This window comes from Bos grunniens, chromosome 23 (assembly GCF_055505025.1).
Source record: "Bos grunniens cultivar Pamir isolate PY7600 chromosome 23, Bosgru_T2T1.0, whole genome shotgun sequence".
NCBI lineage: Eukaryota > Metazoa > Chordata > Mammalia > Artiodactyla > Bovidae > Bos > Bos grunniens.
Genome location: NC_141187.1, coordinates 6,801,894 through 6,946,072, shown reverse-complemented (window position 1 = coordinate 6,946,072; position 144,179 = coordinate 6,801,894). Strand labels below are relative to the sequence as shown.

General features: G+C 39.9%; 1 protein-coding gene across 1 annotated transcript; it reads left to right on the top strand.

Moving 5' to 3' along the window:
- The first annotated feature begins 41,727 nt into the window (after window positions 1–41,727).
- SACK1B (scaffolding CK1 anchoring protein B) lies at window positions 41,728–138,378 on the top strand. The gene is made up of 5 exons (XM_086371000.1): window positions 41,728–41,784; window positions 63,609–64,120; window positions 130,457–130,621; window positions 131,282–131,406; window positions 135,666–138,378. The coding sequence occupies exons 2-5, from the start codon at window positions 63,677–63,679 to the stop codon at window positions 137,974–137,976; spliced, it is 3,045 nt and encodes a 1,014-aa protein (XP_086227126.1). The 5' UTR covers window positions 41,728–41,784; window positions 63,609–63,676; the 3' UTR covers window positions 137,977–138,378.
- The last annotated feature ends 5,801 nt before the right edge of the window (window positions 138,379–144,179 follow it).

Here is a 144,179-nt window from a genome sequence, read left to right as displayed (position 1 = left end):
CTTGTTGTTCATAAACCAGTTCCTAAGTATTCTTAAGTGTACTTCATTCCCTAATATCCTCTCTATTTCTACCTGTCAAAAATCTATAAGTTTAATCATAATGTTACTTATGGTATTAAAAGATTAAAAACAAAATGGGTGTCAATCACAGAGAATATCAATTATAGTGGGCTATTTTGTCTCCACTTCTTCCTTGATAATGGGGTCCCCAGTTTTTCATTGGGTCTCAGTTACCTGAATGAAGACTACTTTCCTCAGATTCTCTTGTAAGTAAACATGGACAAGTAACGAATTTCTACCCTTTGGATAGAAATAAGAATTACGTGTGTAACTTGTGAAAAAGTTCTTCCCTCTGCTTAACTTCACTCCATCCTCCTGAAACTTGGCAGACAGATGAGGCCTGGGCTTATATACCACGTGGCATAATGCCAGTCCAGAACTCCTTTCACCGATACATGGAAGAAAATTCTGCTGTCTTTAATCCACTCAGTTTTCTCTCGTTTGCAGCCAAGTCTAAAACTAACAAATACAGCTTTTTATTTGGGAGAACTGGATTAAAAAAAAATCTATTCAGACATTTAAATGGTGCAAAAGAATAGAAAGTTGATCACAATATACTGAGTGATAAAATCAAATTAAAAAAAGGCATCTACAGTATGTTCTGAAAGTAGAGCAAACAGTGTATTAACTATTGATAAAATTATACGGAGGGGATAAAATATTGTGAGCAATAATTTAATCCTCTACAATTACAAGATTACTTTTGCTTACAGGTGGTTTAATTTCCTTTTACTTGAAATACATTTTTTTCTAATTTATATGAAATAATAGTTTCAATATAGAATAAATTTACTAAACTAATTTTAAAAGATGATGTCCATGCTTTAAGGGCTCATCTTAAAGCCACTCTCTCTTTGAAGCCTTCTTGGTGAACCCAATAAGTTCTAGTAAATATTTCACTTCTCTGAACTACAAATCAATTAATCGTGTCTTCATATGGACCTTCTCCTGTATCTTTTTTCTTTAATTTTCATTGTCTATGCTTATTTCCCATTATATTTCAGAGCAGAGATTATTTCTTGTTCAGAAATTCATCTACTTAGCCCAAGCTTTGCGCATTGAAGGTGTTCAAGAAATATTTATCAAATGAGTTGGTGAAGTACAAAGGAATAAAAGATATGCATGCATGCTGAGTTGCTAAGTCACATCCAACTTTTTGTGACTCTGTGAACTGTAGCCCATAGAGTTCCTCTGTCCATGGAATTTTCCAGGCAAGAAAACTGGAGCAGATTGCCATTTCCTACCCCAGGGGATCTTCCTGACCCAGGGATCAAACCCACATCTCCTGTGTCTTCTGTGTTAGCAGGTGAATTCTTTACCACTGAGACACCTGGGAAGTTTAAAAGATATAGGGCACCTTTTATAGGAAAATATTAATAAATATTCATAAAGAAGATGTTGGCAGGCCACACACAAAATATTGGAAACAAACAAACAAAAAAATTAGTGTTCATTAGGACAGGCATCCCTGAGAAATGCTGTTTACCTGGATTACACACTCTGATGACCTGAATCTTGACTCTTGCAGGCAGATAGAGTACAGCCATTTTTAGTAGCCAATTCTTTAACTTAGAACCTTGCAAACATCACAAAATGACTCAGTGAAAATGACTGAGAAGAATGTGAGTTTCCTTTTGGGACCACGTCAGGAATGCCCAGGAATAACTTGGAGAGAATTAAAAGGTGGAACTGAGACCCTTCTCTCACCTAGGTGGGTGCTACACTACTTTAAATGTAACATTAATGTACCCTTGTTCATGTCCACTGGCTGGCAAGGAGAAACTTGCATACATTCAGTAGATTCTACTGAATGAAGAATGCTTATCTTATCAGTCTCTAGTGTGTCTTTATAGTAGACCTTGAGAAAAGTCTGACCTAAAATAGTAGTCACATGCAACACAATTCCCTCTTCCAAATGTCTCATATAATTCTTGTTCTGTGAACAGTCTGTTCTATGAACACTCCGGCTATTCAAGGTACCTTGGTTCTTTCTTTTTAAACCTTTATGCCTACCTTTTAAAACAGATTTATTCCAAGTATCAGTGCTGGAAATTCCCTCATAGTCCAGGGGCTCAGACTCTGTTCTCAGTGCTTGGGGCCTGGGTTCAATCCCTAGTCAGGGAACTAGATCTCGTATGCCACAATTAAAGGTGCAACTAACACCCAGCACAGTCAAATATATAAATAACTTTTACAATTGAGTATTAGTACTCATTTCCAGATTTCTTCAGAAGTCTTTCTATCTCTGCTAAGTGATGTGACAAACGCTGTGTGTTCCTGTGGGTCACAGAGCTCTCCGTATCTCTGAAAAGAGGGTTCTGGAGTTGTACTCTACAATGTAGGATAAGGAGGCTACAGTACAAAAGAAAGCTTAATCCCCCTTTGGCTGGGTGATTCATTTCCTGGTGGAGGTGTAATGCAGCAATCTTCCCATGATAGACACCCACACCGTGGCCTCCATCTGCCTCTTGTATGTAGAAAAACTTTAGCCCAAGAATAAACTTCATTTGAGAAGTGAGAAAATGCAGAAACAAAGGAAAGCAGTCAAACAAAATCAAATAATAACAGTTTAGTCATTAAGCAAACTCAAGGATTTTAGTTCCTCTTCAAGGGCTACAGATAGTAGGTGCTAAGTCAATTCAGTCATGTCTGACTCTTTTTCACCCCATGGACTGAAGCCTGCCAGCCTCCTCTGTCTATGGGATTCTCCAGGTAAGAATACTGGAGTGGGTTGCCATGCCCTCCTCCAGGGGATCTTCCCCACCCAGGGATCAAACCCATATCTCTTAAGTCTCCTGCATTGCCAGGCAGGTTCTTTACCACTAGCACCGCCTGGGAAGTCCATTATAGACAATATTCTGAGCCACATCCTTTGTGCTCAGACATACTGAGCACCAGGGGTAAGTTAACTATGTGACGACCAAACTCCCGTAACAAGAATTTCAAGAAGTGGCCTCAAAGAAATGGGAACAAACCAACCCTAGAACTGAAGATTAACTGTATGGACTTAAACCAATAAAGATGACGCTGCTCAGACCACCAATGACCAATTTCAAGATGACTGTCAGAGTTGACTGTGCTGTTTCTGCATCTGGCCCCCTCCCTCCTCTGATACACCCCTGAAACTCCCCTTTAAAAGTTCTTGCCCCCCTGGCTGGCAGAGGGAAGTTTGTGTTTTTGGGACATGAGTTCACCTTCTCCCCAGAATTGCTGACTTCCTCAATAAAGCTACCTTTCCTTTTACCCAACACTTATCTCTTAGTATTGGTCAAGAGCTCTTGAGCAATGAGCTCTCCAACTTGAGATCTATAACAGAAGTGATACCTAAAAACAGGTGTGTCACTAAGCAAGACCAGGATTCTACAGACACTGTATAACCGGGGTCCCCAATCCCTGGGCTGCAGAGCAGTATTGGTTCACGGCCCATTAGAAACCAGACCTCACAGCAGGAGGTGAGCAGAGGGCAAATGAGGGACACTTCATCTGCTCCTCCCCACATGCCCCCCAATTGCTCGCATTACCGCCTGAACCAACGCCCTCCACCCTGTCTGTGGAAAAATTGTCTTCCGTGGAACTGGTCCCTGGTGTCAAAAAGCCTGGGGACCACTGATGTACAGGACTGTTAGCACATGGTGATTTATTAAATGTTTAACACAGCAAGATCATGTGAAGAAGCATTGAAAAATGAGTGTGGCATTACTTTTCACTGCTCTGAGCCCTGCAGGAAGGAATCACAGGTATTCTCTACCTTCTCAAGAGGGCAAGTTCTTCTTCTTTGTAAAGTAGATACTCCTTCTTCACAAGAAGACGTCAGGAAAAAAAAATGCTTTTGTGTTTTATGAAGAAATTGCAAAGGGAGATGGAAACCCTGGTGGCAACTCTTTATGACTTTTGGAGCAAGGAGGCATCCGAGGAAGAGAAAGTTACTGCAGCTTTGCATTCAGAGTTGAGGTGTGGATGTGGGGAAGGGCATAAAACAGGAGATACCCATCAAGCAACAAAGAAGTTTCAGGACTGAAGTTTTGGAAGCAATACAGGGGCCTGAGAAAGCTTATTTGAAGTTTCTTTCTTAGGAAACCAGTGCTCAAAAACAAGCACATCTTCCTGGGTACCTGTGAGCACCAGGCATGTGGTGAGGAGCAGGGAACGGGGGCACCAAGTAAGCAGCACAGCCTGGAAGCCCAAGCAAGGGGCCCCCAGGACAGAACCCGGACTCGAGGAGAGAGTGACACATGGAGCGGTCCAGCTGGAGGGTTCCACTGGTTTGGGCAGGAAGCTGAGGAAGACCCCCTCATCGGTGACACTTCAGCATCAGTGCTCACCAAGATATTCTGCTCCCATTTGGAATTGAGGTTGCTATGGAAAGTGTGGAATTTTTTTTCTAAACCAAAGAAGCACATGAGCCTGCATGTTTATATAAATTTAGGGATGGAAAAGCAGTTCCTGGAAAAAAGGTTGATAGAGGTAGTAGCTGTGGCTGCATTAAACTCGATTCAGTAATCCAATCTACTTTCTTTGTTATTAAGAGCACTTAACACGAGATATGCCTTCTTAAATTTTGGGGGTTCAATACAGTGTTAATAACTATAGACAATAAAGCAAAAGATGACAGGATCAGTGTTTATGCAATACCCAAAAGTTTCTTTAGGTACAGTATTTAAAAGGATCTTCAATGACTGTATATAATCCTTGTATCGTGTATTTTGAGAGCCCTCCCCAATTTTAGCAAAGCTAATATGACTGATAACACAGACATTAAAAGCTCCTTTCTCTTTATGATACACCTGTAACTGTTAGACAGGTGAGTAGCCTGTATGCAGAATGTTAAAAACAGGCTAGGCTTTCTTAAGCATTTTCTATATAGTTTAGGACTTGGGATAGTATTGATTCAATTAGTAACATATAGTATGTTACACTTATACAGAATATTTTAATCTATTGATTATGTATGTATTGCCTAGTGGTATCAAATAGAGATTAAAACATGGTAAGCAGATAGAAGGACAGCAAGCATAGTCCTCAAAGTGTCCCACCAGTGGGTAATTTATGGCTTTCTCTAATCTAGTTAATTCTTTATGCCTTGTTTCTCCTTTGTAAAGTTGAAATAATACTACTTGTTAATGTTTATAGACTATGCTTCAGGATACTATGCTTTGGGAGAAGGAAACAGCTACCCACTCCAGTATTCTGGCCTAGAGAATTCCATGGACAGAGGATCCTAGCCAGCTATAATGCATGGGATTACAAAGAATCCGATATGACTGAATGACTTTAACTCACTTGGGATACTCAGATGAATGATGTAATTAGATACATATATGACACATAATTTAACGACCACTTCACTTCCTGGGTTCAGTCACTCGGTCATGTCTGACTCTTTGGAACCCCATGGACTTCAGCATGCCAGGCTTCCCTGTCCATTGCCAACTCCCTGAGCTTGATCAAACTCATTTCCATTGATGAGTTGGTGATTCCATCCAACCATCTCATCCTCTGTCATCCCCTTCTCCTTCTGTCTTCAATTTTTCCCATGATCAGGGAGTCAGCTTTTCCAATGAGTCAGCTCTTCGCATAGGTGGCCAAAGTATTGAAGTTTCGGCTTCAGCATCAGTCCTTCCAATGAATATTCAGAGTTGACTTCCTTGACTCTTTGCAGCATTGACTCTTTGCTGTCCAAGGGACTCTCATGAGTCTTCAACACCGCAGTTCAAAAGCATCAATTCTTCAGCATTCAGCTTTTTTTATGATCCAACACTGACATCCTTACGTGACTATTGGAAAAATCATAGCTTTGACTAGATGGACCTTAGTTGTCAAAGCAATGTCTCTGCTTTTTAATATGCTGTCTAGGTTGGTCATAGCTTTTCTGCCAAGGAACAAGTATCTTTTAATTTCATGGCTGCAGTCACCACCTGCAGTGACTTTGGAGCCCAAGAAGATAAAGTCTGTCACTGTTTCCATTGTTTCCATTTGCCATGAAGTGATGGGACCGTATGCCATGATCTTCATTATTTGAATGTTGAGTTTTAAGCCTCTTTCACTTTCATCAAGAGGCTCGTTAGTTCTTCTTCACTTTCTGCCATAAGAGTGGTGTCACCTGCATATCCAAAGTTATTGATATTTCCCCCTGCAATCTTGATTCTAGCTTGTGCTTCATCCAGCCTGGCATTTTGCATCTAATTTATATACTTTGCATATAAGTCAGATAAGCAGGGTGACAATATGTAACCTTGATGTACTCCTTTCCTGATTTAGAACCAGTCTGTTGTTCCATGTCCATTTCTAACTGTTGCTTCTTGACCTGCACACAGATTTCTCAGGAGCCAGGTCAGGTGCTCTGGTATTCCCATCTCTTTCAGAATTTTCCACAGTTTGCTTTGATCCATACAGTCGAAGGCTTTGGCATAGTCAATAAAGCAGAAATAGATGCTGTTCTGGAACTCTCTTGCTTTTTCTGTAATCCAAAAGATATTGGCATTTGATCTCTGGTTCCTCTGCCTTTTCTAAGTTCAGCTTGAACATCTGGAAGTTCTCGATTCATGTACTGTTGAAGCCTGATTTGGAGGGTTTTGAGCATTACTTTGTTAGCATGTGAGATGAGTGCAATTGTGTCATAGTTTGAACATTCTCTGGCATTGCCTTTCTTTGAGATTGGAATGAAAACTGACCTTTTCCAGTCCTGTGGCCACTGTGGGAGTTTTCCAAATTTGCTGGTATATTAAGTACAGCACTTTCACAGCATCATCATTTAGGTTTTGAAATAGCTCAGCTGTAATCCATCACCTCCATTAGCTTTGTTCATGGTGATGCTTCCTAAGGCCCACTTGACTTCTCACTCCAGGATGTGTGGCCCTAGGTGAGTGATCACACCATCGTGCTTATCTGGGTCCTTAAGATCTTTTTTGTATAGTTCTGTGTATTCTTGCCACCTCTTCTTAATACCTTCTGTTTCTGTCTCTATTTCTTTGTGAATGTGGAACCTAAGATTGATGAGGGTAAGTGATGTGCTGAAAATAGTATTGTAAGTTAGGGACAGGGCTAGAAATATAGACTAATGATTATAAAACTAACTAGTATAAATATGAATAGAATCAAATGTCAAATCCAGAAATTCCCAACTATTTGTTTTATGTAGAGCTTAATGACGGGTTTGGTAAATTTTCAAAGAAAGCCACTCACATACTAAACAGATCAGATCAGTTGCTCAGTCGTGTCTGACTCTTTGTGACCCCATGAATCGCAGCACACCAGGCCTCCCTGTCCATCACCAACTCCTGGAGTTCACTCAGACTCACGTCCATCGACTCAGTGATGCCATCCAGCCATCTCTTCCTCTGTCGTCCCCTTCTCCTCCTGCTCCCAATCCCTCCCAGCATCAGAGTCTTTTCCAATGAGTCAACTCTTCGCATGAGGTGGCCAGAGTACTGGAGTTTCAGCTTTAGCATCATTCCTTCCAAAGAAATCCCAGGGCTGATCTCCTTCAGAATGGACTGGTTGGATCTCCTTGCAGTCCAAGGGACTCTCAAGAGTCTTCTCCAACACCACAGTTCAAAAGCATCAATTCTTTGGCACTCAGCCTTCTTCACAGTCCAACTCTCACATCCATACATGACCACAGGAAAAACCATAGCCTTGACTAGACGAACCTTTGTTGGCAAAGTAATGTTTCTGCTTTTGAATATGCATACTAAACAAGAGTATTATAAAACTTTTTTTTACTCTAAAGTTCTTGCATTTGGTATACTCTATCATTGGCTTGCCAAAATCTGTGAAAATTCTATGGATAGAATGAGACAGTAATTGGAGAATAAAGTTACAATGGAAATGCTATAGGTGCTAATTTGAGATATGAGTATAACATCTAACTCTATTTCCTTCAGTGAAATATATTATGAGTCTTACAAATCTTGAATTAAACATTTCTCTCCACTATTGTCATCTCCTGAAGTTTCTCAAAGTCCAAAAATTTTTTCTCAAATTTTATTCTGCACACATTTTGCAACATCTCTTTCAGGTGTTACTGTAATTTTCTATTGTTGTAACAAATTACCACAAGCTCCGTGGTTTAAAGCAACACAGCTTAACCATTTACAGTTCTAGAGTTTAGGAATCCAGAATGGGTCTCACTGGCCAAATATCAAGGTGTCTGCAGGACTGTGTTTACTCTGGAGATTCTAGGGGTATAATCTTGTTTTCTTGCCTTTTCCAGCTTTTAGAAGCTTCCTCTTCATACTGTTGTTGTCTCTCTGCTTCTTCCTCTTCTGCCTCCTCCTTACATCAATCACAACCCTTCTGATTACATCCCCTCCACACACAAAATAACACAGGATAAGATTATCAACCTTGATCCCATCTTCTACCTTAATACTTCTCTGTCATGTAAGGTAACATATTTCCAGGTTTTGGGGATTTGAGTATGGACATCTTTGGAAGGTCATTAATCTGCTTACCACAGATGTTAAGAATTAAAGATCCTCAAATGAGTAGTAGATATAGGAATAGTCACCATAAATAGCCATATTAACTTCAAAAGTTCAGCCCTCTTTTCATTATGCCTAAATGTCAAGGCTATGGTTTTTCCAGTGGTCGTGTATGGATGTGAGAGTTGGACTATGAAGAAAGCTTAGTGCAGAAGAATTGATGCTTTTGAACTGTGATGTTGGAGAAGACTCTTGAGAGTCCCTTGGACTGCAAGGAGATCCAACCAGTCCATCCTAAAGGAATCAGTCCTGAATATTCATTGGAAGGACTGATGTTGAAGCTGAAACTGCAATACTTTGGCCACCTGATGCGAAGAGCTGACTCAATGGAAAAGACCCTGATGCTGGGAAAGATTGAGGGCAGGAGGAGAAGGGGACGACAAAGGATGAGATGGTTGAATGGTGTCACTGACTCAATGGACATGAGTTTGGGTGGACTCCGGGAGTTGGTGACAGACAGGGAGGCCTGGCGTGCTGCAGTTCATGGGGTCACAAAGAGTTGGACATGACTGAGCAACTGAACTGAACTAAATGTCATACTAATTACTTAGACAACTTTTTTAAACTCAAACTTTTGTATCTTATATTTTTTCTGATCATTAATGAAGATGAAAATACCCCTGTCTGATAATTATTTGAAAACATACAATAAATGGAATCATATATGATCAGTACCACCACCAGCCAGTCAACATAAGCACACAGAATTTGTAAGTCTGCCTGGTAATACGAGTAGACAGACAAGGAAAAATGTATTCGGGCATTTTAAAATAGAAAACACAGGTTTATAATGATGGTGAATCATTCCTTTCTCATAATTTATATTGGAAAGTGATCACACATATTTTATGCTCCTTGAGAATTTTGTTCTTTTTTTTCCCCCTTAATCAATACATCTTTGCATTAAAACTGGAGAGAAACTTTGTGACAGGCAATTACAGAATCATTTTTAATTTTAAATGTAATCTGTGTTATATGATTATCCAAAATATGTTGATTTAAATAAATACATTTCTGAAGGAGTTTGCCAACTTCTCTTTTTGAAATATAAGTTCTTTCCTCATTATTTGTTGAGGACACTGCTCTTTCCCAGTAACTCAGCATCATCATTTGCACATTAATTTCCGATCAAGATATTAAATTCTGCCATTCTTCTTTTGAAGTAATATTTTCACTGTTGCCTACTTGCAGTCCTAATCAATCAGTACCAACATTACTATAAGAACATATCTTAAGGATTGTTGTTTGTTGTTTGTAGTCAGTAAGTCTTCTCTGACTGTTTGCGACCCCATGGACTGTCGCCCACTAGGTTCTTCTGTCCATGGACTTTTCCAGGCAAGAATACTGGAGTGAGTTGCCATTTCCTTCTCCAGGGGATCTTCCCAACCCAGAGACTGAACCTGCCTCTCCTGCATTGGCAGGTGGATTCTTTACCACTGAGCCACCTGGGAAACCCATCTTAAGAATTAGTCCACACTAATTTTTTTTTTTTTGGAAAGCAAGAAAAAGAAAATCAGCTCACATTTACTTTACAAAAGCTTCAAAATGTAAAGCTTATTTAGTTCCCACCTTAATCCTGTGAGTTGAGTACTATCTTAATCTCATTTCCCAACTGAGAAAACTGAGATGTGGGGAAATTAAATAATTTGCTCAAAGTTGGGTAGATGGGAGTAGTAAAGCCAAGTTTCAAAATCAGATAGTCTGGGCTGGGTTTCCACCCACCTGCTCAGCGCTCTGCCTGGAGTGTTTTATGGGAAGCACATGAGTTCCCTTTGTGCCTGGTGGGGCTGTGTGACCCACCATACCTAACGCTATCACTCTGACAGATTCCACTGGGAACCGGAGGGCACATTTGATAGACAAGGAACCACTGGGTGTGAGGGCCTCCATTCCCAAAGGGGGAAGAGGAGGAACAAGTCTTACCAGCCCCAGACAGAAACTAGCAGAGTCCTGTTTCCCTAGTCCTGCCTCGTCAGCCTTGCCTCCTCCTAGCTTCACAATGCTGCTGGTGCCCTGACAACAGCCCTTACATCACCGTGTCCTTCCCAGGATCCTAAAGCACCTTTGTAACACTTACAGGAGCAAGCCCCAACAGCTCTGTCTGGCTCAGGAGATCTGTTTCATCGTGTCTGTCTGATCTTCTACTTCTTCCAAATGTAGATTTCCCAGTTCCAAAATCTCCTACTCATACTTTATTCTTCTTTTTCTCTAACAAGTTATAGCCAATCCCACTGACTTCAGCTTGAAAACATACTCCAAATCCAGGAATTTCTCAACACCTTTCCGGCCACCACCCTAGACCGCATAACCCTCATGCCTTGTTTGGACCATTGACACAGCCGCCCGACTGGTCCTGCTGCTTTCTCTCCTCCCTTTCTACAGAATCCTCCAGACACTGCAGTCCTAACCTTTCACAGAAGTTACTCTCTGCTAAAATCCCTGAGTATCCACCTATACCACACTGGATAAAAACCACGAGGCTTTACCAGAATGTGCAGAGCTTAACATAATCGGGCCCCAGAAATCTCTGACTTAATTGCTTTCCACTCTTACATGTGAGCAATTTGTATCAACCACTTGGGACACAATATTTTTCATAGGTGTGCCTATAGAGTAATTTCAAAAATTTTAGTATCACTCCCTGGAACAGTAAGATAAAATAAGATGGAGCCCTTGGATTTTACATAAAAATATTGATTGAAATTCCTGGGGGTAACAGTCATTATTCTAGTTGAAGTTGCAGTCTTTGAAGAAATGCAGCTTTTTTTATACAGGTCTTTATTTGGAAAAATTAAGAATTAAAGATCATCATTAAGTTCTCCTACAGCTTTAAAAAAATTCATTTTAACTAGATGTAATGTACCACTAATAACAATGACACCAAGGTTGTTACTAAATTGTGCAGGTGCAGGAGGGCCAAGAGGAGCTGCTCCACGTTCAAGGTCAGGAGGGGCGTCTGTGAGGAGATACCCCTCGTCCAAGGTAAGGAGCAGTGGCTGCACTTTGCTGGAGCAGCCGTGAAGAGATACCCCATGTCCAAGGTAAGAGAAACCCAAGTGAGACGGTAGGTGTTGTGAGAGGGCATCAGAGGGCAGACACACTGAAACCATAATCACAGAAAACTAGCCAATCTGATCACACGGACCACAGCCTTGTCTAACTCAATGAAACTAAGCCATGCCGTGTGGGGCCACCCAGGACGGGCAGGTCATGGTGGAGAGGTCTGACAGAATGTGGTCCAGTGGAGGAGGGAATGGCAAACCACTTCAGTATTCTTGCCTTGAGAACCCCATGAACAGTATGAAAAGGCAAAATGATAGGATACTGAAAGAGGAACTCCCCGTGTCGGTAGGTGCCCCATATGCTACTGGAGATCAGTGGAGAAATAACTCCAGAAAGAATGAAGGGATGAAGCCAAAGCAAAAACAATACCCAGTTGTGGATGTGACTGGTGATAGAAGCAAGGTCCGATGCTGTAAAGAGCAATACTGCATAGGAACCTGGAATGTCAGGTCCATGAATCAGGGCAAATTGGAAGTGGGTAAACAGGAGATGACAAGAGTGAACATCGACATTCTAGGAATCAGCAAACTGAAATGGACTGGAATGGGTGAATTTAACTCAGATGACCATTATATCTACTACTGTGGGCAGGAATCCCTCAGAAGAAATGGAGTAGCCATCATGGTCAACAAAACAGTCCAAAATGCAGTATTTGGATACAATCTCAAAAACAACAGAATGGTCTTTCTTCGTTTCCAAGGCAAACCATTCAATATCATGGTAATCCAAGCCTATGCCCCAACCAGTAACACTGAAGAAGCTGAAGTTGAACAGTTCTACAAAGATCTACAACTAACACCTTTTAGAACTAACACCCCAAAAAGATGTCCTTTTCATTATAGGGGACTGGAATGCAAAAGTAGGAAGTTTCAAGAAACACCTGGAGTAACAGGAAAATTTGGCTTGGAGTACAGAATGAAGCAGGGCAAAGGCTAATAGAGTTTTGCCAAGAGAACGCACTGGTCATAGCAAACAGCCTCTTCCAACAACACATGGACATCACCAGATGGTCAACACTGAAATCAGATTGATTATATTCTTCACAGCCAAAGATGGAGAAACTCTATACAGTCAGCAAAACAAGACCGGGAGCTGACTGTGGCTCAAATCATGAACTCCTTATTACCAAACTCAGACTTAAATTGAAGAAAGAGGGGAAAACCACTAGACTATTCAGGTATGACCTATATCAAATCCCTTATGATTATACAGTGGAAGTGAGAAATAGATTTAAGGGACTAGATCTGATAGATAGACTGCCTGATGAACTATGGAATGAGGTTCATGACATTGTACAGGAGACAAGGATCAAGGCCATCCCCATGGAAAAGAAATGCAAAAAAGCAAAATGGCTGTTTGAGGAGGCCTTACAAATAGCTGTGAAAGAAGAGAAGCGAAAAGCAGAGGAGAAAAGGAAAGACATAAGCATCTGAATGCAGAGTTCCAAAGAACAGCAAGGAGAGATAAGAAAGCCTTCCTCAGCGATCAATGCAAAGAAATAGAGGAAAACAACAGAATGGGAAAGACTAGAGATCTCTTCAAGAAAATTAGAGATACCAAGGGAACATTTCATGCAAAGATGGGCTCGATAAAGGACAGAAATGATATGGACCTAACAGAAGCAGAAGATCTTAAGAAGAGGTGGCAAGAATACACAGAAGAACTGTACAAAAAGAGCTTCACAATCCAGATAACCACGATGGTGTGATCACTGACCTAGAGCCAGACATCCTGGAATGTGAAGTCAAGTGGGCCTTAGAAAGCATCACTACAAACAAAGCAAGTGGAGTTGAAGGAGTTCCAGTTGAGCTATTTCAAATCCTAGAAGATGATGCTGTGAGACGCTTACTCCTTGGAAGGAAAGTTGTGACCAACCTAGATAGCATTTTCAAAAGCAGAGACATTACTTTGCCAACAAAGGTCCGTCTAGTCAAGGCTATGGTTTTTCCAGTAGTCATGTATGTATGTGAGACTTGGACTCTGAAGAAAGCTGAGCACCAAAGAACTGATGCTTTTGAACTGTGGTGTTGGAGAAAACTCTTGAGAGTCCCTTGGAGTCCATCCTAAAGGAGATCAGTCCTGGGTATTCACTGGAAGGACTGATGCTGAAGCTGAAATTCCAATACTTTCACCACCTCACGTGAAGTGTTGACTCATTGGAAAAGACTCTGATGCTGGGAGGGATTGCGGGCAGGAGGAGAATGGGACAACAGAGGATGAGATGGCTGGATGGCATCACTGACTCAATGGACATGAGTCTGAGTGAACTCCAGGAGTTGGTAATGGACAGGGAGGCCTGGCGTGCTGCAATTCATGGGGTTGCAAAGAGTCAGACACGACTGAGCAACTCAACTGAACTGAACTGAACTGAAAGAGAAAGAATCTTTAAAGATACAAATCTGATTCTGGCTTATCTTTTAGTTTGATTATCCGATTTTAATTTTTGGTAATACCCAGCAAAAAATGAACCTGCAAAGTGGCTCCTCCTTTTCCTTTTTTGAAGTAAAATCACTCCTACAACTAAAAAAAGAAGACTTTTCTTTATGCTCTATCTCAGTATACATTTCAGGAAAGTCTCCACAATGTGGTTTTTATGGATATTTAAAAAATAAAGTCCATTTTACTGATAAATAAACTTTTATAAAACTGAATAAATGAATGTCTTCTGATAAACTTTTCTTATTTAAGGTTGACCTGGTTCTTGCAACCAAGACTCAATAGAAAAAAAAAGTACAAAAATGTTAAATAACATGATGAGATAATTATTATTTTTTTTAATTATGGTACAACATACACAACAAAATTTTACCATTAATGCCGTTTTTAAGTGTAGAGTTTAGTGGAATTAAGTGTTTTCACATCGTGTAATGCCACCATCCATTTCTGTAATATATTTTTGTCATTGCAAGCTGAAACTCTGTGTCCACTAAACCTTAATTCCCCATTTCTCTCTCCCCAGCCCCTGGTAACCACTCTTCTACTTCCTATATCTATGAATTTGGCTATTGTGGGTACCACAAACAAACAGAATCATATATTTGTCCTTTTTGTGCTTGTTTTGTTTAACTTAACATAGTGTTTTCCAGTTTCATCCTTGCTGTAACATGTATCAGAGTTTCTTTCAGTTTTTATGCTGAATAATATTTCATTGTGTGTGTATACCACATTTATTTTATCCATTCATCTGTTGAAAAACATTTGAGCTTTGTCCACATTTTTTTGTGTGTGTGTGTGTGTGTTAAGTATTTTATTTCATTTATTTATTTATTTTATTTTATTTTTTTTTACTTTTTTTTTCTAATTTTATTTTATTTTTAAACTTTACATAATTGTATTAGTTTTGCCAAATATCAAAATGAATCCGCCACAGGTATACATGTGTTCCCCATCCTGAACCCTCCTCCCTCCTCCCTCCCCATACCATCCCTCTGGGTCGTCCCAGTGCACCAGCCCCAAGCATCCAACATCGTGCATGGAACCTGGACTGGCAACTCGTTTCCTACATGATATTTTACATGTTTCATTGCCATTCTCCCAAATCTTCCCACCTTCTCCCTCTCCCACAGAGTCCATAAGACTGTTCTATACATCAGTGTCTCTTTTGCTGTCTCGTACACCGGGTTATTGTTACGATCTTTCTAAATTCCATATATATGCGTTAGTATACTGTATTTATGTTTTTCCTCTGGCTTACTTCACTCTGTATAATAGGCTCCAGTTTCATCCACCTCATTAGAACTGATTCAAATGTATTCTTTTTAATGGCTGAGTCCACGTTTTGACTATTGTGATTAAGACTGCTTTCAGCCTCTTTGTGTGCACACCTCCTAGTGGGATTGCTAGGTCTTATTCTCTTTAATTCTGTTTAATTTTTTGAGGAACTGCCATACTGCTTTCTACAGCAGATGCACCATCTTATATTCCCATCAGCTATGCCCTATAGTTGATATTTCTTCACATCCTAACATTGGTTGTTTTCTACTTTTTAAAAAATAATCCTCTTACTTGATGAGGGGATAATTCTTTTTTAATCTCAGAATAAGGAAGACTTTGGGTTTCTCAGGTGCCTCAATGGTAAAGAACCTGCCTGCCAATGCAAGTGACATAAGAGATGAGGGTTTGATCCCTGGGTCAGGAAGATACCCTGCAGAAGAAAATGGCAAACTGCTCCAGTATTTTTGCCTGGAGAATTCAATGGACACAGGAGCCAGGCAGGTTACAGTCCATGGGTGGCAAAAGAGTCTAAACAACTAAAGGATACTTTTCCAAATATGATATAAAACCAAAACGGAGAGAGAGAGAAGCCATGAAATATTATGTTGATGAATTTCATTACTCAAAAGCAAAAATTTTTAAGGTTTCTGCAAGGCTGAAGTCACCTTAAGAAAAATCAGTATAAAGACAAACTAGAAAATAATTGTAACTTTCAGACAGAGTTAATTTCCCTAGCTTAGGAAAAAGCTCCTTCAAATACTTAAGGAAATAATCATAAACTAATGAGAAATGGCAAAAGATATAATTAAAAATTATAAGAATAAGAAAACATAAATAGATCGTGAGTATATGAAAGATGAGTCTTAGGTCATCCATCTTCAAAATGATATCTACTGCATTAGGCCAAAATAAAGATTCAGTAGTAAGTACTCAATGAGTACATTTCATATATTTTCATTAACAATCCAAAATTTCTGGGAAGTAGAGCAGAATCCACATATAACTCAGACAAAAAGAAAAATTGTTCTTATTTTGAATTCAGCTAACATAATTAATTTCTTTAGGACAAATCAGATTAAGACATTATAGTATAAGCCAAGTTATTGAATTGCATTGTTAAGTTAGTTCAGTAGAGCAGCAACTTACATAGAAGTGAAAGAAAGTGAAAGTGTTAGTCGCTCAGTCGGGCCTGACTCTTTGCAACCCCATGGACTGGAGCCCACCAGACTCCTCTGTCCATGGGATTTTCCAAGCAAGGATACTGGAGTGGGTTGCCATTTCCTTCTCCAGGGGATCTTCGCAACCCAGGGAGCGAGTCCGTGTCTCTTGTGTCTCCTGCATTAGCAGGCAGATTCTTTACCGACGGAGCTACCAGAGAAGCCCAACTTACAGAATGGTTGCTCCAAAAAGTATATAGGGAAATTTTTACTCCAAACATTTATTTCTGAGGAGAAACCTTGGAACTTTTTGGAACTTTCAACACCCTCATCACCAGAGTTTGAAATAGCTAATCACATTATTCATACATATAAAAATCTCTAAAAGTCTTCACTCATTATGAAAAATGTGGTTTCAGTGAGTCCTGTAACTATTTAAGTGTAATTCTAAGATTCCTCATTAACTCTGAGAATGATTCTTCCTTGAGCAAAATTTCTTGGTAAGGAAAATATATTTAAATTTCATGAACATTTTATATGGGAGGTATTTAATTGTCATGTTTCACATCAGAGGGTTAGAAAGATCAAGAGCATTTATGTAAGAGCCCTTCTCATTTCCCCCATGAAGCTGTCAGGGGGAAAGTTTTCCTCTCCTCTTCTAAGATCTTTTGGCCGGTAAAAGATTTAAATTGACATGAAACAGATTAGCAGCAGAAAATCAAATAAAAGTTTAATAACAAATATACATAGGAGAGACTCAGGAAAACTGAGTTACTCTCCGAAATGAACCAAAGCCTTCACCTTAAAATACCATTTTTGGATAAAGATGAAAATAAGATGTTGCAGGTAATGGTTGGGATTTCAAAGAGGAGAAAGGCAATTCATATAGAGATAGAAAAGCTACTGTTTGCTGGGCTAGGCAGAGGTGCCTGGATGCAAAGTGGACTCGGACCTCTAGGTTCTGCCAAGTTCTCCCCACCATGCCCAACTCATATTGTTCCAGATATCTCTGTTAATAGCTCTGTTCTGGGAACGTTACCAAATCCAAGCTCTGTCTTCTCATTGTGTGATAGACCAATAATCAGACAAGGTGTTGAGGTAAGGCGCGTGCTGTGTGTGTGCTAAGTCACTTCAGTTGTGTCTGACTCTGTGGGGCCCCATGGGCTGTAGCCTATGAGGCTCTTCCATCCATGAGCTTCTCCAGGCAAGAGTACTGGAGTGGGTTGCCGTGCCCTCCTCCAGGGGATCTTCCCCACCCAGGGATCAAACCCACATCTTGTGTCTCCTGCATTGGCAGGCGGGTTGTTTACCACTAGCACCACCTGGGAAATTCAAGGTAAGGAATAGCGACTTCACTTGGAAAGCCAACAGACAGAGAAGATGGTGGACTAGAGTCCTAGAATACCATCTTATCAGGGTCTGGATGCCAGTTTCTTTTATAGAACAGAAGAGGGGGAAGTAAGAAAGTAAGTTTAAAAGACATTACTCTTGCAAAATATCTCCTGGCTTGGCCAGCATCAGGGAGGGGATGTATTAATTTCTTCTTTTCTGTAGCCACTCACAGATGGGCCGGGTCAGAATGTGTTCCTTTGAGCTGGACTTAGGCACTTCAGTTTAACATTCAGGCAGAGCGGGCAAGGCTTGCCACAGGAACCTGAGGTTTCCCCAACCTCATATATACTTTCATCTATAGACAGCATCTTTGTAGTGATTATAATAGCAAAAGCAACAAAGAGCAAAGGTTGTCCAACAAGAAGTCAGAATTTTCTCTTTCCTGGTGTAGAAACAGGCCCTTTATCTAAATCCTGCTAGGCAGTGGAGGGGGCAATAATGAGAAAAACTCCCTGAGTCATGTTCTTAAAAACAGTCTACACTAATCCTCATGCCAAAGAGACACATTTCGGGATGACAAACTTTCCTCCCTTATAAAACCACTATTAAATGAGCAATTAATATTCATATAAAGGGAAAGCTAAAGTTAATGAACTCAAAAAGTTCTTTTCTACACTAGATGTTAGCTTTTTCTCCGACTCCCATTAACAAAAGTAATTGGCTTCCTTGGTGGATCAGATGGTAAAGAATCTGCTTGTGATGTAGGGTTTCAGTTCCTGGGTTGGGAAGATCCCCTGGAAAAGGGATAGGGTTTTTGAACTGTGGTGTTGGAGAAGACTCTTGAGAGTCCCTTGGACTTCAAGGAGATCCAACCAGTCCATTCTAAAGGAGATCAGTCCTGGGTGTTCATTGGAAGGACTGATGCTGAGGCTGAAACTCCAATACTTTGTCCACCTCATGCGAAGAGTTGACTCATTGGAAAAGACTCTGATGCTGGGAGGGGTTGGGGGCAGGAGGAAAAGGGGACAACAGAGGATGAGATGGTTAGATGGCATCACTGACTTGATGGACATGAGTTTGGGTGAACTCCGGGAGTTGATGATGGACAGGGAGGCCTGGCGTGCTGCAATTCATGGGGTCGCAAGGAGTCAGACACAACTGAGTGACTGAACTGAAATGAACCCACTCCAGTATTCTTGCCTGGAGAATCCCATGGACAGAGGAGCCTGGCGAGTTACAGTCCATGGGGTCACAAAGAGTCAGACACAACTGAGCAACCAACACTCCCTATTAGATATTGAATGCCTTCTCTGTGTGCCAAATGATGCTCTTGATGTTTTTAGGTAGAATCGTGAGCACATGTGATGAAATCCTCACACTTGGAAAGACTCCGTGGTAATAGGAAGAGACCACAAACAAGGTAAAAGCAAACAAAGATGTAATAGAGTATGTGTTGCAGGAATGAGTTCCCTTTCCAGGGTGTGAGGGTGGGCTCTTGTCTAACTCTTGGAAATTAATTGTCTGAGGAGACACGTGTACCGACAAAACATGAGATTTATTGGGAAGGGACACCGGGTGGATAGCAGCAGGATAAGGGAACCCAGGAGGACTGGTCTTGGGTGCCCTCAGCCTGAAACAGCTTGAAGCAGGGTTTCCATCCCTGGCCAGCAGTTGAGGTAGGTTGCTGCAGTGAGACCCGAATCCTAGCCGCTATACCAGTGGTCAGTGACAAAGCCCTGGCTCTTCAGCTTTGCAGAAAAGTATTCCTACAAGAGAGGAGTGAAACCAGTAGCGTTTATTAGGGGAAAAAGAGTACAGTACATGTGGATAGACACACAGGTGTCCTCGGAGAGAGTAGTGCCCCTATGGTAGTTTAAATCACTTTTAGGGGGCATTTCTTTTGGGTTTCCTTTGGCCAATCATTTTGATTTGCTGACGCTGAGTCCTTATTTGATATATTTCAGGATCCTCCCATGTGTGCATGCATCTCTCAGCCAAGATGGATTCTAGCAAAGAAGACTATGGATAAACTTGGCAACACTCCCCATTTGACCTCCAAAGAGCTTTCTAGTCAGGAACATCTCCTTGACTTCAAGAACAAGAAATACGTGGCCTTTTATCTCTTATCTGGGCAGGGCCCAGCCTCCTCTCTCAATTGTCCTGCTATTAATACTTTGGAGTTTCTGACGCATGGTCCTCTCTCCTAGCATGAGTATCTCTCAGCCAAGATGCATTCCAGAGTGAAGGATTCTGGGTAGTTGGCAGGACATATTATGGGCTGACATCTCCTCTCTCCTTTTGGCCATTCCTGAGTTCTCCTGGTTAGTTTCCAGTGGCAGCACCAAGTGCCTTATTGATAACATGACCATGGGCATGGCTCCTGAGGCAGATTGTAGGTTAAGAAGACTAGAGGAAAAATTAACAACAACAACAAAAACACTGGTGGCCAGAGCATGTGGGAGAAATAACCTGTATGGATACCATACTCACTGGGAATCCGAGAAATAACCAGATACTAGAGTCGTCAACGAATCAGACAGGGTGTCTAAGAAGTCTGTAGATGACACCAACTAGGAGAGACACCAGGTGGCCAGACTACCCATGTGCTCCTTCAACTGGGCTGCCTCAGCTGCCTGAGTGTCCTGGAACCTCGGGATAATCCTCTGGTGGATGTGTTTAATAACATGGACATATTTTATCCAGTTTTATTAAGTGCTGACAATATAATAGGCACTGAAGAAGGAAGGATAATGAGGATGGCACAGTCTCTGGTATTAAGAAAATCCATATAACAGGGAAGCTGGGCAGGAAAACAAATGGTAATGCAGTAAAAATGCATTCCAGCAACGTATGGAATATCAGCAAAGGAAATCGTGAGAGTGGTAAGTTTTTTAAATGAAATCATTCTGAATCACACAAGTCATCCCTGGTTGTAGTTCAAAACTGGATCCACCTTCCCACTGATTTTCTCAAAAATACTTAGTGAGTACAACATAAAAGTGTACACAGTATGGTAGAAGATACAAAGATATATTAGACGGAAGCTCCCTCTTTACATTGAACTGTATTATGGTAGGTCATGCTATAGGTAAGATTTCCTGTGATTCATTTTCTTTTCCAGACCTTTTTATGTAGGTAGCTATGGAGGTTCTATGTAGCTAGGGGCAAAGATGTTGTTTCCTGTTACACCAAATTGTCTGGGTCATGTAAGCATTTGTTCAAAATTTAAAACCAGAGTATCACCTAAGAAAAATATCAGGGGAAAGCGAAACCGGATCCTGAAGACACAGTATACCAAGTGTTATCTCTCTGAACATAATCACAAGATTGTCTCCGAGAACTTAAAATAGGGTCAGTATCTGTGGGGTATCATTATTTTTGTTTGTGGGGAATATTTGGATCAAATAATCATATCTGTCAAAATGACTCATAATGCCACCTGATGGTTGGTATTTACTTCTTAATAGCAATCATACCATGCTAGTGAATAACCAATATAAAAAACAGAACTAAAAAAAAAAAAAAAAAAACTTACCTCTCTTCTTGAAATTATTCCAACTTTTTCTGTTGGAAGTTTAATATATCATAGTTCATTTAAGGAAACTCATTATTTATTGTCTTTAATTTATAATAATTTGCCTGACATTTATAATAATTTATTTATAATAATTTATAATAACTTGGGCTTCCCTGATAGCTCAGTTGGTAAAGAATTCACCTGCGATGCAGGACATCCAGGTTTGATTCCTGGGTTGGGAAGATCCCCTGGAGAAGGGGAAGGCTGCCCACTCCAGTATTCTTCCCTGGAGAATACATAGGTGCAAGTGAACAGAACCCAGCTAGTGTTTGGGCACGCACTCAATGAAGCTTAATTGAATTTACAGAGACAGAGAAATGGCCTGAAGTCTGGATTGGTGTTAAGCCACAGAAGACAATGGGATTAGGGCCAAGTCATCAAAAATCTCTTTCCATCTCCCTTGTTTTTCTCTGCACATCTGGATTGGCTTTTCTATTTCTGCTCACTGGCTTCCTCTGCTTCTCATCTTTAAGATGAAATGGTGTTGCCACAGACCCTGAGTTTGCATGTTGTGGTTCCATTCACACACCATGACTCACTAGCTCATTCTCAAGACTGTATTTAATATGGAGAAAGTGTGATCAGCCCAGCTTGGCTCAGTAACCTCTTCCTGATTTCTTGTTAGGATCCAGAAACTGATGCAGTTTAATGGTGGCTGCCCTCTCACCATCTGGATGCTTGAGAAGTTCCCAGGCAAAGGATGATTACTGTCAGCCTTGCAAAAGAGACATGTCCTAGTCTTGACTTCTCAGCTCATCTATGTCTTTCTTTCCACATATCCAAAGATATCCTACTCATGATTCAACTAACCAATAATAACAACAAACGCTTAACTATTTCATCACTGGAGAAATCCTGAATTAATAGTCATTACTTTGCCCAGAGGCATAGCATAGGGGATAGATCAGGACTTTTTAAGACAGAAACAACTCAAAATAACATAACTAAAAGGGAAATTTGTTAGATCATTTAATTTGGAATTTCTAGGTTCAGATTCAAATAGATTTCAGAGTTCAGTTTTCCAATATGTACAGCTCTACCTCCACTGCTTCCCTCTGTATATAGCTGTAATAATCCCAACTACAGAAGGATATTCTCCATGAGTCTAGAGAAGATATGTTACTATTAGATTCCTGGAGTGATATCCCAGTTACATCATGAGAAACGCTGGGCTGGAAGAAACACAAGCTGGATTCAAGGTTGCTGGGAGAAATATCAATAACCTCAGATATGCAGATGATACCACCCTTATGGCAAAAAGTGAAGAGGAACTAAAAAGCCTCTTGATGAAGGTAAAAGTGGAGCGTGAAAAAGTTGGCTTAAAGCTCAACATTCAGAAAACCAAGATCATGGCATCCAGTCCCATCACTTCATGGGAAATAGATGGGGAAACAGTGGAAACAGTGTCAGACTTTATTTTTCTGGGCTCCAAAATCACTGCAGATGGTGACTGCAGCCATGAAATTAAAAGATGCTTACTCCTTGGAAGGAAAGTTATGACCAACCTGAATAGCATATTCAAAAGCAGAGACATTACTTTGCCAACAAAGGTTCGTCTAAGTCAAGGCTATGGTTTTTCCTGTGGTCATGTATGGATGTGAGAGTTGGACTGCGAAGAAGGCTGAGCACTGAAGAATTGATGGTTTTGAACTGTGGTGTTGGAGAAGACTCTTGAGAGTCCCTTGGACTGCAAGGAGATCCAACCAGTCAATTCTAAAGGAGATCAGCCCTGGGATTTCTTTGGAGGGAATGATGCTAAAGCTGAAACTCCAGTACTTTGGCCACCTCATACGAAGAGTTGACTCATTGGAAAAGACTCTGATGCTGGGAGGGATTGGGGGCAAGAGGAGAAGGGGACGACAGAGGATGAGATGGCTGGATGGCATCACTGACTCGATGGACATGAGTCTGAGTGAACTCCGGGAGTTGGTGATGGACAGGGAGGCCTGGCGTGCTGCGATTCATGGGGTCGCAAAGAGTCGGACACGACTGAGTGACTGATCTGATCTGATCTAATTGTATAATCCAGTGGAAGACTCATGATTGATCTGTCTTGGTCATACACCCACCCAAGACCAATTGGTCTATTTAAGAAAAATGGAGTTCAATCTATTTGTATCATGTTATTTTTGCCTGAAGAATTCCTTTTTAAGATATCAATTTATGTATGAGGATTCTTTGGGTTGCAAGGGACAAAATCCAACTCAAATTATATTTAAAACATGAACAATGATTTTATACTTAGCTATTTCTAGGACACAATCATCTTATTAAGTGTCTTCTCCCCTACCTCCCAATTACTTAGAGTTTATTTTTCTTCATAAGTTGACTTTATCGCATTTCTCTTTATCATTCCTCCATAAAGTTAGGAAAGGAAAAGGCTATAGTTCCCCATTTCATCAGAAAGACAGCTTCTAACTTCTCTAACTGTATCATGATATATGGATGTCATCTTAAACTTTAGAAAATAATCCTATATTTCATTTAGTGATGCATTCATAAGTGAAGAACCAAGTATCAGAACAGACATGGGAATGAAAATTGAGGAGACTGCTTGCCTTTCCAAGATCACAGAATGATCTGTGATGCAGTTCATAGGGGCTGTGTTGGCTACATGGATCCTCATATGATTCTGTATATATTTTAGTCTGGTTAAGATATTTTAGGCTTCCCTGGTGGCTCAGAGGGTAAAGCATCTGCCTGCAATGTAGGAGACCTGGGTTCGATCCCTGGGTTGGGAATATCCCCTGGAGGAGGAAATGGAAACCCACTCCAGTATTCTTGCCTGGAAAATCCCATGGACAGAGGAGTCTGGTGAGCTACCGTCCATGGGGTCGCAAAGAGTTGGACACAACTGAGGGACTTCACTTTCACTAAAGATATTTTATGATTAAAAACTTAAATGCTACTAATGTTGAAATTTTGAGTCTAGAGACAACTTGTAGATGGCCCTATGTAGATGATTTGAGCAGTCTAGTCTTTTATTTATTTATTTATTTTTTCATGTAAACATGGAAGGCCAGATCATTCACTTACCACTGTGGCTGTGAAGAGAATGAGAAGGTACTGGAGTCCTCAGCCCCATTAGATCCCAAAGGATCAGGGAAAATACAGTTTTCCCAAAATGAGGATGTTGGTTGGACAAAAATATCTAAGGACTGTGTTAGTCACTCAGTCGTGTCCGACACTTTGTGACCCCAACAGACTGTAGCCTGCCAGGCTTCTTTGTCCATGGAATTCTCCAGGCAAGAATACTGGAGTGGATTTCCATTCCCTTCTCCAGAGGAACTTCCCAACCCAGGGATTGAACCCTGGTCTCCTTCCTCACAGGCAGATTCTTTACCATTTGAGCTACAGGGACGTCTATCTAAGGGGCATTACAATTAGTTAATTTTCTCTAGGTGAAACTCATTCTTTCTTGAGTTCATTTTCAATCTGTTCTTATATACTGCTACCAAAAATTATAGCCTTAACCATAGCCAACACACTTGAGAAACAATGGTGGGAGGAAAACAGAATGAATCTTTAATGAAATAAATCTTGATCTTTTCCTTGTATGGTGCCCTTCAGAGGAAGACTCCTCTGTGTGGGTGTGTGTCTGCATATACACACAGGTATGTGGTCATCACTTGCTTCCTAGTGCTGTTGAAGCTTAGATCTGAGAGGAACCCAAGGGGATAATACTTCCTCCACTCTTTGTTATCATGGGTCACTGTTCCTCAGAATTTCACACTGTTTCTGCCCTGAAACTTCCTGAGTTGCTTTTTAAATTCATTTGAGGGGACTTAAATTGCTTACAATTTTTTTTTTTCCCCGCAAGACACTGCTTATTAGGACACACTCCAAACCCTATTTCACCATGAAAGCTCCCTGCCTATGATAATGAGTTATGACCAATGCTTATCATCCTCTGCTGATTGACCTCGGCCACAGACCATAGACGTGTAACAATGGGATGAGGAAGAAGCCTTTCTTAAGCATGACCCTGTCCTGCTCCTTCCTTCTGACAATGTAGTGATGGAATGAATCTTATGATGGAACACAAAGACGACTACTTCTGGGGACAAAATGCTAGAAGACAGCTTTGAAGACATGGGGAGGGAGGTGGGTGGTAAGGTGTAATACACATACACCCAGTATTTTGATTTTGTACTTTTAAGATCATTGCATCAATCTTATCCATAGTACCTGGTGTATCCATCTACTGCATGTGATTTATGATTAATTTTTTCTTTTGGATCTCAAATATGGCAGAAAGTGAAGAGTAACGAAGTAGCCTCTTGATGTGTATGAAACAAGAGAGTGAAAAACCTGGCTTGAAACTCGACATTCAAAAACTAAGATCATGGCATCCGGTCCCATCACTTCATGTCAAATAGAAGGGGGAAAAGTGGAAGTAGTGACAGATTTTATTTTCTTGGGCTCCAAAATCATTGCAGATGGTGACTGCAGCCATGAAACTAAAAGGCACGTACTCCTTGAAAGGAAAGCTATGACAAACCTAGACCACATACTAAAAAGCAGAGACATCACTTTGCCAACAAAGGTCTGTATAGTCAAAGCTATGGTTTTTCCAGTAGTCAAATATGGTTGTGAGAGTTGGACCATAAAGAACACTGAGTGCCATAGGATTGATGCTTTTGAACTGTGGTGCTGGAGAAGATGCTTGAGAGTCCCTTGGATTGCAAGGAGGTCAAACTGGTCAATCCTAAAGGAAATAAAGGCAGAATATTCCTTAAAAGGACTGTTGCTGAAGCTGAAGGTCTAATATTTTGGCCACCTGATGCAAAGACTCAATTCATTGGAAAGGTCTCTGATGTTGGGCAAGATTGAAGGCAAAATGAAAAATGGGTGGCAGAGGATGAGATACTTACATAGCATCACTGACTCAAAAGACGGATTTGAGTAAACTCCAGGAGAAAGTGGAGGACCAAGGAGCCTGGCGTGCTATAGTCCATGGGGGCACCAAGAGTCAGACACAACTTAGCGACTGAACAACAGCAACAATTTTTAATCACTGACCCAGATTTTCTTTATCTGCTTACAGACAAATGCAGGACTGGAACATATCCTGGGTTAAAACAAAACATTTCAGGGTGCACACAGCACACTTCCATACATATCGTTATTTGTTACTGTTTCCACCAATGTTTCTTTTTTGGTAAGCACACTAAGTGTTGAGAGCCAAACAGATGATAGTTTAATCAAACACTTCACACTGTGGCATGGTACGGACTATCAGTTTCTCCTTCTGGAATGGGGAAATCCACCCTGCATCTGACTCTCTTGACAGCCAGTTCTACATTCTCTGCAGGTCTGTTATCCTTTCTCAGCTCTTTTAGTTTAGTTCAGTTCAGTCACTCAGTCGTGTCCGACTCTTTGTGACCCCATGAATCGCAGCATGCCAGGCCTCCCTGTCCATCATCAACTCCCGGAGTTCACTCAAACTCACGTCCATCCAGTCGGTGATGCCATCCAGCCATCTCATCCTCTGTCATCCCCTTCTCCTCCTGCCTCCAATCCCTCCTAGCATCAGAGTCTTTTCCAATGAGTCAACTCTTCACATGAGGTGGCCAAAGTACTGGAGTTGCAGCTTCAACATCAGTTCTTGCAATGAACACCCAGGACTGATTTCCTTTAGGTTGGACTGGTTGGATCTCCTTGCAGTCCAAGGGACTCTCAAGAGTCCTCCAACACCACAGTTCAAAAGCATCAATTCTTCGGTGCTCAGCTTTCTTCACAGTCCAACTCTCACATCCATACATGTAGGTCATTAGTTAGAATTTTTAGATCTTGAGTAACAGATGCCAGATTGTATTTGCAAATGTAGGAGTAAGAGATGCTTTAAGAGGATGAATGTACCTCTCCAAGCCTAAGGATGGGATTGTACTGAAGCCCACAGCAGAATCTGGACCTGAAAAGTGGAAAGCAACTAATGCTCAGTTTTAACTTTTGTCTCTACTCTGCTCTGGGCTTTTGTGAATTTATCCTCTTTGCAGATAAGTTCTCTTTGCTTTCTAATGGAAGTCCCCTACACGTGAACCTTCACATTGCAAACTTTCCAGGACGCACACATGCATTTGCAAGTCCAGTCATGGAAGTTAGTTAGCGTGTCTGGTGTGCAGTGTCATCTCTGTGCATCCTCTAAAGTGGTTGTGCTTTGTGTCTTTTTCCATATAGTACTGTATAGGGCACAGTGGAGAAAGCAATGGCACCCCACTCCAGTACTCTTGCCTGGAAAATCCCATGGGCAGAGGAGCCTGGTAGGCTGCCGTCTATGGGGTCGCTAGGAGTCGGACACGACTGAGCAACTTCACTTGCACTTTTCACTTCCACGCACTGGAGAAGGAAATGGCAACCCACTCCAGTGTTCTTGCCTGGAGAATCCCAGGGACGGGGGAGCCTGGTGGGCTGCAGTCTATGGGGTCGCACAGAGTCGGACATGACTGAAGCGACTTAGTGGCAGCAGCAGGACACAGTAGTACAGTATCTTTATTTCAAGCCCAGGACATCTGGAACCAGCATGAAAGCAGCTGTATATAGCTGACTGTTGGGTACCTAGGCTTACGGTTGGACTTTCAAGTTCTTAAAAAGGAACTCATGTGAATATAGGGGACTTACTGTACATGACTCAGTATGGCTTCTTGCAGGCTGGTTTTATATTAATAGCTCTAGATAGATACTGAGGTTGTCTCTAGATTCCAGAAAATCTCTGATTGGCTTCCCGCAGTCCACAGGTTGTGCGAGCTGAAAACCTAATGAGGTGGAGCAGTTATTTTGAAACATCATCTCCTCTTTTTAGGACATGATCATACAAGGTGAGCCATCAGAATAGAGTTTTGTAATGTAGAGAATGAGGCTGCTTCTGCCTAATTCATCTCAGAGCTTGTCTCCGCTTTGATGTTTGAAATAGGTGTGGCATGACTGCAGTAACGATAACCATAGTCATATTGGACTTTTGTATGTAATTGCAGGTTTTCTAAGCTACCTAACATCTCTTTGAGGTTGGTCAGTATTATTATAATTATACCAGATTTAGGGGTATGGATTTGTAGACACAGGCATTTAAGATGCCATGCGAAGGGTCATGACAAATCCAGGATTTGAAGGAAAGTCATCTGGCTGTAAAACTTGGGCTCATAAACTTTGGTCATATTGGATTTAAATCTTTTTTCCATCTGGATTTCTATTTTCTGCTCACCATTTCTCACTCAGATGCTCTAATGTCCCAGCTGAATTTTATAATAGATTTTTAATTGAAAATATGTTCTTTATATAATAACAAATAGCAATATAATGTGACTCCCTATAGTAAAAGTATCTCTTAGATTTGTCACTTTTTTCTTTGTTAAACATTCTCCCTTAACTTCTTTTCTGTAACTAATAATCATGATGATGGTTTTATTTTATTATTTTTTTAATTTATTTTATTTTATTTTTTAACTTTACAATATTGTATTGGTTTTTCCATATATCCACATGAATCCACCACAGGTATACACATGTTCCCCATCCTGAACCCTCCTCCCTCCCCATACCATCCCTCTGGGTCGTCCCAGTGCACCAGCCCCAAGCATCCAGTATCGTGCATCGAACCCGGACTGGTGACTCATTTCATATATGATATTATACATGTTTCAATGCCATTCTCCCAAATCATCCCACCTTCTCCCTCTCCCACAGAGTCCAGAAGACTGTTCTATACATCAGTGTCTCTTTTGCTGTCTCGTATACAGGGTTATTGTTACGATCTTTCTAAATTCCATATATATGCGTTAGTATACTGTATTAGTGTTTTTCTTTCTGGCTTACTTCACTCTGTATAATAGGCTCCAGTTTCATCCACCTCATTAGAACTGATTCAAATGTATTCTTTTTAATGGCTGAGTAATACTCCCTTGTGTATATGTACCATAGCTTTCTTATCTATTCATCTGCTGATGGACATCTAGGTTGCTTCCATGTCCTGGCTATTATAAACAGTGCTGTGATGAACATTGGGGTACACGTGTCTCTTTCAATTCTGGTTTCCTCAGTGTGTATGCCCAGCAGTGGGATTGCTGGGTTTTGTTTTTATTTTATTTTAGTTTCATTTTCCTTGTAAGCAGAATTGGAGCCTTAAGGAATATCTGCTTAAATGAAGTCTAGTGTATTTAAAATAATCCCCTCTGGGGAAATAAACTTTTGGTTGGAATATGGTTGGTGGTGAAGGCAGAACATGGTGCTATTCAAAAGTGAGTCTGTTTATGTTTAAATATGAGTGACTTCATTCTCATGATTAGAGAGAGATTAAAAGATACATTCTGATATTTGAAGTTTGAGCAACTTAGAAGTGTGATTTTTGAAACTCACAGTCCCCTCTAACACCACATCAACTCAGTTTTCAGAAGGGAAAGAGGAAATGGAAGCTCCAATACTTTGGGCACCTGATGTGACGAGCCGACTGATTGGAAAGAATCTTGATGCTGGGAAAAGTTAAGGGCAAGACAAGAAGGGGGTGACAGAGGATGAGGTGATTGAAAGGCATCACTGACTCAGTGGACATGAAAGTGAAAGTCGCTCAGTCATGTCCAACTCTTTGCGACCCCATGGAATTCTCCAGGCCAGAATACTGGAGTGGGCAGCCTTTCCCTTCTCCCGGGGATCTTCCCAACCCAGGGATTGAACCCAGGACCCTGCATTGCAGGCAGATTCTTTACCAGCTGAGCCACCAAGGAAGCTGGAAGCAACTCAGAGACAGTGCAGGACAGGGAAGCCTGGCATGCTGCAGTTCATGGGGTCACAAAGAGTCGGACCTGACTTAGGAACCGCACAACAACAGCTACAGGAAATAATAAGAGACAAAATGTGAGAACGCAGGCACCATTTGGAAGAATTAAAGAGAAGGTGCTCTTGGGTTTAATATGTTTTTCACCTCCTCATTCATTATTCGTGTATATTTCAACTAGGATTTCTTTTTTTATGGGTTTATTTTTTAATCAGGAGCCAATTAAGGTTATGACACTATAGGTGACGTGATCATGACTAGATATTTGATCTTAAGGAGTTACTGTTAAACATTTTGAGTGTCGTATTTTCTTTTTTAAAATGTTATTTATTTTTAATTGAAGATAATTGCCTTATAATACTGTGTTGGTTTCTGCCGTGTATCAACATGAATCAGCCATAGGTACCCTCTCTCTTGAACCTCCCTCTAACCTCCCACCCCATCAGACACCTCTGAGTTATGACAGAGCTCTGGATTTGAACTCCCTGTATCACACAGTAAATGTCCACCGGCTATCTGATTTCACCTATGGCGATGTATGTTTCAATACTACTCTCTCCATTTATTCCATTTCCCCCTATTTGTCTACAAGTCTGTTCTCTATGTCTGCATCTCTACTGAGGCCCTGCAGATAGGTATAGTTCAGTACCATCTTTTTAGATTTCATATATATGTGTTAAAAAATACCTGTCTTTCTCCTTCTGACATACTTCACTCTGTAAAATAAATTCTAGGTTTCTCCACTTTATTAGAACTGAGTCAGATGTGTTCCTTTGGAGGCTGAGTAATATTCCATCGTGTATACATACCATGACTTCTTTATCCATCCATCTGCCAGTGGATATCTCGGTTGATTCCGTGTCATCATTACTGTAAATAGTGCTGTGGTGAACAATGGGGTGCGTGTGTCCTTTTCAATTATGGTTTCCTCGGGGTATGTGCCCAGTAGTGGAACTGTTGGGTCATGAAGTAGTTATATTCCTAGTTTTTTAAGGACTCTCTGTACTGTTCTCCGTAGTGGCTGTATCAATTTGCATTCCCACCAACAGTGCAAGAGGGTTCCCTTTTCTCCACACCTTCTTTAGCATTTATTATTTGTAGATTTTTTTGGTGATGGCCATTTGGACCAGTGTGGGTGATACCTCATTGCAGTTTTGATTTGCATTTCTCTAATAATAAGCAATGCTGTGCATTTTTTCATGTGTTTATTGGACATCCATATGTCTCCTTGGAAAAATGTCTGTTTAGGTCTGCCCATTTTTTGATTGGGTTGCTTGTTTTTCTGGTATGGAGCTGAATGAGCTATTTGCACGTTTTGGAGATTAATCCTTTGTCAGTTGTTTTGCTTGCTATCATTTTCTCCCTTTGGAGAAGGAAATGGCAACCCACTCCAGTGTTCTTGCCTGGAGAATCCCATGGACAGAGGAGCCTGGTGGGCTGCAGTCTATGGGGTTGCAAAGGGTTGGACACGACTAAGCAACTAACACACATTTTCTCCCATTTTGAGGGTTTCACCTTGTTTATAGTTTCCTTCACTGTGCAAAAGCTGTTAAGTTTAATTAGGCCCCATTTGTTCATTTTTGTTTTTATTTCCTTTACTCTAGGAGGCAGGTCATAGAGATCTCGCTGTGGTTTATATCAAAGAGTGTTCTGCCTATGTTTTCCTCTAAGAGTTTTATAATTTCTGGTCTTACATTTAGGTCTTTAGTCCATTTTGAGTTTATTAGGCTGGTAGGGAGTGTTCTAATTTTATTCTTTTACACATAGTGGTCCAGTTTTCCTAGCACCACTTACTGAAGAGACTATCTTTTCTCCACTGTATATTCTTGCATCTTTTGTCAAAGATAAGCTGCCCATCAGTGCATGGGTTTCTCTCTGCACTTTCTATCTTGTTCCATTGGCCTATTATTTCTGGTTTTGTGCTCATGCCATGCTGCCTTGGTGACTGTAGGTTTGTAGTATAGTCTGAAGTCAAGCAGGTTGATTCCTCCAGCTCCATTCTTTTTCCTCAAGATTGCTTTGTCTATTCAGTGTCTTTTGTGTTTCCATACAAATTGTGAACTTTTTTGTTCCAGTTCTGTGAAAATTACCATTGGTAGTTTGATAGGGATTGCATTGAATCTGTTGATTGCTTTGGGTAATATAGTCATTTTTATAATATTGATTCTTCTAGCCCAGGAACATGGTACATCTCTCCATCTGTTTGCATCATCTTTGATTTCTTTTATCAGTGTCTTATAGTTTTCTGCACACAGGTCTTTTATCGCTTTAGGTAAGTTTATTCCTTGATATTTTATTATTTTGTTGCAGTGGTGAATGGTATTGTTTCCTTAATTTCTCTTTCTGATTTTTTCATTGTTAGTGTATAAGAATGCAAGGAATATTTGTGTATTAATTTTATATTATACAACATTGCTATATTCATTGATTAGCTCTAGTAATTTTCTAGTGGCATCTTTAGGGTTTTCTATGTACAGTATCATGTTATCTGCAAACAGTGAGAGTTTTACTTATTTTCCAATCTGGATTTCTTTTATTTCTTTTTTCTTTTCTAATTGTGTTAGCTAGGACTTCCAAAACTGTTTTGAATAATCATAGCAAGAGTGGGCATCGTTGTCTTGTTCCTGATCTTAGAGGAAATGCTTTCAGTTTTTCACTGTTGAGAATAATGTTTGCTGGGGTTTGTAATATATGCCCTTTATTATGTTAAGGTATGTTCCTTCTATGCCTATTTTCTGGAGAGTTTTTTTTTTTAATCATAAATGGGTGTTGAATTTTGTCAGAAGCTTTCTTTGTATCTATTGAGATGATTATATGATGTCTATCTTTCAATTTGTTAATATGGTGTATCACATTGATTGATTTATATATACTAAATAATTCTTGCATCCCTGGGATAAGGGCCCACTTGATCACAATGTATGATCTTTTTAATGTATTTTTTGATTTTGTTTGCTAAAATTTGGGTGAGGATTTTTGCATCTGTGTTCATCAATGATGTTGGCCTGTAGTTTTCTTTTTTTGTGGTATTCTATCTGGTTTTGGTATCAGGGTGATGGTGGCTGGTGGAAAGGTTTTCAATCCTCTTCCTTAGCCATTCTGCCTCTGGGACTCAATTGTGGTTTTATTGCCACCTCTGCATGTGGGTCATCCACAGGAGTCTGCCCTGAGACTGACTCAGCTGACTCAGTGGCACAGCTGCTTGGATCCTGGGGATGCTGGAAGCACCAGGTGTGCAAGGGCGCAGGTGGTCGTGGGCACAGGTGAGATGGCACTATTAGGGGTTTTTCCCAGCCTCTGTCTGCTCTGCCCCAGTGAGGACCAGGCATGGAGGTGGTGCAGCCGCTTGGGTCGTGGGGAACCCAGCAGCACCAGGTGTGCAGGGAAGCCGGCGGCCACAGGCACAGCAGATACGGTGCCCGTAGAGTCCTCTTCCAGTTTCTGGTGGCTGGCATTCAAGGGCTTGTCTGGCTGGCCTTCTTTGTTGCTTGGCACAGCAGGTACTCAAAGGGCGCCCCTGGCTGATGTCCTTATCTGTTGGTCAGCTAATCAGGCTCTAAAAGGCCACCCTCCCTTGGATTTTCCTCTGTTGGGCAGCTGCTGGCCCCTGCAGGTGGGGAGAAGGAGAGGCTATAGTGACGGCTCCACCGCCTTCGCGTTCGGTGACTCTGCAGAGTTGCCTTGCCTCCTTGGCTTCCCAGCTCTCCTCCAAGGGCTTTCCCTGCTGTGATCTCCCCCCTCACATCCCCTGGGGCCATCTCCCCACAGTCAACAGCAGTCCACACCCTGACTGCCCTCCAATCCACACACTCCAGCTCCCAGCCATAGCAAGTACCAGAGGATCTGCATCCCTGTCTGGGGTGTGAAGGCTGCTGCATGGATTGTCCATGCAGATCGCACCCCATTCAGACCGTTACAGATCAGCTGCTTCCCTCTCCAACGGCCTCAGATGCCTCTGCTCTGTCCCAAACTACTGCTCCTACGTGAGGATCTCACCCCTGCTTCAGTTCCTCTACCCCTTGGGAGCAGGTCCAGTCTCACTCTCCCCCTCTTCTTCCCTTCCTCTCTTCATCCCCCCAGGTTTTGTGTGGACCTATATATTCCTTTCTGGTGCTCCGGGATACTGCCAGCTCTCAGTTGGTGCTCTGTGAGATCCTCTGCATCTAAAGATGTATCCTTGATGCATCCATGGTGGGAGAAGTATTCCATATCCACCTACTCCTCTGCCATCTTGTCATCTCTCCATTAGTCATATATATTTTGAACCCCCTATTATGCACCAGGGATCCTGTAGTGGACAGGAACAGATAGATGCTTATTCCCTGGGAACTAAAGGAGTGAAACAATTGCATAAATTATAATTACTAATGGGACTTCCTTGGTGATCCAGTGGTTAAGAATCCACCTTCTAATGCAGGCAATGCAGGCAATCCTTAGTAAGGGAACTAAGATCCCATAAGCTGATAGGGAGCTAAGTCTGCCCTCCTCAATCAGTGAGCCCAGGTTCCACAGTTAAGACTTGACACAGCCAGAAATAATATAATTAAATAAATGATTAAAAAATATAATTACCATAGTTTTGAGGAAGGAAAACCACATGGAGATATATAAACTTAGAGCTGACCCAGTCTAAAAAGCCAGGAAGTCTTTCCAGTGGAAGAAAGGGTTACATTTAACTCAAAGGAGAGGCTCATAGTAGACCTTCCTTAAATGCACACAGATGTTTATTGCAACCTTGTGAATAGTAGAAAAATAAAAGAATGTTACAGTAAATCCCCTCCATAAGAACCAGTGGAAGCAACCTAGATGTCCATCAGCAGACGAATGGATAAGAAAGCTGTGGTACATATACACAATGGAGTATTTCTCAGCCATTAAAAAGAATACATTTGAATCAGTTCTAATGAGGCAGATGAAACTGGAGCCTATTATACAGAGTGAAATAAGCCAGAAAGAAAAACACCAATACAGTATACTAACACATATATATGGAATTTAGAAAGATGGCATCTGGTCCCATCACTTCATGGGAAATAGATGGAGAAACAGTGGAAACAGTGTCAGACTTTATTTTTCTGGGCTCCAAAATCACTGCAGATGGTGACTGCAGCCATGAAATTAAAAGACGCTTACTCCTTGGAAGGAAAGTTATGACCAACCTAGATAGCATATTCAAAAGCAGAGACATTACTTTGCCAACAAAGGTTCGTCTAGTCAAGGCTATGGTTTTTCCTGTGGTCATGTATGGATGTGAGAGTTGGACTGTGAAGAAGGCTGAGTGCCAAAGAATTGATGCTTTTGAACTGTGGTGTTGGAGAAGACTCTTGAGAGTCCCTTGGACTGCAAGGAGATCCAACCAGTCCATTCTGAAGGAGATCAGCCCTGGGATTTCTTTGGAAGAAATGATGCTAAAGCTGAAACTCCAGTACTTTGGCCACCTCATATGAAGAGTTGACTTATTGGAAAAGACTCTGATGCTGGGAGGGATTGGGGGCAGGAGGGGAAGGGGAAGACAGAGGATGAGATGGCTGGATGGCATCACTGACACGATGGACCTGAGTCTGAGTGAACTCCGGGAGTTGGTGATGGACAGGGAGGCCTGGTGTGCTACGATTCATGGGGTCGCAAAGAGTCGGACACGACTGAGTGACTGAACTGAACTGAACTGAACTGAACAATATACCTGTATACGAGACAGCAAAAGAGACACTGATGTATAGAACAGTCTTATGGACTCTGTGGGAGAGGGAGAGGGTGGGATGATTTGGGAGAATGGCATTGAAACATATATAATATCATATATGAAACCAGTCGCCAGTCCAGGTTCGATGCATGATACTGGATGCTTGGGCCTGGTACTGGGACGACGCAGAGGGACGGTATGGGGAGGGACGAGGGAGAAGGGTTCAGGATGGGGAACACGTGTATACCTGTGGCAGATTCATGTTGATATATGGCAAAACCTATACAATATTGTAAAGTTAAAAAAAAAAAAAAAGAACCAGTTCCATCCTGAGACTGTGTTTTTAAGTCCAATTTGTTCATTAAGTCCAACAAAGTTAGCCAGGTACCCAACGAACACAGTCGGCTATACAGTACTGTACTGTAATAAGTTTATAATACTTTTCACATAAGTAATACATAAAAACTAACACAAAAATGAAGAACACATTTTTAATCTTGTAGTACAAAGTACAGTAGCACAATAGCTGGCATACAAGGGCTGGCGTTGAGTGAACAGGCAGGAAGAGTTATTGGAGGATGGAGAGGAGGTGGGAGATCTTGGAGCTGAAGGATCATCGGCAATTGGAGGCAGGGGGCACACTGCTTTCCACTCAATCTTACAGCATCTTTGAAAATTCGCAGCTTTAAGGTTCATATGTAGGAGACTTACTGTATAAGGTTGCACACTTTTGGCAGAGAAGTGATAAAGAGATGAAGGCTTTTGAATTTTAAGAAGCCCACACTAGTCAAAGCTAGAATTAGACACTGTAAGGATAGGGATGGGTGGTGAGCAATAGCAACCATGCAGGGGGGCAGAAGGGAAGACAGGAGAGGGGGCAGGCATCACAGGATAGAGATCCACAGAGCAGATGTGGGCAAAGGGATGAAGGGCAAGTAAACATGATATGTCTGTGAGACAGGGATATGGGATTGCAGACAGTCCCAAATTAGACCTTCCAGAAGAGGCAGGAGAATTGGCAGTTTGCTCCTGTTTTCACACTCCCCACCCCCTCATTGCTTTAATTGCAAAAGTACAAGCTACATCTCAGACCTCAACTGCCGTCTGTGAAATCCACTCCAGGTAGGAATGACCTTGAGAACACCTAGAGCAATCACTACTGATGTATCTCTAAATAATTCATACAGCATAGGAGAGTGATGAATGTTAGTGATCATGTTAATAGCACTGGTGATCATGGCTGCCACATATTGCCACTCTAAACTGCCTTCGGAGACTCACAGTCATCCATAAGAACGATAATATAGCTAATGATATTTCAGAAGGGAAACCTTTGAAAAGATATTTAAACTGGACAATTTTCATACATCTTAGCAAATAGTGTTTCACACTAATGGAAAAAAAAAAGTAGGTACAATAATCAGTACATTTCATTAAATATCTTCTGTTAACATCACTACATGTTCTGTCCCTCTATTTCCTTGCATGATTATGTATTATACTAGTAAATACTGGAAAGATTTTTAAAGTTATGTGTGGAGGTCATAAAAAATGTAAGCAAGCTATTTGTTCTGCCCAAATTGAAGAGAAAATGCATTTGTGAGAAGGTAGGAGAAAAAAATGGCAACCCACTCCAGTGTTCTTGCCTGGAGAATCCCAGGGACGGGGGAGCCTGGTGGGCTGCCGTCTATGGGGTCCCACAGAGTTGGACACGACTGAAGTGATTTAGCAGTAGCAGGACCTAATGGGCTATTTAAAAATATAAGAGAATGGTTTTCTCCATTTTAATTACCATTTTGTTTCTCTTTAAAACCAATGATTAATCCACACATGTATCTATTTATATATAACTGCATTTTTTCCATACCTCTTTTCACAAAGACTCACAGCATCGTTTTGGACTTTAGATTGTATTTAAAATTCTTCCGTCTTTACACACACATGAACATACACACACACACACACACACACACACACACCAAAGATTCAGATAAATAGCTGATTTCTAGGCATACCTACTATGCCTAATTAACTTTCCACCCTCTGCTCTAACTAGTGTCTGGTATGATGCCTTTCCTACAGAAAGTTCTCAATAAATATGTGTTGAGTTAACGACACTTACCTTATGAAACAAATTAAATGTGGAACATAGACAAGATGTTCATTTCAATGATTTCCACAGTCGTCATACGTGAAATGTCATAAGACAATTAAACTCATGTGATTATTCATCCAACAGTGCTTTTTGCCCAACACTGATAGGGATTTTCCTTCTTAATTTTCCCCAAAGTACTAGGGGAAAATGTTATTGATAAGCACAGCTAGTTTTTTATTGTTAGATGTGACATTCTTTCTGTATCAATGGCTTTATCTGCCTAGAAGGCATTGCCTTGAAGTGCGCTAAAATGTTTATTTTAAAGCTCTTGAAAGGACCAGAAGCTTAGTGCTCCTTTGGTCTATAAATAATGGCTGATTCATTGAAATTGCTTCTTATCATTTGTCTAAGACATTTTGAAGGGACACAGGTTTGTTAAAAGCAAAATAAACAGAAAAAATAGTCACTGAGAATATAAATTTCCTTATTTTCCAATAAACTTTAGTTGTTTTTTTCTCTTCTATGATTTCTCTCTCTTATTTTTCTGCATACTTCTGTGCATCTATATATTACTCTGTTATTCTATTTCATTATAGTTTGTCTTCTCGATTAAATTACAAGTACTTCGAGGGTCAGAAAAAATACCTCATACTGTTTTGAAATGCCCTGTGTACGTGAACTCAATACGGGCGATAGATGAAGCTCTGTTCAATGAAATTTCAGTGCCGCTATTTCGTTCTTGGACCTCAGCCTGAATTTTGCGGAATGGGATAAAGATGAACTCGCTGTTTGATCAATAAATATTGTCTTTGCAGCCTCTTAGTCATAAATACCATCTTCTCACTCATCTTGTTTGTTATGTTTTAAGTATAAAATTATTTGTAAAATCCTACTTTTAGTTCCTGGTTTCAATCTATGCTGCTGTTTAAAAAAATAAAGGTTAGAACATACTCAGCAGAGTTTTCACAGGAAAGACTGAGGTTTATGTGTTCTTTCCCACACTGTCTGGATCTTATTCCTTTCTGTTCTTTCTATCCTTTGCTGTTTCCTTTTCACAATGTTTGTAGATTTAGAGAGGTCCCCAGAAATAAATTTCACATGACCCTGTTCCTGAAAAGTAGGAAGACTACTTTTCACATACATGGCTCGTTTATTTCTTTTCCCCACTGACAACCTTTAGCTACTCTGGTTATTTCTTATTTCATTCATTTAAACTTCCACATCCGCTCTGACCCCAAATGATACTGATTTTCGGTCTCAGTGGTTGTCAGTTGGTCTCCTTTCTGTCGTCACTGCTGCTACCCTGCCACCCTTTTGAGACCACAGCTGGCCCAACTGCTCTTTCTTACACTCTAGAATTTATCTAGATGGGAAACAACTATGAGATCAGTCATTATTCCACCATCAATAGATACTAGGTCTGCGCTTTGCAGCTTTACAATCAGGAATCTTCACAATCCGAGCCCAAGTGTAACAATAGTGGCTGCTTATTACCACACATCAGTGCCCAGATCAGGGTTTTACAAGTACTATTCCTAATTCATAATTCTTACAGCAATCCTAGGCAGTAAAAAACTATGATCGCATTCTGCAGGTGAGGAAATATCTGCAAGCTTTATTCCTAAACTTACCTTCCAACGCAGTCCTGCACAACCATGGCCATGTGTGGCCACGTCTGTGCAGGGCCCCAGAACTCACTTTTACTTTCTTGCCTCTAACCTTTCCTCTGTGATCTCAGCACCTAGTTGTATGTCAGCTTCCATCTTCTGTCAAGTTTGCTTATCAGTCAGGACTCAATTCAAATTCCAACATTTCTGTGAAATTCTGCTTGCATTCCCCAATGATCTAAGCAGTTAATCATTTCTTCCTCTTGCCCGGAAAGCACCCAGAGCTTTCCATTTAAAGTTCCTCTCACTGGCTTATGCTAGTTCTGTTTGCTGTACTTGTGTCCCATCCCCTCGTCTAGCTTGAAGGCTCCTTAAGGTGTCATGTCAATTTGATATAGTCTCTTAACCCATTAAAGATGGAAAGCCCTTAGTATAGGGCCTTTAATACAGTCTTCCTCTCTTCTTATAGTTTCCTCTCTTTTATTGTTTAGAATAATTAACATCTTAGTAGATATCCTTCTTTGCGATTTCACTTGCTTTATGTACGAATGCATATCTTAATAAAATTCAACTTCCCATGGGCCCTTTTAATTTGTTTAGTCTAAATACTCTTGTTTTTAAAATAAGATAAGCATATATTTATTAACGTAGTTTCAGGTGCTTATATTTGAGAAGGAAATGGCAACCCACTCCAGTACTCTTGCCTGGAGAATCCCATGGACAGAGGAGCCTGGCAGGCTACAGTCCATGGGGTCGCAAGAGTCAGACATGACTTAGGGACTAAACCAGCTGCTCACAGTAAATGAAAATCCACACAGAGAACATGGATTGAGTGAGTCAGAAGATTGCATGTGAAAAATGAAGAGCAGAATTGCAAAAAGATTAAAAGGTGAAACATTGGAATTGGCAGAAAGAGAAGAAAGAAGTTAAATGTGTAAAACAAGAATATTCTCCACTTGCTGTTAAAGAAGAGAGACTACAGATCACAAATAGCACAATCTGGAAGCTTAGCTTTGCAATGTGGTGGGACTTACTGTTAGTTTCCACCTTTGTCTTTTGCTCTGTTTCAACATCTAGAAAATGTAAATTTCATTCGCCTGCATCTACTCATCATTCAGGAGGACCTAACTCAAATCTCAAAAGTTTAACATTTTCCTCAAGTTATTTATTTCGGGCAAAATAACCATAAAAGTCATTTAAAAAGTCAATGCCAGCTTATGATAATTGACACATCCCGCCAGAAGTTCAAAATATGCCTATTTTTTCCTAAAGATTCATTTTTCTCCCTACTGGGATGCATTTTAAACATTTATGGCAAATGGCTAGACCTTGAAGACAACGCAATGATACACTTATCAGAAACACTCGAAACAGATTTACTGAGATGTAGACGAGAAAATATAAAATTCGTTTTATTAATTGCTGCAATTATATTCAAACCAAACGAGAGTGTCTCTCGGTCCGGTCCACAACATTGCTCCATGGCACCCCACCGAGTGACCTGCTTTTCGCTCAGGCCTTCCTTTCATTCCAAGTCAGTAGGCAGGACAATCCAAAGACAGTCCCACATCTCTGAAATACTTAAAATTCTTCTCTCTTCCAAAAAGGTGACTTCACAAGCACTTTGTCTGACACCTTTCTACTGCCTGCTCCCCTCCAAGTCCGGATACACTCGGGCGGGCGGCGGGGTAGGGTCTGCAAGGCCGGCTGCTGATAAGAATTATCTCCGGGGAGCCGAGTCCGCCGGGTCCCCGGGGGTGGTCCTAGTCCGGCTCCCACCGCACCGCCCCTGCCGCATTCCTGAGCCGGGAGCGCACCGGGGAGGGGGTCCGCCCCCCCGCGCGCTCACCCCCGGCCAGGTGAGCGCCGCCGGCCTCCGGGGGGTCTGCTCACCCGGGCCCGGATGCCGGGACCTGTCGAGGCTGGGTAGCCCCAAGGGCGGACAGAAAAAGAAGGGTTTTCTACTTTGCCGGCCGAGGGCTGGATGTCTGAGTTCGGACAGGTTCCGGGACGCTGGCCAGCTGCGCGCGCTGCGGTGCGACCCGGCGCGGGACCTGTTGCAACCCGTCCCCACCCCGCCCTCGCCGGCGCTGCACCTGGGCCCGGGAGGCGCGGCCCGGGCGGGCCCGCGCTGCCCTCCGCCGCCCGACGCGCAGGTGACTCCCCGCCTCCTGCGCCCTGGGCCTCCTGGGACGCGAACCTTCGGCGCGGGCGCGGCTGTGCACGGCGCGGGGCGCTCCCGGCCGGTGAGTGGGGTCCTTGCTCCCGATCCTCCCTGGAGGGTGCGGGGCGACGACGGGGGCGGGGACCGCCGACACCCCCGGGCGGCCGGGAGGGCAGGGCGCGCGCGCGGGATGGGACGGTTGCGGGCGTGCAGAGTCGGGTCCTCGCTTTTCTGCTTTTCTTTCCTGGGCGCGCGGGTTAGGAAGTTTGCAAAGTTCCGTCTCTGGCGGCCCGCGTTCGGCCGCCCCAGGGACCCGCGCCGCCCGCGGTGGGCTTTGGATCCCGTTTCCTCGTGGCTCCGGGGTCCACGGCGCGGGGGGTCCCGGAGGGGCGCGTGTGCGGGAGCCGCGGCTGTACAGCCGGTGGGTGTACTTCAGATCCCGCGTGGGGAACCGAGCTCAAAAAGGAAAATCCAAGTTTGCCTGGACACCCTCTCCCGTTTGTGTGGGTCCCGCCTCTGCTCTCAGAGGGGTCCAGACTTTAGAAACTTTGAGTTTCCCGGCCCCTGGGTCTGTGACCTTGGCAAGCTCGCCGGGTCGTTCTGCTTCCTATCAGATTCTGAGAACCGCTGCTGAGGGTGCTGGTGGCCCTCAGAGGAGAGACGATTACTGCTGGCGAGTCGCATGGAGACGTTAGGCCTGTTCTTTGTGTCCTGTTGGGAGAATGATTACCTCCATGGGGCGTGGGGGTGGTGAGGAGCAGGTAACATGTGTGTGTCAGACGTTGGAATTACGGGTGAGTGAAGACAACAGTGCTTTATAGAGAAGAGGCTGGCGGTCTGGGAGCACAGGTCTGCCTGGGACTGTGCCCAGAGGGATGCGGCTATAAAGTGGAGTTAAGAGCTAAAGTCTTAGGGCTTCCCTGGTGGCTCAGCCGGTAAAGAATCTGCCCGCAATGTGGGAGACCCTGGGTTCGATCCCTGGGTCAGGAAGATCCTCTGGAGAAGGGAAAGGGTACCCACTCCAGTATTCTGGCCTGGAGAATTCCATGGACTGTCCATGGGGTTGCAAAGAGTCGGACACGACTGAGCAACTTTCACTTCACTTCACTTCAAGAGCCAAGGAGGCCGGAACAGTAGAAAAGAGCCGTGCTGGTGGCCAGTAGTCGAGAGGAGGCTGGATGTCCCAGGGCTCTTTTCCAGATTCCCCTGGAGATTCTTCTGCCAGGTTACCGCCAGGCACCTCCCCTCTCCCTTGTGTTATCCCCAACACAGGGAGAACCCCAGGGAAGTCCATGATTGATGCTGAATCAGACTTGACAAGAAATAGGCTAGGAAACAGTGAGGAAAGAGAAAGCTGGTCTTTTTGGTCTTCCAGAATAACCAAAGAAGGGGGAGTGGTGTGAAACCAGATCGGGCAGGGGTGGGCTGGGCCCTTGGTTTTGTTTGATTTCTCCCTGTCTTCCTACTGTTCCCGGAGTGACAGAGGCCCCCACACACCTTCCAGTCAAAATTGCGTCCCTTGGTTTTGAGTTTAAGGCCCAGGTGGTATACACACCTGTGAGGGAAGCTGGCTGCACCCAGTAGAGCCTGCCTGAGGGGCTGGGTGGATCCTGCCTTTCAAGTTGGTGCCTTCTAGACCCCAGATGCTCGGAATGTATTGTGGGAAGCATCACCCATTGAACAACTGCTGAAAGGGATTGCACACAGGAAGACAAACCACACCTCTTGCTGCTGACTCAGTGATGTTTTTTTGTGATCACTCTTTGGAGGTTGTTGCTTTAACCATAACTGACTAAACTCCTTGGGATGGGTTAGTTAATTTATTATTCTTTCTATTATATCCCCTCCTGCTACCATACTCCTTACAGTTTGTGGTGGAGCTTTTCTTGATCGTGACTTAGTCACCCTGTAACAACTCACCTCCTGCTTCCTGTCCACTGCATCACACAACTGTGAGTTTCCAGGCTGGGAAAGGAAGGATCCTTCGAGTTTGGAGAACCTTGTGCTGAAAATGTGATTCCAGTAAATCAGGCCTCCTCCATAATATAAATCTGGTAGGAGGAGACCTTTTGAAAAGGCCCCACACTTAGCTTAATTTAACTAATTATTTGTAAACTTACAAGTTGTCCTTGTATAGCTAGTTAGGTAAGTTCATGTCTCTCCCTATGTAACTTGCCAAGTGTAAGTGTTCCAGGGATGTTTCACAATTTCACAGAGTCTGTGAAACACAATGTTTTAAATATACTTTTGATTGTTTAATTATTTCTAACTTGGAAGTGCGAGGTATTTTAGGACTTTGTTGGTGAATTTATTGAATATCAGAATGCCACCCCCCCCCACCACTGCCACCACCATGGAAACACAATTCTAAATGATGGATTTTAAGGATACCATGGGTTAAATTTTATACAGATATCACCTAAGCTCCATCAAGAATTAAATCCACCAACATTTCTCTGAGCAAACATGCCAGAGCCTTCAGGTGACTCTTCCTTCCTACCACCCTGCAAAGTAGAGCCGGGCTCCAAAGGGGATCAGCATCTGCCAGCTGGGAGATGAGTACTCTGGGTGGCTGATCCTGAAGGTGGGGAATGGTGGAATGGGGATGCATGGAGGTGAATTTGAGTGGGAGCCAGTTAACTTCCATTAGGAAAGGAGGGTTTTTGAGGAGTTGAGAGGCTAGCGCATGTAAGAGGTTAGGAACAGGGGTTGAGGGAGGCAAAAGATGTTTTGAGCAGTTGGATGCTGTGAGGAAGATGCACCTGGGCTGGAGAGATGATCCAAAGATAAGGGATATTCACCCGCTGGACACATCTACTTTGGGACTTGCTTGAGTCACATGATTGTGGCTAATACAAGGAACCTTTTCCTCGGGGGACATCTAATTACTACCCAGTTTGTGTTTTATTTTTCATACTGTCTTTAAGAGTGAAGCCGGATGTCCCCTAGAGGTACAGGGCATTCATCTTCTGAGCTGTGTGTCAAATAATTTGTAGGCTGAGCCCATCCTTGGTGTAGGTACGGTGGTAGTGGGCAGTCTCTCAAGGACTGGCGTAGGGTCTGGTGTAACCTCCATATTTCTAGCAGCAGCCTATATTTAAATTTTTTTTCAATGGCGTTCTTTCTTTGGCTGCTGTGGGACTTAGTTGTAGCATGCGGGATCTTTTTTCTATGTCATCCTTTATTGATGTGTAAAGACTCTCTATTTGTGGGGCTTAGTTGCTCCGCGGCATGTGGGATCTTAGTCCTCTTACCCGGGATCAAACTTGTGTCCCTACACAACACGGTAGATTCTTAACCACTGGGCCCCCAGGGAAGTCTGAGCAGCATGCTTTAAAGAATCTAATACAAAAGTTATGCACTCATGATGTGTAAAGGTTATAATTTTGTGCTTCTGTGCCCCTGTTGTTCATTTTCTAAGTCGTGTTCGATTCTTTATGACCGCATGGACCGCGTAGCACACCTGTCCTCCACTATCTCCTACAGTTTGCTCAAATTCATGTCTATTGAGTCAGTGATGCCATCCAACCATCTCATCCTTTGCCACCCGCTTCTCCTTTTGCCTTCAAACTTTCCAAGCATCAGGGTCTTTTCCAGTGAGTCAGCTCTTTGCATAAAGTGGCCAAAGTATTGGAGTTTCAGCTTCAGCATCCATCCTGCCAATGGATATTCAGGGTTGAGTTCCTTTAGAGTTGACTGGTTTGATCACCTTGCAGTTCAAGGGACTCTCAAGAGTCTTCTTCAACATCACAGTTCAAAAGTATCAATTCTTTGGTGCTCAGCCTTCTTTATGGTCCAACTCTCACATCCATACATGACTACTGGAAAAACCATAGCTTTGACTACATGGACCTTTGAAGGCAAAGTGATGTTTCTGCTTTTTAATATGCTATCTAGGTTGGTCATAGCTTTTCTTCCAGGGAGTAAGCGTCTTTTAATTTCATGGCTGCAGTCACCATCTTCAGTGATTTTGGAGCCCAAGAAAAGAAAATCTGCCACTGTTTCCATATTTCCCATTCTCTTTGCTATAAAGCGATGGGACTGAATTTCATGATCTTAGTTTCTTGAATGTTGAGTTTCAAGCCATCTTTTTCACTCTCCTCTTTCACCCTCATCAGGAGGCTCTTTAGTTCCTGTTCAGGCTTGTGCTCTATGCATTTATTAAACATACATATATTGGCTATAATGCCCTCACCAGTGTGTTCTGCTCTGGGAATATGGGGTTAGCAACGTTTTTGGCTCTCAGGAAGTTCATTGTTATGAACCTAATAATGAGTACAAACAGATATTAATGGATCAGGTTCCTTTATTTAGTATTCCCTTCATGCTCTCTAAAGATCCCTGCAGATACTGTATATGTTCACTAATAATTTGTGAACTTGGACATTATCAGACCTGAGTTAGTGGTGATTTTGGCCAGAGTATTTAAATTCTCTTGGCCTCTCAAGTTTTCCAGTGATGCCATGAAGGGCTTGAATACTTGATCACTGATGTGTGTCATTCTGCTCTGAAATTCTCTGTGATCACTTTTATTTGAGGGTTCAATAAAATAACGTTAGCTAAGATCTCCCCAGAGTGTCACTGGAACCTCATTATTTCCACTTCTGTTATCCAGCTTTCATTTCGGAGAGTTTTAGGTCTCTATTTATTATTCCATTGCTTCTCAGATTGTATAAGCATTACTCACTTGGGGAAGAAAAGGCAGTTTTCAGAGCACTACAGTGTGGCATCTTCCACCTCAATGGCCATGATAGAATTGCTCACCATAGGGTGTCTGACTGTCATCTGTATACACGCACAGCGATGATGGCTTCACTATGAACAGCGAGTTCCTCTAAATGCTCAGTCTCATCTGACTCATTCAACAGCTGTTTCCTGATTTTTTTTTTTTTTAATCTACGTCTTTCTCAAATAAATGTAACTCCTGAATTGTTTGAGAAAAGTCAAATAAAGTTAAGGTGTTTTTAAAGTTAGGAACTGTTGACAGCATTCCCCAATGATTTCCTTTTTAATTTTTTATTATTTCTTTCAGTCTCAGCCCTTCCTTTGCTTTTTAGTCTCTTACTGCCCTTTAACGTTTTTGTCCTGTCTTAGCATTTCTGACCCCTCTTTGCCCCTTACTGTTCCTTCTTGCCCCTTCTTTCTTTGCCTCGGTCTTCTCTCTCTTTTTTTGCCCCTCTCTCTTTCCTTCCTCTCCTCTTTTCTCTGCCCTGCACGCCCAATCCCTGCTTCTGTCTGTCTGTTAGTATTCCCTTCATGCTCTCTGAAGATCCCAGCAGATACTGTATGTTTGCTAATAATTTGTGAATTTGGACATTATCAGACCTGAGTTAGTGGTGATTTTGGCCAGAGTATTTATTTATTTATTTATTTTTTATTCTTCCAATTTTATTTTATTTTTAAACTTTACATAATTGTATTAGTTTTGCCAAATATCAAAATGAATCCGCCACAGGTATACATGTGTTCCCCATCCCGAACCCTCCTCCCTCCTCCCTCCCCATACCATCCCTCTGGGCCGTCCCAGTGCACCAGCCCCAAGCATCCAGCATCATGCATCGAACCTGGACTGGCAACTCGTTTCCTACATGATATTTTACATGTTTCATTGCCATTCTCCCAAATCTTCCCACCCTCTCCCTCTCCCACAGAGTCCATAAGACTGTTCTATACATCCGCATATATATGGAATTTAGAAAGATGGTAACAATAACCCGGTGTACGAGACAGCAAAAGAGACACTGATGTATGGCCAGAGTATTTAAATTCTCTCGGCCTCTCAAGTGTTTCAGTGATGCCATGAAGGGCTTGAATACTTGATCACTGGTGTGTGTCATTCTGCTCTGAAATTCTGTGTGATCACTTTTATTTGAGGGTTCAATAAAATAATGGTTTTTGTTCATCTGTTTAAAATCTGTCTTCATTTCCATCTGTCATCTTTCTCCATCATTTCAAGTCTCTACCCTTCCACATTATATGTTTCTAAAACTCTGTAAAATAAAATTATATTAAAAATATAAATTACAAGGGAAATTTTATTCTCTAACAGCCAAAATATGTAATAAATATGATTTCCACTTATACTTTAATATTAAATACAGTGTTTAACAATACAGTTATAGCATTTTTATGCATTTAAAAATTTTGTTCTTTTCCTTCCCAGTGGAATAGATGTACAGTGATCATCTGGCTAAAACTAAAGATTTGCCTCATTTGGCATACCTAATAATTCCATCTTTGCCTTGATTGTATTCCGCTTATTAGATAAGCATTTTGTCGCTACCATGGAGACTTCGATTTTTCTGTTTTTCATAAACTTATAGAATGAGTTCAAGTTGGAATAAAATATTCAAATAGAGTGCAAATAAGACAGTAAAAAGAGGGTAATGATGTTATTGAAACTGCATATTGGCGTGCTGACAGCCTTACTGGGCAGGAAATTGAAATATTTGTTAATGGCTGGATTAAAGACTGGATTTGTCACAGAAGAGTTACTTTGAGTGTTAGTGTCTGATGCAGAAAAGTTCACAGGGCAAAAGAACTAAGGAGGGAACCACTTATACATATAATTGAATATTTCTTTAAAAACAAATCTCAGCAGGAAAATGACACAAAAGAAAATTAAAAGAATACCCTATGTCTACAATTTCCATGTCTGTTAATGCCAGGCAGAAAGCATCAGCCTCTAGACATCGAAAGTGACACGAACATTGCTTTGTTACAAAAGCATTTGTTTGTGCAATTGGCCACTTCTTGTACACTCACATCTAAAGGTATTCCTGAAAAATCAGTCACATCTGGTCCATCCTCAAAGGCCTAATTCAGAACCCTATTATTAAGACAGTGTCTTCACACTATTTTACACTCTGTGTTGTGTTTATAGAATAGATTTACTCCCATCTAGCAGGTTACACCTTGTACGTAGTAGAGTTAGGACAAGAAACCTAAATGGAAAAGAGCATAAACTCTCTTCAAAACCATGGGATCCTGAATACTATTCCTCAGAAATTTGGCACAAGAACCCTTGACCATCCTGAGTAAGATATCACATGTGGAATACGTGACTTGATAAAATCATTAATGATTCGAGTTAAAGAAACAAATTGTTATCTTTGATTTTAATATCGTATCATTGCAAAATAATAACATTATTTGAGGGAGACCCAAACAGTTTATTTTGTTTACATTTCATATGAATGACTTTTAATGTTTTTAATTATGATAAAAGTCACATAATATAAAGCATACTGTTTTAACCATATTTAGCTGTACAGTTCAGTGGCACTAAGTATACTCATATTGTTGTATGCAGCTCTCACCGTCATCCATGTCGTGAATTTTTCACCTTTCTAAACTGAGACTCTGGCCCCATCAAACACTAACTGCCCATTCCCCATCCCCCTTCCTCCCCGCATTCCTGATCTCCTGACATCTACCCGTGTACTTTCTGACTCTATGAATTTGACTGTTCTAGTTATCTGGTATATAACTGGAGTCAAACAGTATTTGTCAGCATCTAATGTATATTGGAATGCATTTTTCAGGTTATCTTAACATATGTCCTGCAGACATATTGTACCTTCTTTTTTCCCCACCTCAGTGCTATACATGGTACTCATTGGTTATCTATTTTATTTATACTGGTGTGTTTATGTCAATTTCCAATCTCCCATTTTATCCCACCCCTCCTTTTCCCCCGCTTTGTGTCCATCCTATACCTGGATAAAACCATAATTCCAAAAGATACGTGCGCCTCAGTGTTCCTTGCAGCACTATTTACAATAGCCAGGACATGGAAACAGTGTAGATGTCCATTGACAGAGGAATGGATAAAGAAGATGTGGTACATATATACAATGGAATATTACTCAGCCAAAAAATGAACAAAATCGTGCCCTTTGCAGAGACAGGAATTACTTTCTTGGTTTGTGTAAAGGATGGTTACAACTAAGGCTTGCTTTCTTGGTTGGTATAAAGGATGGTTACAACTGAGGCTTGCCTGGTGGCTCAGATAGTAAAGAATCTGCCTGCAATGCAGGAGACCTGGGTTCGATCCCTGGGTCAGGAAGATCCCCTGGAGAAGAGAATGGCTACCCACTCCAGTATTCTTGCCTGGAAAATCCATGGGCAGAGGAGCCTGGCCGGCTACAGTCCATGGCGTTGCAGAGTTGGACACAACTGAGCGACTAACACACACACACACCCCTGAAACAAACAGAAGATAGGTTTTGATAATGTAACCAATGATAACACACTTTCAGATCAGTGCTAAGTTCTTTCCACTTAGAAGTGTACATTGTTATAGGTATTGCCTTTTGTTACACCCTCCTACAGTTATGGAGAGAGGTCACGGGGAACCGAGGTTACTGTTCCTATGAAATCCTTAAGACCTAGGGTCCATTATACATTCCAGCAGCATTTTATACATTTAAGAAATGTGTTTATTTAGACCTCATTGACTGATTTCTTTGTGTGCATGTGTTTTATAAACAAACGAAAGGAACCAGTGAAGAAACTTATTGAGAAAATAATAAAAGGGCTGACTTAGTATGGGCTCTTTTTCCAGTCACATTTTGGGGGGGTGGATTTCTGGGAGGAAATAAAAGAGGAATACTGTACTTCAATTGTGATATCTAGGAAGGCTTGATTAAAAGTGACTCCCTAGGGAAAAGACAAATAAAAGACTACTAGAAGTTGGTATTGTTTTAGATGTTCTGATTTTTTTTTTTTTTATGGCTCTTCACACAAATTGAAACTAATATTTTTCTGAGCTGGATATATTATTACCATTTTTTAGCATTTTAATGAAATAAATGTGTGTCAATTTGTACAGTATCCACATCATCTTCACATGGTTTTAAATGTTTACTTTCTAACAGTCCAAGATTATTTTTTTGCTGCTAAATATTTCTAACACCTTGAATTTCAATGGCTGTTCCCAACATACCTTCACAAAATACATTTTCTCAAGGCATTGTATTCAGAAGCTTCCATTTTTTAAGTACACTGTTTTTACTGAGGTATTGGAAAGCCTCTTATAGTTCACGTTGGGGCACAGGATTATTATGTTTTCCTACAGCTCCTGTTCTTCTGCAAATGTCAATGTGAGCCAGATTGACCTTTTATTACCTTAAATAGACTCAAAAGGTGGGCCAGGAGTGCATTTAACACATGTTCAACCTTCGTCTCCAGGTGGCCCTGTTGCCTGCCATGCCCTGGGCTAAATATATCAAGTCTTTATTATAAATTCTGCTAAAGTTCAGAAACTGAGGTTGAAAGATCCTGAACCCCACTTCCTGTGGGATCAGGGAACTGTAGATGGGTATTGTGAAGTGAGAAGAAAGGCAAGGCAAAGAGGTGAGCAGATGGATGGATGGATAGATGGATGGATGGGTGGATGGGTGGATGGATGGATGGATGGATGGATGGATGGATGGATGGATAGATGGATGGATGGGTGGATGGATGGATGGATAGATGGATGGATGGATGGATGGGTGGATGGATAGATGGATGGATGGGTGGATGGATGGATGGATGGATGGGTGGATGGATGGATGGATGGATGAAGGCATAGAGATGGGTCCATAGATATTTCTCCTTTGTGATTACACAGAGAGAATAAAACACAAGAGAAGAACATGAGACATGAGTCCTATCCAAGACAGTGGGGATATGTACTAAGCACTATGATAAGGGCACTGGTAAATTAGAATACTGTTTGGTGGCCTTTGAGGGGTTTCCATTCTAGTGAGGGGGGTACAAGCCGTGACAAGTAAATAAATACCTTTGCTATTTTACAGCATGGTAAGTGATATAGGTTAAATAAAACCAGGTTAGAGAATTAAGCACGGCAGACAGGGTGTTGTTGTTGTTTTTTATCAGCAGTCTGGAAGACTTCTGTAAGGTCGTAACATGTAAGAAAGGAGTAGATGAACAACTAGTGTCAAGATCCTAAGAAGGGAATGAACTCGTAATATTAAAGGTCAAGAAAGAAAGGTACCCAGGGAAGATGTCACCCAGGGAAGATGTCGGAACCGATTGACTATATGGATCTGGAGCCTAAGGGAGCAGTCAGGTCTGGGATTCGCCTGTCACCTGTGGACAGATGTGTTCACCTGTAAGGTTCCTGGGGAGAGTGTTGACAGAGATGGTTGAGGACAGAGATGAGTGTAGCTCCTAAGTTCAAACGGGAAGATGGGCCTTGAAGACATTTGAAGGTAATTCTCAGCTGCTGTCCTGGAGCCCAGCACAGAGGATATCTCAGCTGTGTTTTTTCAATATTGTTGGCTCTAACAACTGTCACTATAAAAATCACTTCCCCTAACACTCTAGCAGTTCTCAAGATGAAAGGAGATCCTCGTCCTATTGCAACTTTTGCCTGCCTTTAGAACAGAGAGATTTACATCTTGGAACCATAATCTGGGTTTGTATCAGGGTAACTTACGGGATAAACTGAAACTTCACTGTGTGGTGTGTTATCAAGTTGTAAAAAGAAATATAGACTTTGAAGCTTCTCAGGGCTGCTTAGGAATATATGGTTTACTCCAGTTTCATGTTAATGGCACACCAAACATCTATAATCATAATTCATTTAAACACCCAGTGAATCCTTTCTTCCTGCTGAAATGAATCTGTTTAATAATAGAACTGACATTAATGACACAGGGAAATGAGTCATGCTTTACAGCTAATTTGTATCACTATTTCTGTTGAAAAATGCAAGACTTAGAACTTTATTTTGTTAAGATGAAGTGCAGAGAAGTCACTTTTGAGAATGACTTTAACATAATTAAACGCTTTAAAATACAAATTTTAGGGAGAATCTCCAAGTGACACAATAACATCTCCATACTTCTGATAAAGTGCTCATTTGAAATTAATTTTTTTTTGATAGAGAGCATGGATTTATCTAAGAACTTTTACAGTACTCATTGGATTTCTGATTATTCTCTTAAAGTGCTTTACAAAAGGGTAATAATTTGTATTACCGAAAAACTAAGCTCCACTTAGCAGAAACAAATAGGTGCTTACACCTTTCAAGTTCTGCACAAGCATGCGTGAGTGCTTAGTCACTTCAGTCGTGTCTGACTCTTTGCAACCCCATGAACTGGAGCCTGCCAGGCTCCTCTGTCTATGGGATTATCCCAGCAAGAGTACTAGAGTTGTTTCCACACAATCCTACAGAGGATCTTCCTAACCCAGGGATCGAACTTACATCTCCTGCATCATAGGCAGATTCTTTACCACTAGGCACCTGGTAAGCCCCACTCCAGTATTCTTGGGCTTCCCTTGTGGCTCAGCTGGTAAAAAAATCTGCCTGCAGTGAGGGAGACCTGGGTTTGATCTCTGGGATGGGAAGATCCCCTGGAGAAGGGGAAGGCTACCCACCCCAGTATTCTGGCCTGGAGAATTCCATGGACTGTATAGACGATGGGGTCGCAAAGAGTTGGACATGCCTGAGTGACTTTCACACTTCATGCACACACCTGAGAAGCCCAAACATTATACAGAGGTTTTAGCATTTTAAAAAAATTATACTTCAGTATTTTGGGGCCTATCATACTTTGCATGTGTGCTAAGTCACTTCAGTCCTGTCTGACTCTTTGTGATCCCATGGACGGTAGCCCGCCAGGCTCCTCTGTCTGTGGGATTCTCTAGCCAAAATACTGGAGTGGGTTACAATTTTCTTCTCCAGGGGATCTTCCTGACCCAGGAATCAAACCCATGTCTCTTTAAGTCTCCTGCATTGGCATTTGATTAAAGCACCACTTTAATCCACTCTAATTCTGTTTGAGTTTTTAAGGTAATATGTGATTAATCGGTTATTTAACAGTTATGTCCATCCTGAGCACTGATGAGTGTGCTAAACAGGCACAGTCTCCTCGATCACAGGCTCCTAGCCTTAGGAAAGAGATAGAGAACAAGGCCTTTACATGACGCACCACACAAGATGCTCGGTGCTGGAAGTGCTGTGGTTGCCCCTTGCCCTGGCCATGGTCCTGACTCCCTGAGAGTTGGGGATGACACTGCATCTGTCTCCCTCAGCTACTTATTTAAGACCGCATTAACCACATGTAGTTATTTTCATTTTATTTTCTTTATGGCCCCTGTAACAATATTGCTTTATTTTTTGTATGTTTTGTACCTGTTCATGTGTTGCTTTGTAATAGTTATTAGACTGTTTTATATGCAGTGTTTTGAATTACCTACTATAGTCAACTTAGCACATGAATGAAAAAAGAAGAGGATTTTCTAAAGTTAAAATTAACTGTTGGAATAATTGTTTTATCAACTTTCTTTTTCCCCAGTGGGAACATCCTCTTCCCTAGTGTGAACAATATATATTCATTGATAAAAGTGTGTGTTAGTTGCTCAGTTGTGTCCAACTTTTTGCAACCCAGTGGATTGTAGCCCACCAGGCTTCTTTGTCCATGGGATTCTCCAACAAGAATACTGGAGTGGATAGCCATGTGCTCCTCCAGGAGATCTTCCTGACCCAGGGATCAAACCCGGTCTCCTGTATTGCAGGCAGATTCTTTAACCATCTGGGCCACCAAGGAATCCCATATATTCATTGCTAAAAAAGTGAAAGTCGCTCAGTTGTGTCCAATTCTGTGACCCCATGGACTATACAGTCCATGGAATTCTACAGGCCAGAATACTGGAGTGGGTAGCCTTTCTTTTCTCCAGGGGATCTTCCCAACCCAGGGATCAAACCTAGGTCTCCTGCATTGTGGGTGGATTCTTTACCAACTGAGCCACAGGGGAAGCCCAATTCATTACTAAATATTTGGCAAATACAGAAAGGTATAAAGAGTTTTAAAAAAAATCACCCATCACACCACCACTCAAAGACAAGGACTCTCATTTTTATGTGTGTTTCCTTTTGATTTTGGATGAATTTTCTTAAGTTATAATTTTGCTCTTGAGTAGTTCGGTAGCCTGCTTGTTGTCCATATGGCATCCCAGCAGAAGTGAGAAACACCTGTCTTGGCTTTTTCGTTCTTTTGTTTTACATTTGAAAATGGGTGTGTTTAATGTTGTTTATTTAGCTTCAATAAAATGAAGCTGAATGGTGGAGGCTGACCCAGGAGAATCCAGGACAGGACTTAGTAGGCAGGTCTTTGTCACACCTGGGTGAAACATGCTTTCTTAACCACCTCCATGCTTCCAAGTGAAGTTCGTGAGTTTGTGGGTATCTATTCCAAATTTTTTTCAGCAGGCAATATAAATGTCATCTTAGAGTTTTAAAGCAAAAGGTGTGCCCCCAGAACCCAACTTGTGACATGTTATAGGACTCTGTCCAAAAATGTGTCCTTTGCCTGAATACATACAGAAAGAGAGTACACAGGTAGAAATTAAGAAAAAAAAGGAGACTTATTACTAAATAAAATCCATCCTATATGACTGCCTTACAAATTTGTAGCAATATTTATGGCAGATAGATAGTAAGGCTTTTATAGAAACCCTTTGCCATCAGTACAGGAATATGAGGTTTGGAGTCATGAAATGACAGTGACCAAGGTCTTACGAGTATGTGGCAGAGCAGAAGTCAAATTCTAGGCTGTTTTTCCCATTCTGGGTCACTGAACCAACCTCTGATTTGTTGTTTGCCTTTAAAATCATTCTCCTTCCCTATTTCATGTAATGAAAGATTACCCTAATATGTCTCTCTTTGTGTTCTCTTTGGATGAAGAATTCCGTTTTTCAAATATTCTTCACGACATAATCTTCCCCCTACCCTCCTCCATCCTGTTTTTAATATAAACTTAAACTTTAAAATTTATTGTATTGTGTTTCATACTATCCAGTTGATTTATTATCTTACTGTGTAAATACTTACTATGTATATCATTTTGAATATTGAGTCTGTCATCTAACATATATGTTGTTCAATTCTGTAAACTTTATCAACGTTTTTCTATTTATTGGTACAAGTAATTGTCACACACATTGATCAGGACCAGGCTGAGGTGGAGCGTTTTTGGCACGAGATGCAACCAGTTCGGGTTACCTTGTTCCATTGCTTGGATCTTTTGGTGTGCTGATGTCATAATAAAAACAATTTAGGAATAGGTCAGATATTGGTCCAAGAGGAATTTGCCTTAATTTCTCTTTCATTTTAAGCCATGCATAGAGTAATTCTCTGCAGTTTGACTATTAAGTACATGTTTTCTCAGTAAAGTGTTTATTCTTTCTCCTACATGTTTCTCTACAGGAATTACTCAATAAATGCTTCCAAATATAATAAATGACTGTGTTTTCTTGTCATGAACAGAAATTCATGGTCTTTATGTTCTTCCATTTGAACTATAGTATAGACTGGGGATGCCAATATATTGAAGAGCAGCCAATAAGAAACCAACCCTGGAATTATTTTGGTGTGAAAGTGATCGCCATGCAATTCCCCAGTTACAAGAGATTAAGGAACTGAGAAATGATTAGATAGTGAGCAAATGATATTTTCATCAGGATTTATAGAAGGAGTTGCAGCTGCTTAGTTTTGTCCTTTTCATGAGTTTGATAAGATGGCTGATTCTCTTGATGACCACGTATGGAGGCATTTGCACCCACTCTAACTGCGTGTGCCACATGGGCATATCCGCTTGTGGGCAAGTCTGCACCCACACTGCATGTGCCACAAAAGCTTGAATTCCTTGGCTTGCTCTGCGGAAGCCTGTGACCTGCACTTCTGGCCATTTTATGAAGTCAGCTTAGAATCTTAGTATGTTTGGTTGCCGCGATTAGGTATCTGATTGCCCTTGGCAGATTATTATAGTGAATTTTAAATTTAGTAGTAGCTTCTTTAATGTTTTCATGGTCATCTTAAATTTCTTAAAATCAAAGTCAAACATAATATTGGCAGCCTTGGTGATGGATGGGGAAGCCTGGTGTGCTGCAGTCCACGGGGTTGCAAAGAGTCGGATATGACCGAGCGACTGAACTGAACTGAAAAATTTGAAGAAAGAAGAGTTATTTTCAACTGTTGTCCACTGTAGATTACGATTTTATCAGTCGAGGATGTTCTGAAACAAGCCTTTATAAAACATTTTCTCATCTTCTGTAAGCAAACATTTTGATGCACATCATAGAGTCAATGCCCGCTCCAAAAAGAGTGGTTTGAGGTATCTTTTCCCTCAATATTTGAAAGACTATCAAATGTCCCTTAAAGAAATTTGCCATAACATTGAAGTTATGTCAGAAAACTTGTTTTATAATAACACACTAGAAAAACAATTGAAATCATTTGTGAAGGGTAAATTTATTTTTTTAAGTTCCTTTATTTGACATTTTTAAGATTTACAAATAAAAATAATCCTATGTATGTTTATGTTAGCTTTCTAGGGCTGGTGTAACAAAATGCCACAAATGTTGGACTATAACAATAGGGTTTATTCTCTCACAGTTCTAGAGGCTAATAGTCTGGTTGTCCTTGGGACCCTGTTTTCTTGGAAGCTCTAGGGGATAATCTGTTCATGACTTTCTCTTAGGTCTGGCGTTGGCAGTAATCTCTAGGATTACGATCTCTGCTTCGTCAGTCACCTGGAGTTATCCCGTGTATTTGTCTATGCCTTGTGTCTTGCAGAGAATACCCTGTTTCCAAATGAGATCACATTTACTGGTACTGAGGGTTAGGTCTTGAACATATTTTCTTGGAGGACTCAGTTGAATCCATGACAGCACTGTTGTGGTTCAGTTGCTCAGTCATGCCTGAATCTCTGCGACCCCATGGGCTGCAGCACACCAGGCTTCCTGTCCTTCACCATCTCCTGGAACTTGCTCAAACTCCTGTCCATTGAGTCACTGATGCCATCCAACCATTTCATCCTCTGTCGTCCCCTTCTCCTCCCACCTTCAATCTTTCCTAGCATCTGGGTCTTTTCTAATGAGGCAGCTCTTCACATCAGGTGGCCAAAGTATTGGAGTTTCAGCTTCAACATCAGTCCTTCCAATGAATATTCAGGATTGATTTCCTTTAGGGTTGACTGGTTTGATCTCCTTGTAGTCCAAGGGACTCTCAAGAGTCTTCTTCAACACCACAGCTCAAAAGCATCAATTCTTCATTGCTCAGCTTTCTTTATGGTCCAACTCTCACATCCATACATGACTACTGGAAAAACCGTAGGTTTGGCTATGTGGACCTCTGTTGGCAAAGTAATTTCTCTGCTTTCAATACACTGTCTAGGTTTGTCATGATTTTTCTTCCAAGGGGTGACTCCTTGCAGTCACCATCTGCAGTGATTTTGGAGCCCCCCAAAATAAAGCCTGTCAATGTTTCCATTGTTTCCCCATCTATTTGTCATGAAGTGATGGGACCAGTTGCCATGATCTTCATTTTTTGAATGTTGAGCTTTTGGCCAGCTTTTTCACACTCCTCTTTCACCTTCATCAAGAGGCTCTTTAGTTCCTCTTTGCTTTCTGCCATAAGGGTGGTATCATCTGCATTGGTTGAATAGAAACAACCTAAGACTGAAGTTGGTAACAGGACATCAGGGACATTGGCAATGCTTATCTCTCTGGGATTTCTTTCAGCCAAAACCCTGATTTGGGGCCAGCTGCTTGCCCATGAGCTAATCATAACCTCAGACTATCTGTTATTTAAGAAGCTTATAATTTCTCCTTGGAGCATTTTTTCCACCAACTTCTTATATCAGAAGTCTTTCCAATGATGGTTCTGTGATCAGAAACTGTAAACAATGGAGACTAGGTTTAGCTGTTGGCTTAATACTACAGTTGACAAAATAGCGTTAACACTGCTGATGGGATGACAGAGACTCTGTCTTTTTCTGAATCCTTAAAGACTTTTGTGACCAAATGTTTTATATCTTTAGAGTAATTATACTGTAACATTATGTTAAAATGTAAAATAGGAATACTAGTATAATACTTCATAGGCATTTGCCTCATTTATTTCTTAGAATGACCTAATGTCATGAACATGTAACTGAGCAGGACCTATGGGGCCTTCCTGGGACAGACCCCTCTCCATATCTTCTGCTTGAACACCTCTCTGAAGTACCCCCATCATAACAGCATCTTGTATTTTCCCAAGTTTTTCAGATGCTAAAAGCCACCACCAACTGAAAGAAATTGATGACCAGGAGTATATAGCCCCAGACCTTTTGGAGCCTGAGGACTGATGGTGTTAACCCCTGTGACACCATGCTGGTACCTCACCATTAACCAGAGAATTGTGCATCAGATGATACATTCCTTGAGATGCTTCTGCCTCACCTGCCTTTAAAAATGGCATTTCAGGGAGTTCAGGGTTTTTGAGCAGGACCCACACATTGTCTGTTCAGGACCCTGCAATATACCTTCCTCCAAACTCTGATGTTTCACTTTGTTTGACCTCACTGTGGATCAGGACACAAACTTGCATTCGGTAAGAGGCACAGACTGAGGCTTACGTGCGCAGGTCACTTGTCCATGAACTTCACAACACGGCAAGTCCCCTACATACAAATGAGTTCCATTCCAAGAGTGCCATTTGTAAGTCCAATTTGTTCATAAGTCAAACAAAGTTACCCTAGGTACCCAGCTAACACAATCAGAGGGCAAGCTGCAGTTTCACCCACCCTGATGTTGCTGGAATACACGTTCGCATCTTTGAAAGCTCAAAACTTAAAAGTTCATATGTAGGGAATTGATTGTGATTTGGGAAGCAGGCTTTAAACCTAGTGGTGTGACCCTGAACACAAGCTCTCACCCTCCCAGTTATATGTTATTTTTATTTTGTTTTCTATTCAAGGCAGGTGAAATTGCTAGTGAGCACAATTTGTTTTAAGATAATTGTAGATTCTTCTCGTGAGGTTCATAGCAGTTGATCAGGCATCAGAAGTTAGTCCACTGTATAGCTGATGAATACTCCATGATATGGGGGTACCACAGTTTGTATAAAACTCAACTACAAAAGACGTTTGAGTTGTTGCCAGCTTGGGGCTGTTATAAATAAGACTGTTGTGAACATTCGTGTACAAATCTTTGTGTGAAGGTAAGTTTCCATTTCTCAGGATCAACCCTAGGAGTGCAGCTGTTGCCTTGTATGAGTTGTATATTTAGTTTTATAATTGAAATGTCCAAACCGTTTTTAAGAGTGGCCTATGCATTGAAATCTATTCTTTTATACCTTGTTTATACATTTTGTATTTACAGATTTCATTTTTGGAATGTATACTTCCCACAATAATTCTAAAGTTTGATAGCAAATGCAGTATGTGGTGGTTTGGGGATCTGGCTTTGAATCATGTGTTTTGGGAGTCTCTTTTTCTGGAGTGAGTCAAATAATAGATGAGCCAAACAGTCTCCTCAGCTTTTATATCACGAAGAGATTTTATTTTTCTTTTCTCGTTAACTCTATCCTGTGAAAAGAATATACATGAAATAGTATATGAAAAGAATGTACTTTCTAAGAGTTTTTAATGGTTATTGATTAAATGATGCTAAATTTTTCTGTGTTTAAAGGCATACCCAATTCATTTCGTCCTCAAATATAACCCTTCAAATATTTAACAACTGAACTCTTAAAGTGCTGTACTGAGTCTATAACTAATTGCTGCTGCTGCTAAGTCACTTCAGTCGTGTCCGACTGTGTGCGACCCCATAGACGGAAGCCCACCAGGCTCCCCCGTCCCTGGGATTCTCCAGGCAAGAACACTGGAGCGGGTTGCCATTTCCTTCTCCAATAACTAACTACAGGTGCTATTTTATTGTGGTAGCTCTTTGTGTAGGAGCCATTGCTTTGCTCTCTCCCATTAACATTTATGTAGCTGGCTCTTTTATAAGTAGCCGCCTGTAAACAGCTCTTGCAATAAATGAGTAGGTCTCTAGACTATGGTTGAAGGATAGCTTCTCTCCAGCAGGACAAATCAAGTGTATTTATTTCTTATCTTAACTCTTATACATCATATCTCAACTTCAGTACTTATGGCTGTTGCGTTTTTCCTCTGGTGTGTTTTATCTGCATCGTATCTGGTTTTGCTCTTGACTAGTCCTATAGGGTTTCACTTTTATTCTCACTTCCAATTGTTTTTTCCTTCATAATTAATTTTTCATATGTGTCCTCCTAGTTTTATTTTACTTTCATAATCCCTCTGATCTCTGTGATTTCTCAGCTTACACATAGTTCAAGAATGAAGTTTTTAAAAATATTTGCAGTGTATATATTTGCATAGGTAAAGCTCAGAAATGAATTAAGTATTTTTTAAAGCACTTCATGCATTTTGATCTCCAGATGGAATAGGCAGGTAGCATCGCATGTTTTAGGAATTCAAAAGTTAAATTTTGAAAGTTTAAAAATGAGTGCTTAGGAGGCCTGGGACTGTTACGAACAGTCATCAGTTACCTACTGTTTTTAACGATTACAGATGATCTCTGTGATTTCCTGTGACCACTGGATGTTTGTCCCTTCATGGACTGGAATTATCAAATGAAAACTACTCTTCACTAAACCTTAGGAAACTAAACTTTGATCAGATTAATTCATTCTGTCAAGCAAATAAAAACCTTATTTCTTTGTTAATAAATGAGTGTTAATGTGCAAAAGAGAACTTTAATGAACACTGCAAAGGTCATTATTTAGTAGTTTAATACTGTGCACAGGAAGTGAGCGACTCGATGAGGATTTCTCAACCTTGGCACCATTTGCATTTTGGACCAGATAATTCCTTACTGTGGGCGGCTGTCCTGTGCCTGGATGTGGACTTCGCGGCGTCCCTGGTCCCTACACACCACGGCAGTAACACGCCTCCCCACACGTCCTTATTAAGAACATCTCCAGACATTGCTCATGCTTAGAGTCGGGGTGGTGTCAAATCTCTTCTATTGAGAACCCCTGGGCACCTATATAAGATTGAGACATTTATGAAAGTTTCCTTCTTAACATCCTGGTACATGTCAATAGATTAAGTTGGATGTAATGAGGTAATAAAATAATCAAATTTTACTTCTTTATAGCTTATCTATCAGTCTAGCAGACAGCTTAGTCCTTATTCCTCCAGCCCATGGAGGAGTGAGAGCATGTTACCCCAAAACTGCACCATAATTCCATGGGAGGCAGGAAGACTGTGTTGCCCAGAACTCCGATGCCATGTTGCAGAGATGATGATGGTCCCGGGACCCAGGGACAGTTCCAGTTGCCTTGGCTTTGGAGCCAAGTTATGGCTCAAGCTGAGAATCCTCCAGGAAACTGAAAGCAACGTGTTCTCTTTTTTTCTTATGTCAGATTTAATCTTTAGGTTTCATTACTGCTAGATTTTCTCTGTAAAACCTCCAAGCCTAGGGATGGAGGCAGGCTTGTCTCCATCTATTTACATAAAATAGTAAAGTAAGGTACCCTGAACCCCGCTCACTCCCCAGTCTGGCTTCCTATACACTGGATCTTTTCTGACCTTTTCTCCCCCAGCAGAAATATGGCCCTGTTTATTGTCCATTCCTCCATGACTTCTGTCTATGGTTAGTGACTCTTGTTACGTATTTTCAGATGAGGAGTTAATAGTAATGGCTTCCAGATTAGCTTTTCGGTAAAGCTGAGAGAAGTAGAAAATTGACAACTACGCAGGGCCACTGACAAAGACGTTTTTAGTCAGAAAAGCCCTGGAGTGTTTGTAGCACATCGTAGAGCAGTACTTTGTCTGCATCCACACAATGGAGCTTGTGACTTCCAAAGCCTGGAAAGTCCCCCATTTGATGGACATAAGGTCCAGTCCAGTATCTGACCAGGGAGTGAGGGAATGAATAGCACTTTGTGGGCATTGTGAGGGATGGGGCGTGGGCTTGGGTAGGCAGATTTTCCTTCCTAAGAGAAAACTGAATTGTCTTTGATGCCCTGAATTTCTTTATCACCTGTATGCTGTCAAGCCATCAGATTTCAAGTCTGTGCTTTGCACCATGGCTTGAATATTCTTGTCACGTCCTCACTGGGAGTTTGAAAAGAGAAGGGCTCTCTCAGCTCCTTATCCCTCCTCTACTCCCCTGATACTGCCAGACTAATTGTCTTGGGCACAAGTTTTGCTGAATCACAACAATCTCCCGTGGGCCTCCACACCTGGCTCCATTTGGTCTATCCCCCTCTATCTCCTGCCACCAATACAAGGATCCTGATTTCCAGCAGACCAAGTTGTCTTTTTTTTAAACCAACTGTGAATGTACCAAGCTCATACCTGTTCTGTGCTTTTGCTTATGTTTTACATTCTTGTGTGGGATGAAAATATTCCTTCTTGACATCTGATCATATTTTTACTCATCATCCCAGGTTCAGCTGAAGCCCACCTCCTCTCTAGGCTAACCATAATGCATCTCTTCTATTCCATATTGATCTCGACTTGCTTTTATTCTGAAAGCATTGACTACTCACAGTACTCGTTTTAGCCCTTAGCAGTATATGTCTTTGTTCAAAGTGGTAACAAACAGCTTTGTGTGTATAGTTCACCTCTTCATCTTATTAATACCTCCCTGGAAGGCAAGTGTTTTGAGCTTTTTAAATTTCATAAGGATATATGCTTAACAGATATTTGGTAAAGATTTATATAAATGGCCGACCAGGCATTGGTTTTATTCTGATTCTAATCATACCGTGTGTAATCCCAGATTAAATTTAAGAAGGATGGGCTTTCAGAATGTCAGAGGAGGAAGGTATATTTCCTTAGATGAGAAACTAGAGTTAGAGGTATCTTGGGAAGGGATTTATCAACTAGGAATCTGTAAAAGGAAATCAGTTTAACTTATTTGGATTATGGTATTATGTGAATAATACCATAATAATTATTGGGATTATGTGAATTGTGGTATTATTAATGCCACTTTGAATATAAAATGTATGTTATACTGAGCCGGTAGTAGAAATGAATAATGACTTTAAGACATTTGATTTCCAAATTCTGATTTTGATTTTCTTCTTTTTAGACATCCAGATACCTCTCTTTCCTTCACGAATGGACATTTGAAAGTGCCCTTGTCAAAGATTCGCAAGCATGGAGTCCTCATCAATGCTGTCCTCCTTGAATGACGAGTGTAAATCAGACAATTACATTGAACCTCACTATAAGGAATGGTACCGAGTGGCCGTGGACACGCTGATTGAACATGGGTTAGATGCATACAAAGAATTTCTTGCCAAGGAACGAGTGTCAGACTTTCTAGCTGAGGAAGAAATTAATTACATTTTAAACAATGTTCAAAAAGTTGCACAAAGCACGTCACATGGTCCCGATAATTCCTGCGATGACGCGTCATCTTCAGGGACTTACTGGCCTGTGGAGTCCGATGTGGAAGCCCCAAATCTTGACTTAGGCTGGCCTTATGTAATGCCTGGACTCTTAGGGGGGACGCACATTGAGCTCCTCTTTCATCCACCAAGAGCACAACTGCTTACGATTAAGGAAACCATTCGGAAGATGATCAAAGAAGCAAGAAAGGTAATATTTCTGTCTCTAGATGAAAGATCTGAAACGTTGGAAATCACCAGAGTAGTATCAATACAGCAGTCTCCAGCCATTTTGGCATCAGGAACCAGTTTTGTGGAAGACTGTTTTTCCACAGACCAGGGTAGAGGGGGTGGGAGGAATGGTTTGGGGATGATTTGAGTGCATTACATTTATTGTGTGCTTTTTTTTTCTGTTATTCTTACATTGTCATATATAATGAAATAGTCGTGCCACTTGTCGTAATGCAGAATCAGGAGGAGCCCTGAGCTTGTCTTCCTGCAACTGGCCAGTCCCATCTGGGGGTGACAGGAGACAGTAGCAGCCCAGTGCTAGCATCACTGCCTCAGATCACCAGGCATTAGATTCTCATAAGGAATGAGCCATCTAGATCCCAGTAGTTCACAGCAGGGTTCATGCTCGTCTGAGAACTAATGCCACCCCTGATCTGAGAAGAGGCAGAGCTCAAACTGTAAAGAGAGCGATGCAGAGTGGCTGGAGAAACACACGAAGCCTCGCGTGTTCACCCTTCACTCACCCCCTGCTGTACAGCCCAGTTCCTAACAGACCTCAGACTGGTAGCAGCCCGTGACCCACGGGTTGGGGACGCATGGTATAATAGATACATATATTAATAAGAATCTCTACATATATAGACTATGCGTGTTACTTTCAGGAAATATACATACAAATATATAGGCAGGCTGTACTTCTCATATGTTGCAAGTTTCTGAGATCAGGTGTTGCGTCCCTGCTGCAGCTGGAGATTTCCTTCTCTTCATCATGTTCATACATCTAAGAGATCTTCATGCATGATATGTAAGGTGTATGGACTGGAAATGGGATGATTTGATGCATTCATAATCTAAATCATTTAACTTTTCCTTAATCTCTGAAAGGAAATATGTGATTAGTAAATCTAGGAAAACTTTCCTTGTTCATAAACGCACAGAGCCCTAATTCTTGCTCTGCTGCTGCTGCTAAGTCGCTTCAGTCGTGTCCGACTCTGTGCGACCCCCATAGATGGCAGCCCACCAGGCTCCCCCATCCCTGGGATTCTCCAGGCAAGAACACTGGAGTGGGTTTCCATTTCCTTCTCCAATGCATGAAAGTGAAAAGTGAAAGTGAAGTCGCTCAGTCGTGTCCAACCCCTAGCGACCCCATGGACTGCAGCCTACCAGGGTCCTCCATCCACGGGATTTTCCAGGCAAGAGTACTGGAGTGGGGTGCCATTGCCTTCTCCAATTCTTGCTCTGGATATAGTTTATTTTGGTAAATAAAACATTTTGTTGTTGTTCAGTTATTCAATGCTGTCTGACTCTTTGCAACTGCATGAACTGCAGCACACCAGGCTTCCCTGTCCTTCACTATCTCCTGGAGCTTGCTCAAACTCGTTTCCATTGAGTCAATGATGCCATCCGACTGTCTCATCCTCTGTTGCCCACTTCTCCTGCCCTCAATCTTTCCCAGCTTCACAGTCTTTTCCAATGAGTTGGCTCTTTGCATTAGGTGGCAAAAGTTTTGGAGCTTCGGCTGCCATCTTTCTAATGAATATTCAGGGTTTATTTTCTTTAGGATTGACTGGTTTGATCTTCTTGCAGTCCAAAGGACTCTCAAGAGCCTTCTCCAGCACCACAGTTCAAAAGCATCATTCCTTGATGCTCAGGCTTCTTCATGGTCCAGCTCTCACATCATTCATGACTACTGGAAAAACCATAGCTTTGACTGTATGGACCTTTGTTGACAAAGTGATGTCTCTGCTTTTTAACATGCTGTCTAGGTTTGTCATAGCTTTTTTTCTGAGGAACAAGTGGCTTAATTTCATGGCTGCAGTCACTGTCCACAGTGATTTTGGAGCCCAAGAAAATAAAATCTGTCACTGTTTCCATTATTTCCCCATCTATTTGTCATGAAGTGATGGGACCAGATGCCATGATCTTAGTGTTTTGAATGTTGAGTTTCAAGCCAGCTTTGCAATTTCCTCTTTTCACCCTCATCAAAGAGGCTCTTTTCTCTTCACTTTCTGCCATTAGAGTGGTATGATCTGCATGTCTGAGGTTGTTGATATTTCTCCTGGCAATCTTGATTCCAGCTTGAGCTTCATCCAGCCCAGCACTTCACATGATGTACTCTGCATACAAGTTAAATAAGCAGGGTGACAGTATACAGCCTTGACGTACTCCTTTCCTAATTTTGAACCAGCTCATTGCTCCATGTCTGGTTCTAACTGTTGCTTCTTGACTTGCATACAGGTTTCTCAGGAGGCAGGTGAGAAAATATTTCTTTCTCAGAAGGTAGTCTTGTTTTCCCTTCTCTAAGAATTTCCCACAGTTTGTTGTGATCCACACAGTCAAAGGATTTTGTGTAGTCAATGAAGCAGAAGTAGATGTTTTTCTGGAATTCTCTTGCTTTTTCTCTGTTCCAACGGATGTTGGCAATTTGATCGGGAGATCCTCTGTGTTTTTAATCCAGTTTGAACATCTGGAAATTCTCAGTTCACATACTGTTGAAGCCTGGCTTGGAGAATTTTGAGCATTACTTTGCTAGCATGTGAAATGAGTTCAATTGTGTGGTAATTTGAACATTCTTTGACACTGACTTTCTTTGGGATTGGAGTGAAAACTGACCTTTTCCAGTCCTGTGGCCACTGCTGAATTTTCCAAATTTGCCGGCATATTGAGTGCAGCACTTTCACAGCATCATCTTTTTAGGATTTGAAAGAGCTCAACTAGAATTCCATCACCTCCACTAGCTTTGTTTGTAGTAATGCTTCCTGAGGCTCACTTGACTTCAGACTCCAGGATGTCTGGCTCTAGATCAGTAACCACACCATTATGGTTGTCTGGGTCATTAAGACCTTTTTGTATAGTTCTTCTTGTATTCTTGCCACCTCTTCTTAATCTCTTCTGATTCTGTTATGTTCATACTATTTCTGTCTTTTATCGTGCCCATCTTTGCATGAAACATTCTCTTGGTATCTCTCATTTTCTTGATGAGATTGCTAGTCTTTCCCATTCTATTGTTTCTTTCTATTTATTTGCATTGTTCACTTAAGAAGGCTTTCTTATCTCTCCTTGCTATTCTTTGGAACTCTGCATTCAGATGGGGATTATCTTTCTTTTTCTCTTTTGCCTTTTCCATCTCTTCTTTTCTCAGCTATTTGTAAGGCCTCCTCAGACAACCATTTTCCTTTTTTTTTTTTTTTTTGGGGGGGGTGGATGGTTTTGACACTGCCTCCTATATAATGTTATAAACTTTCATCTGTAGTTCTTCAGGCACTCTATCAGATCTAATCTCTTGAATCTATTTATCCCTTGAATAAAGCATAGATTTTCTTATTTATTTCCTGAGTTGTGTGAAAACAGTATTTAGTCAGGCTTGATAATGTAAAATTCTGAAGTAACTTTCTGAGGTGTTTAGCATGTTAGGGTGTCTGTTTTCTTTATGAAATATTTATATTGGCTTATCAATCTCAGAAATTCTATCACAGAGCTCAGACGAAACTGTAGAAATATTTTTTAACTAACATCATAAAGCTTATTGAGAGCTTTCTATGTACTCAGCACCATGATAGGTGTTTTGGACATTACAACACGATTTCCGAAGTTGTTTATTGAGTTTTAAAATATATAAACAAAAGATTATGATCATTAACTATGAAATGTCTATTTCTTAGTTATGGACACCGTGTTGTTGTTGTTGTTCCGTTGCTAAGTAGTGTCTGACTCTTGGCGACCCCGTGGACTACAGCACAGCAGGCTCCTCTGTCCTCTACTATCTCCTGGAGTTTGCTCAAACTCATGTTCATTGAGTCAGTGATGCTATTTAACCATCTCACTTCTGCCACCCACTTCTCCTTTTGCCTTCAATCTTTCCCAGCATCAGGTTCTTTTCTAATAAGTCAGCTTTTTGAATCAGGTGCTTCAGCTACAGCATCAGTCTTTCCAATGAATGTTCAGGGTTGATTTCCTTTAGGATTGACTAGTTTGATCTCCTTACTGTCCAGAGGACTCTCAAGAGTCTTCTCCAGAACCACAGTTCAAAAGCATCAGTTATTCAGCGTTCAGTCTTCTTATGGTCAAATTCTTACATTCTTACATAACTACTGGAAAAAAACATAGCTTTGACTATTCAAACTTTTGTTGGCAAAGTGATATCTCTGCTTTTTAATATGCTATCTAGGTTGGTCACAGCTTTCCTTCCAATGAGAAAATGTCTTTATTTCATGACTGCAGTTACTGTCTGCAGTGATTTTGGAGCCCCCAAAATGAAGTCTTTCATTATTTCCATTGTTTCCCCATCTGTTTGCCATGAAGTGTTGTGACTGGATGCCATGATCTTAGTGTTTTTCATGTTGAGTTTTTGGCCAGCTTTTTCACTCTCCTCTTTCACCTTCATCAGGAGGCTCTTTAGTTCCTCTTCACTTTCTGCCATTAGAGTGGGGTATTATCTGCATATCTGAGGTTGTTGATGTTTCTCATTGCCTTCTTGATTCCACCTTGAGATTCATCCAGCCCAGCATTTCACATGATGTACTCTGCATGTATGTTAAATAAGCAAGGTGACAATATACAGACTTGACATACTCCTTTCCAAGTTTTGAACCAATTCTTTGTTCTATGTCTGATTCTAACTATTGCTTCTTGACATGCATACAGGTTTCACAGGAGACAGGTAAGGTGGTCTGGCGTTCCTATCTTTTTAAGTATTTTCCACAGTTTATTGTGATCCACACAGTGGACCTATACATACTCTGTACATCTATGGATACTTCTCTATGTATACTATACAGTAAAGAAATTTAGACCTAAAAGGGGTTTGGGATGCAGACATACCTGGCATTGCTTTCTTTCATGTCTATGAGACGCAGAGATGCTTGGGAAAGCGTGCTTTTAGGAAGTACAGAGGTATTAGATTCCTTGAAACCCACAGGGACATGACAGTTTGCAAGACAGGCAACTAAGAATCTCTAGTTCTCATTAAGGAGACACAATGTTCCAAGACCAATGTCACATGCAGGCTTTGCAAAGTAAGGTGATTTTTTACCCCCTTAGATCTTCAAAGCTCAAATAAGCTGACTTTGTACTCGTATTAACCCCTTTAGCAGGATTACATTAAGAAATCACTCATCTATTCCAGTTGTTAAAAATTAGCTGTAGAATCAGGCCCATGGTAGGTATCCAGACTTTCACTGAATAAGTTGAACTATGAGAATTTTAAAAACTGGACTATTCTACGCTCTGTAAACAAATTCTACAGTGTATTTTGTAAAACAGCACAACTCGAGAATATATACATATACTCATATATAAACTCATATATATTCTCGAGTTGTGCTGTTTTACAAAATACAACTGTAGAATTTGTTTACAGAGCATAGAATAATGCAGTTTTTAAAATTCTCATAGTTCAATTTATATATAAATTCAGTATATTAGTTCAGTATATACGAGTCCTTGTATAGGTAATATAGAGCTTCCCTTGTAGCTCAGCTGGTGAAGAATCTGCCTGCAATGCAGGACACCTGGGTTCGATCCCTGGGTTGGGAAGATCTACTGGAGAAGGGAAAGGCTACCCACTCCAGTATTCTATCCTGGAGAATTCCATGGACAGTATAGTCCATGGGGTCGCAAAGAGTCGGACACGACTGAGCAACTTTCACTTCACTTTCACTTCATAGGTAATATAACAAATACCAAGTAGTAATATTTGTGAATTTCTGTTTGGGGAGACGGTATGCTTTTGAACTACAGTGTTAACTGAAAAATGCATCAGTGAAGCTTCATATTTTTATTATGTTAATCTTTGCAGTTATTAGTTCATCAGCCTGAACCCCAGGCAGTCTCCTTTGGGGCACTGCACATCTGTGATACAAAGTGAAATTCAGGAGCTAGCCTGAGTTCTCAGGCAAGCACTCAGTGGACACTGAACATTAGTCATGACCTTCTGATGTATTTTTGTTCTAATGTGACAGCTATTTACTTAGTAAACCTTTAACAGTAATATCCTCTGCCTGGTCATTGTCTGCTGGGAATTCCCACTTGAATTAGCAAACAAGGAACTCAAAGTCCAAACGGTAAAACAATAATATGATGCTTTGTTTCCCTTTCACCAATTCCAAGTGGCATAAAATAAGGAAGAATTTTACCTTTACACTTACCCAAGGTATGTATATTACCTTGCATACATATATCTATTCTGAATTCAAAGAAAGAGAATTATTTGAACTTTATAAGTTGAGTAAAATGAAATTGACTATAAATCACAGTAGATAACAGTGGTTTTCTGTTATTTTCCCCAAAGCATTGGAGAATGTGTTTGTTGCTTACCAGATTTAATACATATTTTGACCAAATGGGCTATAAATATATGAGATGTATGTTATGCTAGTATTTTGGAAGTTTCTTGCTATGTCACAATGTTAATTTAAAGATTTTTGAAGGATCCAATACTCCAGAGAAGACACAGTTATTGACCACATTTTTAAACAATTTTGCACTGCTTGCCCATAAGTCCTGTGAAAAATGTTAAAATAAGAAAAGAAAATATTGCTGTGAAATATTATGAAATCATAGCTTGTCAAAACACGTTGCCTTGGAAATATTCTGCCTGCTTTTCATGACTCAGCAGCTGAGTTAGGCTCTTGTAAACCTTCAGATTCTAGCCTATTAGTTATCATCAAAAACTTTTTGTTTCTGAACTATTTTCAGGGGATGAATTCTCTTTACTGATAACTGTCAATGAATTGTCACGAGAGGATGAAATGTACAAAGAGGATTATCTTTTTTTTTTTCTGATAAAGTACTTGAATAATGTTTATTTTGGAGGACAGAATGAAGTTCCTTGCTTCCACATTTCTTAGGGAAAGTCTTTTGTTTTTTAATTTTATTTTTGGCTGTGCTGTGCTTTCATTGCTGCTTGCCAGCTTTCTCTAGTTGCACTGAGCAGGGCTCCTCTCTGGTTGCCTTGTGCGGGCTTCTCACTGCAACAGTTTCTATTGCTTCAGAGCGCAGGCTCTGGGGTGCACGGAGCTCTGTAGTGTGGGGTGCAGACTTAACTGCCCTGTGGGATGTGGAAGCTCCCCGAACCGAAGATCGAACCCATGTCCCTTGGATTGGCAGGTGAATTCTTAACCACTTCTTCACCGCCAGGGAAGTCTATGGAAATTCTGTTCTTAATCATTATGAGACTATGGAGCTATGAGGTCGTAACAAGTAATGCAAGGAACCAGCATAGCTGAACCCAGTAACAATCTCAGAGAAGAATTTAAATTTGTTTTCACTATTCTGCTTGCAAATGAGATAAACTGCTTATGAAATAAATGTCATTTAATAGAAAAAAAAATAAAAATAAAAAGAATTCAAAAGCAGTTTTCTTAGAGGTCCAAATATTTGAAGTCCTATCATAACCACCAAACTAGCCTTCCAGTTCCTTGAGAATGGAAATAAAAATGATGCTATATCTCATCTCTCTTGTCTGGGAATATTTTGTTTTTGAACTTTGCTAATTTATTGCATTTGCTTTATCTCTGAATCATTCTGCTTTTATAAGAAGAATATAATCTTTATAGCATTTCAAGGATTCATAGATTTGTATTTATTAATTTTATTTTTGCCAGTTGTCACTTACAAGTTGTTCAGAAAGATGTTTTCTTTTCTTTTTCTTTTGCAAATTTGATTATTTGAGAAGTTTCCTATGAGAAAATCCAGTTGTAGGTAGTACCTTGTGCCCTAAGAGGATCTTATTTTTATTTACTGGCTCTTTGTTAACCTCCTTCTATTTATGTTACTGTATGGTTGACATAATTATATTTGGTTCAACTTTATAAAGTCTGATAGCGTCTAGCAAGACTTTTCCCAGGTAATTATTTGGCTCTCAAGAAGTGTTCCCAAGATGATATATGCATTTATTACTAATTACCATGAATACCTCTTATGAAAATGTCTCCTCTAATTACTTTGAAAAGTCATCTTTCATTAAAGTCACTTTTCTTATAGCCACTCAGTGGTAGATATCCATAAAGTCATCATTTTTGATCATCTTGAATATGTAAATGTTTAAGCAGATACTGCTGGTTTTTGTTTCCTAATTCTAGCCTAGTGTCTTCTGTGGGATGTGACTCTTACTCTTGTGAAATATGGAGAAGTCACATAAGCAAAAATCTAGTGAGAATTAGGCCAGCGTGATTCCCAAGGTGCTCAGACCTGCATCTCCTGAGTTAAGTCTTGGTTGCTCCCTGAGTCACCGTTCCTGGGTGTGTCTGTTATGGCCTCAGGATCCTTAATACTAACAGAAACTGAAGTACCGGGTGGCCCCATTGCCTCAAAGTGAAAGGTGGCTGATAATGGAGACTTTTCCCGGGACTTGATGGGTGCAATCAAAGTGCTGGCGGCTTGATAGCTAACCAGTTGTGGATTGAACAAGTCATGGTGCCTCTCCAGGTATCTCCACTTGTTTAATGAAAGACACAAAGCGAAACCTTTTAGGGTTTTTTAAATCGAATGTTCCTGCCCAAATCTCTAACAGCAGTTATGAAGTCACGATGATTTCCGTGTGTCATATTCCTTCATTACGTGGGTAGAATTCACTGTGTCACTTTCACTGCCACTTCTTTGCAGTCGTATCCTGCCCAGCTAAGGGATATTTATGTGTTTATCCCTGCCTTTATTATCTCTCTCCTGATGTGTTCAATGCTTATTAAGAATTTCCTCTCTGTACCCTTCCTATTTCAACACTCACCATGAATATTTCATTCTTTAAATTTGAGTCAAAATTAGTTTCTTCCAGGAAATAGCTTTTGCTTAGTCAGATTTAATGACCGTAGTATCCTGTGATGTTAATTTAATAGCTTTTCTTTGAGTAAATGCATTATATGTGTGTGTAAATGTGTGTGTGGATCTGTGTCTGTGTGTCTGTGTGTGTTGAGGAAAGAGAGAGAAATCTTGTTAAGAATCTTTTTTACAAAATTTTTATTGGTGTAGTTATAGTTGCTTTACAATGTTGTATTAATGTCTACTGTACAGCAAAGTGAATCAGCCATATGTATCCATATATCTCCTCTTCGTTGAATTTCCTTCCCATTTTAGGTTATCACAGAGCAATCAGTAGAGTTCCCTGTGCTGTTCAGTAGATTCTCATTAGTTATCTATTTTATACATAGTATCAATAGTATATATATATAAATCCCAATCTCTCAACTCGTCCCATCCCCCCTTCCCCTTTGGTATCCCTACGTTCTCTATATCTGTGTCTATTTTTGCTTCATAGATAAGATCATCTCTACCAGTTCTTTTTTCAGATTCCACATATATACATTAATATGTGTTTTGGTTTTTCTGACTTATTTCACTCTGTATGGCAGTCTATGGGTCCATCCATGTCCCTACAGATGACTCAGTTTTGTCCCTTTTTGTGAATGAGTAATATTCCATTGTATATATACACTACATCTTCTTTATTTCATCTGTCATTGGACATTTAGGTTGTTTCGATGTCCTGGCTATTGTAAACAGTGCTGCAGTGAACACTCACTGGGGTACATGTGTCTTTTTCAATAATGATTTTCTCTGGGTATATGCCCAGTGGTGGGGTTGCTGGGTCATGTGATAGTTCTATTCTTAATTTTTTAAAGAACCTCTATCTTATTCTCCATAGTGGCTATCTCAAGTTATATTCCCACCAACAATACAGAAGGGTTCTCCTTTTTCCACACCCTCTCCAGCATTTCTTGTTTGTAGATTTTCTGAAAAAGTCTTTTTTAAATTACACTGACTTTATCATGTCAACTGTCATTGTGATTGCATGGGAATACTCTTTCTATGTCAACCCTGGTCCTGTTCTCCTATCTTCCACTACTACCAATAAACTTGATATTAAGTATATAATTTTTAACACAGTTACTTAAGGAAGAGGAAAGAGGAAAAAAATACTCTTTCAGTTCAGTTCAGTCGCTCAGTTGTGTCCGACTCTTTGCAACCCCATTGACTGCAGCACACCAGGCCTCCCTATCCATCACCAACTCCCGGGGATTACTCAAACTCATGTCCATTGAGTAGGTGATGCCATCCAACCATCTCATCCTCTGTTGTCCCCTTTTCCTCCTGCATTCAATTCATCAGGGTCTTTTCAAATTAGTCAGCTCTTTGAATCAGGTGGCCAATGTATTGGAGTTTCAGCTTCAGCATCAGTCCTTCCAATGAATATTCAGGACTGATTTCCTTTAGGATGGACTAGTTGGATCTCCTTGCTGTCCAAGGGACTCTCAAGAGTCTTCTCCAACACCACAGTTCAAAAACATCAATTCTTTGGTACTCAGCTTTCTTTGTAGTCCAACTCTCACATCCATACATGACTACTGGAAAAATCATAGCCTTGACTAGGCAGACCTTTGTTGGCAAAGTAATGTCTCTGCTTTTTAATAAGCTGTCTAGGTTGGTCATATCTTTCCTTCCAAGGAGCAAGCGTCTTTTAGTTTCATGACTGCAGTCACCATCTGCAGTAATTTGGGAGCCCCCAAAAATAAAGTCTGCCACTGTTTCCACAGTTTCCCCATCTATTTGCCATGAAATGATGGGACCGGATGACTTGATCTTAGTTTTCTGAATGTTGAGCTTTAAGCCAACTTTTTCACTCTCCTCTTTCACCTTCATCAAGAGGCTCTTTAGTTCTTCTTCACTCTCTATCATAAGGATGGTGTCATCTGCATATCTGAGGTTAGTGATATTTCTCTTGGCAATCTTGATTCCGGCTTGTGCTTCATCCAGCCCAGCATTTCTCATGATGTACTCTGCATATAAGTTAAATAAGCAGGGTGACAATGTACAGCCTTGATGTAATCCTTTTCCTATTTGGAACCAGTCTGTTCTTTCATGTCCAGTTCTAACTGTTGCTTCCTGACCCGCATACAGATTTCTCAGAAAGCAGGTCAGGTGGTCTGGTATTCCCATGTCTTTCACAATTTTCCACAGTTGATTGTGATCCACAGAGTCAAAGGCTTTGGCATAGTCGATAAAGCAGAAATAAAACTCTCTTGCCTTTTTGATGATCCAGTGGCAATTTGATCTCTGGTTCCTCTGCCTTTTCTAAAACCAGCTTGAACATCTGGAAGTTTATGGTTCACATACTGTTAAATCCTGGCTTGGAGAATTTTGAGCATTACTAGCATATGAGATGAGTGCAATTGTGTGATAGTTTGAGCATTCTTTGGCATTGTCTTTCTTTGGGACTAGAATGAAAACTGAACTTTATACTCTAGTCCTGTGGCCACTGCTGAGTTTTCCAAATTTGCTGGCATATTGACTTCAGCACTTTCACAGCATCATCTTTTAGGATTTGAAATAGCTCAACTGGAATTCCATCACCTCCACTAGCTTTGTTCATAGTGATGCTTCCTAAGTCCCACTGACTTCACATTCCAGGAGGTCTGGCTCTAGGTGAGTGATCACACCATCGTGATTATCTGGGTCATGAAGATCTTTTTTGTATAGTTCTTTTTTGTATTCTTGCCATCTCTTCTTAATATCTTCGGCTTCTGTTAGGCCCATACCATTTCTGTCCTTTATTGAACCCATTATGGCATGAAATGTTCCCTTGGTATCTCTAATTTTCTTGAAGAGTTCTCTAGTCTTTCCCATTCTATTGTTTTCCTCTTTCTTTGCACTGATCACTGAGGAAGGCTTTCTTATCTCTCTTTGCTATTCTTTGGATCTTTGCATTCAGATGGGCATATCTTTGCTTTTCTCCTATGCTTTTTGCTTCTCTTCTTTTCACAGCTATATGTAAGGCCTCATCAGACAGCCATTTTGCTTTTTTGCATTTCTTTTTCTTGGAGATGGTCTTGATCACTGCCTCTTATACAAGGTCACAAACCTCCATCCATAGTTCATCAGGCATTCTATCAGATCTAGTCCCTTAAATCTATTTCTCACTTCCACTGTATAATCATAAAGAATTTGATTTAGGTCATACTTGAATGGTCTAGTGGTTTTCCCTACTTTCTTCAATTTCAGTCTGAATTTGGCAATAAGGAGTTCATGATCTGAGCCACAGTCAGCTCCTGGTCTTGTTTTTGCTGACTATAAAGAGCTTCTCCATCTTTGGCTGCAAAGGAGTGTTTGAGGTTTCTTGATTGACTTGATAACATTTATGGGCAAAATATTGTATCCTCCTTTAATTGCACAATTTCAAATGATGCTTTTTTTCAGAGAGACTTCATGGAATCTCATGAAGGCTCTGAATCGCAGAGTCAGTTAGGGCCAGGTTGAATCCCAACTCAAACAACTGTTTGCATTAGACATTGTACTACAACCGCTTTGAGCTTTAGTTTTCCCATCTGTGAAATGGATATGCTAATACTCCACTGGGTCCTGGTGAGAGTGGAATGAAGGGACTGACATGTTTACCACGTTACCCCCATACATTTGGTGCACGTGGTGTTGAGATAATAATGGCCATTACTCCTCCTCCTCTTCCTTCTACTTTTCTTCCTCTTACTATATTTTTCTAGACCTTTATGTTGTCAAAATTTCATCATCCTTTATTTTTGAATCACTGTGATTTGGCCTTTCTTTTTTAAAAGAGAGAGCGAATGAACAACCAAGTCCAGCATCTAAGAAGACAACATCTTACCAGGAATGGCAGCCAAGGTTATCAGCTGTTGGTGAAATGACTCAAATCCATTTCTGAAGTATTGTGGTGATTATGTAGCAGTGCATTAGCGAAGTGCATAGCGTTTTCCAAGGGTTATCGCTTAAAAGGTTCAAAATGGGAAAATATTGATTTCAACATAAGTGTGCATTCTTGAAAATACTACCTACTGTGAAGACAGCTCACATGTTACAAATTTTATACTCAGGATGTGCAGAAAAGGCATCCTCTTTAATGGACAGTTGTTCAGAATTGAAGAAAAAATTCTAAACCACGCTAAGATCTGAAAAGATACAGAGTTTTGGTGAAAAGCTAAGGGGGAGGACGGGGAACATTGTTGTAGACCAAGAGGAAAAAAAAGAGTCATTCCATTTCATCTCTAATTTGAAAAGTGATAATTTTTTGGATTTTTATACAAAGATTCTGTATTTATAAACAAAGAAGAGCAATTTTTTGTAAGTTTTATTTTAGACTTGACATTTAGTGTCCAAAGTTCAAGTAACCCTGAGTTTATGAACTATTATTACTTACTAAATATTTCTGATATAATTAAAAAAGTAATAGAGGACATATTATTTAAGACTTACCCTAATTAGTCATCTCAGCTTAAAACTCTATTTTCTAGACCGAGAGGCTATTTCTTTTTTTTGCTTAATGGAAGCAATAAATCTGAAATGTATGAGAAAATACAAATAAAATTGTTATATAAGATCTCCAGCTTGTTTTTTATACTAAAGTCATGTGTAATTTTTGAGTTTCAGGTGTTTTACCAGGCTATGTCTTATCAGGTAAACTCTAAAAATCACCCTTGATTTTCATTTTTAACCCATTTTTATTTGACAGTAGCAATTTGGGAAAGAGTTTACTTTTAAAAGAATACTTAAAATCATTTATAGGAGACAGTAAACTTATCAGAAACTCTGCTTTGGTGGTATTAACCTATACCTCTATTACCAGTTGGGGAAAAAGGTTTTAAAATTTGAGTTATTCAGAGTGCACATGATTTATTTGATTAAGGGAAATGTTTTTAAGACCATTTTCTGCCCTCAGTTACTATCTTTTGGTATCCTTTAATTCTTTTTTTGTTTGTTTGTTTCTTTACAATATGAGCTGTGAGAAGAAGTTCCCCTAGGACTGTGTGTGGTGTGTGCATTCTTTCTACTGAACTGTGAGGGAGACTGTTATTGACCATGGCACAGAACTTAGTTCAATGTATTCTGGGATCTCTGAAGTAATTTATTTTTTAATGATAATTTCTGCTTACTCATTTTCCTTCCTGTCGTAGGATTAAAATAAAAAATAAACAGGTACTTATTGAAGTGTGTAACATTTTTCTAATACCACACCTTTAGTAGTTTTTGGAACGGCAGATCTAATTGTCATCATAAAACATTATGATCATAAAACATTCGGTTTTCCTAATGTCTCAGTGATCCCAAAAGTTCATAGGGATAGAGTTAAGCAGTTGTGCAAACTCAGATGCTTTTTGGGGGAAAGACAGAAAAGTAATTCTGCACAGGAGAAAGGGGCAAGTGATAGACATTCCAATGCGAAGTCAAAAGAACACGGATGAAGAGGACTTAACCTCAACTCTGTGGGCATCCCTGTTTAAAATTATGAAATAGAGGCTTCCCTGGTGGCTCAGTGGTGAAGAGTCCGCCTGCCAGTGCAAAAGATACAGTTCAGTCTCTGGTGGTCTGGGCAGACCCCACATGCATGGAGTAACTAAGCCTGTGCACCACCGCTGTTGGCGCTGTGCTCTAGAACCCAGGAGCCACAGCTGCTGAAGCCCATGCTCCACACAAAGAGAAGCCACGGCAATGAGAAGCTTGTGCTCTGAAGCTAGAGGATAGCCCCTGTGGCTGCAACTTAGAAAAAAGTGCATGCAGCAACAAAGACCCAGCCCAGCCAAAATAAATAAATAAGCAAAGTTATTTTAAAAATGATATAAATAAATTGAGATTTGCAGCTGATTGTGGTGATAAACTTAGAAACTCAGGTCAGATTGAAGTATCTTATCAAATGTTAACTTCCATGAGAATAAAGGGATGTAACTGTCCTATGCTTATCTGTCCTCTTAATGAGATGTGAAATGTAATGGGGGTGGGGGTTGCTTTAGGATGTCTTTTTGAGGTGAGGGAGGTTCTCGCAAAAGATTGAAGTTTTGAAGTTCAAGGATTTTTGCCTATTCTCCTGTAGTTGCCACAGATTCATCATGAGACATATACTTTATATCAACTTTTCATGTCGTTTAACTAGTCACTCTTCAATTTCTTGAAAAACATTGCTTAGCTCTTATTATCAGGACTGGAACTAGCAACTGATTTTTGAGGAAAGGATTTATGTTGTATAATCCAGTAATGGTAACATGCAATATTTGTGGAACACTTATGTGTCATGTACTATTCAGCAGTTTTCATGCACTACTTTAAATTGACCTTCACACTGCCCACCTCGAGAAGGGGGTACTTTTATGATCCATATGTTAATGGTGAATAATCTGCTTTCTGGTAATAGGCATGATGAGGTCAGTGGTAATGATACAAAAGGATCATAATCGGAAAGTATGAATGGCGGCCTGTTCCCAAATGGAGGTTGTAGAAGATCTGGTGAGAGGGTCTGGCCTGGAGTGTGGTTGGTGGCCATGTGGGAGTGCTGGTTTCTAAAGGGACCAGGCACAAGGCCCCTGTGGGGTTTGCTGTTGGAAGTCAGAAGTGACCGCCTGGAACCGACAGAAGACTGTGATACGTGGATGGGGTGTAGCACCTAGGATACAGACTGTGTTAGGACACACGGGAAAGAAACAGATTCTCTGGATTTCACACAAAGGCGACTTTAGAAGAAGGAATCAATGAGATTGTCCTTTGGACCCTGTTGTGTTCAGCTATGACTGGATCAGCCAGCCTTCGGCGAGCCTTAACAGTGATCAGTATAGCGGCGGCTCACTCATTCAGCAAATATTTATTTAAAGTAAACTGCTTGTCAACTACAGTTCTAAATTCTGAGGATACATAAGGGAATAAAACCCCAAAGAAACACTGTCTTTGAGTGGAGCTTATGGACAAATAGGGAGATTTAGGTAATAAGCGCAATAAATGAGGAATGCTATGGAGAAAAACAGAACACAAACATGGAGGGGAGGAGCATTGCGTGGGGGCAGGGGGCAGTTTAAGATCTTAAATTGGATTCTCAGAGGAGGCTTCATCAACAAGGTGATGATGGAGCCAAGATTTGAGGAAAGAAGGAAGGGCCCTGCCTCTGCTTGTGGGCAGATCAGACCAGACATGGGGTAAGCTTTAGGGCAAGGACATGCCTTCTTGTTTATTAAAGGAAGAGTGTGGATGCCAGTTCCTGGACCCAAGAAAACAAAGGGAGATGAGCAGGTGAGTTCAGAGAGGTACCATGAGGTCCTCATGGACCATTACAAGGACCTTGGTTTATGCTCCATATAAAATGGGGAGCCACTGGAGAATTTTGGGCAAAAGAGAGACATGCTCAATTTGAAATATGCTGTATTTTAAAAGGATACATCTGGCTGCAGTATTGAAAATTAACTATAAGGGCTCAAGAATAAGCTTGCTAATTTGCTCCAGTCGTATCTCATCTCAGACACTATCAAAGTAATGCTCAAAGTCTCCAAGCCAGACTTCTACAGTTCGTGAATCATGAACTTCCAGATGTTCAAGCTGGATTTAGAAAAGGCAGAGAAATCAGAGATCAACTTGCCAACATCTGTTGGATTATCGAAAAAGCAAGAGAGTTCCAGAAAAAAACATCTACTTCTGCTTTATTGACTATGCCAAAGCCTTTGACTGTGTGGATCACAACAAACTGTGGAAAATTCTTAAAGAGATGGGAATACCAGACCACCTGACCTGCCTCCTGAGAAATCTGTATGCAGATCAGGAAGGAACAGTTAGAACTTGAAACAGACTGATTCCAAATCAGGAAAGGAGTGTGTCGAGGCTGTATATTGTCACACTGCTTATTTAACTTATATGTAGAGTACATCATGAGAAATGCTGGGCTGGAGGAAGCACAAGGTAGAATCAAGATTGCTGGGAGAAATAGCAATAACCTCAGATATGCAGATGACATCACCCTTATGGCAGAAAGCGAAGAAGAACTAAAGAACTTCTTGATGAAAGTGAAAGAAGAGAGTGAAAAAGTTGGTTTAAAACTCAACATTCAGAAAAATAAGATCATGGCATCTGGCCCCATCACTTCATGGCAAATAGATGAGGAAACAATGGAAACAGTGGCTGACTTTATTTTTGGGGGCTCCAAAATCACTGCAGATGGTGGCTGCAGTCATGAAATTAAAGACACTTTCTCCTTGGAAGGAAAGTTATGACCAATCTAGACAGCATATTAAAAAGCAGAGACATTGCCAACAAAGGTCCATCTAGTCAAAGCTATGGGTTTTCCAGTAGTCATGTATGGATGTGAGAGTTGGATTACAAAGAAAGCTGAGCACCAAAGAATTGATGCTTTTGAACTGTGGTGTTGGAGAAGACTCTTGAAAGTCCCTTGGACTGCAAGGAGATCCAACTAGTCCATCCTAAAGGAAATCAGTCCTGAATATTCGTTGGAAGGACTGATGCTGAAGCTGAAACTCCAATACTTTGGCCACCTGATGCAAAGAACTGACTCATTGGAAAAGACCCTGATGCTGGGCAAGATTGAAGGTGGAAGGAGAAGGGGATGACAGAGGATGAGATGGTTGGATGGCATCACTGACACAATGGACATGAGTTTGAGTAAACTCCAGAAGTTGATGATGGACAGGGCGGCCTGGCCTGCTGCAGTCCATGGGGTCACAAAGAGTTGGACACAACTGAGCGACTGAACTGAACTGAACTGTCTGACTCTTTGCGACCCCATGGAGTGTAGCCCTCCAGACTCCTCTGTCCATGGGATTCTCCAGGTAAGAATACTGGAGTGGATTGCCATGTCGTCCTCCAGGGGATCTTCCTGACCCACAGATTGAACCCCTATCTCTTATGTCTCTTGTATTGGCAGATGGGTTCTTTACCACTGGCGCCATTTGTGAAGGAACCCAAGAATAAACTTAGCAGAGGCTATTACAGTAATTCAGGTGTGAGATTATCTTGTCTTAGATTGCCATGATGGTAGCAGTGCTGATCAGATTCTGGATATATTTTAAAGGCACTAAGATACAAGGTATGAAATAAATTGAAAATATAAGATTACTCCAACATTTTTGATGTGAGCATTTTGGATGATGACATTGTCCTTGAAGTTGGCTTCAGAGTCATCAGCTTGTTCGAATCAAGATGCAGGCAGAGACCAAGTCACAGAGGCCTTTAAGTTATCATTTTTACCACAGCCCTGAGATAGCTGACTGGTGACTACAGCCACCACTGTCTAAATAGTGACTAGGGTTCAGATTATAATTTATACCCAGAGTGACTGGACTTGGAGACGGTCCTAGTCCTGAGGTCATTGGTAAGGAAGGGACTGGGACATAGCTGGATAAGCATGAGATACAAATAAGTAGGTAAAGAGAGCGTGTGAGATAAGAAGCCTGGCTGGCTGATGACCCAAAGCCTGATAAGGCAGGAGGTTACAAAACCTGCAGAGAAGCAGAGCCTCCCAAAGGCAAGTGTTAAGCAACCACATATGCTGATCTGGTGAAGTAAGACAACTGGGAAGGTGTTTGTTGGGACCCCACTTTCTTGAGAGGTCACTGTGGATCGTATGTGTGGAGGAGTAGGAGATGTACCCTGGAGAGCTTGGCATTTTCGACAACAGGGAATGTGGAGGGAGCAGAGTGGGGCTGAAAAAAGAAGGCAGAGGGTGTTGAGATCAAGCTGTGAAGGTCCTTCAGTCCCGCTTTGTGAGTATGGATAGTGGGAGGCCATGAAGTTTCTGGGTGATACCATCACATCTGGTCTTGCACATATTAACATTTTGTTGGTTAGTTAAAATGTAGAGGGAAATATAAGTAGGTTGTAACAAATGTTGGTATAAAGCTCACCAAGAAGCTGATAATGGCCCAGAGCTGAAGATCTCTTCTTGAAATGAGAATATATTATACCTTCAATTTCTTGCAGAGGTAGAATACTATAACTACTTAATTCAGTATCTTAAGGAAGGTGATTTGGGGGAGTTATTTTTAAATGTCCTAACTGTTTGATTTTAAGTCAATAAAATTTATTTCTGAATAAAAACTTACAACTATATACTATACTATTTATAATTTATATGTATCTATTAAATCTTTGTTAAGTTCAAGACACTCTACTAGGTCATACAAGTGGAAAAAGAAATGCTTCAAGTGGTTTAGAGTCTAGTATTTGGGGGATATGGTAAAAGATTTATGGGAGATTTATAGATAAGAGCTTGAGGGTATTGGCCATTATGTGAGTGACCTATGTGTTACAAAGGGTCTGGTTTTTTTTCCAACTTTTTTACTCTATGTATCAGAGTGTTATAGAGATACTTCTTAAAGTTTCAAAGTAGAAAAATATTTTGCCAAAATATTTATTGGCAAACAGGGATTACTAGTTCAATGAATACATAGAATAAAAGTTTACTTTTTCTTATTATCAGAATATACACACTCCTTATAGAAAATATGGGGAAAATACAAGAAAGAGTTCAGAAAATAAAATCTAGGTATTTTCTTCCCTCTAAGATATAAATTGATGGACTGGAAAATACACATGCACCCGTGTGTATTTTATATGTGCGTGTAAATCTCTGAACACCCAATATTACATCTCTGACATAGAATGTTCATATGTAATATTCTTGAGATCATACTTGAAATTATGTATAACAATTTGCCTCCCGACTTTTCCACTTAGGACTTTTCCCATAATAAAATACTTGCTTTCCTGTGCCAATAAGCGGTGGCATAGAACAGGGGCAGTGAAGGGTGCCTGGGTGCAGGTAATAAGGAAGTTCATTGCCTCTTGGGAATTTGAAAACAGTAATAAGACTGAGTAAAAGGCAGTCTGCTTTTTTATGACACTGCAATGGCAGTTGTAAATAATATCAGTGATAATGTCCTGTTTCTCAGCAGGGCAGCCTCTGCTGTAGGCAGAGCAGATCCTTCTGTCTAGGTCCGTCCCCACCCTCCTCCCACTCCTCTGTACATCAGTGCTGATATGATGAGAATCTCAGGAACATTCCTTTAGAAATGAAGAAAGCCTCATAACCGTCTTTGTGTAATTATTAGCTACTTAATAAGCACTCTCGAAGCTTTAAAAGCAGAGAAATCAGTAAGTGTACATTTTCTTTCTAAACTTTGTTTCAGGCTATATTAATGTCTTATTAATCATCACCTATCAATTTCCCCCTAATAAGTCAAATGAATATTTTAAGCAAGTAAATAAATGTGAACATGCAAAAACATTGCCATTTGGCTAAATATCAATCCAATATGTGCTACTGGAAAATCCATAATCATGGGAAACAATCAGTGTCTGTGTCACAGTACATAGTCATAATCAAGCCGCCTGAAATTCAAGAATCGTTACTTTAAAAAAAAAAAAAAGAACAGAATATGAACCCAGTGACCATGTAGCCTTTTTACAATAAACAGTTGGAAATTTGAAGAAGCCCAAAAGTTCAAAGTCACTCAACTGATTAGCAACCCTCAGGACAGATTATCTTTAGGTGTCTTGATTCCATTCCCAAACTCTTACATCCTGGGTTGCTTCTCTACTGGGAAGGAGCACTAAATTTGTTCCTGACATTAATACTATCCAGCATTTATTGACTGGTACATGCCAGGCAGTATAGTAAGCTCTTTATATGTATTGACATTTATATTCACAGCAGCTCTCTCAGATAGGTACCTCTGTTGCCTCCTTTCATGGGTGAAGAACAGAGATTAATAACTTTTTACTAGGATTTGAAGTAGGAAAGGCGATGCTGGAACTTGAACCCAGACAGAGCACCTAGTAGTCCTTGTCTATTGGTACCGGACAAACCACTGAATTCTCAGGACACTTTTGTGCAGGTCTTATTATGTTTGGGTCCTGATGATCTACCTGATGGAGTCCAGGTGGACAAACGTGGCATATACGAGGCTCCTCCTGTTGAAGGTGGCTCCTCCTCACCTTTGCCCTTTATCTCCTTCCTCATTCCTCCCATCACCTGACTCTCCAGTGTTACTGCACTGCCATTCTGCAGGCTTTCCATGGCAGCTGATTGTGTCCTGATTTTCAACATGATTATTCTCTGTGGAGCATCCCTTTGCTTATTCTTTGCCTCCCATTCATCTTTTAAAATCCTTGTTCAGTTTTACTTGCTAGTTGAGCTCTGATCAATTCCCTCACCAGATTTGGATTCATTAGTTGCCCTATGATATTGTCACGTTTATACTTGTCCTTGGGATTTTAGATGAGCTGTGTTCTCCACTCTACCATAGGGCTCAGGGTTCTTTACCCATTATTTTCTTCTTCTTCTTCTTTTTCTTAAAGATAAGTAATTGTTTAAAATTGATTTCCTGCCTTACAAATAGCTGTGAAAAGAAAAGAAGCAAAAAGCAAAGGAGAAAAGGAAAGATATAAGCATCTGAATGCAGAGTTCCAAAGAATAGCAAGGAGAGATAAGAAAGCCTTCCTCAGCGATCAATGCAAAGAAATAGAGGAAAACAACAGAATGGGAAAGACTAGAGATCTCTTCAAGAAAATTAGAGATACCAAGGGAACATTTCATGCAAAGATGGGCTCGATAAAGGACAGAAATGGTATGGACCTAACAGAAGCAGAAGATATTAAGAAGAGGTGGCAAGTATACACAGAAGAACTGTACAAAAAAGACCTTCATGGCCAAGATAATCACGATGGTGTGATCACTCAGCTAGAGCCAGACATCCTGGAATGTGAAGTCAAGTGGGCCTTAGAAAGCATCACTACGAACAAAGCTAGTGGAGGTGATGGAATCCAGTTGAGCTATTTCAAATCCTGAAAGATGATGCTGTGAAAGTGCTGCACTCAATATGCCAGCAAATTTGGAAAACTCAGCAGTGGCCACAGACCTGGAAAAGGTCAGTTTTCATTCCAATCCCAAAGAAAGGTAATGCCAAAGAATGCTCAAACTACCACACAATTGCACTCATCTCACATGCTAGTAAAGTAATGCTCAAAATTCTCCAAGCCAGGCTTCAGCAATATGTGAACTGTGAACTTCCAGAAGTTCATGCTGGTTTTAGAAAAGGCAGAGGAATCAGAGATCAAATTGCCAACATCCACTGGATCATGGAAAAAGCAAGAGAGTTCCAGAAAAAACATCTATTTCTGCTTTATTGACTATGTCAAAGCCTTTGACTGTGTGGATCACAATAAACTGTGGAAAATTCTGAAACAGATGGGAATACCAGACCACCTGATCTGCCTCTTGAAAAAGCTATATGCAGGTTTAGAACTGTACATGGAACAACAGACTGATTCCAAATAGGAAAAGGAGTACGTCAAGGCTGTATATTGTCACTCTGCTTATTTAACTTCTATGCAGAGTACATCATGAGAAACGTTGGTCTGGAACAAGCACAAGCTGGAATCAAGATTGTCGGGAGAATTATCAATAACCTCAGATATGCAGATGACACCACCCTTATGGCAGAAAGTGAAGAGGAACTCAAAAGCCTCTTGATGAAAGTGAAAGAGGAGAGTGAAAAAGTTGGCTTAAAGCTCAACATTCAAAAAACCAAGATCATGGCATCTGGTCCCATCACTTCATGGGAAATAGATGGGGAAACAGTGGAAACAGTGTCAGACTTTATTTTTTGGGGCTCCAAAATCACTGCAGATGCTGATTGCAGCCAGGAAATTAAAAGACACTTACTCCTTGGAAGGAAAGTTATGATCAACCTAGATAGCATATTCAAAAGCAGAGACATTACCTTGCCAACAAAGGTCTGTCTGGTCAAGGCTATGGTTTTTCCAGTTGTCATGTATGGATGTGAGACTTGAACTGTGAAGAAAGCTGAGCACCAAAGAATTGATGCTTTTGAACTGTGGTGTTGGAGAAGACTCTTGAGAGTCCCTTGGACTGCAAGGAGATCTAACTAGTCCATTCTAAAGGAGATCAGCCCTGGGTGTTCTTTGGAAGGAATGATGCTAAAACTGAAACTCCAGTACTTTGGCCACATCATGCGAAGAGTTGACTCATTGGAAAAGACTCTGATGCTGGGAGGGATTGGGGGCAGGAAGAGAAGGAGACGACAGGATGAGATGGCTGGATGGCATCAGTGACTCAATTGACGTGAGTCTGAGTGAACTCCGGGAGTTGGTGATGGTCAGGGAGGCCTGGCGTGCTGCAATTCATGGGGTCACAAAGCGTTGGACACGACTGAGTGACTGAACTGAACTGATGTCACCATATATTCAACTCATGCAATCACCATAATAAAGAAGGTGTCACAAGATAATTTTTAAATTAATTTTATTAGAGTATAGTTGCTTTATAGTATTGTGTTAGTTTCTGTTGTACAACAAAGTAAATCAGACATACATATACATATATTCCCTCCTTTTTGAATTTCCCTCACATTCAGATCACCCCAGAGCACTGAGTTCCCTGTGCTTTACAGTAGCTTCTCATTAGTCACCTGTTCTGTATATAGTATCAATAGTGTGTAATTGTCAATCCCAATCTCCCAACTCCTCCCACTCCCCCTTCCCCTTGAGTATCCATATATTTGTTCTCTGCATCTGTGTCTCTATTTCTGCTTTGCAAATAAGGTCATCTGTATCATTTTTCTAGATTACACATATACCTGTTAATATATGATATTTGGTTTTCTCTTTATGACTTACTTCACTCTATATGATACTCTCTCAGTCCATCCATGTCTCTGCAAATGACCCAATGTCTTGCTTGTGTATGGACTGATATCCAATATCCATTGGATATATGTACCACATCTTTATCCATTCCTCTGTTGATGGATGCTTACGTTGCTCCCCTGTCCTGGCTGTTGTAAATAGTGCTGCAATGAATACTGTGGTGCATGTATCTTTTTGAATTATGGCATTTTCTGGATATTGCCCAAGAGTGGAATTACTGAATAATATGGTATTTATGTATTTAGTTTTTTAAGGAACCTCCATACTCCTCTCCATGGTGGCTGTATCAGTCTACACTCCCACCAACAGTGCTCGAGGGTTACCTTTTCTCCACACTTACTCCAGCATTGTTTGTAGAATTTTTTGAATGGCGCTTAACGTTTGAAACTGTATTGAACATCTTTACTCCTTAATCTCTAAGAACTGCTTCCCTGGATAAATCCTTGATGTGAGGACTTTCCAAGCGACTCCCTTTCAACTGCTAGCTTTTCCCCGGCAGAAGTCTAATGTAGGCTGTCATCTCTTTTAATCTGTTTTCTTCAGAGAGAGGAGAAAAAGAAAAAAAAAAAGAATCTATGATCTTAACTGCCCCCTGCTGTGCTATTGCTCTGATTTCTATATCTTTATTTCATATTTATGGTTACTTCTCTCTGCTTTCCAGCATGACACTCTGAGTGAGTTGCTTGCCTCCATCCTGTTGCCGTTCTCTCTCTCATTTTTTAATCACTATACTTCCTTCGGGTGTAGGTCATCAAGTGTCTCTGCGTCTTTCTTTCTCCTTCCTCTCACCTCTGCAGTCTGGGCCTCTGTTCCATTCCTTTCTAACCCGGTGCCTCAGCGTCCACTGTTGTGCACGTGGTTAAGACACTCCAGCCACTTTTTAACAAACCCCAGCCTCCTCAACTTCTCTGTAAGCACTGGTCACCTCTCATCTCTTGCCATTGTTCACCTTGACATTCCTCTCTCTTCATTCTGTTTCTTCCTCTCCTTTTGTGGCTCTCTTTTCCTCTCCTTAAAGCGAATGTTTCAAAGCTTTTAACCCCTGGCTCTGTTCTCTCTGCACGTTATCCCTCGGCGCGCCTTTCCCATCCACACCTCCTCCTGTTTACAGCTCTGGTATGGACTGTCTGCTGAATGTTGCCCGTTAATTTTTTTCTGACTGTCCCATATCTTTACCTACAGGGCTCACTGGGCTTTCAAATGCAGTTGTGTCCAAAAGAGTTTATGACGTTCACTGAACGTTTTCTCCTGTCTTCTCTCTGTGTGAAAGGCATCATCACTTTCTCTGATACCGAGGCCACCTTGGAATCACATGTGACTCAATCTTCTCTCACCGCACACCTCCAGTTTTGCCATCAGGCCCTGAGGTTTGGGCCTCTGCCACGACTCCCTCCCTCTAATTCTCTCCGTTGCTACTGCCCAAGTTCTGCTCTCAACTTCCCATGGTTAATTACAATAGTCCTTCTAACTCATCTTGCTACCTAACAGTTCTGCTTTCTCCAGCATCCCTGCAGTCACTTGCCGGAAGGATCCATGTCATCCTTCTCTGATGACAAGCCCCTATACCTTTGCTTTGTGTGAGTGCCACAGAAGCTCCGAGGCATCCAGCATCTGCCCCTGTAGCTTTGACATCGGCCATTTTCTACCTTTAAATATTCGCTTCTGCCCTTCCCTCTTCCAGAAATGCTCTTCTTTATCTCTGCCTACTGGTACTGTATATACTTGGGGCACACAATCTTACTGTTGTCTGTGCTAATATGTCCACAACTCTTAACCGTCCTCCTTCTAAAAGTAGAGCTGAATTCCCTTCTCCTTGAGTGTGTTCTAGACTGAGTGACTCCCCTGTAATGAATAGAAGATGGGAGAAGTGAGACCAGGTGATAAGTAGGATATCTTGATTACTCCTCTCTGTCTGGATGATTTTTGCTTTGAGAGAAGTCATCTGCTGTGTCATGAGGTCCTTCAGCAGTTTATACAGAGGCCCATAGGGCCAGGAACCAAGACCTCCTACAACCGATGTGTAAATGAACCCCCTTGTGAGCAGATACTCCTAAGCCAGCCTCAGATGACTACGACCTTGGCTCTGAGTCAGAACCACCCAGCTAACTTAAGCCACTCTCACATTCTTCACCCACACAACTGTGAGATAATTAATGCTTGTTGTGTGAAGCCACTGCATTTTAGAGATAATTCTCTATTCAGCATTAGATAACTATTATAAGAAGCCTGATCTCAACTAGTGAGATGAGATTACATCTGAGAAACCTTTTGATTTATACCAATGATGTGTTCCTTGACACAGACTATTCCTATTATAGTTATTTGTTAATCCATTTTATAGTTGATGTATTAGGACATGTTTTTACAAGTCTAAACTGTTTAATAATGTGCAGAATGCATATTATGTTTAATAACTGTGCCAAATGCATCAGCACTTACAACATGAACCAAATTTCTGATATCAGTCAGTTCAGTAACTTAACACTTTATATCTTGGTTCTAGAGATGATCTTTGCCAAATCAGCTGCTGGTTGTTAAAAGACATTCTCAGCATCACAAGTTTCACATTTCCAGTGATGATATATGCCCGACATCTATGGACCAATTTAAAATGTTACGCTTCTACTAAATCAGGTTATATACAGAGTCAATTTCTAAATTAAATTGAAGGTCAAATATCTGAACAAAATGATGCAGATGGAAAGTGGCTTTTTATAAAAAAAAAATCCTTCTAAAGTTTAGCATGTAGGATTCTCCTTTGACAATATTTATGTGAAGAGAAATACAAGGAACCTTTGGAGTCCTTTCTCGTGCACATGCGAATATATGTGAGGCCTCAATATTTATTCCTGTAATCATCCTGCTCCTCTCCATTCTGAAAGTGGTTTGACACTCAAATTACTTTAAGTGTTACAAGTGCTAAAAAATAATTGGTTTTGTGTCACCTTACTTGAACCTTTATCAATATGTTTTATGGTGGTTGGAAAACTGTATTGTTTAATTATTCCATGAAAGAGATTGTTTTTTTTTTTTTTTTTCCATTTGGACATTTACATTTGTCTGTTAGTTTGAGGGTTAATTTAAGGGTGAGAGAGAAGAGTTTCTTCCTGGCTCATATTTAATAGTGTGTCTTTTGCACTTGAATCCCTTAAGTGCTATGGTGTATGCAGCCAGTGACCTTCAGTCCACTGATTTAAATGACTTTCCCAGTGTCCCATATCTAAATTCACGAAGCAACAGATCTGCCCACAATTTACAAACTCCAATTCCTAGAAGCAATTTTTTTTCCTGATAGATGATATATGTAGTCTATATGGATACTAATGAGTCTCTTAATTTTGTTTAGGATGATAATCACTAGGTAAATTGGGGAAATATAATCTACCTTCTGTAACATATCCTGTTTGTGATGTCTGCCAATAAAAAAATGCACATATGCCAAAAATGGTATAAATACAATATAGTTTATGCAGGTGTCTTATATTTGAGAGAACATACTTGAGGAGATTTTAATTAAAAATATGTGTCATCTTAGGGAATATAAGAAACAGAACTCTACAGAAATGTGCCTTAGCCATCTGGTGTTTGAATTAACATTTTTGTTCTTTACTGGAATAGAATACAAAGCCTGTATATCCAGTTTTCAGTAGATGACATATTAGAAAGAGTAGTAGACCCCTGGAATTGGGCTGCTAATGAAGAATGGCTTTGGCCAGAAAACTATTGGAAATAAGCAGGGTAAAATCTGGTATGATACCTTTCAGAAAGAAACTTCAGAATATGCAAATGTATTTGGCAGCTTAGGGCAGGGATCATGAATATGGGCATGAGCCCTGGGTCCCGACTGTCTGGCGTTCAAACTCAGCTATCACCTAGCCTTTTCTATGCATGAGGTCTGATGCTACATGCCTGAAAGGTTTTTATTTCATTCTTGAAAAGACTCTGGGGTATGCTTTATTTTCCCATTTTTCAAATAAAGAAGCTGACATTTCAAAAAGTTAAGTACTTTGACCAAGGCTAGCGTGATAGTTCCAAACCTGGAACCAAATTATTGCCAGGGCATTTATAGATACTTTATTGCCTTGGACTCTGTAACTCAGAAGGGATGTGGGAAAACAACCATGGTAACATCCAAAGTGTGGATGAGTGAGAATTTGAAGAGACGGTCACTGCTGGGCCTGAATAGAAGTTTCAGTTTGCCTGGGGCAGGTGTATTCTTGCGGGGGTAAAGGGACAGATTCGATACCCCATCAAGATCACTTCTGGTTTTTTTCATTTCAGTCTTGCCAAAATTGCTATTATACTGTGTTGCGGGCTTCCCAGGTGGCACTAGTGGTAAAGAATCCACCTGCCAATGCAGAAGACACAAGAGACGCAGGTTTGATCCCTGGGTCAGGGAGATCCCCTGGAGAAATGAACGGCTACCCACTCCAGTGCTCTTGCCTGGAGAACTCCATGGACAGAGGAGCCTGGTGGGCTACAGTCCATGGGGTCACAATGAGTCGGACACGCTGAGCACACTGTCCAGTCTGTACTGCGTCATCCTTCCTTGAGCCTTGTACATATCTTTTTATAATATACATCTGGTTTTTCTGTTCTCAGGTAGATGTGCTAGCTTGTGGTTCTGGCTTGTATTGTCTCAGGGCAGTTTGTGTTCAAACATGATTGTTGCGCCAGAGAATTTTGACATACACTCAAATATCAAGGCATCATATATTCTGAAAATGAACTTGCCAAGTTCATGTTCATAGTTTTTGGTTGTATGTGTTGTAAATGTGTGTAATGGTTGTCTCTGTTGAGAGAGGCTTCATCTAAATTGGGGTAAAATGGGCTCTTAAACCAAAACTTGAAAACCTTGGTTGTTGTTTAGTCTTTAAGTTGTGTCTGATTCTCTGTGACCCCATGGACTGCAGCATGCCAGGCTTCCCTGTTCTCCACTGTCTCCCAGAGTTTACTCAAGCTCAGGTCCATTAAGTTGGTGAGGCCATCAAACCATCTTATCCTCTGTTGCCTCCTTTTCCTCTTGCCCTCAATCTTACCCAGTATCAGGGTCTTTTCCAGTGAATCAACTCTTCACATCAGGTGGCCAAAGTATTGGAGCTTCAGCTTCAGCATCAGTCCTTCCAGAGAAAAGCATGGCAAAGCCTAAAAAAAATCATTGGTTAAAATACTTTATACTTTATCAATTGCTTAAAACTAAAGTACACACCAGCATGCTACCTTTGCAGATCAGGCTGCCTATTTATAGCAATCATCTAGAATGATGCAGAGAATCAAGAAATAAGGAAATCAACCCTAGAACAGCCAAAGTAGACATGAAAGATCTACAGCTTTTTGGTGGAACAGGTCCCTTAGTCCCTTATGTGTCTGTGCATGCTCGGTTGCTCAGTCATGTACAGCTCTTTGTGATCCCATGGACTACAGCCTGCCAGGCTGCTCTATCCATGGAATTTTCCCGGCAAGAATACTAGAATCTTCCTGACCCAGGGAGTCCCTTATATTATACAAAATTCAAATTAGCTCTTAAATCTTTACAAACCCGATCAGATTACAAATATTAAATTAGAACACAAGGAGCCATGCTGTCAAGAAAGAAAGTGTTAGCTTGACATCCTGATAGCAAGAGAAACACAGTAAGAACCGTACGAAGGAATAACATAAGCGAAGCCTCACAAGGCCCTAGAATACAGCAACTGCCTCTGCAATCAACCTTTAATACTGTCACTGTCTTACAGTACATTTAAATACTATCAAATTTGAATCATATTCAGCCTACTACTATGCTTGAGAAGTCAGGGAAGATTTATTCTTTTTTTCTTAACCATTTTTTAAAATTGAAGTATAGTCCATTTACAATGTTTTGTTAGTTTCAGGAGTACAGCAAAGCGACTCAGTTGTGTGTGTGTGTGTACACACACATGTATAGATATATATTGTTTTCCATTATAGATGATTACAGGATATTGTATATAGTTCCCTGTGTTATACGGTAGGTTTTTGTTGTTTATCTATTTTATATATGTTTGTGTATATATCAAGAGAAAATTATTTTGTATTTAAGAATGTTATCAATCTAAAATTGATAGAATAAAAACAACAAACATATTTTGGTGTTTAGTCACATTTCAATAATTATTAGGAAAATTTACCTGGTTTGAATTTACATATGTTACCCCCAATTCCTTGGAAAGACCTTCCATAATAAAAATCAGTTGCATTTGTTAAAAATTAAACATAATTTGATATTATGGTCGAGTCTAGATTCTAAGAAATCACATGGAAGCCGTACAGCCCAGAATAGTATAAGATTACTTTTGACACCATCCTGTTAGTGTTTAGTGAAATGTTGTTTATTTCCTTCCCTTTCATCTTTGTGGTTCTTATTTCTATTGTTCTTGTTTTCCTACTTGTTACTGCTACATTCCTTCCCAGATCTTTTCTCTGAGACCCATTAGGTTACTTAGTCTGGTCCGCAGACCTAGGACAGCTTTAGCAGCCAGGACTGCTGCCGCCCTGGGGTGGAGTAATCCACCATGTGACCCAATAATAGAAAACATCAACAGCAGCATCTGGAAAGTAGGGAGGCCAGAGGTGGATGACAGTTCTGGGTACCACAATTAACCTAAAATAACATTTGCAATATTCTTGCTGAGAGTAAAAGCCTTGATTGCATAGCTGTATATCCTGAGTAGTTTAAATGTTTTAAATTGGAGAGCTCATAAAAAAAATAAATAAATAAATGAGATTAAAATTTCTGACATGTGCTTATATATTATTGTGTTCTCTACAAATCGAATATAGGGACAGAGGACTCACACATTTTTCTTACAGCTTTTGACAGAAACTCTGGTAACAATTTTTGCGTGAAAAATTCTGTGGATGTCTGGAAAAAGACAAAAGAACATGAAAACCTAGCTGTTACGTTAGCTGTCAAATTCAGGTCAAAGTGTTTAAGCTTTCATTTGGTGAATATCCTGGAACTTCCAGTCATTCTGTTTTTGTCTAGACCAGTAGGATAATGTGACGGTAAAAAAAGACATGTCAGTAACACCGACACATCTGCCAGAAGAAGTATTAAAAGGCGTCTTTCTGCCAGAAGAATTAAGCAGGGCACATGCCAGCCAGTTCACAGCCAGCAAAGATTTTGGCAAGCAGATAGCGATTAGACATGTATGAAATAAAAATAGTACCTGTACTGTTTTCCTAATTAGCAACCTTGAAAGTTATGGAATTTCGATGCGATAATTATAGCATACTGAAGGAAAACAATCAATTATGGGGCCCCAAGAAAAGAGCAGAATAAGGGAAATATCCTCCCATCCTCTACTCAGGGTGGCCTTTCTTAGAGTGGCTAATGTATTTTCTTCCTCCTCCTGGGGGTATTTAGCGAAACTTTTTGTCTTATGTAGGGTTTAATTTCTAAGGATACAGTATGGTTTTCCTGTATATTGCCTGGGAATTAAATCTGAAATGAACCAGAACCTTCTGGCATAGCTGAACCCACCTGTTGCTCCTGTCCAATGCTCTTTCCTGCCAAGCTGTCTGCAGCTCAGAGAAGAGTTTTCTGCCAACCCCACATCAGTGCAGGAAGCACAGGAGTCCATGGGAGGCTTATCACTGGCTCTGTTCAGGTGTGAAGCAGCCTCAAAGATGCTCAACACTTGGCAGAAACTCAGATTACAGAGATGGCTGGTCTTTGTAGGTCATGTGATATTTGTGAAGATTTGGGACAAAGGTCAGAAAGAATGAAGTGATGTGACTGGTGGAGACCTCAGGACTTCGCCATCTTAGTGTACTGAGCATTCCACATTTAGTACTTCCCCAGATGAGCATCTTCCTCTACCCCACTTCCAAATCAGATGTTGCGTTTACATTTTCTGACTCTATCACCATCTTATCACATGTTGAAAAAACATACAATGTGAGAGTTTTGAGCTAAGTTTTACTGGGGGCAAAATGAGGACTGTAGCCTGGGAAACATCATTTCAGATGGTGTTGAGAAACTGCTCCGAGGTGGCGAGGGAGAAACTAGGATATAAAGGAATTTTGCAACAAAGGGCAGGTAGTTGGGAACATCAAAATATTGTTAACATCAAAATATTGTTGTTGTTCAGTCACTAAGTCATGTCCGATTCTTTGCAACCCCATGGACTGCAGCACACCAGGCTTCCTTGTCCTTCACTCTCTCCCAGAGTTTGCTCAGACTCGTGTCCATTGTGTCGATGATGCCATCCAACCATCTCATCCTCTGTTGCCCCCTTCTCCTCCTCCCCTCAATCTTTCCCAGCATCAGAGTCTTTTCCAGTGCATCAGCCCTTTGCTTCAGGTGATCAGTGTATTGGAGCTTCAGGTTCAGCATCAAAAGATTACTGTTAATTAATGAAAACCAGATATGTCAAGTTAAGGAGTTCAGTGCTTTTCTATGTATGGGAAGATGCAAGAGTCTGGGCTCCCTGAAATCATTCCTTTGATTCTGGGGAGCTATCTGGGGCCAGTATCCTGTATTTTCACATCCTGGGTTTCCTCAGGGCTTCCCTCTTTGCATTGGAGAGGCACAATTGCTGATGACTATGAAATCCTTGTTAACTGATGTGGCAGGAAATATTCCATTTCTCACATGCAATCAAAATAGTAACTCAACTATGCTGCTAAGTCACTTCAGTCGTGTCCAACTCTGTGCGACCCCATAGATGGTAGCCCACCAGGCTCCTCCGTCCCTGGGATTCTCCAGGCAAGAACACTGGAGTGGGTTGCCATTTCCTTCTCCAAAACTCAACTATACTCCAATACAAAATAAAAATTAAAACCAAAAAAACTCCCAAAATAATAACCTTGAAATTAATTGATTTAACTCCTTCCTCTCTCCCATACTTCCCTACACCCATACAAATTTTTATGAAAACTTGGTTCTTTCACCAACACCCTGCCCCTAGTGCCTCTGCTCAACTTCAGACTTGCATAATCTCTTGTCTGGTCTGGTTTGGGAGCCTGTCCTGTGTTCCTCTATGGTCATCCTTCCTGTTGATTTCCCCTTAGCCTTTACATTTTAGTTAACACATCTCTGCTGAGCATTTCTTGAACTTCCCGGGTTTGTTCACTGTTACCTTCCAGGCTCCTGTGCACATCTGTGTAGCCCTTAATCTCTCTGTGATTCAAATCTTTGTTTATGCCTCTGTTTCTCCAACTAGACGCTAAAGTCCTTGAGAAAGGAACTTCATCTTGCATACTTTAAAATTCCTGATCCACAGTGAATACACAGCGTATTTCTTAAATAAAAATGAGAAATAGAAAGATGGGTCCTGATGTGTCATGAAACCCAAAATCAGTGGTATAAACTGATAAAGTAGAAATTAGAAAAGCCTTATTATATTTTACATGAACTTTATGTACAACCTTTATGCAAATGGGAGAATTGGTTCAAGGTTTTTCCAAATATTTCTCTCTTAAGTGTCTTAGAAATCACATGCACTGAGAGTTTTGGATGTAATAGTAAATGCAGCAACGTGAAGCTTGATTCAAAATGCTCATTTTATCCTTAGTCATACCAAGTAATAAAGTGCGTTTTGTCCTTTGTCATACCCTATAATCCAGTGCCTTCTTTACTTAGGTCTAACTGTTCTGTTCAAAAGCTCAGAAAATTGCCAAACTGAATGCTTTCAAATGTTCATTCTCAGAGTTTCATGACTCAAAATAAATTGAGCTCCAAGGACCAAATGACTGACAGCACATTTTTAATCACAATGAAATGAGATGATTCAGTTTATTTTTTTTTAATTTTTTTAAATTTAATTTAATTTTATTTTTTAACTTTACAATATTGTATTGGTTTTTCCACATATCAAAATGAATCCATCACAGATATACATGTGTTCCCCATCCTGAACCCTCCTCCCTCCTCCCCCCCGATACCATCCCTCTGGGTTGTCCCAGTGCACCAGCCCCAAGCATCCAATATCATGCATCGAACCTGGACTGGTGACTCGTTTCATATATGATATTATACGTTTCAATGCCATTCTCCCAAATCATCCCACCCTCTCCGTCTCCCACAGAGTCCAAAAGACTGTTCTATACATCGGTGTCTCTTTTGCTGTCTCGTATATAGGGTTATCGTTACCATCTTTCTAAATTCCATATATATGCATTAGTATACTGTACTGGTGTTTTTCTTTCTGGCTTACTTCACTCTGTATAATAGGCTCCAGTTTCATCCACCTCATTAGAACTGATTCAAATGTATTCTTTTTAATGGCTGAGTAATACTGCATTGTGTATATGTACCACAGCTTTCTTATCCATTCATCTGCTGATGGACATCTAGGCTGCTTCCATGTCCTGGCTATTATAAACAGTGCTGCGATGAACATTGGGGTACACGTGTCTCTTTCAATTCTGGTTTCCTCAGTGTGTATGCCCAGCAGTGGGATTGCTGGATCATAAGGCAGTTCTATTTCCAGCTTTTTAAGGAATCTCCACACTGTTCTCCATAGTGGCTGTACTAGTTTGCATTCCCACCAACAGTGTAAGAGGGTTCCCTTTTCTCTACCCCCTCTCCAGCATTTATTGCTTGTAGACTTTTGGATCACAGCCATTCTGACTGGCATGAAATGGTACCTCATTGTGGTTTTGATTTGCATTTCTCTGATAATGAGTGATGTTGAGCATCTTTTCATGTGTTTGTTAGCCATCTGTATGTCTTCTTTGGAGAAATGTCTCTTTAGTTCTTTGGCCCATTTTTTGACTGGGTCATTTATTTTTCTGGAATTGAGCTGTAGGAGTTGCTTGTATATTTTTGAGATTAGTTGTTTGTCAGTTGCTTCATTTGCTATTATTTTCTCCCATTCTGAAGGCTGTCTTTTCACCTTGCTTATAGTTTCCTTTGATGTGCAGAAGCTTTTAAGTTTAATTAGGTCCCATTTGTTTATTTTTGCTTCTATTTCCAATATTCTGGGAGATGGGTCATAGAGGATCCTGCTGTGATGTATGTCAGAGAGTGTTTTGCCTATGTTCTCCTCTAGAAGTTTTATAGTTTCTGGTCTTACGTTGAGATCTTTAATACATTTTGAGTTTATTTTTGTGTATGGTGTTAGAAAGTGTTCTAGTTTCATTCTTTTACAAGTGGTTGACCAGATTTCCCAGCACCACTTGTTAAAGAGATTGTCTTTAATCCATTGTATATTCTTGCCTCTTTTGTCAAAGATAAGGTGTCCATATGTGCGTGGATTTATCTCTGGACTTTCTATTTTGTTCCATTGATCTATATTTCTGTCTTTGTGCCAGTACCATACTGTCTTGATGACTGTGGCTTTGTACAGAGCCTGAAGTCAGGCAGGTTGATTCCTCCAGTTCCATTCTTCTTTCTCAAGATTGCTTTGGCTATTCTAGGTTTTTTGTATTTCCATATAAATTGTGAAATTATTTTTTCTAACTCTGTGAAGAATACCATTGGTAGCTTGATAGGGATTGCATTGAATCTATAAATTGCTTTGGGTAGTATATTCATTTTCACTATATTGATTCTTCCAATCCATGAACATGGTATATTTCTCCATCTATTAGTGTCCTCTTTGATTTCTTTCACCAGTGTTTTATGGTTTTCACATATAGGTCTTTAGTTTCTTTAGGTAGATATGTTCCTAAGCATTTTATTCTTTTCATTGCAATGGTGAATGGAATTGTTTCCTTAATTTCTCTTTCTATTTTCTCATTATTAGTGTATAGGAATGCAAGGGATTTCTGTGTGTTGATTTTATATCCTGCAACTTTACTATATTCATTGATTAGTTCTAGTAATTTTCTGGTGGAGTCTTTAGGGTTTTCTATGTAGAGGATCATGTCGTCTGCAAACAGTGAAAGTTTTACTTCTTCTTTTCCAATTTGGATTCCTTTTATTTCTTTTTCTGCTCTGATTGCTGTAGCCAAAACTTCCAGAACTATGTTGAATACTAATGGTGAAAGTGGGCACCCTTGTCTTGTTCCTGACTTTAGAGGAAATGCTTTCAATTTTTCACCATTGAGGATAATGTTTGCTGTGGGTTTGTCATATATAGCTTTTATTATGTTGAGGTATGTTCCTTCTATTCCTGCTTTCTGGAGAGTTTTTTTTTTTTTTTTATCATAAATGGATGTTGAATTTTGTCAAAGGCTTTCTCTGCATCTATTGAGATAATCATATGGTTTTTATTTTTCAATTTGTTAATGTGGTGTATTACATTGATTGATTTGCGAATATTGAAGAATCCTTGCAACCCTGGGATAAAGCCCACTTGGTCATGATGTATGATCTTTTTAATGTGTTGTTGGATTCTGATTGCTAGAATTTTGTTAAGGATTTTTGCATCTATGTTCATCTAAAATGGGGAAGGAAATAATCACTCAAGTCCAAGAAACCCAGAGAGTCCCAAACAGGATAAACCCAAGGTGAAACACCCCAAGACACATATTAATCAAATTAACAAAGATCAAACACAAAGAACAAATATTAAAAACAGGAAGGGAAAAAAAAAAAAAACAAATAAAACACAAGGAAATTCCCATAAGGATAACAGTTGATTTTTCAATAGAAACTCTTCAAGCCAGGAGGGAATGGCAAGACATACTTAAAGTGATGAAAGAAAATAACCTACAGCCCAGATTATTGTACCCAGCAAGGATCTCATTCAAATATGAAGGAGAAATCAAGAGCTTTACAGACAAGCAAAAGCTGAGAGAATTCAGCACCACTAAACCAGCTCTCCAACAAATACTAAAGGATATTCTCTAGACAGGAAACACAAAAAGGGTGTATAAATTCAAACCCAAAACAATAAAGTAAATGGCAACGGGATCATACTTATCAATAATTACCTTAAATGTAAATGGGTTGAATGCCCCAACCAAAAGACAAAGACTGGCTGAATGGATACAAAAACAAGACCCCTACATATGTTGTCTACAAGAGACCCACATCAAAACAGGGGACACATACACACTGAAAGTGAAGGGCTGGAAAAAGATTTTCCATGCAAATAGAGACCAAAAGAAAGCAGGAGTAGCAATACTCATTTCAGATAAAATAGACTTTAAAACAGGCTGTGGAAAGAGACAAAGAAGGTCACCACATAATAATCAAAGGATCAATCCAAGAAGATATAACAATTATATATGCAGCCAACATAGGAGCACCACAATATGTAAGAAAAATGCTAACAAGTATGAAAGGAGAAATTAATAATAACACAATAATAGTGGGAGACATTAATACCCCACTCACACCTATAGATAGATCAACTAAACAGAATATTAACAAGGAATCACAAACTTTAAAAGATGATTCAGTTTAAAACAAAAGTCAAGCCTGATGTATGAAACAGGTTAAAAGAGTTTATCCCATGATATATAGTTTATAGATGATTACAACATGCAGCATCACATTTAAAATCAACTAAAATTTTATGAAAATGCACCTTTGACGTGTTCAGTGAGAGCATGTACACAAAGGTATTCATGCAATGACTATTACGGCATACTTCAGGGTAAGGTACTACTTGAAAACAGGAACGAAAGCTTGTCTCTCTTTAGATCGTGGCCTTTCAGTGGATGGAGTGATGGGAAGAGAGTGAGGTGTCCCCAGCCTTATCCAAGCCCTGTGGCCCCAGAGCAGAATTCTGGGGGCCCTTTTCAAGCTACTCATTCACGGCCTGACAGGGGTGGTGGTGTACAACCTCAGTGTGTAAAGAAAGCGTTCACTTGATGGGAGTGTGGTATTCTTGAGGAGGATTGAGGCAGAAAAAAAATGAGAGGGCTACTGAAGAATGAAGTCAGCAGTTGGCAGGATTTCCTTCTCATATTTCCAGAAACACCAAAAATAAAACACTTTTTTTTTTGTATTTTTACATACTCAGATGAAGCGTTCATAAAAATAATAGTTTTGGTGCCACAGATTCTGTCTTTGCTGTTAATCAAGTAAATGTTGATGACTGAGTGGAGGAAAAGGCACCTGTCAATGACACTACACACACACACACACACACACACCCATGTGTATGTATAACAAATACACAGAGCAAATAAAATGCTTGATGGTGGAGGCTGAATTGACTGTGCTTTCGGCTCAAATGGCAGCATGAATCAAATAAGTTCTCTTAGCAAGAACTGAGAAATGCAAAAGTTGATGCTTGTGTTGGGCCATCCCACTGACCTGGTAAGAATGGCTGGGAAATGTGGGGTGCAGGGACCCCATGTGTAACCCCCCTGGCGTGTTCAGCATTCAAAGCAACTCTAATTGTGTATTAGGAGTTTAAAGGGCAACCATAGGTCAACATTTAAATTTTTTCAGTAGATCATGACTCTTCTTTGACACTTGTCAACTTTACTGACTTACTGAGTTCCTGGCAACAAAAGCTTTTGTTGACACATATGTGGAAAGAAGTGAGAATCCGCCTACGTGTCTCACCAAATCAGTATTCTTGAATAAGCTACAAAGAAGAAGTCTAAAGGTTAAAGATGACACATGTCTCAGAACTCAGTTAATATTGATCCTGCTTTTTAGGCTATTCTTGAGTTCTTTGGCTCTCCTTTTAATACATTTATGTTTTCCTAGACTGGAAACACCGTGGGGACTGGGGAGTTGAGAAAACATGTAGTTCAGTATAGAATCCCAGTCAGTAAGACTACCAGGTTGACAAAGTTGCTCAACATTTAAAAAAAAAAGTGTATTACTATCCTCTTGAAGCAAATATGGTGAAAGCCTGTTACAATAAAGCAAGTAGATGATTGATCCTCATATCCCCTGAAACCATTATGTTAAAGAACTCCTTGTTGGGACTAAGCTGGTGGCCCAGCTGCTAAGACTCAGTGCTCCCAGTACAGGGGGCTCAGGTTTGATCCTGGTCAGGGGGCGAGGTACCACATGCTACATGAGACCCTACCCAGCCAAATAAATGAATAAACATTAAAAAGAATTTCCTGTCAAAGGAAAAAATATATAACATGTTATATACTCAGGGGATAAATTTTTTTTTATGTAATAATACAGCATTGCCATGCTATGAAAAGTTTATAAAATAAATTATGTAGGTTCTTATGAAAATAGTGTTGCTTTCTTTATTCAGTCCTTTAATATTGAACATAAAGGGAAGAAAGAGCAGTTGCTGACTGAAGTTAGGTTGTTGAGGCACTAAGTTCTTCCTTGCAGTGGCTTTGAAGAGAAGTCAATATTTTACATTCAGAACATTTTTATTAATCAGATTTATAAAATAATGTAAGGTCATTAAGCACTTTAACTCTGACAGGTTGACATTGTTCAGTGATAGGTATGTCATTTGCACAGCAAGTAGCTAAGTTGACAGACTATTTTTCCATCCAGGAGTCGTCCCTCCTCTGCCTCCACTTCAAGCGGAAAGAGGTCAGCTGTCTTCCCATCCTTGGATCTTTCTTATTTAGGGAGGTTAAGACCAACTTCATTTTCACTCATAATTTGTGAATTGCCATCATTTGCTTGAATCACTTTCAACACAATTTTTTTCTTTCTTTTCTTTTTTGGTACAAAAATTTCAAATAGTTTATTTCCATTATTCTTCCTTATGTCTTTTGTTTTATATTGGCGTATAGTTGATTTACAATGCTGTGTTAACTTCAGGTGTACAGTAAAGTAATTCAGTTATACATGTACATGCATCCATTCTTTTTTAGATTGTCTTCCCATATAGAGTGTTATAGAGTATTGACTAGAGTTCCCTGTAATATATAGTAGGTCCTTGTTGATTACCTATTTTACATATAGTAGTGTTTATCTGTTAATCCCAGACTCCTGATTTATCCCGCCTACCACACTTCCCCAATGGTAACCATACATTTATTTTCATGTGTCTTATTTCATCCAGCTCCCAGCTAAGGGGTTACCTTATTTCTATTTAGTCACTAAGTTGTATCTGACTCTTTGCGATCCCATGGACTGTAGCCCACCAGCTCCTCTATCCATGGGATTTTCCAGGTAAGAATACTGGAGTGGGTTGCTGTGCCATCCTCCAGAGGATCTTCCTGGCCCAGGGATCGAATCCACGTGTCTTCTGTCTCCTGCATTGGCAGGCGGGTTCTATACCACTAGCGCCGCCTGGGAAGCCCTTATTTGGTCAAACATTTGGTCCTGTGTGTCTGTGTCTTGTCTCTGATGTTGACATTCAATTGCCTGCTGTGAGAGACAGAATAATGCTACTCCCCAATGTTGACTCCAAAAACAAGACCAATTCCCCAAGCACCCCCACCTTCTCTTTCAGAGCTGTGAATCTGTAAATCATGAATTCACTTCTATTAATCTTGGATCGTATTTCCATTGTTTGACCCTAACAACTTCGAGAAGTAGACATTTAATGAATTCAATATCTATTATATGGAATTTTTTCTTATCTGGAAATTCATTAGTAGGAATTGTCCAAGTCTCCCATGATCTCTGTCTTCAGCTCTATTGTGATCATAGTCTGAGAATTCTGTCAATTTGCTATGATTATGGGAGAGGCTACATGCCCTTCTTAATAATTGTAGTTATCTTGTTTTCAACAATTTTCAAAACTTTCGTGTAGGTTCTAAGATAAAAGAACTATTGAATTCCAGAAAGACCTCTTTTATTTTGTGAATCAGACTATCCTTTGATTTTATTCCTAGTTCTCCCCTAGTGATGGGCTTCCCTCCTAGCTCAGTTGGTAAACAATCAGCCTGCTGTGCAGGAGACCCAGGTTCGATCCTTGGGCTAGGAAGAGTTTCCTGGAGAAGGAAATGGCAACTGACTCCAGTATTCTTGCTTGGAGAATCCCTTGGACAGAGGTGCCTGGCAGGCTACAATCCATGGGGTTGCAAGAGTTGGAAACGACTTAGCAACTAAATCACCACTACTAGTGAGGTCCAAAATTTTACATTTATGTAACCTGTAGCTCACTTACTCAGGCAGGAATGTCTCATTAAGACAGAATTTGTTAAGGAGTGCTGTGTACTGTATTTACTTTCTCTATGCTCAGGAATCTTGAGGGACTCTTCAACTTCAGCCTCTAGGATAGAACAATATGAATAAAGGTGAATATTATATTATTTGATTTCATAAACATTTAAAACAAACACATTTGATAATCAAAAAAAAAAATAGAACTAGTCTCACTTACAATAATACAGCAGAAGAATAAGAGGAAGATAGAAGACAATAAAAATAACCTGAAACAAATTTGGTGATTATAGTTGTAGTTTTTTCCTACGTATATATTTCCATAAATTTAAGTCAGTGGGTTTATATCCTACATAATGCTTGGAACGTGGCTTATTTTTGCCACTATTTTCCATGATATGACTGTACCATAACTGTAATGCCATATTATTTATTGGGCACATAGACTGCTTACAGATGTGTGTTATCACAGGGAGTGAAGGGTTGAATATGTACATGTACATCTCTACATTTGAGTACCATCTCCATCAGGATGAGTCCAGGGAATTGGTCTGGTGGATGTGGTTTGGTACCTGTTCACTGTAAAGAACATTACCACATTGTCACTTCGGAAAATTGTCTCAATTTATACGACCATTGAGATTTTTTTCTCACCAGCTGACAACAGGGAGTGCTGTCAGTCACTTCAATTTTTTTGAGAGGCTGATAGGTAAAACACGATAGCTTGATTTGCATTACTGTCTGTTACTGAGTTTTTGTACTGCATCTCTTATGCTTTATTGACCATGTGTATTTGCTTTCATCATTTTTCTTTTGGAGTATTAACCTTTGTTTATTTATTTATTTTATTTCCTAACTCCACTAACGTAATAACATAGTTCTTTCTTAACTGTTTGAAAAACACCTTTAATAGATTCTTGACTATATTTTTTAACTCATTATTTTTTCTGTTCCTTTCTATTGGTCTATTTTTAATATGCCGTAGCATGCTATTTACTCTTATCATAATACTACACTTTCAGTTATTCTTTCCTTTGAGTATTTCTCTGTAGTCACATTTCATTTCTAGGTGAATATTAGAATCACTGCTCTATATGCTTACAGATCATGTGTATATAGAGTAAGATCTAATGTCACTTCCTAGCTCCTCCTCACTAAGGAATTAGTGTCAACCCTTAACTGGTGTGATAGGAGTTCTTTTTTAGGCTAAAACTGTCCTGGGGACCCTAGATGGTTATTGTCTTACTCCATTTGGCCAAGATATTTGCTTTTTTAATGTTAATTAAACATACATTATTGCTAAAAAATGCTAGCTATCATCAATCAGAGCCTTTAGCAAGTTGTCATCTTTTTGAAATAGTAACATCAAGGATCACCAATCACAGATGAGAACAACAAATATAATAATAATGAAAATATTTGAAACATTGTGCGAATTGCCAAAATGTGACAGAGAGCCAGAAAGTGAGAAATGCTGCTGGAAATATGATGCTAGTAGACTTTGTTAAATAGCATGACCAACTCAATGAACATGAATTTGAGCAAACTCTGGAAGATAGTGGACAGAGGAGCCTGGCATGCTATAGTTCATGTGTGTGATAGTTGCTCAGTCATGTTGACTCATTGCAACCCCTGGACTATAGCCCACCATGCTCCAGTCCAAGGGATTCTCCAGGCAAGAATACTGGAGTGGGTAGCCATTTCCTTCTCTGGGGGATCTTCCTGACCCAGGGATTGAACCTGGGTCTCCTGCATTCCAGGCAGATTCTTTAGCATCTGAGCCACCAGGCAAACTATCAGACATGACTTAGCAACTGGACAACAACAGCAACAAAAAGACTTGCTCAATGCAGAGCTTCCATTTGTAAAAACCACAATATCTGTGAAGTACAATAAAGCAGAATGCAATAAAATGAGGTGCATTTTTACATGGCCCCTAGCCTCAGAAATCTTTGCAAAATCCACAGTGAACTATGATGTCACCAAGTTGCAAGATATTTCCTTTCTATTTTAAGTCTCCTATGTGAAGTGAGTGAAAGTCGCTCAGTCATGTCCAACTCTTTGCGACTGTATAGTCCTTGGAATTCTCTAGGCCAGAATACTGGAGTGGGTAGCCTTTCCCTTCTCTAGGGGATCTTCCCAACCCAGGGATCAAACCCAGGTCTCCTGCATTGCAGGCAGATTCTTTACCAGTTGAGCCACAAGGGAAGCCCCAAAGGGAAGTCTCCTATGACTAATCACAAATAAAGTCTTTGTTTGCATATTGTTTAACATCCAACTTTAACAGGTCAATGGTCTTAAAAAATCATAAATGAAAGACTATTTCTCTCTTCAAAATGTCTACAAATTAGCTGGTCTCCTCAGATACTTAACAGTGTTAAGAAGCAATGGTCCGAAGTAATGTCTGCATACATGTGTTGATATGCAGACCATTATCAGTGAGTCCACCTGAGCAAACAAAACTTGTCCCAAAGCAATGAATGGCATCATCTTCCAAAAGTCCTAAGGTATTTTGTTGAATGAATTTACAGAAGTTACCATTTCTACATAGAAGTACTATTGTCCAAAGATTATTTATTGTTCTAACCTAGATGATCGCCTCCCCAGTCCTTTCTAAGATAAACACTCTCCCACTGTAGCCTGCCCCCCTCCTCCAGCCTCTATTTAATACCTCACAGGGTCTGGCAAAGCATGAGAGCTCAGTGCACTTTAGTTAAAAGATAAACAGATGGATAATGAATGCCTCTGCCCATTCTAGTTTGTTCCATGGATGGGCCAAATAGATTCTGGCTGTTAAGACATTAGACCTAAGTTCAGAAGGCTGAGTCTGTAGATACCTTTAGTGCTAAAGTTATGGGGCCAGCAAAGAGTGGGAACCAGGGTGGAGCTCTGGCCTAGGAGCCTCACGCAAGCCAGCGTTGGCAGAGTGGTTGTGGGAGTCAAAGTCTAACTTGTAGAGAAGCCAAGCAGTAAAAAGGAGCAAAGAAAATACATATTCAAGGGAACAAAGAAAGAGGAAGAAAGAGACAGAGAAAATGAGAAGTCCCACGCATGTGAGGTTTATCTTTCTCTGACTTTATTTACCTTGTATGACAATCTCTCACTCTATCCATGTTGCTGCAAATGGCATTATTTCATCTTTTTTTATGGCTGAGTAGTATTCCAATTCTGTATTTTTGTACTGCATCTTCTTTATCCATTCATCCCTGGACATTTAGGTTGCTTCCATGTCTTAGCCATTGTAAATAGTGCTGCAGTTAATGTTGGGGTACATGTATCTTTTCAAATTATGGTTTCCTCTGTATATAAGCCCAAGAGTCAGATTGCAGGATACAAATGAATTTATATACAGATTAGAAATAGACCTACAGACATAGAATACAAATTCATGGTTATCAAGGAGCAGGGATAAATTAAGAGTTTGGGATTAGCATATATACAACTCTGTGAAACAGATAAACAGGAACCTACTGTATACCACAGGAAACTATATTCAAATCTTGTAATAATTATAATGGAAAAGAATCTGAAAAAGATATACATCTGAATCACATTGCTGAAGTCCTGAAACTAACAAAACACTGTAAGTCAGCTGTGCTTCCATTTAGAAAGAGAAAGTGATAGGGAGGGGGTGGTGGGTGGGAGAAGGGAGGTTAGTGACTTGTAAGGAAAAGGAAGGACATTCTGGAGAGGCCTGGAAAAGAGCCCCCAGAAGCCACAGCCACGTGGGAGGCAGGGGGGTAGAGCTGGGGAGTGGCTGCCGCCGCTGCCCCGACCTCAGTGCTTCCTGTGAGTAGAGTTCTGTGCTTCCTCCCAAAGGGAGACGGAGAGGTGGAGAAAAGGACAGAAAACGTGGAAGCCTGGGGGACAAGTTGAAATGCCTATGGGCTCCGGCAGTGCCTCTCACAGCTGCCTCCACAATGACCTGGGGTCCTCGCCTCAGGAAAGAGCTTCCTCCCTTGTCCCAAGATGAAGCTCTCCGTGTGTGTGTCTTTGTGCTGAAAGAACTAGATTAAAAATCCCAGGCTCTTGTTTGATCTGACCTTCCTGTTTTATCTCTATGGAGAACCGAAATTCCACTTCAATGGGATTTTCAAAAGACCACGAAGTACAGAATGTCTGGTTGTATTTAGAAATAAGCTAGGTCATTTATTCGAGTAAGAGCAGATAAAAGGAGCAGAACCTGTGACGATGAGCCTGTATTGGTAACACGCATGGGCTGAGTGAAGCTGGTGACTCTTACGGACTCAGGTTTGTTTCTTGCCCCTGAAAAATCAATGAGAGAGACAGAGATTGATATAAAGAAGTTGCCTTTAATCAGAATGCTGGGGAGAGGGCAGACTCATGTCCCCCCAAAACCAACTGTAAAGATTCTGCTTGACCATGAAAGTTCTTAACGGGAAAAATGGGGGATAATCTTGGTGAATCACTGGGATAAGTCAGAGTCCTTGCCATCCCTCCCTGTGGGCAGGCTTGCCACCTTGTGATCTTTCTTTAGTTGCTCTCTGGTTTACAGTTTATTTCTCGAGATTACTGAAGGGGAAGCTGGAGAAGCGATCTGGTCATCTGTTAATTACTTATTCTTCATTTCTACGTCTTTCATTTATGGAACAGATTGGGCAAGATTCGTGTGATTAATATTTGAAAAAGGTGCTTAAGACTGAGATAAGTAGAGGACTGAGGTTCCTGGTGTGAGGTTAGTGAGGAGACAAAAGGGAGTGCCTGCAGAGAACTCTTTTGGCAAAGAGTTCTTTCCTACCAGAAGCTGCTTATGCTGCCTTATCTATTTTATCTGATTTTATCATCTAAATTTTAATTAAGGAAAAAACCTTTCTAAACTTAGAACTCAATCTAGTAGAATTTAGAGTCAGAAGCAAAACAATTACTGGTTATTCCTGCAGTTAATAGGTGATTTTAAATCTATAATGATTTGATATGATGTTGCTAAGAATTATCTGTAAGATTTCATAACATATTATGAATAAATAACAACATACTGAAATATCCATTTACATGTATGGCAAGTATTATGAAATCTCTTTCATTCAATGTGTATGTAAGAGCCTTTTTGATTAGACATTCTTTTCTTGGTTATATTAAAATTTGTTCTGTTTTATGAAGTGCCTATTTCCATTTTATTCTATTATTGTAATGTGTTTAGGGTAAATAGGACTATCAACTATAAAGCTCACTACAGTTATGTGGAGAAAGTCTATTTTTAGTATGAGCTATGCATTCCATTTCAGACAGTGCCTTTTCTTGAGTGATGGTTAACAGCAAAAAACAAGTGTTAGACATACTTTTCAGCCTTTTTTGTTATTTCTTTGGTGGCATATAGCCATTGTCTAGATTAGTCTTATCATATTTTAGTTAAATTAAACAAGATTATTCCCACCATTGTTTTATTTATTCTAATGCTATTTAAGAATGTATTATTTTTCTTAGACATAATTTTATTTGCTGATTTTAATCCTTTGGACTTGTTACCATGGAAAACAACCAAACGACTCCAAAGCATTGTTCAGGGTTGCTGAAATATATAAGCAGAAAATGCCAATGTGGCTAACATTTCTGGATGATGTCATAGCCCTGTGATATTCTCTTCAATTCCTTACTCTCTTTACTCCCATTTGATCTTGACTTTCAACTTCTGTGCCTAATGTCTCATTAGCCTGTAGCATGAGGAGCCGATGGCATGAGAGGGAGGAAGTAAGGGAGAATTCTTGGTGATATTTTCATAAGGAATCTTGTGTGAAATGTGAAGTTTCTTTTTTAACAAGCATAGAATCTCAGAGCTTGAAAGCACTTCAAGAAGGCAGAGTTGACCTAATTCATGCCTTTGCTCAAAAATGGTTTTTTAAAATTTCTGTGCAAGATTCCAGTTAAATACTGAACCAAACTTCTGAGAATGTGTTCAGTTTTGAAGAAATCTCAGAAAAGACATGCTTCCCTGGGGTTCAGATGGTTAAAAAATCCGTCTGCAATGTGGGAGACCTGGGTTCAATCCTGGGTTGGGAAGATCCCTGGGAGGAGGGCATGGCAACCCACTGCAGTATTCTTGCCTGGAGAATCCCATGGACAGAGGAGTCTGGTGGGCTACAGTCCATGAGGTCGCTAAGAGTCAGACACGACTGAGCGACTAAGCACACACATAGAAAAGAGACATAACGACCTAAGTGTTATGATGACTTATTTAGCTTGAGTGGCCATATGATTTTTATTAAAGGAATAGCATTGAGTTGATGTGACATAGAACCTGTCATGAAAGAAAATCAACTCGAGGGATTAAAAAAAAAATACCATTACTTATTTAAGGCTCTCCTTTACCAAAATTTGGAGGAAGAAAAATTAAATGGACTTCACACTTGTGAAACACAACTGTTGCTACCTCATTTATTGACCAAATGGAGCTCTCTGCCTTCTTGGCATTTCTTGTGGGGGGTGCGGGGGGGCGGGCGACAAAAAGAGGCTAGCAAATGCTGGCAATGATGCTGGTAAAAGATATCCTATTAATAGGAATTGTAACTATTGATTTCATTCAGCTTCAAATTCCTTATCTTCTCATCCCACTTTATTTTGTTTCTCCATTTGTTTATTAGGAACTAAGCAATTTTTTTTCCCATGAGCTATTCTACTTACACCTTTGCAGTACAGTTCCTTACCTGGCAAGAATCTTCCGTTTTCAGAAACATCCTAAAAATACAGTTCTGCCAAGATGAAGTAGAATTTTCTTTAAGCACTTTGAAACCTATCTCATTTAAATATTCTATATATTTTTAGAATGGATGAACATATGATATATTCTGATTACTTGATTTTTAAGTTCATTAGTGATATGGATTTTTCAAATAACCACTTGTCAGTTATATAAAGACAAAAATCTAGCCATAATTTTCATATCTCATATAATTTATGATACAAATTTATGAGACATATCTCATGTATTGGAAAGCATCCAGAGTGAGCTTATATACATTTTCTTTCCAGTTTTACTGAGATAGAATTGATGTACAGTATCATGCAAGTTTAAGGTATACAGCATAATGTACTTACATCATGAAATGATGATCACAGTAAATTTAGTAAGCTTCCAACCTCTCATATAGACACAAATGTCACTTGAGATGAGAACTCTTAGGATTTACTCTCAACATCTTTCATATATAATATTATCATAGTCTTAGTTATATTTATTATGTTGTACCTTATATCCCTTATATTTGTTTATCTTATAACTTAAAGTTTGTATCTTTTGACAATCTTATCTAGTTTCTCCTCCCCTCCTCTCAGCCTACCTCCTGCCTCTGGTAACCACAAATCTGGTTTCTTTTTCTATGAATTTGTTTTTGAGGCATAATTGGCCTAATCCACTATGTTAGTTGCTGGTACATAGCATGAAAGTGGAAGTGAAAGTCGCCCGGTCATGTCCAACTCTTTGAGACCCCATGGACTCTACAGTCCATGGAATTCTCCAGGCTAGAATACTGGAGTGGGTAGTCTTTTCCTTCTCCAGGGGATCTTCCCAACCCAGGGATCGAACCCAGGTCTCCCACGTTGCAGTCGGATTCTTTACCAGCTGAGTCATACAAGGGAAGCCAAGAATACTGGAATGGGTAGCCTGTCCCTTCTCCAGCTGATCTTCCCAATCCAGGAATTGAACCAGGGTCTCCTGCATCACAGGCGGATCTTTACCAATTGAGCTATTAGGGAATCCGTGATTTAATATTTCTATATGTTCAAAATAATCACCATGGTAAATCTAGTTACCATCTGTCACCATTCAAAGATGTTATATAGTTATTGGTTATTTTCCCCATACTATACATTTCATATCTGTGACTCATTTGTTTTATAATTTAAAGTTTATACTTCTCAGTCTCCCTCATCCATGTTTCTCTTGCCCTCAACCTGCTCCTCTCCGGCAACCACCTGCTTGTTCTCTGTATCTATGACTCTGTTTCTATTTGGTTATGTTCATTTGTCTTCTTAGAGTCCACATGTAAGTGATGGCATAGAGTATTTGTCTTTATCTGTCTGATTTATTTCACTTAGCATAATGCCCTTATGGTCCATCTGTGTTATCACAGGTGGCGTTATTGCATTCTTTCTTACGGCCGAGTTAATATTCCACTGTTATTTGTACACCACACCCTCTTTATCCATTCATCTCCTGATGGGCATTTAGGTTGTTTCCATGTCTTGGCTATTATAAATAATGCTGCAAGGAACATAGGGATACATATGTCCTTTTGAGTTGTTCTTTTCGTAGTCTTTGGATGAATGGATAGGCCATGTGGTAGCTCTATTTTTAATTTTTTGGGAAACTGCCATACTATTTTCCATAGTGGTGTCATTAATTTATATTCCCACCAGCTCTTCACAGGGTTTCCTTTTTCTTTGCATCCTCACCAACACTTGTTAACTTGTTGTCTTTTTGATGATAGCCGTTCTAATAGCTGTCTGCTGGGTTTTGTAAATGTTTGGAATAGAATCTCACCAATGAAGATTTGTACCATAGCGGCTCAGACATAGCTATAGATAGAGTGTAGAGACAAGGAGAATTTGATACTAGCTTAACCCAATGATAATATTGTGGGGATTGTCAGAACTTTTAGCCAAGATTCAAAAAATGGGGTACAATTGCATTTCAAGAATGGAACTCTGCATCAGAGTGTTCTTTGCTTTTCACTATCGATGTATTAACCACACATCTGGAAACAAACTGAACTCTGCCAAGGGATGGTCACCATGTTCTGGAACCTCCTTAGGTATACACATTTTCCCTGACTCAAGCAGTGGGTTGAGGGCATATGGCCTGATGGCAAAGTGTTGAACTAGAAGAAAACTCAGTTCTAGCTGTAGCTTTATCACTTATGGTGTGATCTTAAATAAATACCTTAATATCCATGATCTTCAGCATTTGTTGCTGTTGCCACTGATGTGAAAATACTATTTATCCAGCCCAACTGATTTTGGGGGAAAGATGATTCTTACTAACACCTTCCATGTTACAAATGTTATTATTCTGTTCAGTTAAGTCACTCAGTCATGTCCGTCTCTTTGTGACCCCATGGACTGAAGCACACCAGGCCTCCCTGTCCATCACCAACTCCCGGAGTTTACTCAAATTCATGTCCATTGAGTCGGTGATGCCATCCAACCATCTCATCCTCTGTCACCCCCTTCTCCTCCCGCCTTCAATCTTTCCCAGCATCAGGGTCTTTTCCAATGAGTCAGTTCTTCGCATCAGGCGGCCAAAGTATTGGAGTTTCAGCTTCAGCATTAGTCCTTCCAATGAATATTCAGGACAGAGTTTCTTTAGGATGGACTCGTTGGATCTCCTTGCAGTCCAAGGGACTCTCAAGAGTCTTCTCCAACACCACAGTTCAAAAGCATCAATTCTTTGGCACTCAGCTTTCTTTATAGTCCAACTCTCACATCCATACATGACTAGTGGAAAAACCATAGCTTTGACTAGACAGACCTTTGTTGGCAAAGAATAATGTCTCTGCTTTTTAACATGCTATCTAGGTTGGTCATCACTTTTCTTCCAAGGAGCAAGCGTCTTTTAATTTCATGGCTGCAGTCACCATCAATAGTAATTTTGGAGCCCCACCCCCCAAAAAAAATGTCTGTCACTGTTTCCACTGTTTCTCCATCTATTTGCCATGAAGTGATGGGACCAGATGCCGTGATCTTAGTTTTATGAATGTTGAGTTTTAAGCCAGCTTTTTCACTCTCCTCTTTCACTTTCATCAAGAGGCTCTTTAGTTCTTCTTTGCTTTTTTTCTATCTTTATTACCTGTGCCATTTAGGATAAGTTGTGGGACATACTTCATTTGAACAGCAGGCAGATGACTTTTAGGTGCCTTCTAGCTATTTCATGCAGGTGTACATACATAAAATAATTCCCAGAAAGAGAAGACCAATAACACAGTTGTACCATCAGTTCATGTGCTCCAACCTACCTCCATCACAGACTCTAAACTGTAAATGAAAAGTGTCAAGAGAGATTTCTGAGAAAGTAGTTTCTTTAGAAACAGTGGAAACAGTGGCATACTTTATTTTCTTGTGCTCTAAAATCACTCTGGATGGTGACTGCAGTCATGACATCAAAAGATACTTGCCCCTTGAAAGAAAAGCTATGACAAACCTAGACAGCATATTTAAAAGTAGAGATATTATTTTGCCTACAAAGGTCCATATAGTCAAAGCTATGGTTTTTCCAGTAGTCATGTACAGATGTGAGAATTGGACGATAAAAAAGGCTGAGCCCTGAAAAACTGATGCCTTCAAACTGTGGTGTTGGAGAAGACTCTTCTTGAGAGTCCTTTGTATGGCAAGGAGGTCTAACCAGTCAATCCTAAAGGAATTCAACTCTGAATATTCATTGGAAGAACTGATGCTAAAGCTCTAATACTTTGGCCACCTGATGCGAAGAGCCAGCTCATTGGAAGGGGATGACAGAGGATGAGATGGTTGGATGGCATCACCGACTCAATGGACATGAGTTTGAGCAAACTCCGGGAAACAGCGAGGACAGGGAAGCTGACGTGCTGCAGTCTGTGGAGTAGCAAACAGTTGGACTTGACTGAGCAACTGAACAACAGCAACACTTTCTTTAGAAAATCATAGAAATTCATAGGAATTCAAAATAAGAAGTGTAAATATTCAGTTAAAAACATTGGCTTATTTACTATTTGAAAATAACCATACTTGATGCTTCAGAGAAATAGCTTGAATAATTTAATAAATTTTATTGAGTTGTACTGTTAAACTGATGGGGATACAAAATGACTGAGGTATATTTTCCCCACTCTCCTCTAGCTTATTAGTCCCTTGAAAGTAGTAAGTGAGCAACAAGGCTGATGAAATAAATGCTGTGCTAAATGTATTAAAAACCGTAGATGGAGCATACATTAGGATGTTATTGATGCAGGCTCAGGGAATCAGCAGCAGCTTTGTGAAAGAGGCCTGCAGGTAAACTTGGCCTTGAGAGGGGAGTTGGATTTTGATAAAGAGAAGGTGGGGATTTTAGACAGAAGGAGTCACAGGAGACATAGAAGATGCAGTGAGTCCTGAAATGAAGACAGACTCCGCATGCCACTGTAAAGAGTTTACATTTGATTTTATAAATTACGTATTCTTAAATAGTCTGACTTATGGGTGGAAATCTGTAGAATTTGGAGGCCAGAAGCTCTCTCCTGACAACCAGCAGCCTGTAACGGTTTCCACGTAGCTGTGTCATGGATGGTTGACAATCCACAGACCCAAAGCCGACCTAACCCTAACCCTAACCCTTTCCAACCTCCCGTCTGCCCGTGTCTGTCACTGACGACATCAGCCACTCAGTCATTCAATCCAGAAATCTGCAAGTTGTCCAGAAGTATTTTCTCCTTGTGTACCCCACTATCCAGTTGATGGGAGGTGCCAGCAGGACAGGGAACCCCAGAAGGAAAGTTTATTTTCTGTTTTTCAAAGTTTATTTTCTGTTTTTCCCCCTTTCTCTCTCCCCCTTAAGTGACAGACTTGGGTTTCTATAGTCAGTTTACTTAACCATGCCCACACTTCTGTAAATAGTCTTTTCTTTAATTTCTCAACATTGAAAACTCTTAGGGAAATGTTTTCTTGACAGACGTTGATATGATCCCTGTTGCCAATCAGATTCTGAACCTTTACCTCAGACTTCCAGGTGGTCCTTCTATGTTCAGACTACATTCTTCACACTACTTTTTGGAAAACTATCTTTTCTAAAAACATGTTATTATGACAGTTTGTATAGTAGAAGAGCATTCCTTAATGACAAACATATAACATGCACATTACGTAAATAACATCTCCGTTTCTAAAAGTGTGCAGGAAAGTGAAAGTGAAAGTGAAGTCGCTCAGTCATGTCTGACTCTTTGCAACCCTGTGGACTGTAGCCCACCAGGCTCCTCAGTCCATGGGATTCTCTAGGCAAGAATACTGGAGTGGGTTGCCATTTAACAAGATAAAAGAAAAAATACCATTGTCCCTGGCATAATTGTGAAATTATTGCAAGTTTCCCTTTTTTAGTCTGTTTTTTTTTAAAACAATCATTCTTCCCCTGGAGGTTGAAAGAGACAGATCATCTCTCTCTCATTCTCTTTCTCACCCTGTGTGTGTGTATAATTATGAAGCACACTTGATAAATTTTTTCATGACATGAGAATATTGCTGTCTACTTGTTTGTTTACTTTCTGATCCAGACACTAGAATTGAAAGAAATTCTCCTAAATTTTACTTAGGAAGTTTGAGTTCAATGTGAAAAAAAGGCAATCTAATATTAAGTCTAAAAAGCCATGAGATTATCTTTTACCTGAATAATTAGCCCCTCTGAGAAAGAGGGGCTAGGGATCTTTTCTGATACTCATGAAACTTTCATTTCTTTAATTTTATTTTGAAACCAAATATGTCATTGACAGTGTTCTTTCCTATCAGATAGTTAAATTCACTGCACACCCTTTTCTACCCTCCTCCCAGAGGACAGATTCCTTTGGTTCTCTTCTTATCAGTTGGGAGGCTTTCTGTTGCCTTTGATCAGCTCAATAATAAAAGCTGAAGGTTAGATTTCTTATTGAACTGCTTTACATTTTAATGATTTGGATATTTTTTTCTTCCCCTATGATTATCTGAACTTTTTAATGCTTATCCAGTGTACTTTTCTTTTGCCATTTGATCTGTTTTCAGAAATAAAGTCTCAAGAAACCTAAATTCACAGGCATAGTTAACTTTTGTTCAAAAATATTTCACTGGCCCAGATTGAAACTCCACATTCAATTTTGTTAGAATGGAAGTACTTTTAAAATATTATTTGTGTCCTAAAAGATGAAATTATTTGACCTTTGGAAATATTTGAAGTTTAAATGGCTTTCAAATGTCATTTGACAAATTTGGTATAGTAACCAAATTTAATGTATTCAAGAGAATTTTTGTATAGTTTTTTTCCTCATCTCATTCTATTCCTATTCTTTAATCATTAGCTCCCATTTTGCCAATATTTACAGCTATGAGAGCTGCTCGAGGATATATTTATATAAAATATTTTATTTTTCAAGTAACATATTTATGTATAATATTAATCAAAGATAATACGTAAAGACATGGATCTTCCTTAATTTTATGGCTAAAATAATTTGGTTTAACTTAATGAAAGTGGCTGGAATAAATGTGGCTATCTCAGCTTTTGATAAAGGCAATTTTATTTTAATAAAACCTCAATGTTCAGATGTAGTATAGCTAATAAACAGATTTTCAACCTAGAATTAGGGCAAGACCCTTTTTATGACCTACTGAAGGAAAATAAATTACACTTTAGAATTTTCCTAGTAGAGAAAGTAAGGATTTTCACAATGAGATTTTAATCATATTAATGAAGACTTCGAAATGCTAATAAAATAGGAAACTTGTGTCTTGTTTCTGTAGCCCAACTGATAAACATTCACTGCTTTGTATCTAAATATTGTTTATCTATATAGAATGAGTATCATTAGGTGTTCAGAATACTTAAGAAACTTGGAGTGTGTCGCAGACAAATTATTCAGGAAATATTCTAAGTAATGTGGCTAATTGTTTTCAATCAAGGTTGATGATACCCTGAAAATTAGTTATTCCCCGTCTCTTAGCTTTTAGAATGACTGTTCCCTACCACCAAAGGTATGCTGTCTCTCAATTTTCAGGCATCAAAGTGAAAAATAATACATGGTTCTGAGAAGCAAGTGGTAAAAAAAAAATTATCCAAGAGAGAAAAGAGAGCAGTAGAGTTAAATAAACAGGGGATTAAATTCATATAACTTGACTACAGGGTAAAGACACAGGAAGACTTACACTGGATACAAAAATGCTACAGCAATAGTTCATGACTTTTATGTAAAACTCCTTCATATTCAAATTTCTTATTCAAATAGAAATTATTGGATAAATAGGACCTGTGGTATTTTTGGCACGCTATGTGATTGATTTCTTTTTTATGTCAAGTTAATTAATTGTTGATATTCAAGAGACACAATTATTGCTCAAGTAAAGAATGCGGTCTAGGGAGGAGCTTTTGGGTCAGTGATCCCAGGGTGGCTTGGACGGGGCACATAGACGCTCACAGACCCTCCCTGAGCATCTTTTCCCCTAAGCCAAGCGTGGGCTCCAGTAGCCGTGTCTCATGGCCTTAGCTGTTCCAAGGCATGTGGAATCTTCCTGGACCAGGGATCAAACCTGTGTCCCCTGCATTGGCAGGTGGATTCTTTTTCTTTTTTAATTTTTTTTTTAATTGAAGGATAATTGCTTTACAGAATTTTGTTTTTTTCTGTCAAACCTCAACATGAATCAGCCATAGATATACATATGAAAGTGAAAGTGAAGTTGCTCAGTCGTGTCTGACTCTTTGCGACCCCATGGACTGTAGCCCACCAGGCTCCTCTGTCCATGGAATTTTCCAGGAAAGAATACTGGAGTGGGTTGTCATTTCCTTCTCCAGGGGATCTTCCTGACCCAGGGATTGAACCCAGGTCTCCCACATTATAAGCAGATGTTTTACCATCTGAGCCACCAGGGAAGTCCTGTATATACATATACCCACTCCCTTTTGAAACTTCCTCCCATCTCTCTCCCAATCTCAACCCTCTAAGTTGATACAGAGCCCCTGTTTGAGTTTGCTGAGCCAAACAGCAAATTCTCATTGGCTATCTATTTTACATATGGTAATATAAGTTCTTATGTTACTCTTTCCATAAACAAAGGAATATTATTCAGCCATATAAAGGAATGCATTTGACTCAGTTCTGATGAAGTGGATGAACCTAGAACCTATTATACAGAATGAAGTGAGTCAGAAAGAAAAAGATAAATATCATATTCTAACATATATATATAAAATCTAGAAGAATGGTACTGAAGAACAGATTTATGGGACAGCAGTGGAGAAGCAGACATAGAGAATGGACTTAAGAACATGGGGAGAGGCGGGCAGCTGGATTCCTAACCACTGGGTCACCAGAGAAGTCCCTAAACTTCACATTGATGACAAGGCTCCACCCACCTGTCAACTCTTTGAGGAGGCTGGTGTCCATCTGCGACTGCACATCTTTGGATGCTCACTCCCACAAAGGTAGAAGTGTCCCTTCCGAAGAGCAAGATTGCAGAGGAGCAGGTGGACATGAAGTACATCTCTTTCCACAGATACATCAGGAATACAACGTCAGACACAGAGTGTGTGCAGAACACCAGCTGAGAGTGGACAGGAGTGCCTGACCAGAGGAAAAGAATGTATACTACCACGCAAAACTTGAGATCAAGTGCTGAGCCTTTGGAGAGGGAGCACTGACTCCAAGACCGTAGACTACCAGAGAACTAACCCTAGGGAGTATCAGATAGTGAGAACTCACACAGAGGAAACCACTGGAACACAAGACTCGGCATCTCCCAACCACCAATAGCACCCTGTGCAGGACGCCTCATCTAAATAACAAACAAAACAAACTGCAAACCCGATCATCAGCAGACAGGACCACCACCTCACTCAGCCTTGCCCATCAGAGGAAAAACAAACAAACACTCAGCTCAAATCTCACTCTGTATGAAGCTTATACAAACCACTGGACCAACCTTAGGAGGGCAGAAACCAAAAGGAAGAAAGAATTCAACCTTGAAGCAGAGAAAATAAGACCTCAAGCACAATAAGTTAAAAAAAAAAAATGAAAAGGCAGAGAAATACTACACAAATGAAGGAACAAACTAGAAACACAGAAGTCCAAATCAACGAAGAGGAAGTAGGTAAACTATCTAAAAAAGAATTCAGAAGGATAATAGTAAAGATGATCAAAAAACCTTGGAAACAAAATGGAGGAAATGCAAGACTCAATTAACAAAGACCTAGCAATAAAAAATAAACATACAGAGACAAACAACACAATTAATGAAATTAAGCAGAAAAATGAATCAGTGAGCTGGAAGATAAAATGATGGAAATAAAGTAAAAGAATGAAAAGAGCTGAGGATAGTCCTAGAGACCTCTGGGACAATATCAAACACACCAACATTCAAGCTATAGGGGTCCCAGAAGACGAAGAGAAAAAGAAAGGGTATGAGAAAGTTTTTGAAGAGATTATAGTTGAAAATTTCCCCAACATGGAAAAGGAAATAGGCAATCAATTCCAAGAGGCGCAGAGTCCCATACAGGAAAAACCCAAGAAGAAACATGGCAAGACTCATACTAATCAAACTAACAAAGACTAAACACGAAGAAAGAATATCAAAAGCATCAATTCTTCGACCCTCAGCTTTCTTTACGGTCCAACTTTCACATGACTCTTACATGACTATTGGAAAAACCAGAGCTTTGACTATACAGACATTTGCCAGCAAAGTAATGTCTCTGCTTTTTAGTATGCTGTCTAGGTTGGTCATAGCTTTTCTTCCAAAGAGCAAGTGTCTTTTAATTTTATGGCTGCAGGCACCATCTGCAGTGATTTTGGAGCCCAAGAAAATAAAGTCTGTCACTGTTTCCATTGTTTTCCCATCTATTTGCCTTGAAGTGATGGGACCAGATGCCATGATCTTTGTTTTCCGAATGTTGAATTTCAAGCCAGCTTTTTCACTCTTTTCTTTCACTTTCATTTTTCATTTTCATCACTTCTTTATAATGGTGGTGTCATCTGCATATCTGAGGTAATCGATATTTCTCTTGGCGATTTTGACAGACACCCCTTTATATTGCAAAATTTTAAATAAGATAACAGCTATTCCAAGCCAATGGATAATTATGTTACAACCAAAGGAGGTATCCTAAAAGCCTCCGGAAAACAAGTTACTTCTGTCAGCGTACCTAGATCTGGATCCTGACCCATTGGTTTGGCAGGCCATGCCCAGGACCCTTGTCGGGCCAGTTTTCAGGAGAAGACACTTTTCAGAAAATGCTAGAAAGACAAGAACTTGTAAGAGGGCTGAATTGTGAAATCAGTAAAATGACTATGACTCTTCTTGCTGTTTCTTTTAAGCCTGCTCAGGATTTCAAAATCTGAATTTTGAAAGATACAAACATTTAGTCCCTAACACTGGTGTATAAATACTTTCAATCACATAACACAACACAGAAGCAGAGGGGAATGATTTATGCAACCCTTCTGAGTTGTCAAACATGTACTAGTTCTACAAAAGTATGTGGTACCTATAACAGAGCCTAGACATTCCCATTTAAGATTTCTGTTGACTTTTACTACAGTGCCCAGGTGTTTTTTGTTTTTTTGTTTGTTTTTACTATCACCAGGTCATGGTCAGTAAGGTTTTAAAAAGCTAAGTACAACGTATGTTTTAATCCAATTGCTGAGCAATTAGGCGTAAGTGAATAGTTATTGAAACACAGCATTTTAGAACTTGATACACACACCATCTTCTGTGGATAATTTAATATATAGAGAAGGAAACGGTAACCCACTACAGTATTCTTGACTGGAGAATCCTGTGGACAGGGGAGCCTGGTGGGCTGCTGTCCATGGGGTCGCACAGAGTCGGACACAACTGAAGCAACTTAGCACACGTGCATGCATGTATGTGTTGGAGAAGGAAATGGCAACCCACTCCAGTGTTCTTGCCTGGAGAATCCCGGGGACAGAGGAGCCTGATGGGCTGCTGTCTATGGGGTCACACAGAGTCGGACACGACTGACGCGACTTAACAGCAGCAGCAGCAGTAGTAGAAGACAGTGAGACTCAGAATCATTTCAATGACTTTCCAAAGATTATGAAATTCATAGCAGACCAAATCAGCTGATATCAATTTAAATGTTAGTAAACTTATATGTGTGCAAAAATTATTGTATTCATAATGAATGTGAAGTCAAGTGGGCCTTAGGAAGCATCACTATGAACAAAGCTAGTGGAGGTGATGGGATTCCAGCTGAACTATTATAAATCCTAAAAGATAATGCTATTAAAGTGTTGCACTCAATATGCCAGCAAATTTGGAAAACTCAGCAGTGGCCACAGGACTGGAAAACGTCAGTTTTTATTCCAATCTCAAAGAAGGATAATGCCAACAAATGTTTAAACTACTGCACAATTCATTTCACATGCTAGCAAGGCAATGCTCAAAATCCTTGAAGCTAGGCTTCAACAGTACGGGAACCAAGAAATTTCAGATGTACAAGCTGGATTTAGAAAAGGCAGAAGAACCAGAGATCAAATTGCCAACATCCGTTGAATCATAGAAAAAGCAAGAGAATTATAGAAAAAAACATCTACTTCTGCTTCGTTGACTATGCTAAATCCTTTGACTGTGTGGTCACAACAAACTGTGGAATATCCTTAGAAACGGGAATACCAGACCACCTAACTGCCTCCTGCAAAACCTGTATGTAGGTCAAAAAAAAAACAAAACAGAACCAGACATGGGGAAATAGATTGGTTCAAAATTCTGAAAAGAGTGTGTCAAGGCTGTATATTGTCACCCTGCTTATTTAACTTATATGCAGAGTATACATCATGTGAAATGCCAGGCTGGATGAATCACAAGCTGGAATCCAAACTGCCAGTAGAAATATCAACAACCTCAGATATGCAGATGATACCACTGTAACAACAGAAAGTGAAGAGGAACTAAAGAGCCTCTTGATGAAGGTGAAAAGAAGAGAGTGAAAAAGCTGGCTTAAACTGAGCATTCAGAAAACTAAGATCATGGCATCCTGTCCCATCACTTCATGGCTAATAGATGGGAAAACAATGGAAACAGTGACAGGCTTTATTTTCTTGGACTCCAAGATCACGGTGGATGGAGACTGCAGTCATGAAAGTAAAAGTTGCTTGCTACTTAGAAAAAAAGCTATGACAAATATAGACAGTATTAAAAAGCAGAGACATCATTTTGCTGACAAAGGTCTATATATAGTCAAAGCTATGGTTTTTCCATTAGTCATGAATGATGTGAGAGTGGACCTTGAAGAAGCCTGAATTCCAAAGAATTGATGCTTTTGAATTGCTGTGCTGGAGAAGACTCTTGAGAGTCCCCTGGACTGCAAGGAGATCCAACCAGTCCATCTTAAAGGAGATCAGTCCTGAGTGTTCATTGGAAGGACTGATGTTGAAGCTGAAACTCCAATACTTTGGCCACCTGATGGGAAGAGCTGACTAATTGGGAAAGACCCAGATGCTGGGAAAGAATGAAGACAGGAGGAGAAGGGGACGACAGAGGATGAGATGGTTGGATGGCATCACGGACTCAATGGACAAGAGTTTGAGCTAACTCTAGGAAATAGAGAAGGACATGGAAGCCTGGCAGGCTACAGTCCATCGGGTCACATAGAGGCGGACGTGACTGAACTACTGAACAACGAATGTAAAGCTGAAACTTATCCAGTGCATACACTATATTATATGCGAAATTTCACACAAAATGCATACTTTCACTTAGGCTGCAGTAGGATAAGGACCAAAATCACCTATTCTTAATATCAGCCTCTTATTTCTAAAATTCATTGCTTTTAACAGGCATTACAGATTTACAAGGAGAAGGCAATGACATCCCACTCCAGTACTCTTGCCTGGAAAATCCCATGGATGGAGGAGCCTGGTGGGCTGCAGTCCATGGGGTTGCTAAGAGTCGGGCACGACTGAGCAACTTCACTTTCACTTTTCACTTTCATACATTGGAGAAGGAAATGGCAACCCACTCCAGTGTTCTTGCCTGGAGAATCCCAGGGACGGGGGAGCCTGGTGGGCTGCCATCTATGGGGTCCCACAGAGTCGGACACAACTGAAGCGACTTAGCAACAGCAGCACAGATTTACAAATATATATTTCTTAAGGATCATTTAACTTAATTTCTATTAGTCGGTTTTAAGGTTTTCCAGCTGTGTTGATTTTTGTTACAAATGTAGTTATTAAAGTGTTCTTTATCATTATTATTATTATTAATTTGAACTGTTTTTTAGCTTTTCTCCTGTTGGAAGAAAGTAAATCCTCTTCCTGTATATATGTAGGAAATTACCAAGAAAGGCTGAATACTTTCAAATGGTGCTTAGTATTTTGGAGCATAAAAGGTCTAATATTCACTTTTTCAATTTTTGAAGGTGATGCTGACAGTTCTGTAACTACAGAATATTAACCCAAAGTATACTTACATTTCATTAACTATCTGTGTCATATAAAGGCATATACTATTTTGTGTGGATATTTTATTTTTCAGGATTTATATTCCTATCAAGATCACATCTAAACGTATATCAGATTTGCAAGACCCTTCATAGGAGCTATACAGTTAAATCCTAAGTAAATTTGCTCCATATTCATAAAGCAGATAATTTTTGTGCTTATATTTAGGTTAATCCAATAAACATTTATTAAAATATTACTGTGATCATCATTCTGATCTTTGCCTCTATGCCTGTAATGCTAGTCTTCCGGTTGTATGGCTAAAAATTATCTTCATTAATTTTTTAAGGCTTATTCACGAAGCTCCCCAGTAGTGTATGCCATTCTACTTTGTACTCACCCCTAACATTCTTGTAGAAATAGAACATTTTTTTCCTTTCTCTGAATTATTTTTAGAGTGTATTACATAACAACTCATTATTTCCTTCTCTAAATGAATTAAATTGTATCATGAAGTTACCATAAATATTTTGTCACTATTTATATTATTTTAATTAATTGTGTCTAGGTCCCTTCAGGAAAATTTACTAATCTGAGATAAATAAGTGTAAACTCATATCCTTGAATCAAGTTCTTTGAAACTACTAAAAGATGTAAGATATCTCTCAAATCTTAAAGGTGACACAGAATACCTTCCTAAAAGTTTTCCAAGTCTCATGTTGCTAAGGAATGCATTTGCTTGTTTACATTTCCAATTTATCAAAAAAGAATAAAAGTAACTAATGAAGAGGCAAGAAAAGTTTAAAAATATGTTACATGGCAGTTTAATGAATCCCATTTAATGTAAATGACTTCTGTGTTGACTTATAAAATTAATTAATGTACCCTTTGATAAACCTTGTACTAATCAAGTGTATCATTTTTATTTCATTCAGTTCAGTTCAGGTCAGTCGCTCAGTCATGTCCGACTCTTTGCGACCCCATGAATCGCAGCACGCCAGGCCTCCCTGTCCATCACCAACTCCAGGAGTTCACTCAGACTCACGTCCATCCAGTCAGTGATGCCATCCAGCTATCTCATCCTCTGTCATCCCCTTCTCCTCCTGCCCCCAATCTCTCCCAGCATCAAAGTCTTTTCCAATGAGTCAACTCTTCGCATGAGGTGGCCAAAGTATTGGAGTTCCAGCTTTAGCATCATTCCTTCCAAAGAAATCCCAGGGCTGATCTCCTTCAGAATGGACTGGTTATTTCTACAGCACAGTGTGATTTAGCTAACTAGCTTGGAATGTAATACCTTCATATCAGATTTGGCATAGCTCATTTCTAATTATCATTCCTTTCCATGAATGTAACCCACCATTTAAAAAGGTGGCTACATTTTATATTTTATTTTGCCTTTCTTGGCACAGCTGAAATTCTCTGTAGACTTCATATAATTTTTCTAGGTATATATTGAGGGTACTGGGAACCAGAAATCCTGATAAGGTACCTGGCTCTGCTGCCATCAGATAAACTTGTCAGAAATGTGTAATCTGGTCTCATGGATCCTGATGTATTGTGTTATCTGTCATGCAAGAGAGACTGGCATTTGTTCTATTTTATATGTGCTAGAATCATCCATTGGCTGAATGGCTTCAATTACTTTTAACAAACAAAACCCTCATTTATCTGTCATACATTTGTGTTTGTTTCCAAAGTCTGAAGTAATTTGTTACATGATTTTTTCTGGCAAATTATAAATAAATTCTTTAGATATGCTGGTCATTTTTTTAAAAATGCCATATAGCATGATACTATTTTTCTATTTTAAAAAATCCCATTTTAGTTAAAAAAAATGAGTGCTAGTCTGCTCCAGACATGGTTTTTAAAGTTATTTTGTAAAATAAGTTTGTAAAATGGATACTTTCATTTCTTTATGTCAATGTCCATATACCATCACATCACTCATTACTGCATCATAAACACATTAATAATTGTGGATGTGACTGAAGGTTTTTCACATGTTTGATTTTCTTTTTTTTTCTCTTTTTTTAAATTTTATTTTATTTTTAAACTTTACATAATTGTATTAGTATTCTAAAGAGCATGTAGAAGACACAGATGAGGCTGTTCTTACTAGCTTCTCCCTTCTGGCACCTCATCTCAATTATAAATAAGGAAAGGGTCATGGGAGGCCATTAGAATGATTGAAATTATTCTTCCTAAAGAAAATCTGATTGAAGTATGTTTTATTGATAGTTTAAAGAATGTCATCTTGTCTTGTTTGAACATGGTCCAGTGTTTTGTTCTAGCATCTTATTGGATTAAACCAGTTATTATCCATGACCTCTTCATCTATGTACTTGCAGTGTATCCAGCACATTATCTTAGTGGTTGCTGCCATGTGCCTATTGCCAGGGCATTTCTTTTCCTTCTTGTTTCTTGACCATTTTTGTTCCTTGGTGTCTGTAAATCTTTTCAGCAGTTCTGGTGGCAATTTCAGTATGTGTGTAAAGGATCCTTCTAAAGACCAATTCCTTTTCCTGCTCTCCTCCCATCATCTTGTCCTACATGCATCTCAGCCCTGACTCCCAATCAAGTCCTTGATAGCATCACAGTCTGTAACTGCAGATCCTGTAGGACCTAATTCATCCTCCTCTGACCAACATTCCTGCTTGTATTTCTGGCACCTGGTACCTCTGGAACCTGCTAATATCCAATGTCCACTTATTCACTTATCTATCTTTGTGCTGTGGAAAACAGCATATAAAACACTCATGTACCATCAACTGGCTTTCACTTTTCATCACCATTTGTGGTTCACCTTTTATAATGTGAATTAAATACAAGGCAACATTTTTATCTATACTATATTAATGTGTATATTTAAAAGAAATGATATATATTACCTTTTATGATTGTATTGCTGTTATTATAAAAAATTAATGGCAATTCCTTAATATTTAACTATCGTTTAGCCCCAGCGAGACCTCCCATTCACTGATCCTACCCCTGTTTCCCTGCCTCTCATATCTGTGACACCATCTCTCCTCTCTTATTGAGTTTAAATCCCAGAGTCAATCATCTTAGCTATTGCACATTATATGTATGTGCGTGTTAGTCACTCAGTCATGTCCAACTCTTTGCAACCCCATGGACTGCAGCCCATGAGGCTCTTCTGTCCATGGTATTTTCCAGGCAAGGATGCTGGAGTGGGTTGCCATTTCCTTCTCCAGGGGATCTTCCCGACCCAGGGATCGAACCTGGGTCTCCTGCACTGCAGGCAGATTCGTTACCATCTGAGCTACAAGGGAAAACCCCTACATTACACATCTTCTATCTCGTTCATCATTAATTTTCACTCTTCACTGGAGCATTTCAGTTGACTGCCTGCTGCATGACTGCTCCCCTCTTCACAACCACATTGACTGGTCTCATTTTAAATTTATGACTTGATGGGTTCTTAATGCTGCCCTGCAGTTACACTGTCTTCATGACCTATTGCCTTTTCTATCATCTTAGATGACCACTTGATGCCCCTTTCCTCATACCGCTTACATGTCTTCCATAACCCAAGGTCTTCCCATCTCACAAAGAAAATGGCAGGATTCAGAGAACATCATACCCCCCGCCACACAAGCACCACACCTGCCCTCCCACCACCACCTTCTACCTGGCTTCTGCCTTGGTAGTACAGTGATCTTTTACTGGCCTTTGTTCCCTGTACTTTGATTATTTTACCCCTATAGCCTATATTTTATTGCCTACTCTAAGACTTTCCTCCAGAAACCCCCAATTCCCCATACCACCTCCAACTATCTCTTGCATCATTAATTTTCACTCTTCACTGGAGCATTTCATTAGCACACAGACTTGCTGTTACTTCTCTCACCTTAAAATAAAAAATACAACTTCCATTGACCCAGCTTAACCCACTACTACCGCTCCATTTTTCTGCTTCTTACCATAGCCAGATTACTCAAAGAGTTACCTGTACGTGCTGTTTCCAGTGTCTGTCCACTCAAGCTCTCTTAAAACCCTCCCTAGAAAGCTTTTGATCTCACTGTTCCACTAAAACTACACTGTGAAGTCATCAATAACCTGTATATTACTAAATCCGATGAATGCTTAATCCCCGTGTTACTTGGCCTCGCGGCATGATAGCACACCCTTGAGGACACTCTTCTTGTTAACACCTTGTCTTGACGTGCCTCTCAGGATGCCCGCTTTTCTTAGCCTTCCTTTGCTGCCCTACCCTTGTACTAGACCACCTAACTTACTCGTCTCCCTTGTTGACTTGGATTTAATCATCATCTCTACCCCATGACACCCAGCTGACAGTTCTGCCCTAGACCTCCCTACGCAGCATTCCCCTTGAATATCCAGGTCCCTTGACTTTTTAATCTTTTACCTAAAAGTTACTCCAGCTGTACCCTCCCCTTGTCAGTTGATGACAACTTGGTCCCTGAGGTTAAAGAGCCCCAAAATCTTAGAGTCGTGCTCTTTTCCCCTCTTTCTCTCTCATCCCACATTCAGCCCGTACAGAAGTCCTTGCAGCTCAAAGCACCCCGTGTTGATGTTTCTGCTCATCACTGGAGGTGGCTGCTCCCAGTACCGTTCTAGTCCGGGCCACCATAACCTCCCACTGGAATCGCTCTGGTGGTTCTAACTGGCCTCCCTGTTTCCATCCTGCCTCCCAGCCTTACCATCTCTTCTTAACACAGAGGCCAAAACAATCTTTTTCAAACATAAATGAGACCATATTATCGCCTCAATAAAAACTTTCAACAGCTGACATTTTATTTAGGAAAAAACACGGAAAGCTTTGTAACATCTTCAAGGCTTTCTTATAAGTTTTTCCATTTCTTGTTTTATTTACCACCCTTGCTGTTCCTTAAACCTGAGGTAGGACCTTTGCACTGTGGGGTCCCCCTGCCTGAGATACAATCTGTCAGGATATCCACCTGAAGGGCTTTTTCACAGGACATTCTCTCAGAGATGCCACAGACCCCCAATTCTCCATTTCCAGGAACTTGTGACCCTCCTCATCCTGCTCTAATTTTTCCCCAGTAAACATTATCTTACAGCTTATCACATAATTTCCCTCTTCGATGCATTGTTTATGGCCTCTTTCCCCACTTTGTAAGCTTGGCAAAGGGCAGGGATTCTGTCCTTCGCATCTGGCATGTAGTGGGTTGTCAGTTGAATGACTTCCACTTCTTTCAGCATCATTTCATTCCCCTTGCTTCTCAGAATCAGTAATGGCTCTGTTTTCAACAGTTAACTTGGACTCTCTCCATTTCACAGGCCTGCTCCTTTAGGATATTTCTCTCTGCGTTTACCTTTTAATCATCTGTTTTTGTTCTTTTTTTTTTTTTACTTGTTCTGTCTGCGCTGCTAATTTTAGGCATATGTATTTAATTTTCTGGTCTTCAATTCTCCTTATACCTTTCTTATCTTTGGCCCTTTCTCAGCTACATTTCTATTTCTAGAAGATTTTTTTTTTCTGTCCCCGTTCACCAAGACTTTTATTCCTAACAACTAGTTCCAGAATTCTTGCTTTCCCCTGGAAATATTTCCCATGAGAAACATTAGCACTAATTTCCACCCTTCACCTAACTGCCCCCTCCATCCACCCTGCAGACAACCTTGAGCACCACGATTCACATCTGCCCTTCACTCAACATTCCACTGAAATGCAGATTCCCTTTGACTTAAAGCTAGTATGAAATTATTTAATGGGATAAATCTATATATAGTTTATTTTCAATATATATTTAGCTATTTTCTATTTTATCCACTTTTTTTCTGAAAGCAAGCACTTTCTTGGTCTTAGGTATCTAACATTGTTTCCTATTCGTATCTTTAACAGGTCATTGCCTTAGCGATGGATATATTTACAGACGTGGACATTTTCAAAGAAATCGTGGAGGCATCAACTCGAGGAATATCTGTGTACATTCTGCTTGATGAGTCCAAGTTTAGTCATTTCCTGAGTATGACCGAGAAACAGGGCTGTCAAGTTCAGCGTCTCAGAGTAAGAATTCTGTACTTTCTTTTCTTCAGGTGCTCTATCTCAGTCAAATGAACGGCACAGTGAGCTATGTCCCTCCAGATGTACACCGTATATTTAAGGTGGGGACCACAGAAGGGTCCCCTTGTCCTTTTCAGATTACGACTTCATCATCTTCATGATGGTTTTATAGGATGGTTTTCTTGATGGTGGGGCACTGAAGCTCCTGAGCTAACTTTGCTGTCAGTCATAATTAATGTTTCAGTTTCACGTGGGCAACCATGAAACAACTGACTTGAGTGATTCTTTCATTCAGCAGATGTGTCTTGTCACAGTCATTTCAGTGATGTCTGAGTCATCAATATGAAGCTGAATTTTCATCTTGTTCTGTTGTCATAACCTGAAAGGAGCTCTTGCAGTAGGACCCTAAGAGATTTATAAAACCGTCATGTATAAATGATTTAAGTTATATTAAAATGCATTATTTAAGTGACTATTTTATTTGAGTGCTTTCTTTTCAGGTTTTGTTTTAAAATGTACTTTTCCCTATCTTTATTGTTGTTGTTATATGTTTAAAGAAATTACCTGTGTACTTTTATGATTAAAAAGTTTTTATATTAATATATTTTACTTTTCAAAATATCCCCACTCTAATATTTACTTTATTTTTACATTCAATTCTAGAATATTCGAGTGCGGACAGTAAAAGGTCAAGATTATCTTTCCAAAACAGGAGCAAAATTTCATGGAAAAATGGAACAGAAATTTTTGCTGGTTGACTGCCAGAAAGTTATGTTTGGTTCCTACAGGTAAGGTCATTGTATTTACACTCCAGTATTATCAATCATTTATAAAATTTATGAGTTTCAAGCTTTAATGTAATCTGCTTAGTTATTTCTTAAAAGTAAAAGAAGAATCCTCTCGTGGAAAACTTGGAGAGACTTGCGTTTCAGTTCTGGCTGAAAGAATATTAAGTCATCAGCAAGTCACATAACTTACTTGGGCTTTAACTTCTTCCTCTCCGAAATGAAGGAATTGAATAATATCTCAGGTTCCCTAAAGCTTTATAATGCTTAAGGTGTTTTTGTTCCTTATGAAAACAGTATGAAGCATAATAATTGTTCATATAAATAGAAACTGTATCACCTGGAAGAACCTGCTTAATTGATTGCTCTTATTTTAGTATATGGAGACCCTGATGATTATTATGCTGTAATCAGAGCATTACTGAAAAATCATTGAAGAGTCTGACTGTTTAAATGCTATGGTGGGTGGATTTTCCAGCCCCAGGTCTGCTCCTTGGCATCCTTCTATATTACCACTGGAGGAATATATCCACTTCTGTTCTAACTTGGCCCTTGTGTTTCATTCGCAGTCCTTACAACGTATCTGCAAGGCACTTGTTTTTATCTCCATTTTATAAATGAGGAAACTGAAGTTCTAGAAGGTTCAGTGGCTTGTCTAAAAACATCAGAGCTAAGGACCAAAAGGCAGTTCAGGTCTGGCAACCAAGTCCAGGTCCAGCTGGCTCTAGAGTAAAGTGCTGCCTTATAACTCCCTTATGAATTTCAGACATAGATCTTGAATGGGTCACACAGTAAGGCCATAACAATAGGCAGATAAAAATGCCAACAAATACCTGAACTCCTAGGTCACCAGAGCACAGTAGATTCACCACTAAAGGCTGTGGGAAAAGTTCAGGAGAGCTGTGGATGTCAATAGGATAAGGAAAGGGAAAAGTTTGCCTCTTGTCTTAAGAACTTAAAAGTCCAGAAGGAGGAGGCAGCGCATTGAAGGGAATAGCCATGGGCAAGTTACTTTGGTTGCGTTAGTTTCTTCCTCTGTAAAAGGAGCATAATCATAGAACCTACCTCGTGTCATGAGAATTAAATGAATTAATGCATCCAAAACCCCCAAAGTCAGCTATTATTCTAGGCATGTTTTAACTGTTAATATTTGCTCAGGGATCCTGTAGTGAAAATCCTCTTTGCAGTTTTAAAGGAAACTGTGTTAAGAGCAGTACTTGAAGTTAATGAATTATTGCAAAGACTCATTATTTGTATATGTATTTGTTCAGACCCACTTGGTTTTAGAGGGGTTTTAATTAAAATTTTTAATTAAAATGAGAGTTCACTTGACTTATAGAATGGTATTACTAGTTAATCTCATCCTAATAAGTGCTTTCTATTTTTATTATTAACTTGAGTTTGAAGATTATCTTCAGCAATAACTTCGTGTCAGCTTTGTCTTACTATTAGTAGGTGATATCTTTTGAGATGACTATAACTAAGCTACTTTAAAACTGGTGTTGGGAAGAACAAACAAATAGCTACAGAAACTCTTTATCTTCTCATCTACATCGTAAGACAGAGGCAAAACTTAAGTTACTATTTGTGGAAGTGAATATGGACTTGTAGGACCACAGATTATTAAAATTCATCAAAACTATTATCTAACAACTTTTCTCTCTATTATTTCATGTTAATCTCAAATAGACTTCTTTTAAAAAATGATGCTTGTAGCCCTTGCCATTTTGGATTTTTTTTCTGACTAATCATTATGGATTTTTCTTATCATCAGCAAATATGAGGACAGGATCTGGTGGAACAGTTATGAACTGGTTTTTGTGGCAACTGGTTAAAAATGTACACCTTTGGGGGTAAAAACAGCTTGTAAGTCACTGTTCTGGCATTGCCATTGTTTTCCTTGTAGGCAAATTCAGAATCCTCCTTCTTGATGTTGCTGTTTTTACTGGAGTATAGTTGCTTTATAGTGTTGCATTAGTTTCTACTGTACAGCAAAATAAATCAGCTATACATAGACATGTATCCCCTCTTCCTCAGATTTCCTTCCCATTGAGGTCACCACAGAACACTGAGTAGAGTTCCCTGTGCTCTACAGTCAGTTCTCATTAGTTATCTACTTTATACATACTTTAATTCATATTTCTTTGCATAAAATGTCCTTATATGCTAGGCTCCCAGCATTTCTAGAGAGGTCTGGCGTCTGTAGTCCCGTGTCACACACTGTGTGACAGCTCACACATTGTCAGGACAAGGTTATCAGGAAGACACAGCAGTCTGGCTGCATCATGATAGCAACAATGAGGACATAAAAAACACACAAGCTTTTCTTGACAATGTATATTGTACATTGTGTATTGTATGTATACAATGTATATTGTAATGTGTATTGTACATTGACTATGTAAATCAAATCTTGAATTGGATACCCTCATTTGAAATTGTCATAGTGAAACCTGGAAGATACTTAGTATTGTCCATAGGTTTGACTGAGAGAGAATTTTGTAAGTTTTTTTTTTTTTTTTTTAATCTTGTGATCTCTTTGCTTTGCTTTCAAGATTTCCTCCACTAGTTTAAAGATTTTATTTTGCTGTGGACCATTTTTAGAGTCTTTGTTGAGTTTGTTACCATATTGCTTCTGTTTTTTGTTTTGGTTTTTTGGCCACGAGATATGTGGAATCTTACTTCCCTGACCAGGGATCAAACCCTCACCCCTTGAATTGGGAAGCTGAAATCATAACCACTGGACTGTCAGAGAAGACCACATCAGTCTGTTCTATAGCTTTTTACTTCAACTAAGTATAATTTGCTTTCTGTGTTCAACCAAAACATGACCATTCTTGTTCCCTTTCTTTTTCCATGTTTCTTCTTTCCCCAAAATGGTTTTCCCACTTTTCAAATCTGAACTTCCTGGCTTCTAATTTCTGTCAAAATACTGCCAAACTCTTACTGTCTCTGGGGATATCCTCCTATTTGAAAGCCGATCATTCATGTCTTTGCTTGCTGTTTTTAGCAAATTTTATATTCATATCTACAGTTGGATTGAAAATTCCTGTAACAATTCACTTTTGTACCATTTCTTGTAAGTCATCCTGGTTGCCACACATCTGTACATAAAATGTATCTTGACGTACTCTGCTCATACCATGCATTTAGTGAGCACGCTAGAAAAAACTGAACATATTAGAATTAGATTTTTAAGTCGCACACTACTGCTTATATTTTATATATTTTATATTTTATTGTTCTGTACATTCTTTTAATATTTCCATCTGCCTTTGTTACTGTCTTCCCTGTATAAACAGTATGCTCCTTTCATATTACCCCTCCATTATATCATGTCCATTTTTTTGAGGCACAGCATATTACAATGGCTTTTTCAGCCCAGTGTCTCTGTATGTTACATTATCAAGATTTTCTAAAATAAGATTTAAAATTATATATGAAACTTCAAGACAATTGTCTCATCTAAACTCTGAGAAGGAGATTTAGAAATTCCACGAAGTACAATAAAGGCATTTTTGGACATAAAAGCAATTGTATTCTACAAGCAGAGATCTTAATTGGCATTCTAACTGGCTTGGTTTGTGCGTACTGAATTTACTGTGGACACTGAGTGAATTGAAGGATGCCTTTAGTGGCTGAGGCTGCTGCCACAAATCCTATGTCTGTTTCCAACTTCTAGCACCCTAAACTCCATGTACTCTTAAGACACAGAGATGAAATACGTGCATTAGCACAGACTGTCCTGCATCCTGACATGTTATGACCATAAGGAATTGTAATGATTATACTGTCCTTATTCTCATTCTGGCTAGGAAGAAACTAATGTCCAAGTTCATGTGGAACAGTTGGCTTGGAAGAGGCCAGTTTTCTCAACTTTTCCTCCAATACCAGGTTGCCTGCACCTGACCAGGATGCTGCATATAAAGTAGAATGCCATATTTTGCTCCATAAAACCTTAGTAGGAAGAAAGAAAAAAAAACCTTAGTAGGCAGAGATGCAAAATGTACACTCAGCTTTCCTTGTACTTCTCAAAATGATGGATGGATTCAAAGCCAGGACTTGAGTTGCTTTGTTATTTAAAATATGAATACAGGAGTGAGGAGACATATTGCAAAGATATAACGACTGGAGCTCTAAATTATGGTAATTAAAGAAAACAAAAATACTCTTTGTCAACATTAAATGACACATGTTAGTAGGGCTAAGTATTGTCAGCACAGTTAACATTTGCCAATTTTGATTTTTTTTTTTTCCTCCAGCTACATGTGGTCATTTGAAAAAGCGCATCTCAGCATGGTTCAGGTCATCACAGGACAACTTGTCGAGTCTTTCGACGAGGAGTTTAGAACTCTCTACGCCAGGTCCTGTGTCCCCAGCTCTTTTGCCCCGGAAGAGTCAGTCAGGGTGAACCGCGGCAAAGCCCTCTGGGAGAATGGCACTTACCAGCGCTCCGTGTCTTCCTTAGCATCTGTTTCCAGCCAAAGAAACCTTTTTGGCAGACAAGACAGCATTCACAAACTAGATTCTAGCTACTTCAAAAACAGAGGGATATATACTCGCAATGAACATGACAAATACAACATAAGAAATCACACATACAAACCTCACTTTGTTCCAAACTTTAATGGTCCAATCCGTCAGCATCAGCACAGTCAGTTAAATGAAAATTGGAAGAGGCACAGTTATGCCGGGGAACAGCCAGAAACGACGCCATACTTGCTGCTCAACAGGGCTCTGAATCGAAATGTTAATGCTCCTGGGAACTGGAAAAAGCCTTCAGACAGTCTCAGCGTCACGTCGTCATCCCGGGGCGGCTACGGAGGCCGCCAGCACACACCTGCCCAGAGTTTTGCTGACCGCCTTGCCCAGAGGAAGACGACCAATCTTCCAGAAAGGAATTCCAACGTGCGGAGGTCTTTTAACGGGACAGATAATCATATTCGCTTCTTGCAACAACGCATGCCAACCCTTGAACATACCACAAAGTCATTTTTGCGAAACTGGAGGATTGAGTCCTACTTAAATGACCATTCAGAAGCTGCCCCTGATTCCAACGGATCTGCTCCAGCCGACAGGTTTGAGGGCTATGAGGGACATGAGAATTTGAAAGCCAGCGCCCTGTACACTCACTCTCGGCTTCGTTCTTCTCTCGTGTTTAAACCCACTTTACCTGAGCAGCAGGAAGCCAACAGTTGTACAACTGATTCCTCAAATTCAACTGTCGTTGGTTCCCAGGGAAGCGACACACCTAAAAAGATCCCAGACACCCCAACAGGCGCACAGCTTATGACAGACAAACCCCCAGAGGAGGCAACACCCAAGTCCTCACTGCAGCCAGAGGCACCAAAAATGCACACCTTACAGGTTCCTGAAAGCCACCCACCAGCTTTAAACCCAACTACAAATGGCCCTACGGAGTCAAACAACTATTTGTATACAACCTTGTGTGCAAACAAGCAGACAGAAAACCCAAAGAATCAGCAAAATGAGAATCTGCTTAAAAGGCGCAGTTTCCCATTCTTTGACCATTCAAAAGCCAATATGGATCATGGAAACAGTAAGCATTATGTGTATAGCACACTTACCAGGAATCCAGTGAGACAACCAGAAAAACCGAAAGAGGATTTGTTAAAAAGTTCTAAAAGCATGCACAGTATGACCCATGGTGTGGAAGAGGAGGAGGAGGGGGAAGAAGAGGTTCCCAAGGGAGATCCTCCAAGTGGCACTGGTAACAAATCAATTTCCATGGCTGCATTGCTTGATGTGAATAAAGAGGAGCCCAACAAAGAAGTCACTTCCAAGAAAGAAGTGAAGGGTTCCCCAAATTTTTTGAAAAAGGGATCTCAGAAGTTAAGGTCATTACTTAGCCTTGCCCCAGAAAAGAAAGACAATCTATCCAAAAACAAAGCACCTGCCTTTTACAGAATGTGTAGTAGTTCTGACACCTTAATTTCTGAGGCTGAAGAGAATCAAAAACAAAAAAAATCAGAACACAAAAATGATTCATCACCTAGGAGAAAGCATTCCTCTTCATCCAACTCTCCAGGCAGCATCCACAAGAGTAAGGAAGATGTAGCAGTACATTCACCCAAGAGGATACATTCTCCATCCGACGAAAGTCACAAAACCATAGCTTCTTCAGGTCCAGCTGAAAGCAAGTTCTCAGAAAGAGCAGGAGATGCCTCTGCCCCCAGATTCAACACTGAGCAGATCCAGTACCGAGATTCAAAGGAGATTAAAGCAGTTGTTGCTCCTGAAAGAAAACCAACTTCTTCTCCAAGAGCAAAGCCCAATGATGAGCTTCTGAGAACTCATTCAATTGAGCGGCGTGTTTACAGTCGTTTTGAGCCATTTTGTAAGATTGAAAGCTCTATTCAGCCAACAAGCAACATGCCAAATAGCAGTACACACCGCCCAGAAGTGAAATCCTCAACCATGGGCAATAGTTATGGCAGGTCCAGCCCAATGCTTAATTATAATACTGGTGTTTACCACTCATTTCAGCCAAATGAAAACAAGTTTCGAGGATTTATGCAGAAGTTTGGAAACTTCATCCACAAAAATAAATGAGCTACTGTAATTACAAATAGACTTTAAAATATAAGATCAATGTGGCTATAAATATTTGTCCAAAGAACACTATGGAATGTTAGCATGGAAAAATTAGCATATTTTTGTAATATGCTGATAGATTTCTATGGGGGCAGAATTTGAGGGATGATGTATGTGTTTACCAACTTACGTATGTACAGTATTGTTCTGTGTAATAAAATTAGTTGTGCTTAATTCCACTATAGATGGAATGTCTATAAATACATGATTTTTAAATGGGAAGACAAATGTAATGAAATTGTTTTCTTCAGACTAAAGATCTGCTTGTCTTAAATGGAAGCTTTAGTGGAGAGGTGGTGTATAGATTTTAGCCATTCATTGCAAACTCTTTCCTTATTAAAGATGATCATAACACTGTCAGCAGTCTTTTATACTGTGTCTTTGTGGGGTTTTCATATCTTCAAATTATGAGAAAATAGGACAAAACATTTGTCATTTTCAATTACTTTTAAATTCTACAGGATAACTTGTCTTTTATTAATGTTTTATTAATTTTTCTGTGAAACTGGTAGGGCAACAGTAGTACAATTTAAACTATTATAGCTCAGCACATTTTTTATCTGAAATATTTGCAAAGTATTGGCCTCAGGTATTTCAAATTAATCATATAAATTAATTTTCAGAATGTGCTTATTTCCACTTTGGACCAAAGGAAACTGTTGCCACCCTGCTGAGCTTTTATAGTCATTCTTTCCTTCAAACTTACAGCAAGCCAGAAGGAATTTGGAAAACCTAAATTATTCCCCTCCTTTTTCTAATATGAAGAAGACTTTAAAACTGTAAACTTCCACATAAATTTTATCTTGGATTAGTATGACAGTTGGGGAAGGCAATGGCAACCCACTCCAATACTTGGCCTGGAAAATCCCATGGATGGAGGAGCCTGGTAGGCTGCAGTCCATGAGGTCGCTAAGAGTCAGACATGACTGAGCGACTTCACTTTCACTTTTCACTTTCATGCATTGGAGAAGGAAATGGTAACCCACTCCAGTGTTCTTGCCTGGAGAATCCCAGGAACGGGGGAGCCTGGTGGGCTGCCGTCTATGGGGTTGCACAGAGTAGGACACGACTGAAGTGACTTAGCAATAGTAGCAGCAGCAGTATGACAGTGCTTAGGTGTTTTGCTTGCAAAACTCTTTGCTTGCAAAACCCTTTGCTCTTTCCTATACTATGCCAAATACACTCCAACCGCATAGTGTTTTCTTGAGAGCACCCTGATGACAATGAAAAGTGCTACATGGCCTGGTTCTTCCATGACCTTGGGGCCTGGTTGAAACTTTTAAATCTTTCTATATTTTAGTTTGATGATGATATGTAGTTTATAAGATCCCCTTTTGCCTTTCTTAGAGTAATGAAATAAAAGTTCCATATCCATTACAGAGACTGTATAACTTGGCTTTTTTTTTGTTTTTTCATTCACAAAGAGCAGAATTCAAGAAACAATGCATCATTTTAGAGTGGAAAGTGTTTCTATGACACATTTTTTTAGTGGGGGACAGGTGTGGCTGTGCAGCAAGGTGTGTAGGATCCTAGTTCCCTGAACAGGGATTGAGCCTGCAGCCCCTGACATGGAAGTATGGCGTCTTAACCACTGGACCACCAGGGAAGTCCCATAAGTTAAGTGTTGGTCACTCAGTCGTGTCTGGCTCTTTGCGACCCCATGGACTGTAGTCCCAGGTTCCTCTGTCCATGGAATTCTCCAGGCAGGAATATTGGAGTGGTGAGCCATTCCCTTCTTTAGAAGGTCTTCCCCACCCAGAGGTTGAACCTGGTTTCTTGGGTTGCCAGCAGATCCTTTACCATCTGAGCCACCAGGGAAGTCCCACGTGACACTTTAAATATAGTGTTTTACACCTTCTAAGTTGCTATATGGACAACATGTTTTAAAAATTCAAAATTCAGTCAAATGTTAAAAGCTACATCATTACTAAGTAAAATAATGTTAAACAATGTTATTAACATGATTTTCCACAGTATTTTAAAACCATGATAAGAAACAGGACAAGAAAATAAAGACAGCAGGAGCAGAAACCCAGCATTCACAGATGAGGCCCTGAGCTAGGATCTGAAGTCCTCAGAGCAATATTTTATGGGTACCATTTTCCTCATTATCTATAGATGATAATTGCAACATTGTGACTCAGAGAGCTAATGCCCCAAACCACATCACCAATACACCATGGTACTAAAGTGTCTGCAACATTCTGTCACATGTTACCTCCCAAATATGTTCAACACCTGCTTCACCCAAACTGTCGAGAATTAAATGAGAGAACGTTTACATTTCCTGACTCAACATCAGCCAACTAGGAAAGGTTTAGTTGAATTCTACCGGACTACCAAGCATATGCAGAGCTTAAAACTCTCTTAGTAGGTGAGGCTGCCCTCTGAACATAACCTAGGAGTCCACTTTTAATTGCTAGGCAACATTTTTGACCTCCTTCCAGTTGATCTTTAACAAGGAGAGGAAGAGAAAAGGAACTGGAAGTGAACTTGCCCCTAAAATGCTTTTGCTCTAGAGAAGGAACTCCACTAGGTTAGGAGCTAGGCAATGAATAGAATGCAAGGTTAAGTATATTGTCTCATTACATATTCACAGTTACCCTGTGAAGTTAATACCTCCTTTTTGCACATGAGAAAACTAAGCCTCAGAAAAGTTGTGTAACTTTTCAAGAGCTCAACTCTCTTATCGGTAGACGCAAAGAGTTGGACACGACTGAGCGACTGAACTGAACTGAACTGAGGGTTTGAGTATAGAAGCCTGTATTTTTAATACTATACCCACATCATAACTTGCTGGCTTCTACTCCACTCTGCTTGAGGAAACCTCTTTTTTTAAATTTTATTTTATTTTTTAAAGTAGTTGTCTTTCTCTTTAGCCATCTCTTTAAGAGTTGCAAAAATAAACAAGTAACTACAACAGGAGCATTTGATACACACAAATCCAGAATATGGTACTCAATTTCACATCATTCATAAAAGTTGGTTTTAAAACTCCCTTATAACATAGGGAATTTCCAACTGCTATAACGTGAATATCTATCTGTTTGTTTTGGAAAGCTGAGTGTAATAGACTGGAAAATTTGCACACTTCCTAATAATTCAACAGTATACAAATAAAACATTAAGAGTGAACAGACATTTTTCACAGGAAAAGTAGTTAAGTATATTTACCAGAAAAAAAATGAGTTTTTTTTTTTTTTCTGTTGAGACAGTTTTATTCTCAGCAAAATACCCATGTACACATATACTATGACAGCAATTTTAAACTTTAAAATATATAGAAATTTCTTAGGGAAAAAAAAGGGGGATCCTTATAATCAAATAAGGAATTCAGTCGCAATAAGAAAATGTTTTTAATTATTTGTGTGTTAAATTTTAGAGCCATCTGACAATTGTGTGATCTATTAGACTTGATGTTTGATGAGTGAGATTTTTCATTTTGTTCTTAGAAAAATTTGCTTTTGTGATTCTGGACCATATTCATTTATGGATTTATCAAAAGCAGAACCTGGGGTTAACCAAGCCGATTTGGCTTTAATGCTATCCATTCTTTCTTATTGTTAGATGGGGCTTCTTTCAGAGCTAAGGGCTAATGGGCTGTCATTAGGCAGCTCTGAAATTGAAAGTCCTGAAATTTAAAGCAATGCAACTGAAATTGTATAAAGCTGAAATTACATAAAGACAGGAGTTTTAATCATGTTTAATTACATGCAAAAGCCTGTTCTTTTTTTCCACAGCAGTTGCCATCATTTCTGGAAACAGAGAGAGCTTTTAAGTCGTTGCTGAGTTCCCCTTCTCACTGATGGAGTAGGAAGCCCAGGGTTTCATTCCACTCACCTGTGAGGTAGCGTGGGCTTTTTCACAGCAGATTCACTTCCTTCTCTGCCTTTTATCTTTGACTATTCTCCTTCTATTTTTTTTCCTCCACAAATATCTGTATGTCAGCCTCTATACATGCTAACTTTCCAAAGTTTCTGAAGCTGAGGAACTCCCAGGGTTAAGACAAAGCAAGCACATAATGCTTCAGATCATTTACTCAGGGTTTTGAGTTTTCAACAGACACACCCAGGCTTCATAGATGCAGTCATTTCAAGCAATATGTTTGCTTTTTCTCCCCATGTTATTATTGGTGGAAAGATAATGTCGCTTGGATGTACTTCCATATTAAAGTTTGGAGAGACAATTTTTACTCTCTACATAATGTATAGGTTTGTAAGCAGAAACTCAAGAAATTAGGTATGATTTCAAAATAATTCTTGGCAGATAGTTTCAGAGCAGTTTAAATGCCTTTGTCCTGAATACTCTGGTATTCCTCTGTTTCAGGGATTGGGGCTAGCCACAATTCTATCACGGTGTGTTGAGGTCTGGGTTTATTTCAACATCTACTTTTGTGGAAGCAGATATCTTATTTAATTGAGATGTGCTCCAAATAATTTTGAACTCTGGCTGTACTTAACTATAACTTTACTCAAGATTTTACAGTTATTCAAATACTATTCCACATATATTTTCTGTTGATTCTTAATGTGCCTTAAAGCTAAGGGATATAAAGTAGAATCATTATTTGATATAATGCATGACTTATGTGTGATGCTGGTTAAAAATTTTTTTTATCATAAAATTCATTTTGGTTCTAGAATATTTAAAAAGAAAAAAGTGAAATTATAAACCAAAGAGAGTCAACTTTTTATATACCTACAATGTTATTAAATATTCTTCCAAATTTTGTTGTTAGATCTAATAAATGAATATTAAATAATTTTGTACAAAATCAATATATTGTATTTTATTTACTTTTTATCTTCATACCATGTATTTCACCACTGACCCTGATGTTTTTCACTTAGTTATTACATCATGAATTTAGATTTTTACATATTTCAAAATATTTCTCCATGAATTTTGGAATTATCTCATAAACATTATTTTTATTAACTACTATATTTCATATAATAATTTATCCAGATTTGATATTTAGTGATGATACTCTTCCCTTAACAGTGGTACTAAGTTGTTCTTTATTGAATACACTTATTTGATCAGTTAAAATAGGTTTGAGGCTTGGAATAAAGTGTTACTATGTGGGAAATGATAGTACAAAAAGTAGTTTGGTGTGATCCATAGTATTCGATTTTATTATTAAGCTGAATGCTGCAGTAGAAAAAGTGTCTATTTTTTGTAGATGACGCCACCCATGGAGGCCTATCTTGCACCATAGAAAATAAGTTTGAAAATAACCTAGGTAAGTGAGAAAGTATTTAGAAATACAGAATGACTTTACATTTTTAAAAATGAGAAAAATGGCCCTACAAATATAAGTTAAATGGTGAATTTGATGCCTGGAGCCTCTGTAAAGCAGGGCATTTCTTTGTGGTTGCAAAGCTAAAGAAAATGAGAATGTAATGCTAAAGAGGCCAGTACAACAAGGGGAGTACAGATGTTTTTACACGGAGTGGAGTATAGGGAAGAATGTATGTTCAGAAGGATTCTCTTTTTATACTAGGGTCAAGCTTGAATAAAGGATATGTGTCACCTGGAACAAGAGATGTTTCTGTTCAAATACACAAGCACACCTCAGAGATACTGAGAGTTCAGTTCCAGACCACCACAATAAAAGGAAAATGCAGTAAAGTGAGTCACAAGAATTTTTAAATTTCCCGGTGTGTGTATAAAATTTATGGCTTCCTAGGTGGCACAACGGTAAAGAATCCAATTGCCAGTGCAGGAGACCCAAGAGATACGGGTTCCATCCCTGGGTCAGAAGATCCCCTGGAATTGGAAATGGCAATCCACTCCAGTATTAATATTTTTGCCTGGAAAATTCCATGGACAGAAGAGCCTGGTGGGCTACAGTCCATGGGGCTGCAAAGAGGTGAACACAGCTGAGCACAGCCCAGCAGCAGCAGCATGAAGGTTTTGTTTACATCATACTTTAGTATATGTATGTATCTTAATTCAAAACACTCTTTGCTACTAAAAGATGCTAAACATCATCTGAGCCTGCAGTGAGTCATAATCCTTTTGCTAGTGGATGATCTTGCCTCAGTGGTTACCAACTGATCAGGGTTGCTGACGACTGGGGTGTCTTAAAATAAGACAACAGTGATGTTTGCCACATCAAATGCCCCTTCACTTGAACACTTAAAAACCATTGTAGG

Excerpts from the sequence above, each read along its gene's own strand:
- SACK1B (XM_086371000.1), top strand. The coding sequence starts at position 63,677 with ATGGAGTCCTCATCAATGCTGTCCTCCTTGAATGACGAGTGTAAATCA. Across the intron at positions 64,121-130,456 it reads TGATCAAAGAAGCAAGAAAG|GTCATTGCCTTAGCGATGGA; the intron begins GTAATATTTCTG and ends TATCTTTAACAG. Across the intron at positions 130,622-131,281 it reads GTCAAGTTCAGCGTCTCAGA|AATATTCGAGTGCGGACAGT; the intron begins GTAAGAATTCTG and ends ATTCAATTCTAG.